Source organism: Cyanistes caeruleus, chromosome Z (genome assembly GCF_971803275.1).
Source record: "Cyanistes caeruleus chromosome Z, bCyaCae1.hap1.1, whole genome shotgun sequence".
In the NCBI taxonomy this organism is placed as follows: Eukaryota; Metazoa; Chordata; class Aves; order Passeriformes; family Paridae; genus Cyanistes; species Cyanistes caeruleus.
Genome location: NC_141732.1, coordinates 46,175,106 through 46,298,844, shown reverse-complemented (window position 1 = coordinate 46,298,844; position 123,739 = coordinate 46,175,106). Strand labels below are relative to the sequence as shown.

General features: G+C 39.0%; 2 protein-coding genes and 3 long non-coding RNA genes across 58 annotated transcripts; 3 read left to right on the top strand and 2 right to left on the bottom strand.

Annotated features, from left to right (window-relative positions):
• Positions 1-4,875: 4,875 nt before the first annotated feature.
• On the bottom strand, positions 4,876-8,773 carry LOC111940705 (uncharacterized). Of its 2 annotated transcripts, XR_015280968.1 has the most exons (5): positions 8,653-8,765; positions 7,090-8,347; positions 6,098-6,262; positions 5,186-5,322; positions 4,876-5,072 (listed from the first exon to the last, which is right to left on the bottom strand). It is a non-coding gene; the product is annotated as an uncharacterized LOC111940705 (long non-coding RNA). The 2 variants fall into 2 exon arrangements; XR_015280967.1 differs by lacking the exons at positions 4,876-5,072; positions 7,090-8,347 and having other exon boundaries at positions 5,120-5,322; positions 8,653-8,773.
• A 1,574-nt stretch (positions 8,774-10,347) lies between these two features.
• LOC111940790 (uncharacterized) lies at positions 10,348-23,625 on the top strand. Of its 2 annotated transcripts, XR_015280969.1 has the most exons (5): positions 10,348-11,476; positions 13,106-13,197; positions 15,021-15,282; positions 18,907-18,992; positions 19,704-23,625. It is a non-coding gene; the product is annotated as an uncharacterized LOC111940790 (long non-coding RNA). The 2 variants fall into 2 exon arrangements; XR_002869693.2 differs by lacking the exon at positions 10,348-11,476 and having other exon boundaries at positions 12,820-13,197; positions 15,086-15,282; positions 19,704-22,411.
• A 7,511-nt stretch (positions 23,626-31,136) lies between these two features.
• Positions 31,137-56,602, top strand: CEP78 (centrosomal protein 78). Of its 50 annotated transcripts, none has more exons than XM_086869102.1 (18): positions 32,132-32,228; positions 33,127-33,233; positions 34,287-34,563; positions 34,776-34,951; positions 35,543-35,615; positions 36,163-36,266; positions 37,016-37,190; positions 38,298-38,411; positions 38,657-38,721; positions 41,387-41,495; positions 43,100-43,235; positions 44,330-44,375; positions 45,403-45,546; positions 49,084-49,161; positions 50,874-51,040; positions 52,363-52,516; positions 53,782-53,908; positions 56,244-56,602. In XM_086869102.1, the coding sequence occupies exons 2-18, from the start codon at positions 33,228-33,230 to the stop codon at positions 56,360-56,362; spliced, it is 2,070 nt and encodes a 689-aa protein (XP_086725228.1). In that variant the 5' UTR covers positions 32,132-32,228; positions 33,127-33,227; the 3' UTR covers positions 56,363-56,602. The 50 variants fall into 50 exon arrangements, with proteins under 50 accessions (XP_086725222.1, XP_023799108.1, XP_086725219.1 ...); XM_086869101.1 differs by having other exon boundaries at positions 32,157-32,228; positions 34,773-34,951; XM_086869115.1 differs by lacking the exons at positions 32,132-32,228; positions 33,127-33,233 and adding an exon at positions 31,153-31,368.
• LOC147648419 (uncharacterized) lies at positions 43,181-53,782 on the bottom strand. Its single transcript, XR_015280970.1, has 3 exons — positions 53,668-53,782; positions 44,286-44,421; positions 43,181-43,269 (listed from the first exon to the last, which is right to left on the bottom strand). It is a non-coding gene; the product is annotated as an uncharacterized LOC147648419 (long non-coding RNA).
• A 2,394-nt stretch (positions 56,603-58,996) lies between the features above and the next one.
• On the top strand, positions 58,997-75,429 carry PSAT1 (phosphoserine aminotransferase 1). Of its 3 annotated transcripts, none has more exons than XM_023943343.2 (9): positions 58,997-59,506; positions 61,639-61,699; positions 62,545-62,614; positions 63,713-63,918; positions 65,352-65,524; positions 66,561-66,730; positions 70,393-70,521; positions 73,014-73,151; positions 73,775-75,429. In XM_023943343.2, exons 1-9 carry the CDS (start codon positions 59,447-59,449, stop codon positions 73,878-73,880), a joined length of 1,113 nt encoding a protein of 370 aa, XP_023799111.2. In that variant the 5' UTR covers positions 58,997-59,446; the 3' UTR covers positions 73,881-75,429. The 3 variants fall into 3 exon arrangements, with proteins under 3 accessions (XP_023799111.2, XP_086725191.1, XP_086725192.1); XM_086869065.1 differs by having other exon boundaries at positions 59,477-60,023; XM_086869066.1 differs by lacking the exon at positions 58,997-59,506 and adding an exon at positions 60,308-60,397.
• The last annotated feature ends 48,310 nt before the right edge of the window (positions 75,430-123,739 follow it).

Sequence of the window (123,739 nt, the reverse complement as noted above, 5' to 3'; positions counted from 1 at the left end):
GATATATGCTTCCCAATTCTGATTTCATTTAAGCTTTGTTGCATAGTAACTCCATAATTTTCAATGGAATCGCACTGTTTTTCACTATCATACGCAGGAGTGTCAGACCTTGAGCTCCCTTTAATATATGTAACATACACATTGTAATTGTGTGACTCCTCCACTTTGTTGAGTGACTATTTCAGAAACAGTCTAATTATTAGGAAGCAAAAACCGATAGGCCCTCATTCCCATCTTAGTTCTCACTGAGTTGCAGGACAGGGAGGCAAGAGTTACACTTTACCCAGAGAGAGGTAGTTCTTCAGGCGTTTCATGGGAAAGTATTACTTATAAATCTTTCCATCATCCAAAGAGTGCGTCAGCTGAGGTTATTTTCTTGCAATCCAAAGTACGTCACTAGAATGACCATGGATAACTATCTCATTGCCCGTAATTTTATAATGGAAGACTTGTCCAAAATCAAAGCATTCTTCAATATTCTTCACCATCTTGTGCCAAAGTTTAGTATGTAAAATGAAAAATTCTTTTTCGAGTGAAGATGAACAGAAAATAAATACCCACTTGCATGTAATACTTCATAAAATTATCTTTTCAATGTGCAATTTATACACAAAATAAATGCAAGAATTTAGAAGCCTTCAGAATGAATTCTGTACTTTGTATATACATATTGTCTTGTATTAATAGGAGCATCAATATATTTTGCACCTTACTACCAAATCTCCTAATGAAAATCATAAGGAAATGTGTGAGGGATAAGTGATATAAGGATAAAAATTATAACCTAGTCAATTGCATTTTCAGATGTGCAATTAAATTATTTTTATTGATATATATAATTTAAAAACATTATAACGGAAGTCCATCAGGAGACTGTTTCAAGTATTTATGGTTTTAAAGTGAATGCAGAGAAGGATCTTAGGACAACAGGTGATCAGTGTTTTCCTCTAAGTGCAAGTACTCTAATACAGGAGGTATTTCTTTCTTTCTCTATACGAAGATCTATTAGAAAAGCTTGTGGTACTTAGAAAAAATGGTCCTTATTAAGTCTTACGTAAAGCCATCACAAATACTTGACAAAAGTAGTATTTCCGTGGAAGTATTTAAAGTAATGGAGAAAACTGAGTTTGAAGATAGCAAAATAATTTGCTTCCATTTGATACTTTAGGAAGTATTGAACAGGAATCAAGGCACTCAGTTACGTACTTAAGTAAAAATGTGGGTTGGATTGCAAGCCTCATTTTATAACTATAGTTACAGTCACATAACTTTAGTCATACCTATAACCTCAGTTTATATAACTATAACCTCAGATAGCCAGATAGTATGTTTCCTGAACCAGCATGGGACCATTTGTGAGCTTGAATTTGGGCAGAAATAGAAAAAATTGTCATGCTTGAGATGCACAGCTAACAGTAGCAGTGCAGTGATTGCTGTTATTAGTCAAATTCCCCTGCAGTAAACATGGAATTTAGATAGTACACTATACTCTTAAGGAAGATTGGTGAATCTATAATAATATTTAAGGGGATTACAGAAATTCATTAGTAGGGAAAAGGATTACGTGTCCTAAGAGACAGAGAAAAGAGACTTTTCAACACTTAGAAAATGCTGCTTTGGACATACATAGACAATTGGATAGAGTGCTAAGATTTTTTAAATACCATTTTGGATAAAACCCATATATTACCCTGGTATGGGTATAATTGTCAGTGTACTGTATTTCTATGGGACTGCTTCCTAATCTGACAGTATTTTGAATTGTGGATTTCCATTGCCTTACATAGAATCTAAATGAAAGAATCATCTGAAATTTCGGTTTTGTTTTGATGGTTACATATTTAAGGAGAATGAAAGTAGATAATTTCCTTTTACCCCAAAATAAAGAGTGTTTAACAGAACTGCAACTTTGAAGAGACTGGGAAATTTTCAGAATAATCAGTGGTTAAATTTTAGTTTGGATACTGAGAGTAATTGTAGCTGTATTTTGAACTATGTAGGATATTCAAACTTCTTATATTTATGAGGGAAAACTTTTGTCACTTATATCTGCTTCTGCTAAGAACCTAGTCATAAGGCTGAGATTTACAAGTTAAAAAAAAAAAAAAAAAAAAAAAAAAAAAAAAAAAAAGCTTTGAGCTCCCCCTACTGTTCTTTCCATCCAAAAAGATGGAAAACCTGAATTTTGTTTTGATGAGTAAAATGTCAGTTAGATAGAAGAGAACTTTAACAATACAGAAATACCATTTTAAGTTTCTGGTAATGTGCTATTAGCAATGGAGAGTGTCTAAGTTGTTTTCCACGTTGTTAGTACTCTGAAGGTTTTTAGCATTCACAGCATAACGTGCATGAGAATGTATACCTTCACATGCAATAGTTTTCCAAGTTTTCGTATGAAGGTATGATTTATTGTTTGTATATGCATACACTTAATCTTGTTCCCTTTACATAAAATTTGTGGATCATAGAACTTACTAAATATTGGCACATTCATACAAGTGAGTAATTTACTATTCCAGATAGCTTTCAAAAAGCTGTTATTTATTTAGGTAAGTGACTTGGGAACTCTCACTGCAATTTGTAATAAATTTCTACTTGTAAATCTATTTTTTTGGTTCCTTTACATTATTACAATTGCAAATTACAAAGAATAGTTTAAGAATTAGAACTCTGACCCATATACTTATGGCCATAATTATGACCCATAATCAAAGTTACTCATTGACATTACAGATACTTTTCACTGAAAGTGTTTAATCTCATAATGACCAGATTTGTTTATAATATATAGCTTATGAGTTCAAGATCATCATCAGTGCTCATTATCAAAGCAATCTGTTTATTAGTATTTCTTTATTAAATAAGACTTAATATTTTCCAGAAAAAAAGCCTGTAGTTGCACATAGGCTGAGCTTTATTTGGAGTTCTGTGCTTTCATTATTTTAACAGCTGAAAAATATTCATGTGCTGATTATTTCCAGTGTTGCTATACCCATTCTCATAGAGTCTCTGCTAGTCTCTTTACAGGTGACCTTAAGGTGGTAGTATTTTAACAAAAAAAGAGTCCAAATTCTCTCTAGTGTATCATATATATATTGGTACTTCTCTTTAAGTTTCCCTATGGAGTTAAAAATTCCTCTAATGAAATAATCTTCCGTTTTTACCGTTCTTATTTCCAAAAAGTAGTTAAGCAAACCTCTATTTCTTTGGCCTGATAACACCAAATACCATCTGTTCTGCATGGAGGTGTGGGGTGAAGTGAGAGTGAGCTGGTGCAGGTGCCTCTCTATATTTCAATGAGAAAGACCCAACAAGTGGCTTAATAAGGTTACTTCAAAAAGACAGGCTAAGAAGAGGTGTGTAGATAGTAACATCTTACATCTCCTCAGGTGCTGGGCACTGCATGCACCATTGAACAGTGCCCCAGTGGATTTTCCCATGGCACACTGCAGAGAGCAGATACTGTCTGGGGGAAGAAACTCACCCTTTAAGTAATTTGAGGTCATCTTTAACTTCCTTACAAGAAAACAGGTCTGTTTAAGGGCAAGTCCATGCAGGAGGTATCATTGCAGTGCTGATCAGAAGCTGTCTGCAGGCAGCTGCCTGCACAGTCCCACGTTAGTTACAGTGTACACTGTGTACACTGATCTCCCATCAGGATCAATACATTCCATCCCTTGATCCCTATACAGTTTACCTTTCCCAAATAGATGTTTTAATTTACAAATCACATTAATAATATACGGCATCCTCAAGTGCAAGTTCCAATAGGAGAAATGCATCTTTTCAAGATCACCAGCTCTTCAGGTTTAACGTCTTCTGCAAGGATCCCAATACAGCAGCTACCTGCACTCTTTTCAGGGATCACATTGCTTCTTTGTGATAATTAATTAGAAAACAGACCAGTAAACCAAAATGATTGATTTTTAATGCCACTTTGTGGTCTCATTAGAGAGACAGCATTCCAAGACTGATGAAGACATTTGTTTTTACCCTCAGATCATTCACGATTTTTCTGTTCCCTACATTGTCTAGAGAAAGGCTGTGAAGCTGCTGAAGAGTCTAGAGGTAAGTCATTTGAGGAGAAGCTGAGGGATCTGGGGTTACTTAGCCTGGAGAAAAGGAGACTCAGGAGTCTTATCACTTCCTAAAACTACCTGAAAGAAGGATGTAACTGAGTGAGACTGACCTCTTCTCTCAGGTGACTAGGATGAAAGGACAATCTGAACCAGGGGAGTTCAGGCTGGATATCAGGAAGAATTTCTTCACAGAAAGAGTTGTTAAGCATTGGAACAAGCCACCTGGAGAGGCTGTGGAGTCATCCATCCCTGGATGGATGTGTGGTATTTAAGAGAAGACTGGATGGGGTACTTTGTGCCATGATCTACTTGACAGGCTGATGTCTGGTCAAAGGTTGGATTTGATGTTCTCAGATGATTGATTAATCTAACTGATTCTGTGATCAAGTGAAGTTCAATTTACAGTTTTAATTCTATTTGCCTGCTGTTTATGTGCTCAGTTAATCTTCTTTTACCTTAATGATTACTATTGCTCTGTCTTTTCCTTTATGAATTAAAAAAAACCAGCTATATAGTCTTCACAAAAGATTTATCAAGCCTTACGTGGAGGTTTATATTGGATATAATATTTCAAACAGCTGACCATGCTGAGAAGAGCCAGTTCTTGCAGTGAGCTGAGAATATTATTTTTTTGCTAGAATTCTATGTGATAAAATGTAGATCCTACTGTTTGTTTAATCTGTTACATTTCCATTTTGTCTCCATTGTCCTATTTGACTGCTTTGTTTATGTTGTAGATTTTTATGCTTTAGTACTAAATCTGTTTTGCCATGCACATGAATAGACCACAAGCATAAACAATTTAGAAGTATATTTCCTTTTTTCTCTAATTCTGTTTAATGTCCAGACCATTAGGATTCCAGTCCTAATGGATAGTAGTTGTATGAGAAATTCATATGCAAAGCTGTGTGCCAATACAGCTATTTCAACCACAGAAGTTCTCTCTCCTTCCCTCTGCCATATCAAATCCTTCCCATCATTCATGCAGACCACCTAAAAAAGAGTAGAACTCAGTTTGTAGAAAGCATCAGCCACACTTCCCATAAGCAAGTAACTCATTTTGTATTCACATGCATCACTATTAGTAAAAGGTCACCATCAGTTACCAGTTCCCTTATTGCTAAGCAAATATGACTTGATTCAGGACATTGTTTCCTCAGTGAGTATTTGGGATCTGTTTTTCTTCTGGCTATCCTTTTTTTTTGTATCCTTTTAGCATATACTGATGCCTTCTTCTGTAGTCCTAGAAATATGAGCCAGACACAGAGCGATAAAAGGGGGTTACCTTTATATAAGGATCCTTAGATACACAATTCATCAGCTGGAAAACACTGAAGATGCACACCCTGCATAATGTGTACAATTTTTATAGATTTTGCAAATTAGCGTATCAGGAAGCATCCCCAATTAGTTGTACACTCAGCCTAGTCATGTCCCCCAGTCTAGAACCTTCTAAGTCCTCCCCCCAACGGATGAGGCCTAAACTCTGTTTTTAAAAAATATGTCTTGAAAAGCTGTTTTCAGTCTTGCTTTCTAAGGAGAGCTGAAATAGCATAGGGGTCTTGGAATGTGTTTTGTCCCTTCTCCCTAGGAAAATACTGAAGTAAAGTTACAATAGTCGACTACTGCAAATATTTGTGTAAAGAAAACAGAGAATATATAAAAGAAAAAAATCACACAAATCAAGCATCATTCTCCCCGCTTTTTAGAGACAAGCAATACTCTGCCTTGTCTAGTCTCTACTCTGTGTTTACCACAGTACCACTTCACACAACTGGCTATCCCACTAGTTATTATACAGATACCAACTATAATTATAGCTACTATGAATACTTCTTTTATCCAGGCCCAGTTTGATAACCATGAGATAAGGGTGTTGAAGTTATAGTTAAAGGTCTTATTTCTGAAAGCTACTTTATGTAAAATTTGAGTCTGCTTCCGAATTTCAGCCAAATCCTTCTCAATTCTTCCACTCTGACCCACATAAGAACAAGTAGTATTAATAATAACACATATACCTCCTTGTGCAGCCAGTATGAAATTGAGAGCAATTCTGTTCTGCATAACCATGAGACAGACCATGGACTTCTTCCTTTAAGGCCAAAATTGCATTCTCAGTCTTCCATTCAACATGTTCAATAATGGCTGAGATGTTTATAACTGCCCACTCCAGCCTGACTATTCTGAAAGAGGGAATAAGAGTTCTGATTATACTATGGAAACATTCAACGACATTCAGTGAGGGGATTAATAGATCTTTTCCTCCTCCCATTTTGATTTTTAATATGATCAAATATCGCTATATTTGAAATTACAGCCCCAAGGGTACAAACCAGAGCTTTATATATGGGCAGGATTTTTCAGGCCTTACCATCACATATCCAATACAACTCTGTCCTGAGTGGTTGAACTAGTCTCTATCACAGTAGTTGAACTAGTCTCCATGTTAATTCCTTTTTTCCTCACAGTTCTTGGGCTTATTCTTTCCATGGCAGTATGAAGGAAGGATGACTACTTCTGTAGCTTTTGTAACTGTACAGGGAACTGTATCATTCCCGTGACCTATTAGGCCACTCAGGGGCCAAAGAGTATTATTTACTTGTTTCCACCTTTCAGTACGGTTTGCTTCCATTAAAACACCAATCAGTAGCCAGTTACGACTCCCATCTAAAGATGTCAATTGATTACAATCCAGTAACTGTTCTTATTAAGAGCTTTGGACACCTTCTGGATTGAAGACTGGCCCCATGCAAATTGTGGGGCCAACCCTGAGTCATGGTTTCATCAGCAAAGCAATTTCCCAGCTGGGGACTTGTTTTCCCTTTTTGATGACCTCTGCAATGCATAATAGCTACCTCTGAAATCTTTCAGATACTCTGCAGGAATGTGAGGATCTGTTCAACACACTTGATTTCATTACCTTGAGCAGTTCATAGCCCTCCCTCCTTCCAAATGGCTCCATGGCATGGACAACACTAAAGGCACATTTGGAATCAGTCCATATACTCACCTTCTTGCCCTCACTCAGTTCTACAGCTCTTGTCAGTGCAATGAGTTCAGCCTCCTGTGATGATACATCTGATGGCAAGGCCTTTGCCTCAATCACCTTATTCATGGCTGTCACTGCATTAATTTGCTTACTGTTTCTCATGAAGCTACTTCCATCTGTATACATTCTGGATTGTCCAGAGGCATGTCCTTCAGGTCTGGTCTGCTGCAATACGCCTCTTCTATTTTCTGTAAACAGTCATGCTCAGGCATGTTGTCAATTAATGTAGATGACAAAAACATTGCAGGATTTGCAACAGATGTTGTTTTTCGGGTAACATCATTTCTTTCCAACAACACAGTTATACTTAAGCATTCTGCTAGGAGATAGCCAGTGTCCTCCCTTTTGTTCCAGCACAGTTATCAGTGTGTGGGGCACATACTTGAATTTGTGCTGCCCAAGGGTGAATTTATGGGCCTCTTGTATCAGGACAACAGTAGCCACCACAGCTTTCAAACACCCAGGCCATCTTTGACTAACACAGATGTTTTGAAAAGGAGACCACAGCTTTTAATTGACCTCCAAGGTGCTGCACCAGTACCCCCAGAGCAACATTCAGCCACTCATAAATAAAGGCTTGGTCAAGTCCTGCAGCCCCAGAGCTGGGGCTGACATCAAGGGATGTTTCAGCTGCTTAAGTGCAGCCCTGGTGTTCTCTGTCCACATGATGGTTCCCTTTTCATCTGCCTTAAGGGCTCAGAGGTTTTACCAGTAGTCCATAATTTGGCATCCATCAGTGGCACCAATCTACCCATCCCAGGAAGGCTTGCATCTCTTTCACAGTGTGGGGCTGTGGAAGATGGCAGACGACTTCCTTCTGATCTCTGCTGAGTTGTCAATGTCCACAGAAGATTTCTAGCCCCAAGTAAACTACAGTTTCCTTGGCAACCTATGCCTTCTCTTTCAAGACTCTATACTCATTTAGTCCCAAAAAGTTCAACAGACATATACTGAGTTGGATACAGTCACCTTGCATTCTAGCTGCAATTCAGGTATCATCAACATAATAAAGAATAATCACTCCTGGTTCTTGTCTTTTCCAGTCCTCCAGTTCCTTTGCCAGCTGGTTTCTGAATATTGTTGGTCTATTTTTGAACTCCTGGGGTAGAACTATCCAGTTAAACTGTGTTTTCCTTCATGTCTCAGGATTATCTCACTCAAAAGCAGAGTTCTTGGCTATTCTTATTCACAGGAATACAGAAAAAGGCATCCTTGAGATCTAAAACAGTAAACCACCCTAATTCATCTGTCAGCATGATCAAAAGAATGTAGGGGTTTGCTACAACTGGGTATGTATCTTCTGTTGTTTTGTTAATTTCTCTTAAATCCTGCACTAATCTGTAACTCTTACCATCAGCCTTCTTTACTGGAAGGATGGGTGTGTTGTATCTAGATTCATATTCCTCTAAACCCAAATTTAAGGAACTTCTCAGTTATAGAGGCCAATTCCCTATAGCCTTCTAACTTCAAACGGTATTGTTTCTGCCTTACTGGTGTAGCCCCTAATTTGAGTGTAATACTCACAGGCTCAGCTCTTCTGGGTCTCCCAGGAAAGTCATAGGCCCACACTATTGGAACGACAGCATCTTCAACTTCTTTGGGAATTTCACCATAATTCCCCTATATGAAAATAGCTTCTTTGACAAATTTAGTTTCAGAAATTGCAACTTTCACTCCCACCTTCTTTGGAAAATGTGATTCCTGCTTCTAATTTCTCCAATAAATCCCTACCTAATAATGCCTTTGGGGAATTTGGCATATAAAGGAATTGGTGAGTCACCCACTGTTTTCCTAACTTAAATTTTAAAGGTCAGAAGAAAGACCTTGTTTCACTGACCCTGTGAAGACCCTGTACACTGATCATATTTACAGTCTCTTGACTCAGTTTCCCTTTTAAAGTATTTAATGCAGAATATGTTCCCCCATGTTTACCAGAAATTCACCATCATCCTTCCCTGGCTTAGCTACAACTGAAAGTTCTGCTGGAGGGATAGTCCCTTCGATCCTTGTCAGTTCCCATTCACAGCTAATTCAGGTATTGGGGGTGTCCTGTTTGCCTGCATCAGACATTCATTCTTCCAGTATCCCTTTTCCTTGCAAACACCACACTGATCTTTGTCTAGAGAAGAACTCCTTTTCAACACATTAGATGACTTTTCCTGATCACCCTTTTTATTCTGCTGGCGCCTATCCCTGTCTGTTGAATCTCTGTTTTTTTTATATATATATATATATATATATACACACACATAGCTATTTCTTCCAGGCTGAATTCAACAATTTACCTATGTCATGTGTCTCATACATCCTTGGCAGCTTTTTCTTTATGTCATCTGCAGATTAGCCTATAAACAAATAAGCTAGGTGAGTCTGCAGATGCCTTTTAGTCAAGACTTGTGAATTTTTGTGCAGCCTCTTTAAGCCTATTCAAGAAGTCTGAAGGGGTTTAATTTCTGGTTTTTTGTGCCTTCATATAATTTGGACCAATTAACTGCTTTAGGGATGGCATGTTTTAGGCCAAGTACTGTCCAATTCTGATAACATTTTAACTTCGCCATTTGTACTGCCACATTAGGATCCCACCCTGGGTCAGTTAAAGGGAAAAATATCATTAACCAGCCCTTGAAGATTTCCAGCTGTAATTAGAGTCTCTATAGCTGATTTAGCAGCCTTATTAACCATCTTTTTCATCTTGTAAAGTGTCCTAGCATTACATTTAGATCACTCCCTTCTGCGTTTTGTGTCTTAACAGCCCTATTAACAAAATTAGCTACCTTCTCGGGGATTGTCTCTACATTGTCCAACTGAGGCTTTCCACTTGCTGCAGTTCTAGGAGGGAAAACGGTGTTTTTATGCAAATCACACCTTGATTCCCAACAAAGCTTGGCTTAAGGGTGCTTGTACGGGCTCCCTGAGCCTGTGGCAGATTCCTCCTTTTTAGATCTGTTACGTTTTGCTATCGGGTCGGGCACTTCTCTGGCCTCTCGGGCTGCTTTTCCCCTTTTCCTCCTCACTACAGTGGCTGCAGCAGGTGTGCGCTCAGTTTCACCTTCTGAGGAGGTATCCGTGTGGGAACCACCCTGCTCACTTTGAACCGGGGCAGTTCCGCTGCTGCCGGGCGTCACCTCGGCCAAGCGGCGGCCGGGCCGCGCTCCCCAGCTCCGGCGCTAACCGGGCCGGGCCCTGCCCCGTCTCACTGCCGCCGGGCCGGGCCGGGCCGGGCCGGGCCCTGCTCCGTCTCACTGCCGCCGGGCCGGGCCCTGCCCCGTCTCACTGCCGCCGGGCCGGGCTGGGCCCTGCTCCATCTCACTGCCGCCGGGCCGGGCCGGGCCCTGCCCCGTCTCACTGCCGCCGGGCCGGGCCGGGCCGGGCCGGGCCGGGCCCTGCTCCGGCTCACTGCCGCCGGGCCTGGCCGCTGCTGGCCGTGCCACAGCTGTCCCCGCTCCTGTCACCACAGCCGCGGCGGCCAGAGATGGCGGTGTCAGGTCTCCCCCCAGCCCCACCAGTGGCAGGGACAATGGGGGCGGCAAGGGGGTGGGTGCTGCTCCCCCTCCTGCCGCAGAGCGGACGCCACCATGCCCACACATCAGTCATGTCGGACTTAGCAACACAGACCAGGCTAACAAGAGGCTCCTCCTTCTGAGTCTTTGTCTTTCTTCTTAAAACCATCGCAAAAGAAGACTTTTTCATATTCGAATGCCTCTGATCTGTTTAAGAATGTTGCAAATAGCTCTGCATATCTTAATTCTTGCCATTTTCTCTGAGACCGAAGTTCTGATAATAATTCTACTATTCACTTTCTAGGTTGCCAAAGTGAGACCACGTCCCTCCCCTTCCTAATTTTTTGCATCAGACAGATTTCTGTACAGAGTGGAGGTAGTTCTTCCATGATGAGAGGCGTTCTCCTGCCTGTCAGGGAATGCCAATGTTTTAATATCAAATCTAACGGAATCACGGGCTATGTGCATGCCTTCGCTGGAAGATACACACACCATGATCTTACTTAGAAAAACCGCTGAGAAAAAGCTACTAGCTGCAGACTCTGACCCGGGATTCGAACTCACAGCTTCCACTCCCGAAGCAAATTAGTAAACTTTGTGCAATCCTTTTGGGGATTCAGTGTAACCACCTTCATAAATACATGGAGCTCAAATTTATAGGAAACCATTTTAGCTTCCACTGCTGGAAGAAGAATCTAATATCTGGTTGCTTGAATGGTCGGGTGCTTTTTTGCTGTTCCAGCCTAACGTGTTTGCTCATGGGCTGTTTATTCACCATGTAGGGGACACAGGAATTCATCAGGACTCACTGCCCCAGGTCCCGGTCTTCTTTAGAATCCATTTCTACGGTACTTTATCAAACTTTTAACTAATATTTGTTTCTTTGGAAACTAAATAGTTACTTAGATCAATTGAATTATCTACCCAATATTAACCAAATATTGTCTAAAACCTCCAATTCAGCATCTTTCTGCTGTTCAAGAGCATGTGTGAACACAGTTGAGCACAGTGATTTAATGTTAAATGCTTGCATTCCTATTTTGGTAGTACAGAAAGGCATTTTCTCTGTACAATAAATTACAATAGCATCATCAACATGGATAATAACTTTGAGCAATTGAGTCAAGAAAGTAATATAATTAACAGACATGAGAAAAAATGAAAGTTGAACAGTTTTTATTACCTCCCTGAAAAAAATCCACATCATCCTAAAGCCATCGATTTTCCACAAAATTGAATGCTAGTCTGTCAATTAGTTTGATTAGTAAAACCTAAAGTTAGAAAACCTATCTGTAAATATGATGGAAGATCATTAAGCAAATACGGTTCCAAATAGGCATCCCTTCTCTTGGAGTTTTTGAAACATGTCAGAGGAGAACGTTTGATCTTGGGTCAACAGTATCAGTGTAGTCTTCACAATGATGTCATGTTGTGGCAGTGGAATGATGTCATGCTGTTACCTACTTTCTCATGACAAGAGCCATTTCATTCAAACCACTTTTCAGGTGCTTTGATTCATTCCTGCCTTACTGCTCTTTCCCTCTCTTAGGATTGCAAATTTGCATATCTATACATGCATCTTCCCAGCTCTAGCTTTGCTTTCTCTCACTGTATTTTTTTTTTTTTTCAAATGAAACCATCACTCAGGAAATTAATATAAATTCTATTTACTCCTCAGTGTAAGATATTCTCATGTGCTCTTTGGGGTAAGCACTGAGTCATTAGCAGTATGATCTCTTATAACTGTGATGGCAATTGCATATACCTCATTGTCCAAAAAGACTTTATATAAAAAATCAGGTGTTACTGTTGTTTGCTCTGTAAATGTTTCACTCACTATATTTCTAAGTTTGCTTTGCTCCTCTGACCTGGCTAGAAATACAGTGGGCAGTATTGACTTTCACTACCAATTACTCTATACTGTCTCTGGGAATGCTGTTGCATTCCCATTTGCTTCTGTTACAGAGATAAGAAGTTATCTTTAAAGACATAAGTAGTCCTGGATTAGAGGTGGTATCCCCCAATTTAGTATTCCCACTTAAAAAAAATATGCATCTCCCCTTCCCTTCCATCCAGCTGGAGGCACAAAAGGCGAAGATCATGTGTTAGGAGGAATTTACAGCAATGAGATAAGAAAATGAACAGTAATAGCAACATTATTATTAATAGTACTGTACAAAAGAGAGTGAGTCACATCACAAAAATGCTCACTGCAGACCATGCGACAATAAACAACATAGGGTGGCTTCTGCTACATTTTCTCAATTGGAAGAAACCCCGTCTTGCCAGAAGAGAGTCCCTTTGTCCTGCCCTGTCAATGATATGGGGTGATAGAGAATAACCTCTTTGTCCTAGCCTTGCTCCTCCTGCATGATTAGAAACAATATTTTTGAATTTGTTCTCAGTTTTCAGAAACTTCAAAATCTTTCAAGACTGAGAATCCTCTACGACTTAACATTTTCCCAATAATCATACAGGCACTGGTACTGCCTCACATAACTTTACACAGGAGGAGGAAGAGGAGTTTGGGATGAAGGAGTGAAGTTGAGACTGGGAAGAAAAGGAGTAGGTAAGTGTCTTTGATTCTTACCACCAAGAAAATTAACCTTTCTCAAGATGAGTCTGTTTCACCTATGACAATAATTAGTAAGCTGTTGCTCTGTCTTTATCTCAGCCTATGAGCTTTTCAATCATATTTTATTTTCCCTTGTTGTGTGGAAGAGTAGTGAAAGAGCACCTGGGTTGGGTGGATGTTCGGCATCCAGCCAAGATCAACACACCACATACAGCATGGGTGCATTTGTCCATGTGCCACAGTAAAACTTGAGGCTTTGTTAGACTTTTCACTTTTTACATGTAGTGTAAAATGAGCAGGCACTACATCCAACAATAATTTAAATAATGGCTAAAAATTCCAGCATTGCCATGTCATTATACCTTTAAACTGCATTAGATACAATGTCAGTATGGTTTGTACCTGTAGTGTTCCTTTCAAGCTGGAGATCAGAATTTGCAGGCTGTCAGTAATCAACAATGTAAAGAAAGTGATCTATAAATAACATTACATAAAATATACCAAAAGGTTTTGCATTCGGTGAGTTTATATTCAGCAGTTAATACATGTTGGAGAACACACAAAAATGTCATTCCTAGAATTACAGAATCATAAAATGGTTTGGGTTGGAAGGGATAGACACAGTTGCTTGCTCTGGGCTGCAAGTGCACATTGCTGGGTCATGTCCAGCTGCTCATTCACCAGCACCACCAAGTCCTTCTTGGCAGGGCTGGTCTTGATCCACTCTCTGCCCAGCCTGTATTTGTACTAGGGATTGCACTGGATTGGATTCCTCTTTGATGTTTTTCTCTACCAGTACAAAGATTTATTTATGACTTCTCTAGACCAAACTGAAACTGTGTGTTTAAGCTGAAAGCAGGGGGGAAAAGCCATGAAATGATACTGAACAGAACAGTGGAAAAATGAGTGAGAAAAGAATAATCTACTTCCAGATTGTGACATTATTGCCATTGAAATACAGAAGAAAAAAAATCCCTTACTTGTTGATCAAATAATCTGTTTATGCAATTCTTAGGTACCATCAAATAAAAACCAGCTTAGAACAAGGACAGTTTATTCTATTTACTCTAACTCCTATATTTCTATACTCCCAGTCTTCTTCTATTTCTATACTCCCACTCCTTCATTCCATGTCCCCTCCTACCTCCACATGCACTGAATGTGATGGCTGGATTTTGTCATTTAACATTTTTCAAACAATGAGCCTAAGATTGGCTGGGTGTCAGAGTGCTTCTTTTTCTGAGCATGTTTCGGTAATTTAATATGTCACTGCTGTGAAAATGGGTTTGTCCTTGCCTACAATTCTGAAAAATAATACTTCTTGGGAAAAGTTGAATGTTTTTCTTAGTGTTTTCTAAATGCTATCAACCATACATTGTGAGAAATGGAACTGCAGAGGATTGTCAAAGTATGACTGAAAGCTTGAGTAGTCTTGTGTGTCTGTATGCAAACTGTGAGATAAGGTGTGCTGATTTAGCTAGGCCATGGAATAGAGAAGATGTTGTTGAGAAGGAGATTGAACTGGAAACAAGTTTCAGACAATGGCCTTGCAAACAAGACCCAGGTATTTTGGAGAATCAGAACTGTGAAAGATGCGTTGTAGCTAGACCACTTGGGGTAAAATAGTAGGTGATTTGTGTTAGAAGTGTTTGCAGCATTGTGTGGCAAAAGCTAACACAAACATTTATAAGCTGAAAAACATTTATAAGGTATTGTAACCAGGAAATAGGCTGGCTGCTGATAGAATGGCGTTGAGTTTTACATCTCTTATGTTTCACCCTTCTATAAGACTGATAATGAAATAAAATCTTTTAAAGCACCTCTCAGTTGCCCCATCTCTGTAGAGCTGCGATCTTCCAACAAATGGTGCTTCTGTTTTGAGGAACGCGATTTCAGCTAATTTGTCGAGCGGCTGGAACGGCCCGAAACTTTTTCTGGAGAGTGCTGCTGCAAGGAAGGGGGAATTACCCTAGGGATTTACAGTTCTCCTGTAAGGAAGGAGCAGTCGGGACACCTCTGTCTCCGCTGCGGGTTCGACCCGGACGGAGGCCGATGCTATCACCTGCTGCATGACGACAGGTAGGCTTTGGGGAACATGATCGGGGACAAGATGTCCAAAGAGCCCAAAGATGTTTGTAAGGCCCTTAAGACTCTGATCAGATCTAATTCCTGTAACAGTCCAAAACAAGAGTTAAAAGGTTTGTTATCTTGGGTTCAAAAGCACTTTCCAACTGTAGGTGTACTCACCTTTTCTCTATGAGATTTGGTTGGACTCAAATTATGCAATCCTTTTACCATAAATCGGGACCATTCAGCTGCAAAGCTGTTGCCTGCATGTCGCGCTTTGACTGATATGTTTAAACAAACAATGGAGCCCACTGCTTCCTTGATCGCGTCCGATTCCTCCGGGCTTCGGGCCGTGCCCTCAAAACCTCTCCCACCTTCGGTCCTAACCGGAGACACTGAAACCCCGAACGGGGCCGCGGCACCTCCGCCGTCTCCCCGGCCCTGCTCACCCTGACCCCCGCCCGGCGTCTCTGCACCTCTGCCTTCAGTCACCCATTTAAAGAGAACAGAGGCCGAAATTGCTGCTTCTTGCGGAAAGAGCGCTCCCTCCGCTGCCTTTAGAAAGGAGGAAGAGGAAAGCTCTGTCGGCGGAAAGGAGGGGGGCTGCTCTATTAACGCTACAAAAGGCTCTGGCTGCTTTAAAAGGGAGGAATGTGAGAAAAAAAAAAAACCAACAAAACAACCGTGATTTGCAATCTTGTTGATGTGGTAATTGAGCGGGACACAGGTTCTAGTTCGGAGGTTCTAGTTCAGTGTCCTGATGGAGCCGCACATCCTCATACGCTAAAACAAATGATGAATGCCCTACGGTCATTCTAACTTTACCAGAACAGCCACCAACAGTGCCACAAATGCTTGCAGAAAGCTGGGCACTCCACAGCATATCGCGACCATACAAGCGAGTGCACTGCGGGAACAATTAGCAAAATCCCAAGATTTGCTGGGAGATAAACTCAAAAGAGCCATTGAAACTCAGATAAAAATGATGGAAAAAACTCTCACTGCTTTATAGATGGAGCCCATTAAAGGGCCATATTTTAACTGTGGAAAATTTGAAATTTGAAAAAGAGCTGTCATGAGTCAGTGAAAAATGCAAAATTACCTAACATTTGCCTTCGGTGCAGAAAACGGAGGCACCATGCGAATCACTGTCGCTCCAAAGCTGACATGGATGGTACCCCTCTGCCGTGAAACCCAAAAAAAAAAAAAAAAGAGCGCGCTGTGCCACCGCGTGGTGAAACAAATAATGGCAGCTCAATCACAAGAAAACTCAAACCGAGTGCAATTTGTGAAATTGCCAGTTATCTCCTAAGCAACCCCGACTTATTACCCCCAGAGGCACGATGTAAACTGGCAACTTCTAAATTAACATACTTTTAAAAAGACTCTTGCCATGAATTTATACGCCCTGCAGGAGTTACTGGTACTTCACAGCAGAGACAGACTTTTTAATTATAGTGTGAGACAGGAACATAATTATTGGACTTTCAGTTTTTCCAGCTGTTGTTTCAGTAAATTGTAACGAAGAGATGATGGTTTTAGCTCTTGCTTATAGGGCTCCAGTGATAATTCAACCAAAAATACTAACAGGTATTGCTATTACATTGTCCATGACTATAGCTAAACAAGACATATATCGAGAGACTCCGCTTTTAACTAAGCGAGCTGTACACTGGGAAATGCCTCTTGAGAGCCTTTGCCCAACACCTGATGTCCTTTGGGTAGAACATATCAGCAGTGAACAGCCACAGCTGACTTGCAGTCTGACACATCATGGTAAAACAGTTAACACGACAGGCATGCTGGACACTGGCACAGATGTCACAGTAATTTCTCATGTGTTTTGGCCGAGCAATTGGAGCCTAGTGACACCCATGGATGCTCTCTCAGGAACTGGAGGAATCACACCATGTACGCAAAGTGAATTCGTTATTACTGATACAAGTCCTGAAGGGAAGACAGTAAACATCTGTCCCGTTGTGGTGCAGACACCCATCACAGTATGGTGGAGAGATGTACTGTCCCAGTGGGGAACAAAAATAGAAGTAAGTTTTTTTATAGGAGCCATGGTGGAACCTGCCACTCTGTCATGGAAAACTGACAACCCTGTCTGGGTGAATCTCTCTAGCAGAGAAAAAACTAAGTGCCCTCAAAAAATTAGTAAATGAACAATTACAAAAAAGGTCACATCATGCCCAGGTCCTTGCAACCTGGACTCTCCTCTCTGTCTTGTTGATTCCAAGAGACTGGTCTCTCATTATCATCAGCTTAAAGGATTGTTTTTTCAACATTCCACTCCATCCAGAGGATGCACCGAGGTTTTCTTTTTTTGGTTCCATCTATCCATAGAGGAAAACCACTGCCAAGATATCACTGGAAATCTTTGCCTCAAGAGATGAAAAATTCTCCCCCATTTGCCAATATTTTGTTGCACAAGCTCTGTCTCCAGCTTGACAGAAACACCCACAATCTATGATTCTACACTACATTTAGTGGACGATTAGGAAGACTTGCTTATTGCAGCACCAACATGAACAGAAATTGAAAGAATTGTTACCAAAATTCAAACAGCTGGACTGAAAACTTCTACATCCAAAATTCAAGAAGTCCCACCCTTGTAATATGTGGGATGGGGGATGACTAAACAATTGCTCCACAGAAAATACAACTCTGGACCAGTGTCAACCCCTTGGATTTACAACAGCTTTTGGGAGAGATTAATTGCATCAGATCTATTTTGGAAATTACTAATGATGAACTTATCCAACTCTTTGACTTATTAAGAGGAGATGATGACATCAAATCTCCTAGAACTCTAACACCTGAAGCTCAAGCAGCACTTGAAAAGGACACAGAAGCTTTCCGAAGGAGACAAGCCCATCAATTTGCTCCAGAAAAGCCCTTTTTCCTTGCAGTTTTGGGAATAAATTGCAACTTTATGGTCTCATTTTTCAATGGGACCCTTCTGAAAGAGATCTTTTGTTAATAATGGAATGGGTGTTTCTTCCTTACAGGTCCCCAAAGACAATTCTTACATCTATGGAGATGACAGCACACATTAGAATTACAGCCAGAACAAGATTATTAACCTTAGCAGGCCAAGACTTTTCAGTTATTTATTTGGCTCTGAAAAAAGACTACCTGGATTAGGCATTGCAAAATTCAGATGATTTGCAAAATGCATTGCTGAATTTCTCAGGTGTTTGTTCTATTCATTACCCAGCCCATAAATTGTTGCAAGTAAAACTGAGTTTTAGAGAAAAACCATGCTGAGTGCAGAGCCTTTAAGTGCTATAAGACTCTGCACTGATGGATCAGGGAAAACACACAAATCAGTAAGAGTATGGCTAAATCAAACAACTAAAACATGAATCAGATATTCAAACAGTGAGGTGATCTCCTCTAATTACTGAATTAGCCGCTGTAGTCAGAGCCTTTCAGCTTTTTCCAGAACCTTTCAATTTAATTACAGATTCTGATTATGTTGCTAATGTAGTTAAAAAATAGAAGGATCAGTTTTTAAAGGTGTTGGAAATTATACCTTGTATTGTTGGCTTTCAAGCTTTTATGCAATTTTACAATAGAGAACTAATCCATATTTTGCTTCTCATATTAGTGCTCATTCTTCACTTCCAGGATTTTTAGCAGAAGGAAACACAAGAGCGGATAAGCTGACAATGGTTGTTTCTAATACTTTGCCGAACATTTTTGAACAAGCAAAAGTAAGTCATGCCTTCTTTCACCAAAATGCACAAGCACTTGTGCGGATGTTTCACATCTCCAAAAGTCTAGCTAAAGCCATTATTAGTACTTGCCCTGACTGTCAGGTTGTGCAGCCCCCTGTTTCTACAGGAGCTGCCAACCCATGGGCAAAGACTGCAGTTATGGCAAACAGACATCACTAAGTACCCTTCCTTTGGGAAATTTAAAAGTATTCATGTATCAATTGACAGCTTTTCAGGTGCAGTTTTTGCTTCTGTTCACGTGGGAGAAACAGCCAATCATGCCTGTCAACACTTTCTTCAAGCATTCGCTTGACTAGGAGTACCCCAAGAAGTAAAAACAGACAATGGCCCTGCACACGTAGCCCAAAAATTTGCCACATTTTTGATGGACTGGGGTGTTTGCCGGGCTTTTGGGATTCCCTGCTCCCCCACAAGCCAAGCAGTTATTGAAAGCACATCGTACCCTAAAATGCATTATAGATCAACAGAAGGGGGCAGTAGAGGTGACACCACAGATGAGTCTGCGCAAAGCTTTATATATTTTTAATTTCTTGAACAGCTCTTTTGCAGAACCTGATCCACCAATTTTTAGGCATTTTTCAAATAACATACAGGCAAAATTGGAAGAAAATCCTCATGTTTTAATTAGAAACCCTGAGACAGGACAAATTGAAAGCCCTTTTTGACTACTAACCTGTGTCTCCACAGGTGCCAGACCTAAGTGAGTTCCAGCAAAGAACATCAAACCATATTACACATGAGAATGCGCTGATGAGTCCTGACGCTGCTCTTGGCCACACCAGAACTCCAGGGTAGCTCTACGGTGCCACTCCGGCACGGGAAGTCGCCAGGAGTGGGGAACTGCAGGGGAAAGGCGATCCCACTGCAGAACCTTCAGAGCACTGAGTCCTGCCGGGCTCTGCCAGATCAGGCATTGTGGGTGGTGGCAAAAGGATGGAGGAGATTCACTCGGCTGTACTTCCCAGGAACAGGTTTATTTGGGACAGGGAATGAACACAAAGGTCTGGGCTGGGACAAAACAGCACCGAAGAGAGCCCAGAGCACCTCTGTGCACTGGGTTTTATCTCCAGGGCAGGCACAGTCCAGGGTCCAATGGGAGCTCACGAAGGGAGGGGTAAGGGGAGGAGGGTTACAATATCAGGGACCAATGGGGATACAAAGAAGGCGGGAACATATCGTATCATATCATATCATATCATATCATATCATATCATATCATATCATATCATATCATATCATATCATATCATATCATATCATATCATATCATATCATAACATAACATGTCAAGGAAGGGATGATATACATGGAAGGAGCTGGAAGGAGAGGTGGGGTTTACGATGATGGATGGGGAGATGGGGCAGGGCAAAGGTGATAGACCAGGAACATTCAGGAAAACTGGGTGGGGTTTACATAACAGACAAATGGAACCAACCAAAGCAGTAAATGGGGGAGAACCAGGAACATACCAAACAGACAAAACACTAACAATTTCAACAGAACTGAATAAACATACTACAACAGAGTCCAAGAGCAGAAAAACAAGCACACAGACGTGAGCCAAATGGAGAGCCCACAAGACCCACCTGACATCTCTTGTTCACCTGTGGAACCTGCCAACCCTGATTTTTATGTCATTGTGAAAAATGTGTAAATTGTTGATTTTGTAGAGCTCTTTTGGCAAAAGTGTGGTATTTTCGTAATATAGAGAGTATATCCCCTCAGTGAATTTGCAAAGGTGAAATTACCCCTTTTTTTTCTTACAGGTAGCTAGTCCCCAAGCAAATTTGGGAAAGTACAAAAGTAGAATTTGGGAATTAAGATACATGGAAAGGTCTTTTGCCAAAAAATAGCTCACAAAAAGTATGGAGCAAAATCAAGTATTATGCTGGTACTTGCTGGTCTTGCTTGTTCTATGCAGTGCAGATTTGCCTGTAGAACAACCAAAAACAAATGTTTGGGTTGGCTTAGCCGAGGTTGCAGGCTCAGACACTGTATGCCTGTCCTGAATCCAGAAAAGCCCTTTTCAACCTGTCTAGTTGGTGTGCTAGTAAAAGATTGGCCAATACCCATATATTATGGTCCCTTGACCAAAAAACAACTTAATAGCAAGCTAGGTGAGGTTGCTAACAGGAGCAATCCTGTGAGTGACTGGGACATTTGGACCAAAGAACTTCCAAAAGCAAAATCTGAACCCCAAGAATTGGAAATTCTTGGTTCTTTGACTATGGATTTTTGTCTCACTTTTCAGCTAGCAATTGGCAATTGGCAATTGGCTAGCTAATTTTGGCATTCTCAGAATTGGAGAATGATTCTCCGAAGTGCAATGTCACTCCCAATTACCCAGTTACTTTTAGGAACTCCAGTTTTTGGTGTAAGCACTCAGACAGTTGGGGTAAATTTTCCAGGACTGACCAATATCCATGATAATTACCAAAAGGATAGTGGTTCATTTGTGGAGATAGGGCTTGGCAGAGTATTCCATCATGCCTTGAACGTGGTCCATGCAGCATTGGACAACTCACTGCGCTAGCATCCAGTGCTCAAAGTGTTATTAAGAAAAAACATAGAGGAAAAAGATTTGTCCATTGGTATGATGAAAATTGTTGGAGTGATTTTAGACTCTGGTAAACTGCACAAAGAGTTTTGGCAGCTTTGCTACTACCCCAGCTTGCCTCAGGAATGGCATTGAAACATTTAGATAGGGTAGGATCTTGTCTGAGTAGGCAGATCAATGCCACATCCATTGCAATCAGTGATATGTTGACTGATATTAGCAGTGTTAGACATGCTACCCTTCAAAACAGAGCAGCAATTGATTTTCTTTTACTGGCACATGGACACAGTTGTGAGGAGTTTGAAGGACTGTTGTATGAGCTTGTCTGACCACTCTGAGTCTATCCACAAAAGCATACAAAAGCTGAATGATTTAGCATCTCAAATTAGAAGAGATGAATTGTAGTTAGACCATTTGTTTGAAGGATGGAACTTTGCACCTTAGTTAAAGGAGCTTTGCAAAACAGGTTTGTATGTATTAATTGTTGTTGTGGTGATATTAGTGATAATGCCTTGTATGCTTCAGTGTGTTCAATGAATGATGAACAAAGCTGTCAAAGAAGTTTTTATCATACAAGGAGTCACAGAAAGTTCTCAAAATCTTACAAAGGTAGTAGATACAAGTATAGATATAGATGAAGGCTTTGAAATGAGACCCTGGAATGGATGAGACTTATTTGAATAAGAAATGACAATTGCTACTAGATTCAATTTATGTCCTTGGAATAGACCAGATTTTTTACAGTATTAAAACTGCTGTGGTTTAAAATAATAGTGCTTAAAGCAAGCTAGAGAAGTGCCTTAAAGAAGCAAAAATAAATACATTAAGTATTAAAAGACTTTTAAGTTTTGCTGATGTGCCTTTACAGAGAAAATTTGTAACACTAGTCTGCTAGATAAAAGTACTGTAGTAGAGCTATGTAACACTACAAGGTAGTCAATAAGCGACATAGTTAAGAAAGCTTCTTTGTGGTTGTACCAAGAGGGGGAATTGTGGGAAACAGTAAAGGTAAGAAGAGTTTCAGAAGCCATGAAAATAAGCCATAGAAAAGAAAAAGCTGAGAACTTACAGCTGCAAGGCCTGAAAGTAAGGAAGATACAATAATACAATATGCAAGGAAAGAAACAATAGTTGAGTTTTTAGGTTTGGCCGACATAGACCTTAAGACTGCAGAAAAATATGCTTATCAAGATAGTAAAAGTTTTAAGCTTAGTAACAGAGTATTGTGTATTGTTAATAAAAAGCAAACAAGCAAGCATTGTTTGAAGGTGTACATGTGCTTCTAGTGATTGGATTGAACAGTTGTCTGTAAGCTTTAGCAATATGCTATTGGTTGAAAAACATATAAAATGTTCTGTAACAAAGAGATCTTGAGCTGCTTGTAGTAGATGTGAGCTTTTGCCATCTCCTGTATCTGTAGCTGAGACTGGTGTCCAAAATAAAAGCTTGTGATGGCAGTCCCATCCCATTTGTGAAAAAACACCTCCAGCATACAACCGTGGAGATGACAGCTCAAATGATAATTAGAGCCAGAACAAGATTGCTAACTACGGCAGGCCAAGATTTTGTAATTATTTATTTACCTGTGAAAAGAGATTACCTTGATTGGACTTTGCAAAATTCAAAAGACTTGCAAATTGCATTGTTAAATTATTCAGATGTTTGTTCTATTCAATACCCAAGCCACAAATGGTTGCAAGCAAAATTAAGTTTTGGAGAAAAGGCTAAGTAAGGAGCCTTTAAGTGCTCTAACTCTCTGCTCTGATGGATGGGAAACACACAGATCAGTAATAGTATGGCAGAATCAAACAACCAAAACATGGGAGTCAGATGTTCAAACAGTAGAAGGCTCTCCTCAGCTTGCTGAATTGGCTGCAGTAGTTAAGGTGTTTCAGCTCTTTTCAGAACCTTTTAACTTAATTACAAATTCATCTTATGTTGCTGGTATTGTTAAAAAAACGGAAAGATCAATTTTAAAGGATGTTAAAAATTATACCCTGTATCACTGGCTTTCATGTTGTTATACAATTTTGCAGTACAGAACTGACCACTATTTTGTCTCATATCAGGGCTCATTCCTTGCTCCCAGGATTCATGGCAGAAGGAAACACAAGAACCGACAAACTGACGAAGGTCGAAGGTCGTTTCAAACACTTTGCCAAACATTTTTGAACAAGCACAACTGAGTCATGCCTTTTCCCATCAAAATACACAAGCACTTGTGTGAATGTTTCGCATCTCTAAAGATCAAGTGAAAGCCATTATTGGCGCTTGCCCTGATTGTCAACTTGTACAACCTCCTGTTTCTACAGGAGTTGTCAGCTCACAAGGGCTGCAAAACCTACAGCTATGGCAGACAGATACCACCAAATACCCATCTTTTTGGAAATTTAAAAATATTCATGTATCAGTAGATACTTTTTCAGGTGCAGTTTTTGCTCTGTCCAGACAGAAGAAACAGCCAATCATGCTTGTCAATATTTTCTACAAGCTTTGGCTTCATTAGATATACCCCAAGAAATAAAACAGACAATGGCCCCACATATACATCTCAATAACTGGCCACATTTTTAATGGATTGGGGTGTTCATCACACTTTTGGAATTTCCTATGCTCCCACAAGTCACACCATTATTGAATGGACATGTCATGCTTTAAAAATGCATTTTAGACCAACAGAAGGGGGAAATGGCCCAAGCCATACCTCAGATGAGGCTGAGCAAAGCTCTATATGTTTTTAATTTTTTAAACAGCTGATTTGCAGAACCAATCCACCAATTTTTAGGCATTTTTCAAATAACACACAGGCAAAAATGCAAGAAAATCCTCTGGTTTTAGTTAGAAACCCTGAGACAGGACAAACTGAAGGCCCTTTTCGACTAATAACCTGGGGCAAAGAGTTTGTTTGTGTTTCCACAGGTGCAGGACCTAAGTGGCTTCCAGTTAAGAACATGAAGCCGTATCATACAAGAGCACACTGACAATTCCACAAGCAGGGAAATGAGCACACAGGCATGAGCCACACAGAAGGACTATGGTTCATGCCTGACATACTCTGCCCAACCTGCAAAAACTGCAAACCCTGGGTATTATGTCAATGTTAAAACCGTAAAAATCATTGATATCGTACAGCTCTTTTGGCAAATGTGTGGTGTCCATCATGTTAAAAAGAATCCCAAGATATCCAGATTTGCAAAATTGAGTGTAGACAGGACAATTTAGTGCCTTATAGCTGGCCAGTCCCTGAACAAATTTGGGAAAACACAAAAGCTGAAGGTCAACTTGGAAATTCAAATACATAGAAAAGCCTTTTGCCAAGAGTAGCTGAAAAAAACATGGAGTTAGATTAAACGATATATTGGTGCTTGATAGTTTTGCTTGCTTGCTTTTGCAGTGCAGACGTGCCTATAGATCAACCTAAACAAATATTTGGGTTTCTTTAGCCAAGTCAGCAGGTTCAGACACCATATGTTTGACCAATTCGAGCCCAGACAAATCCTCCACAACCTGTTTGGTCAGTGTGCCAGTGCCAGCCAGAGAGAGTGGCCAATACCTAACCCTGACAATTACTGGCATTCAGTTGCCAGCAAGACAAATCCCATAACTGATTGGTATCATTGGACCTGTCATCTTCTTAAAGCACTCTTTGAACCTCATGAATTGGAAATCCTTGGTTCTTTGACAATGGAATTTTGTGCTGAGTTTTAAGTATCAAGGAGATTCACAATGAAATGTTACTCCTCATCATCCTGTGTACAGAAACACAAATTTTTGGTGCAATTGTCCCACCCCTGTGCCCCCTAATGTGTTGATCTTGATGAATTCCCATGGCAATTGCTGAAAGGATATTGGCTCATTTGTGGAGATAGAGCCTTGCCGGGCATTCCGTCAAAAATTAAAGGTGGCCCGTGTACAATTGGGCAGCTCATTGTGATAGCATCTAGTGTTAAAAAGGCCACCAAGAAAAAGCAGAGAGGAAAGAGGTATGTCCATCATTATGAAGAAAACTGTAATAGCAATTTTAAACTCCGGAGCCCTGCAAAATGAGTTACATCAGGTTTGGTTTTACCTTAATTTACCTCTGTTGTAGCATTAAAACCATTAGACTGATTGGGGTATTGGTTGAGCAAAGAAACCAATACTACTTCCATTGTAATTAGTGATATGATGATAGATGTTAATGCTGTTAATGCATGTCAGACATGCAACCTTACAGAACAGAGCTGCCATCAATTTTCTCTACTGGTGCATGGACGTGGTTGTGAAGAATTTGAAGAATTGTGGTGTATGAATTTGTCTTACCATTCAGAATCCATCCACAAGCAGCTTAAAAAAATGAAAGATTTGACATGTGGGGTTGTTCAGTAATTTTGTAGTTTATAGTTAATTGTTCAATGTTAATAGTTTATTCAAATGTTCCCCTATGTTCTTTTCAAATTAGTAGATCACTAAGTTGTATCTTCCCCTATGCTGCCTATCACCGTGACCCAACCCCTTATCCCTGCCTATCACTACAATCCTGCCCTTTCTTCCAGATCCTTCCCTGTCAATCCCCAGTTGGGCCAATCCCTTATTGTACCACCCCTCTGGAAATCCCTTATCCCTCAATGCCACATTGGCCCATGTGACTTGTCCTTTCCTCCCCCTTATCCTTATCCTCCTTCTCTGACCTTTGTTTTTTGCCTAATGTATCTACAGAAGAAGTCTTGTATCCCTTGATAGGTTCAGTTCTAGCTTTGCCTTGGCTTCCTCAACCCATCCCTGTCTTATCTCTATACGCTTCTGAGGCCACCTATTCTTGTTTCCGCTGTGTGCATACCCTTTACTTTGACCAGCAGTTTCCCCCTCAACCACGTCAGTCTCCGGCCTTGCTTACATCATTTTTTTACTCCTGGGGACTGCTAGTTTTTGTACTCTATGAATTAATTCCTTAATGATCTGCCAGCTCTATTCCCCATCCTTGTCTCTGAGAGAAGCCTTTTAGGATTGGATGGCTGCATCCAAAGGATAGTCCAAAGGGTCAATGGCTCAGAGTCCTGATGGACATCAGTGACAAGTGATGTCCCTCATGAGTCCTTATTGGGGCAGCGCTATTTAAAATCTTCATTAATGACACAGATGAAGGGATTGATTGTTACTTCAGCAGATTTGCTGGTTACACCAAACCAAGTGGTGCTGTTACTACATCTGAAAGACACAGTGCCATCCAGAAGGACCTGGACAACCTGGAGGAGTGGGCCCATGGTAACCTCATGAGGTTTAACAAGACCAAGTGTAAGGTGCTGCCCCTGGGTTGGAGAAAACCCTGTTCCAATACAGACTGTGAGATAGACAGATGGAGAGCAACCCTGGAGAGAAGGACTTGGGGGTGCTGGTGGATGGGAGGCTGGACACGACCCAGCCATGGGCACTCCCAGCCCAGAGAGCCAAACATGCCCTGGACTGCATCCAGAGCAGCGTTGGCAGCAGGGCCAGGGAGGGGATTCTGACCCTCTGCTCTGCTCTGCTCTGCTCTGCTCTGCTCTGCTCTGCTCTGCTCTGCTCTGCTCTGCTCTGCTCTGCTCTGCTCTGCTGAGACCCCTCCTGGAACCCTGCATCCAACTCTGGAGTCCCAGCACAGGAAGGACATGGACCTGTTGGAGAGAGTCAGGAGAAGGCCACCAAGTTGATCAGAGGGATGGAACACATCTGCTGTGAAGAAAGGCTGAGAGAATTGGGATTGTTCATTCCAAAGAAGAGAAGGCTTTGGGGTGACCTAACTGTAGCCTTCCAGTACTTGAAGGGAGCCTACAAGAAAGATACAAGAACACGTAGAGAAAGGGACAAGGGGGGATGGCTCCAAACTGCAAAAGAGCAGGTTTAGGTTAGGTGTTAGGAAAAAATCTATGGTATGAGGGTGGTGTTACACTGGGACAGGTTGCCCAGAAAAGTTGCAGATGCCCCATCTGTGGAAGTTTTCAAGGCCAGGCTGGATGGAGCTCTGAGCAAGGCAGTCTAGTGTCCCTGCCCGTGGCAGGGGGATTGGAACTCGATGATCTTTAAGGCCCCTTCCGACCCAGGCCATTCCGTGATACTGTAATAACTGAAAGCTACCTTAGTGAAAAAACACGTTTTCTATCCTTTCTCAGCATTGTTTCTGAAAGTTAGTATATATTTCAAAATTAGTGTGTAGTAAATACTACTGTTCCTATAACTTTGGCAGTTGAGGCTGTGCAGATCTGTGTAGTGAATCAGAAGCAAATTACAAACCTTGTGCAAAGAAGCCACTGAAATGGTTCCTAATCTAGGAAAAAAGTTAGGAGCAGGAATATTTAGCTAAAAGTGTGTTCTTTTCCTGCACATAAAACCTCCCAGCTTAACTATAAAAGAAAAAAAATATGTTATTTTTTGTATGTTATTTTTCACATTCGATTTATATGCTTATGTACACGATTACATATAATTGTACGTTATATATCTTCCTCTCTATACATTGATATATATTTTATGTACGATATCTTATTAAGTATATGTTATAGCAATAGTACATAATGTTGGTATTTTTGTTCATGCTCCCTTTCTATAAACTCCACACTCAGTATTTACTAGTCTCCTAATTTTGGGGAATGAAATTTTCTGGATGAGTTTTTCAGTGTTGCTTCGTGTTATAGTTATGGCTTTCTGAATTAATCTAGGTAATTTTCAGTGCAACTTTGGGAGGAATAGTAATTTATTTTCAAAGACTTTTGTACCCTAGATGGTTGATATGGTTAAACAGCTATTTTGAAAAAGAGAAAATAAAGCAGGAAAAAGTGAGACAGTGAATAACAAGAAGAGACAAAAGGAGAGAAAAGCTTTTCTGTATATATCTGACAGTGAAAGAAACAACAGTCTTTTGAGAACAAAAAAACAAGCCATTGATAGATAAATGAAAAGAAGTTCTATTTCCACTGAACAAGTCCTGCTTTGCATTCAGTCTTTGTTACATGGATGTGGAGCTCCCAAATCTACAAAAAGGAGTGCTAAGCCATGGAATGGAGGGCATGGGTGGATATTGCAGGGAGAAAAGAACTGAATCTGTTGCCCTATGTCCAGCCCAAGATTTCTAAAACAAGGAATATTCAGCACTTTTTTTCCTCCTTAGTCCATAAAGTCTCTTCTTCTTCTTCTTCCATCTTGGCCGAGTTTCCTTTTCCTTTCAGTTTTTTTTAAGCATATTTCCTTACCATTGCTTCAGTCTCCAGTGCCCACTCCGTGTTGCAAATGGTTTTGTACAATTGACAATTAACAGAAAAACTTCTGTCTTCAGACCAAGTTTCATACCTTTTTGGATCTCCTGGTATGAGAACAATGACTCTTTTTAACTTGATGTAACTTTAGATTGCCCTGAAGTAGACATTGAAGTTCTGTAGTTTGTCACATTTAGTGTGTGTTGAAGTATCAAGTCCTGTTACACTATAATGCAAATAATAAGGAACACTTGGCACTCATCATTATGCAACTAGGAGCTTTCAATAAAAATATGATAAAACTACTGAATAAGGACAGAATGAACCAACTATTTCCTCCTTGCTTTAAGCAGATTTATGAGCTCTTTCAATACAGCTTTGCTTGATGAACCTTGCCACCTAGCAACAAAGGACTCTCTCAGGCTTCTGGACAAAAACTATACAGAGTTGCCCTGTCTGCAGCTCTTAAAACCTGTCAGATAGTTGTGGAAATTTTGGTTTTTTTTGCACTTAGCCTTCAACCCCACTGGCATTCTGCAGAACAGAGGAAAATAATTTTTAACTATTTAGTTTTGGAATCAGACAGTTATTTCGTCTTGGAGGCAGGCTTTAAAAAGCTAGATAAGGGAGTCAAAAAAAAAAAAAAAAAGGAAGGGGCAAAATATGAAGTTGTTCCTTTAACACATCCTTACTAGGCAGTAAGCAATAAAAGTGGAAGAACACCAGCCAAGTAGTGTATCTTCCAGACATCCTCATAAAGTCAACATCTGCTGCCACTCAGTAACAGGGTAGAGTGCACAGTCCCTTTTTTATCTCCTGATGCCTCTAAGAAAGCTAACATTGGTTATGATGTGAGACTGAGAAATGCTTGTACTGTTGAATCAGATTAAAAAATTAAATTATTATACATTAACAAAAAAAACCTCCAAAGAGTATATGGTCTAGGAAGATACAGGAAGAAAACAGCAAGAACAAAAAGCGCAAGCGCTTCAACGAATTCAGCAAAATGATGACTGGTGAAGAAGACATCATTTGCCAAAGTGACAGAATTGGGTCTGTTTGGGACTGTTCTCTCTACAGAGACATCTGGTATCTCACCAAATTAGTTTATGCTTTTGAAGCTCTAAAACAGTAAAGGGAACTGCCTTTGACTACAAAATAAAGTAGTGATTATAGTGGCAAATGCAGTATATAGGATATATTACAAAAGAAATCAGATCTCAAGTCAAAGAGAAAACATAAAACAACAGTAAAAATTATGTGGCATCTGAGGTCTTCTCGCTGTTCCCTGGGCCCTGCAGAGGCTCTGGATGATGGCTGGCATTCCCAGACTGTGCTCTTTGTTAGGCAGAAGGGCAGTGCCCCTTCACAGCTTGTTGTTTGGGGCTGCAGCTATTTCCCACCAGTCAGGGTACAATCTGTAGCTTGTACTCCAAGCTACCTGCACAGGTGTGTTCTGCAACACATCTGTGGGCTGTGAAAGGCGTACGCATGAGAGACTGGAATGTAGAACGAGACATCCTCACAAGTACTATACAAAGCCTGTCTTTAGGGCCTACCCAATGACTGATGCACAATCAATGCACAAGGAACACTTTTGACACTTCTCAGTAATCCTCCCTTTTGCATGGTGTACCAAAAGCTCTGTGTCATGTGTACCATTCAATGTAGAAAAAAAACCCCCAACCCAATCCAAACAACAACAAAAAAAAACCCCAAGAAAAACCATACTCACCCAAACTAACAAAACCGAAACCAACCAACCAATCAAAAAAAAAAAAAAAAAAAAAAACCAACCAAAAAACCCCAGTCAAACCAAGCCAAACCAAACCAAACCAAACCAAACCAAACCAAACCAAACCAAACCAAACCAAACCAACCAGAAATTTTAGAGTTACTAAAATAATGAAAACCTAAAACACTGAATCAAATGTTAAGGAAATGGGCACATAGCATTATTTTTTGAAGAAAACCAAGTTTGGTAGGGAGCAACTTGAAGCAGTTTCTCAGCAAGACTTTGAACATCAGTTTTGGAGATATCTGTGTAACTAACTAGCATGAACAAGAAACCTTAAAAGTAAAGATTCTAAAGATTCTTAAAAATATATTAATTTTATTTCGCTTGAGTTTGGTCTGTGACACTGAGAGGTATGGCAAGCACAGGAAATATTTTGTCATACAGTCACAGAAACATTGGTTTTGCCATTTCACTGATAATGGTCCCATGTTTCTTGTCTTTTACATTGAATTCCCCAAACGTCACAGCAAAACAATTCGTACAAAACAATTCAGATGTCAGACTTACTGAAATAAGTCTTGTTCTGGTACACTTGATAGCACTTAAGGTGCTTGAGCTGCTTCTGACGTCAGTCAAAGACAGCGAGTAACATTGCATCTGCGTAAACACGATGTCCTCTGAATGTTCTAGCAGCTTGTCTAGTTTCTCTGGAAAGCTCTCTGGAGTTCGCTCACCTTTAGAATTTAAATCCTGCCGCCTACCACCAGACTGAAACCAAAATTGCTCTTATTCATTAACCTACAGCAATAATTTTTCCTAATTAGCTGCTGTCCCTATCCATGAATGAACTGTAAGTTCTAGGGGCAGCACCTGGTCTCCATTTTGAGTTATTCTGCCTTAAGTGTCACACTGTGTTATGCACTGTACTGAATGTTGATGAAAATTCTGTGATCCCGTGTATGTAAACTCACCTAGCAACCTAATGGGAAACATAGCTGTGAAATACGAGCTCAGGCCGCCTGGCTGTGGATACTGCTGTGTATCAAAACGTTTCCCCACCTCTGGTGCTCCTCACACGCGTGCTTTTACTAATAGAAGGCTGAAACAGTGTCCGCTTTCTTCTAGCACTGCACTGTTGGCTTTTGGTTGGTTTTATGAGGGATTTTTGTGGTTTGGTTTTTTGGTTTTGTTTTGTGGTGTTTTTTTTTTTGTTGTTTGTTTTGGTTTGGGGTTTTTTTTTTTTTTCTGTATGTGTGTTTGGAGGATGGGTTTGGTTTTTTTTTTTCCTTTTTTCCTTGTTCGTTTTCCTTCAGGAAAGAGAAGCAGTAGTCCGCTCGAGCGGTACTGTTGCTATGGGCCACTCCCGCTGTGGCGACGGCCGGGCGCGGCCATTTTGATCGCGGGCGGGAGGGCGGCGGGGCGCCAGCCAATCGGGGGCCAGCCTCGCGCGCCACGCGGCGGCCGCGCCAACAGCGCCGGGCCCAGGCGCGGGGTGCGGCAGCGGCGGTAACTACGGTAATGCAGTGCTGAGCAGTGCCGAGTAACAGGGGATAACAACAGGTAACAGCGGGTAACGACGGGTAGCGCTGGGCAGTGGCGGTTAGCGGCGCCTAACAGCGGTAACGGCGGGCCCGCGGCGCGGAGGGGGAGCGGGGGGTCCGCGGAGGTGGCCGTAGTCGGTTCAGGGAAGGCGGGGCCGTCGGGGCTGTTGTGAGTGCGGGAGGGACTGGCTGGTGCCTGCTCCCGGGCGCGTCTTGGGAGCCCGCGGGGTGGTGGCGGACAGCGCAGCCCTGTGTTGATGCCCGCTCAGTGGTGTGCGGTCTGAAGTGGCTTCCTGAGTCGGTGTCGGTCTTGAGTGGGTGCAGCATAAAAGCCCCGCTATTTTTACCGCGGGGCTAACCGGAGCTGTCTGTAGCTGGGTGCTGTGTAACATCCTTAAACGGAGTTGTGCAGCAGGTCCAGTAAAGGGTGCCTGGCCCCTGCAGACCCCCAGGCCGCGCTTCGCAAGGCACCAACCTCGAGTGAGCACCAACCTCGAGTGAGCGCGGCTCGGCCTCCCCGGTACCCCGCAGGCCGGCATGTGGTCGTGGCTGCTGCTGGCAGCGCTCTTGGGTGCCATCTGTTTGCCCAGCGTACACATTTGGCCAGCAGGTTATTTTAATCGCTACAAACGCATATAGCTTCCTGAAAACTCCCAGCGTGGAGCTGGAATTTTCAGTTTTACTGTGTGCTGTATTTCTTGTAATTTGTCATCCGCTAGTGTGATGTCTTATTGGATCCGTACTGAGTAATTATCGTCTGCATACATTCTCGGAGCCAGTCAGGATAGTCTAAGGTGGTGTCAGATTGGTCGTATCACTGCCTTCAGTGCAGAAGAGTTCGAGTTTATATAGTTTTCCGTTTGGAAAGCGCTGTGGGTCTGATTAGTTTGTCTTTTTTTCTCCTTTCCTACAAGTGGGTTGAACTATAGTGGTAGGACCAGGAGCTCCTTCCTTTAGTTAGAAGTATGGTGTTAAGATGTTGCAGTGAAAGCCCCCATGAAAAGAGTATTGCTTATGTTTAAGCCGGAGAAAAAAGGCTAATATTTTGCTCATTGATACATCACCAGAAGGCATTTGGTGCCTTGAAACTTCCGGTCCTTTTCTGAATCTGAAGCATTGGATTATAATTCAGTCACTACTGTTATGGTCGCCACAGTGTCGTTATTAAATGCTGGTAAATCAGAGCTAAAAAAAAGTAGAAGGGTGTGGTGGAACAGTATTATTAGAGCTTATATCTTATTAATATTACATTTCCAATAATTTAGATGCTAACGATATTTTTTTTTTTACTAAATTATGCTTTTACAGATGGCTGTCCTCACGTGCTTTTATCTGTCCAGTAACTTGTCTTAATTTGACATACAGAATATTTGAGAAGATTGATTAACGCTTTCTACTCTGTGACAAATAGGAAAAAAAGTTTGCAATGTGAACAATGTTTGATAGCCTGTGTGGAATACTTAATTCCACCTTGACTATAAATAAATAAATAAATAAATACATAAATTTACCTTCTAAGTGTACTGACAAATGTTCCTATTTAGTCTGAGGAATTACTTAACCCTTAATAGCTATGTCAAAGTATAGTATTTAGAGATTCAGCTTGGAAGTTAGTAGTGGTTTTCTATGTGGGTACTAAAGTATAACAAAGCTTTATGCCTGAAAAGTGGTTACTGAATTTTACTGGGATGTATATATCTGGTATGCAATAGCAAAAATATTTAGGCAATCAAATTTTATTATGTATGATGAGAATTGAGACTTTTAAATTCTTTTAAACTCTGAAGTAGCAGAGAAGCTCACAAGTAGTTCTGTATGTTTCTCTTGATGGTGAGTCAGGGAGTGTCCAAGGCTTTTGGGCAGACCTTGACCATACAAAGCCAAATCTTAAGATGAAAACAAGATTTTTACAACAGTCAGTGCTTAATGATCATGGATTTTGTTTCTTGATATACCTGTTAGCGTGGGGAGGAAAAAAAATACAGATCACTTTTTTTTTGATGTCTGGGGTTTTTTTCCCCAGCCCTTTACTCATTCAGCTTTACTTGCACAGTTAGTGCGTGTCATAAGACATAGGGTTTTTAGCTACACATTAAAGATGTGCAAATGCTATACAATATCCAAGAACATTTCCATGTTTTGGGTATGTGTCTTGAATTGGCACTGTAATGCAAGATAGTTATATATTGAAAAAAGTTTATATATTTTTTCCTTTTTCTTACTTTAGAGAGAAATTTATCACATAAAAGAAATGATTGAGTCAGTCAAATTAAGAAGACAGTGCATGCTGGATTTCTACTCATATTATGAACATCTTTGTGAACTTCAAGGCTCTCTCCCACTGAAATCTGTGAAGGCTAACATGACTCGTGGTGCTGTTAATCTAATAGTAGATCACATTAAAGCTACTGATTGGGCACCACTTCTTAATGCGCTCAGGCATAATAAGACTCTGACTTCCATTGGAATAAGAAGTTTACATCACCACAGTCTTGAAGAATCAGGTCTGTATAAAAGATAAGTATGTTGGTGTATGCATGTTAGAATTCATTGCATAAAACTTCTGTGTGATTGAATACATGGGGGGAAGAATTGTTACGCCTGAGGAATTATTTTAATTTAAGAAAGTACACAAAAAAAGGAAGGTATGATTATAATTGCTTTTAAGCCAATAGGGACTAGATTTTACTGATGTGTACTTTTTGTTTTTCAGTAGGTGTTGAAAGATACAAAACTCATTTTAAAAGGAGAATTCCAGCAACTCTATCAAAAGACTTGACTGGCCAACTATGCAAAGCTGTGAAAGGCTGTCTCAGTATATCAGATGTACTAAAAAATTTAGACCTACAGGGTTTGCTTCTGAGGGAAAGAGATCTAGCACTTTTAACAAAGGTAAGGATGTAATAATATACAAATAAGTGGAATATATGCCCAGAACACAGAACAGTAGCGAGTAATCTTTGTAAGTATTTGTTGCAGACAAGCATATTTCTGTTCTAAGGTATCTTTGTGTAGTCTTTACATATATATATATATAGAAGGATTCTGCTGAGACATTTATTGTAACCTAGTCCTAACTGAGTGTCTCAGAATCCCAAGGCTTGTTAGAAAGATTTTAACAACATCCCTGCCACGTGCTTGAGGCATATGACATATGTTCATGACTGAAACCACCGTGTGTGTTTGTGATAGAAGGGAAGTTGTGGGACACCAAGGAGATAAAAACTGGTCTTCAGATGTGTTACTGAAAAGCTCCAATTTGCTTGTGAGTGGTTTCTGGGAAGGGAGGTTGCTGATGGTTGCCCACAGGCAAGCTTCCTCTGTGCTAAAGAAATGAACACACTTAACTGATCTTTTGCTTGTTTTGACCTTCATCTGAATCACCTGGAGTTTTTTGTAAGGAACAGACTTGGGTGACTTGGTGTTTTTTGTTTTTTTTTTCTTTTCAAGCTGGTTAACAACATTGTTTGTTTTATTCTTAAGGGCTTGGCCACAGCTTCATCCCTGGAGAGTGTCTCTTTAGCCCACTGTCCAATTGGAGATGGAGGGTTGGAAAGTAAGTTCACAATCAAAACCTATAAATATACTTTGATCTTGTTAAGTTCCCAAATAGATAAGCAAATTTCTCAGTATTTCCGTTCCTGTTTTAAATTTATCCATGAAAATGAAAAGGACAGTCTTCACTTTATTCTGCATAACGCAGTAGCATTTAAAGACTTGAGTTTCTTCACGTCAGGCTAGTAAATAGCTATACTACTTTATAGTGATGTTTATGCTTTTAAATAAAACAGCATTCTTACTTCTTTATTCTTACCTGATTTTCATAAGTTTCTGTAAGTAAACTGAAATCATTATGTTATAGCTCGTTCAGATATTCTTTGCTGAAAACTTTCTAGAACATTCCTGAGTATATACTAGAAATGTATAAACTTAGAATACATTTAAGTGTATTTAAAATATACTCTGTATTTCAGCACTAGTTCTTTGTCAAAGCTTTTGGCTGTTAAAGCTGCCTCTTAATAGGCCACTGAAAAAGTGTGTTCTAGTAATATGAATAATATGAAATTGTGTGTAGATAACATGCATGCTTTTGTTTTCTTCAGAAATCTGTCAGAGTATAAAGAATACAGCTACTATCAGATTTGTAAACTTCACGGCATGTAGCCTCACATGGCGAGGGGCAGAACATATAGCAAATTTATTAAAGGTAATGCAATCAGCTTTCTTAGAACGGAGTGTTTGTAAGAACTTAATAAATTTAGTTTTTTACTTTTGTGTTAAAGCCCAGAATCCATTAAGGCACTTAATGAGGAGCTGATCTGAATACCAAAATTAAGTGTACATTCTAACAAAAGCTGTGCCTTTGTATGACAAAAGTAGCTTAGTTTACTGGTGTGGGATTTAAATTCACTATTTCTTAGAAGAAAACATAAATAATGGAGTAAAGTGTTTTCTTTAAATGAGGACTAGGCTTGTAAATGTCTGACACCTGTTTTGGGGGTGCTTCTTTCATTAGTGCTAATTTTGAAAAAAATATCTCAAGTATTCTTAAGCACTGGGTAAGAATAGTCAAGTTTACAGTTTAGAAGCTACTGACTAATTGATCATTAGTCTTCTGCTTAGTGCTATGTTTTAAATAGCGTTAATTGTGATTCCACATAATTTTGTAGTATGTATTTATTTCAGTGTGCCTTGAAAGTGTCTGTCAAAAGAAAGTAATAAATGCTTTGTAGCCAAGTTTAATAATTGGCATTACAAACTGGGCAGTCACAACAAATGAGTTACTGGTAAGGTTTGAGAATTAGTTATGTTCCCTGAAATCAGGAATGGTGTACTTACACCAGCATATATTTCTTATACCAGCATTCAAGCCACTTGATTTAAGAGAGGTAACTTGTGATCATGTCATCAGTTATGGCGTTGCCATTGCAATTAACAGCTTCTTTGTTTGCAAAGCACCAGGCAATAAGAAGACACGGTGAAGCTTGGGCTGAAAGCCTACGTTACAGGAGACCTGACCTTGAATATATGTCAGGTTTGAGGAGGATTACTTTGAACTGCAACATGCTTGTTGGAGATAGAGGAGCAAGTATCTTGGCAGAGTGTCTAGGAGAGGACCTTTGGCTAAAAGGTATTACAAAGTCCTTTCACTAACGAATAGCAGAGTAATTCAGGAGCTTCCTTATATTATAAGCAATTATAAACATATTGATGTACACATATTGAGATATTCCATATAGCATAGAACTTTGCCTACACCAGCAAATTCTCTGTATACTTCATGTCTGGATATTACTAGTTGCTGTAACGATTTCTGCAAGATCTCCGTATTTCTATATCCCTACTACTGTCTCTTATGCTACTGCATCTCTTAAAATATGATAGTGTCAGGCAGAAGACTTAAAACTGACAGTTGTAACAGTTTTAGCCAGAGGAGTAACTCACTTTGTAGCTTGGAAAGAGTACAATTTTTTCCAAAGAAATCTCTTCCTCTTTATAAATACCTGAATACTGTTGTATATCTAATATTGTCCTTCATTATTTTTGAGAATGAATTTGTTCTACAGTATATCTGTTATTATATCTAGTAATTATACAAAGTTACTAGTGGTGCTGATGTAAATCATAGCATTCTGTATGTGGAATAAAATACCTGTTTTATAGTTTGAGGCAGGTCTACAGATAACATCCATAGTAATGGAAGAGGATCAGATTAGGGAATAGTTAAACTGTACAAACAGCAGTCCATAGACCTTAATGGGATGCATTTACAAGTGCTGAGGGAGCTGGCTGATGTTATTTTGAGGCCACTCTCCGTAGTCTTTGAAAGATCACAGTGATTGGGAAGGGGGTGCCTGAGAACTGGAGGAGGATAGCTAGTGTCATGCCTATTTTCAAGAAGTTTGTGAAGAAGGATCCAGGAAACTACAGACCAGTCAGTCTTGCTTGGATCCCTGGAAAGGCAAGGATGTGCTGCCATCCAGAGGGACCTCATCAGGCTGGAGAACTGAGCTGGTGGGAACCTCATGCAGTTTGAGAAAAGGAAATGCAAAGTCCTGCAGTTGGACACTAGAAAATGCTGGGGCTGTGTGGCTGGAAAGCTCTCATGGTTCATGTTCTATGAAATGGGTTTTCAGCAGGATTAATTTTTTTATGTATCAACTATTAAATTTAATTACTAGCTAAATGCAGTACTACCTCCACTGATTTTTTTTTTTTGCCTCCTTAAACATTTTAGCACTTGATTTGCAGCAGTGTGGAATATCCAATGAGGGAGCCAGGTCATTATTAGCTGCTCTTCAAGCTAATACAACATTAGTGGTACTTGACATAAGAAAAAATCCATTAATTGGTATGTATCTGTGTCTGCATTTATTCTCCTTGTTTGTTGGGTTTTTTTTTTCTTCAGTTACTATATGGGGAAATGTAAACTGCTTTTAAAAAAAATGAACATGCCACAGTAATTTGCTAAATGTTTTTTAAATTGGTAAACAAGCAGGATAGGTAATGTGTACTTACTGCTCAGTGATCTGTTGGTTCACATAAAGAGTTGTCTTTTACAGAAAATTCCTGATAAAGTGTTTTAATTTATTTTAGGTCATGTTCTGGTGAAAAAAATTATTGAAAGAGCTCTTAAGAATGGAAACAGTGCTGATTCAGAGGTATGCTTTACACATTTTGAAATGAGTTTGGGGTTTTCTTTGTAACTTCCATTGCAATTTTTTTTAAAGGGTGACTTCTTCCAAAATGAATCTAGAACAGCTATTCTAGTTCTGAACAGAACTTTGACTCAGTATAAATAAAAAAAACACTGTTTAGGTGAAAACCTAAAATAACTATGATGAACATGTTACTGTATTGGGCTTTCTGTATGATTTCTTATGGAAAAGCTGTCAGATGTAATAAAATCTGGATATACATTTAATAGAAAGAAAAATGGAAATGTGTGTGTATTTGAGCATTACCATAGAAGGTTAACTAAATATTGCTCCAGGACTGCTGTAGGGCTTTCTACTACATGTGTCCTTGTCAACATGGTAATAATAACTTCTAATTAGAAAGTAAACTGCAATTTAAAATTTAGCACTTTATTGATTTTAAGACGTATTTCTTGTCTTTAACTTCCGTAACTAATTTTTTTTCTACGTTGCTCAAGACTGTCCTTTCCAATGCAGGCTGTCTATAAGAACAGAGTTCAGTTAAAGTACAGTACCCCCTTTCACCTTTGTCTAACAGGCCACACAGAGTTCACAGTAATGTGCATAAACTGAATATCTAGACATTTATGATTATGTATATGGTTGAAATGTACAGAAATCTGATTCAGTTCTCAAAGCAGTCCCAGCAATCCCCGTTCTTGTGTTGGAATTTAATGCTCTTTTGGGTTTTGAAAAGATTAAATAAAGACAGAGCTGTGGATGTGTAGGGACACTCTAATAAACTGAAAATTTGTGTATAGAATTTCTGGAGGATTAAGATAGTTCCCCATTTCAATCTCTAGAAGACCTTATTTGAGAAGTTAATGCTGGTTATGAAGAAGTACTCTTTCTGCTTGGCAGATGCAGTCAAAACTTGGAAAATGTCATAGGGATTACATGAAAATAACATCTGCATGGAAGCGTTAAAGATAATTGGAAAGTGACACAATGGAAAGAAGCAACTCTGGGAAATACGCTAAAAGATCACTTGACTCAAGACATTAGTTTTATATTCAACCAGTTAGTGTGGTATCTTAAGTTTTATTGGCAGTGCTAGAATTCTTCATACTTCATTAACGACATGGATGAAGAAATATCGGCCACTGCATTTCTAAGTAGCTTTGCTTCTGCCAGTCACAGCTGTCTTTCCTTCCATCCTGCTTTGTGCAAAAAGCGGTTGGTTGTTTTTGAGTAGCATGTAGTTGATTCCCTTCTTAGCTGTTCTTTTAGGTTTTCAAGAAGAATTGTCTACTGCTAATTGATGCCGTTGCTAAAACAAAAGCTACATATTTTAGCAGCTCTATGTAGCAGTATAGTGAACTGTAATTATAGATATGACAAAGTGCAATAGGTGGTAAAAGTTTGTGTAGTTTCTGAGAGACTGAATAAGATAAGGGAAAATCCGTTGAAAGTGTCTACAAAACAGGATGCTTTAAAAATACTGTTTTTGTATTTTGGTGTCTTTATACTTGGATGGTTAGATGTTGTCCAGGAACAGTAGTAGGCATCCAGATGAGACAGGCTATGGCTAGATGAACTTTAGGTTTAACCTAGTAAAGCTGCCCTTTTAGGTGTCTCATAAAACAAAATTAAAACGACTTCTGATTGTAGAAGCTTGCAATTTAATTTTGCTCTTTCTGGGTGTGTTTTAGTTTAAAAGGATGCACAGAGACTAGATCCAGCTGGAGACACAGCAAAATTTGTACAAGGATTAGTTGAGTCCGAAGTGAAAAGAGAAAGTTTTTATTGACAATGATAAATTTGGGTTAAACTTGGTTGGTTAGAGCACAGTAGTGGCATTTTGATCATTCTGATGCTTTAGATGGAAATAGCTCTGTAATAGTTCCTAGTTAGTCTTATGTTGTGGGATGTAGGGCTTTGTGAGACAAGTTTTGTGTTAATGTCATCTGTATTTTCTTCAGTGATTACTTCAGCACTAGACCCTGTATTAGTGATACACACTGAAGGGTAAGTGCAGGGTAATTTTAGAATATCTGCCAGGAGTAATTAAACTTTTTATCAGGGCAAGGGGAGCCTTTAGGAATAGAGCTGTTGCTGTAAGGAAATGAAGTTTGAAGTACAGTTGTGGCCTTTGATCACCACTGTCTCTTAGTTTTAGTTCTGGGCTTTTACTTTTTAAGGTGAATTTTCATTACAGACAGTAAAAATAAATTTCAGTTTTTTAAAAAAATTGACTTTATCAGTAATACAAAATCACATTAGGGAAGCTTTTATTACTCTGGAGAACTTTGGCCTGAGCCGGTCATTCCTATCAAGCCAGTTTTCTGAGAATGAGGTACAGAAGCCAAAACTGCCTCCTTCATAGGGTTGGTGCTGGAGGTTTTTTGCTGTAGGAGAACTGTTTTGCACAGAAGAAAGGATAATATTGGATGGGATATTGTAGTGGTGTTATGGGAACACTTTCTGGTAATGTAGACTAACCATCTGTGTTCTAATGTGGGCTTTGCGAGACTTCTGTTTTTTCTTAATTTTACAGCGTATAAAGTTTTCTGTAAGTGGCAGTGTTCTCCATATCTGACAAGCTACTTCTTACTTTAAATAAGCACCTCTTCAACTGTCAGTTACTAAACTGATTTCTTTGTCTTTAAAAAAACCCAACAAATTCCAGTTTAAGTGGCTGATGTCTCCATCTTCCAAAGATGCTTTGAAAACTAAGCCAAAGAAAAGAACTATTGTCCTAGGAAGTGGTCGGAAAGGAAAAGCTACTATTCGTATTGGTAATTCTTTGTTTTTTCTGGCTATAGTAAATTTTGTCTTGAAAATTTTATCTTAATGCAGAAGAACTTAAATTAAAAAATGTATGATGTGTCTTAATGTTAGTATTTTATAGAACGCTTGTCTCCAAAAAAAAAATCAATTTCTTTTAATTATATACTGCATTTTCTGTCATCATTGGTATATGTAGGAAGCTCACTTTTGTTTTTAGAGCTGCTAGATATATGGCTGGAAAAACGGTAGGATATGCTGGCTTTAAAATGTGTGGAAGCATTGCATGTATTTGTTCTGTGTCTCCACAAGTTTTCACTTCTGAGAAGCCTGGCAGTAGTGAGTTGTCATGTTCTCCTACTATTGGAACCTTTCTCTGTAGCAGGCTGTCCTCTGCCAGAACAAACATACATTTTTAAACAAAATGTACAAAACGTTCTAAGATTTTAAAACTTCATGTAAACCTAATATAAATAGTATGTTTAAAGTAAAATAGGTATCTTGAATATTTATAATTAAGTAGTGATAGCTCCAATACTAAGCGCTTTTCAGTAAGCTGCTAAAAAATTTCACTTGGTACATTTCACTGTCTCTCGTCTTCGCTTTAGTTATCTGGAAGCAGAGAGGTAAGCATGAACCAAAAGAAATCTTTGTACAAACAAATGTTGGTGATCAGGGTGGTGGGGATAAAAAAAAATGCCTGGCAAATGTGGAGGGCTTTGTGGTTTTTTGTTTGGCTTTTTTTTCTGTTTTGAGGTTGTTCATTGTGTGTGGGTTTTGTATGTGTTTTAGGGTTTTTTTCAAGAGAAGGAGGGAGTCAAGGTGAAAACTATCCTGTGTTCATTGTGTTCAGAATTAATTGAGATTTTGAATCTCATTAATTAAGTTATGCATTTCTATACCATTACAAAATCAGTTATTTTATTGATGTCAGAGAAACAATAACCTGTGTTCTCACTAGTTTAACTGTGGGAAATATAAGGTAATTAGTTTTCTAGACTTAACAGTTTCTGGCTTTGAGAGAATGTGAGGTAGAGTGATCATCCAAATTAGGTTTCTTTGCTGAGTCTACTTTGATGCTATATGATTTAAGCAAAAACAAAAAGATCAGACTAGTGATTTTCTTATTAGAAAATAAACATTTTCTTATTAGTGAAGAGAGGAGATTGCTGGTGTCATGTCCTGTAAAAGCGATCTGAATGAGTACTGACTTTATTTTTAGTTATTTTTCCCATAAATAAAATAATGTTCTTTGCTGTAAAGCCACTAGAGGGCAATTTGAAGCACACTTCTGTTGTCAGTGTGGATGGTCTAAATTCTGACTTGAGACAATGGAATTAGGTGTCTGAAGTTAGTAATGTGAATAAACCTCTTCTGCTACAAAACTTTGTCTCTTTTGAAAACCAGCTTGTCTTGCATCAGCCTAACAGCAGTTAAGTATACCAGTTTATAATCAGAACTTTTTGGACACTTAAGCAAAATTAGACTGAATGGCAGATTTCCTACAGTCCTTTTTATTACATTGGAAATTTTATGAACAGGAGGCTGTGAATTTGTATGTGAATAATAAGGTATAATGAATTCTCTTTTCTTCTGATCTTGCTCTTCAATACAGGATCATCATCTAAAAAATCTGTAAATCCTGGGAAAAAAAATTCCACTGTGAGAGAGAGTTACTCACCAAAACCACTACCACCAGGCACAAAGGGCTTCCTTCCGTGGCGGACTGCAGAACGTGCAAAGAGATGCAGGTGAGGTTTTCATAGTAGAAGGGAAAACAGTAAACTTGAATGACAAATACATAGAGAGCAATGTTAGCTTTGTAAAATAGGATTTGAAATTTGCATACAAAATGTCATTATTGTTTTTTCTGTTTGTATAAATTTTGAGGATTTTACATAGATTCTTCTCTGGCAAGTATTTAAAATGAACAAAAAAACATGGTAGCCGTAGAGGTATTTATATGCAACGAAAAAAACCTCACCACAACCAAACCTACCTTGTTTTACTTATAACAAGATAATTAATAATATCTGCTATTATATATTATTAATTATTAATGTATTAAACAAATATGAATTATTGATATATAATTATAGCTCATATAATACAACTATATAATTGCATATTATAATAAAAATATATAGTTGCTATTGTAATAACAGAAATAAACACTACTATTGTTAATAATAATTTATCAGTTGTATCATAGCTGAAGAGGCAAGTAAGCATTCTAAATTTGTAGTATAGTTGCTTTGAGATATCCAGTTCAAGGTGTTTAGGTATTTTCCTGCCTCTTTTTTCTGTTTCACCTTCCCCAATACCAGCTCAATTATTGTGATCATCTAAGCCCTGTAAGTTAAAACTGAAACAAACTTACACATGGAAGCTGTCTCTTGAAACAGAAGTTTTGATTTTGGGGGGTTTTTTTGGTTGTTGGTTTTTTTTTAATAATCTATTCCTTAGATCTTGGCCTCTCAAAATGGAGACTATATAACTATTTGAACAAAAAAATTACTTAATGCTCTGTTGCAACTGTGGTTATTAAGCTTGTTTTTCAAAATGCTGAATACCAAATTCTCCTGTTGACTTTAGTTCAAAATAATTAACTGAGTAAAACGCCTATTGAAGATAATTAATTTTAGCATCCAGTAGTGTTGGTCTAAGTCATAATTAAGTAGGGAGTTCTAATCAAAATGACAATGTAATGAGGCCTAAAGGGATATAGTGCAGTATCTGATGCTGTTTATGTACTCCTTCATCTATCCTAAAATCTTGTGTTTGGAACATTATAAACTCACTTTCCTCAGAAGTATGGTTTTGTTCTTTTTTCCCATAACTTCAGAGGCGGGGCAGTGGAATGTGCTGGAGAATTGCCATTGCAGATTCAGGTACTGTTTCTCTCACATAGTGGTTTTGTTTTTAGTGGGTAGATGCCTGAAAAAACAGGAAAGTGTTATCAACAGAATCTCATTGTCTGAAAGTTAAGACTGGAACATACTGTTAAAGATTGTCACTCATAGAAGTGAGAAAAGGTAGTTTACGTCAGCATTTGGTTGAAGCTTCTTTCATACTTAGTTTACTTCCATTTCTATCTCTGTATCTTTTGGTTTCCTAGTCGTATGCACTAGCTGAGTTGGAGTGTAGGCACAATCCCTCCGTAGGCAATCAGAATAGCTAAAAGCTTTTTTCTCTGAAGGCTTTGTACCATCTTTTCTGTCTTGGATTTGGATTATATATACTTGTTTTTGTACCTGTGAGCTGCTCTGGTAAGCCTACCGGGAGAAGAAAAACCCCATCTTTCTTACTTCCTTCTCCTTTGGATTTTGTTTCCAACACAGAAGGATCTGATGGCTGCAGAAGCCACCAATTATCCTCTGCTCTGGTGTAGGCTTCCTATTGACTGCAGTCCTTTGGAAAAATATGGGCTGGCACAGGATGCTCGCGGGCAGCAGCTCCTTTGACCCATCCCTCAGCCCTGACACAGGTCTTCCCTGGCTGGAATGAGGGTATTGGCTCCACCATGGAGCACCTCTTCCTGCTCCATGGTTTTCCCTACACATTTTCTCACTCTTTTTGTTCCTGCTTCTGTTGTCTGTCTGACATTTTTTGCCTTGCAATGGGTCAGCTGGGACTGGCTGTCTCGCATGGCGAAAGCCTAGCTGTACCTTGCAGGGGCTGACTACTGATAAATCCTCACCACAGATACTCAACATAGGCACACACAAGATTGGATTTTTACTGTTTTATACAAATTTATTTCAAAGTTGTATGGCTGGGAAATGTGTATACATGGTAAGGGACTCTGGGAAACAACTGTGTTTAAATCAAGCTTTTGATATGATTTAATCTTTGATTTTTGCTTTTGATTTTTGTAATGCTATGAGTGGACATATTTTTCTTTTCTGTTGTAACTAGGGAGGTGTTCCTGTGAAAGTGACGTTAGAAAGTGCCTCCACATCTGAAACTGAAGACACAGAAGATTTAGAGTATGTTATCCAGCGGCCTGATTTGGCAGAATCATTAGATAAGACAGATATAGCACAATATCAACAGTTACAGGTAAGGTTCAGACTTTAGACTTGATTAAGGCAAATTATATCAATTAAGTCATGTTTTATTCAGAAACTTGTAATTTAACAAATAACCTGTTTTGAAGAAGTATTTCAGAATAACTTAATACAACTGCAGTATGTGTAATTACTCTGTTCCAATCTTGAATCATGGTGTGCAGATCTTTCAATCAGTGTTATTGCTTGTATTTTCTTTCAAGTACTTCCTTTAAAAAAGTAATTTAATGTTATTTCTAATAGCTAAAATAAAGTAATGACTGTTAGTAAAAGGATCTGAAAGTGTTTGAGTTCCATTTTATATTTGAGCCCAGTATATTTTTTCATTTGCTTTTTATTATTCTACTTCTTTGATACTTAAGGAACTTAACAGTAGTGAAACAGACTATTTCTACAAATGTCTTGACTGAGAATGTTTTTAGAAAAGAAGGGGGTGGAAAAAAAGATATGTATCAGTGGCTCAGTAATGTTGCTGAGGTAATCTAGCACTATTATAAGGTAACACCCTCAGGCAGAATAACTGAGTTGTTTCTGAAGTGTTAAGATTTGAATTCTGTTTGGAGAAACCATTGATTACTTCTGTAAGTAAGATCTACAGTCAGTCTGGGTTTGCTGGTTGTTGTCAGAGCACCCTAATGGGTGAATGTGCTGTTCACATGTGTAAATATTGGACTGTGTACCTGTCTTTGTCTAAGAGGAGTGAAGTTAAGCTTTAACTTGCCAGGTATAGCAGTAGTTGGAATGTTTAGGGTGGGATAGAGTTGTGGACAGCAAAAGGACTGTACAAATACTTCATAAATAACTACCAGCCTTTTCATCTGTGTTCAGGAAGATTTCAAGGTTTTCACATGTTGTTGGAACTTAGTTTTGTAGCAACTTCTGATGTCAGTGTGCAGTGTATTGACATTGCACTGTGTCACGGCTTACCAAGAGCATTGTGTCTGAAGTCATAGAATTCCATATCATGTGCAAATTGCTCCAAAAACCTCTATGAAGGAACTACTGTGCTTGCAGAAAGCTTTTGATGTATTTATTTTTGGTGTTTGGAGAAGGAAGAATATTGTATTTAGGACACACGGTAGAGGCAGGCAGTGTTTTGTGCTTTGGGGAAAGGTTGTCATACTAACTTAATATGTCAGTATTAGCTGTAGTACTACATGTAGGGCAGCTGTAAGGAAGGGACAATTTGTGATTGAACTGCCTTGGAGAAGATGTATAAATTCTGGCAGCCTACCCAAAAATTTTGATTTTTCTGTGCTTCTAAATGTTCAGATTTTTCTGACTTTCTGAATTTGAAGACCAAAATACTTTTTTAGGCAATGGTTGCTTATCAGATAGTACCATTTAAGCAATTTACACCTGATTTTGTGCCTCACTCATTGTTCCTGTTACCTCAACACAAAGCAGGTTCAGCATTATAGCAGAATCAAACTATCAAATTGGCACCACTGAATTGTCTATTTCCCCTCTGTCAGTTATTGCCATTTCATTTGTTGCTTCAGTTTTTTTCTCTTATGCCTTTTTTCAGGGTTCTCTGATCATAAGACTGTCATTAAACAGCTGTTACTGCACAGCAGCTTGTGAAGGGAGGTGCTTGGAGGAGCTGATCCAACTGAAAAGTAGTCCAGTATATTTGGTGGTAGCAAATACTTTCAGTAAAAGGTAGCGCTAGAATAATCATGGGAATGCAGAGTGGAAATAAACAGTGAGAGGTGGGAATTCCTTAAACTGTTTTGTCAAAAAAAGCTGCCCAAACGTCTCTTGATGTGACTGAATGAACAGACTTTCATCTAAGTATGCACATCTTTGAGAACTTCTCTACATCCTTCTGCTCAAAAGGGTCTTTAAGCATACTACTTATTGAAACAAGTACTTGAGTTTTCATAAAAAAAAAGACTTAGCTAGTGAATGCCTAATTTCTGCTTAAATGAAAAATAAGAACTGATAAATATTCTTTCCTTCCACTAGAGGGAATCTAATGTCACAGTTGGTTTTGATGAAGTGTGTAGTTGAGGTTACTCCCATACTTTTAAATTTTAACTAGGAGTTTAAATGGAGAACTTCACCTTTAATCTAGTTAACAGGGCAACTTTTTCTACATCTCACTGCTTTGTGAATTACAAAGAAGTAGAGATTGCACTGTAACTGTTCTTTTTAAGTATCATGCAGTCAAGTAGAAGAACATTGCTGATTAGTTATTAAATTTTTAAAATATAATTTAATTTCTTAAACTTCAATTTTATACCTCTGTCTAGTGTTGAACAGACATAGTGCTTACGAGGGCTAGCTATATTTTTAGTATTTAGTTTAATCTTAAAAGTTTTATCAGTGCTGTCTTTCTGGGTTGTAATACTTGAAGGCTTAGTCTTGTAGCTTGGATGTATACTTTTTTAACTCTGATATATTTTAATAACTTTCTCTGCTAGATAGCACTAGGGCATTGTGTCAACTAGAGAATTTCCTAAAAGCAAATCAAAGATTAAAGTGTACATATACTTTTAATATAATGGTTGGCTTTGACACTGCTTATGAGAAGACGCAATTGCAGTGTTCAATTTTGAACAATTATGTGTTCATAATTGCAGTGTTCAATTATGAACTCAGCCCATAACCATGAAATACTGTGTACATCTTTAGTGTGAAAAATCAAGTTTAAACAATACTGAAAAACATCTAAATTTCTGTTTAAAAAATCGTGATCATTTGATTACTGTCTAAGCCATTGACCTTTGACAATGAAGAAAACAATTTGAAGAAAAAGGTCAGTGCTTTCACCTTTAAAATTATGTAAAATCTGTCCACAACAAAAATACTATGGTTTCTAAAGTAGAGTTCCTACTAGAGTTCCTACATCCTAGAAACTTCAAAATGGAAATAATAATATGTATGCACCTGCAGTATAAATGGAAGGGTAAGAATTCTAAGAAGACTGTGGTGGCTGTTACTGTTCTTCAAAGCTAGGTTGGGAGATTTCAGGTTGCATGTCAGGTTGTCAGTGTGGAACATTATGGTTTCTACTTTCTGTGCTGTGCTTCTGTGTCTTTCAGAGGTTTTATAGATCCCAATGACTTCCACATGTTAAAAGGTAGATGGCAGTAAGATTGTGGTATTTGTGGATGATTCTCTGTAGATTTTTGGCTCTCCACCCTGTGCCTGCAGGTTAGATAGTGCTAAATCTGTTTTGATGCTCAAATGTGAGTACGATGAAGATATGACTAGCTTTCTTCTTGAAGTGTTTGCTTGGTTGATGCTAGTCTAGGGATTTTAGGAGTGGGCTTTACTGGAGTAGTGACAGATCCGTAATCATCAGTTTGAGTGATTGTCGCTAGGAAGGCAATGTACAGAGAGTGTTATAGAACCTGCGTCTTGGATTCAGTTGCAAAAGTACTTCACAATTTACGACACCTTTGCGTTTGTAGAAGGTTTCTTTTTACTATATATTTATATATATATTCTGTACTGCTATTTGTTTTTTATTGCATGTTAGACTGACATTTTGAGATAAATTTCATTTCACCTGTTTTGATAGTTGGAGCTGGAAGAATGCATGGAAAAACTAAAGGAAGAACAGAAAGCTAGAGTAAAGGTTGAGGAACGATTACTAGAGGTAAAGGTACTTAACTGTTAATGGTCTTTGCTTTTAAAGGAGGCACTTGCTCGGAGAATCCACTTGCTTAATTAGGAGTAATTTTCAATGACCACTAGTGTGGTAGCTTCCAGAATTTCAGTTCAAAGTCATGTGGATCGTTTACTGGTCTTAAGGGCAGTGATGAAATCTGTGTTTAGTAATGTTTGTTCTACTGATACTGTTCCAGAGCCTTGAACTCCAGCTCAAGCTGCTCTTTCAATGTGTTTTATTCCTTTTCTGAAACACTTATGATCTGGGGCACCCTGATACTCGTTTTTCTTAAAGTGATTAAATCTGTTTGCAGTGTGTACACATAGATAGTTCTTTGTCCTCCAACTCACTTACCATGACTTGTGCTGAAAAGCTGTGTGTTGCAACTGTTGTTCAGTTGGATTTATTCTGTACCTTTGATTTTTATGTTTTGTTTCTGCAGGCAATAACCATATTGGATGGTTTTCTGCATGTCAGTTGTTGTAAAGTGCAGTTCAGCTTTGACAAAACTGAACAACTTATAACAGTTAAATTGCAAGTTCTTATTCCCCTCTGCTGTTGCTGACTTAAAAATATTCTTCTGCATGAATAAGCTGAATTTCTTGTATCATAGTTGTGTTTAAGGTAGCATATAGATTTGGTCCTTAGATGTGATTTGGAGGGGAGTGAAAGTAGATGATAACCTTTGAAATACGAGCTGCAAGTGATGTCCCACAGTAGAGGGAGTACAGTAGATACTCACAGAGGACTCTGCACTTCTCAAAGACAGATTGTAGCTCTTCTGTTTAACTATCCCCATTTTTCTCTAATGTGATGTGCACCAGTGGGCTCTGCTGGGTTAGATCCTTAAATGCTTTTTTAGGCTAAACACCCCCTACAGGGTATCTTTCTCTATCAGGGCTAGGCTGGTTGGATTTAGACCTTGTCCCAGGAGGTGGAATAAACCAAATAGCATTAATCTCTAATTAGTTGCTTATTTATCAGCTATGGTACATTACATAATCTGTAATTTTTTTGTCCTCACATAAAAAATACAAGACAGAAAGCCTGTGGTAGTACTTGACTGCATAGTTGTAGCCTTAAATGAGTGAGTTAGTGCTTGCACAAAACCTTGTATATCCTGCAGTTACACAGTTTTCAGTTTCATTTTGTTGATTTGATTAATGGTCTATGTCAAGAAAAATTGAATCATCTTAAACTTTCTGTTTTGGGATGCACAGTGCAGGGGAGGGGTAAGAGTAGTATGCATTCCTGCAATAGAGAGGGTTGAATATAAGGAGGACATTGACATTCATTAAGGTTTTTCTACTAGTAAAATAAATTCTTTGGTGTTAACATGTCATACAATACATACAAAGTAAAAGGATAAGAAAGCTAAATTTTTCGGGTTGTAGTTGCTCTGTAACATCCTGTGCATCACTGACAGTACTGAGCCAGTGGTTTTGAATGCCTGCAGGAATATCTATGGTAGCATAGAACTGTATCTGTGGATAAGCAGACCTGCACACAGCTCGTGCAACAGTGCTCTGAAAATGTGTGGTACAGCGAACTCTGGATCTTGTTAAATCAGTTATATCAGATATTCTTCTTTTTGATACTGCTGTTTAGGCACACAGAGGTGAGGTTTGATATTCTGGCATCTTTTAAACTGAAAATGAAAGACATTTCTTTTTTTTTTTTTTTTTTTTTCCCTTGCATAGCTGGAAATTGAAAATGCAAGATTAAGGAGTCTAAATATCTCCCTATCCAAGGTTCTTCATTCACAGTCAGTAACCAGCATGATTTTGGAAGATGAAGGTATTCTAGGCAGCATTGAGAGCTCTTTCCAAAAGTTTCATGCTTTTTTAGACCTCCTTAAAGATGCTGGGTAGGTTGTCACTTTAAATCTTGCTCTTTTTCCTACGATCTTTCCAAAATTATCCTCACAATGAAGTGTGCTGCCTGCTACCCCACCACATTTCTAGGTCTGTACTGTCAGAGAGCAAAGGAAAATAAATTAGCTGTGTACCTATTGTTTAGTCTTTTCCTAGTGGCAAAAGCATGATCTATGTGCTGTTCAGCTGAGTTCATGCATCTGTCTTTGGGAAAGGCTTTCAAGAAGCCTTTTCCAAAAGAGTAGAAAGCTCCTATTAAAGCACGTTTCCAAGTCCTTAATGAATCACCTTTGGCTCTTAGCATGCCCACAATATGAAAGGCTCAAAATGCAGTTGAATTGCCTTCAGAAAGTGTCCTGTTACCTTGTGCTCTCCATTCACTAATTGAAGTATGAAAATATAGATAGATGAATCTCCAGCGTCCAGGAGGTGGTGAAATGGCCATCCCTGGAAGTGTCCAGAAAACATCTGGATGTTGGTGCTTAGGGGACATGATTCAGTGATGAACTTAGCAGTGTTAGATTAATGGCAGGACTTGATGCTCTTAAGAGGTCTTTTTCAACCTTAATGATTCAATGATTCTAACTTACTGTAAAGTTCACCCTGAGGCTGTTTTCTAATTTTGCAACAGTTTGTAGAATTGCCATTACTACAGGAGTTTCAAACTTCTCAGGAAGGGAAGAATGCATTTTCGCTATACGAAAAAAATTTCTTCATATGGGCCCTATATCTATTCGTAGCAATAAGAAGCTGCTCTGAAAGTTACAGAATCCTAATCAAGAAGAACGCTTTCTCAGTAAGCTTCTATATATCATATGCTGTGCTATTAGTTAATGACGGCAACTTCTCTCTTTTTACTGAGGCTTAAAACCCACATGTGATTGGTTTGGCCAAGATCCAAACTGGCAGGTGACCCAACATAATAGTATTTGTGAAGCTTGTCATCGACATGTTAGAGATTATGCAATTTGGAGATGTGCACCGATTTCTGCTTGAATGACAGAGTTTTAATCTTTGTTCTGCCTGACATGGACTCTCATAGTCAATATGCTGCCCTGACTTCAGTGCTAACTAAGAGAGCTTCATTCTCAGCCTTGTAACGCTTGTTTTGAATCTGCAGGCTAATTTGTGCAAAAACAAGAAAATACCTTCAGCTACTTGTTTTCATCTTGGTTAAGATACTTTGAGCTTCACATAAAATAACAGAAAACTATGTTCAAAGCTTTAAACAAATTCTACTTCTGATTTTGAACATTCAGTCTTTCGAAGAGTAAGAACAGTTTGTGTGATTTTCTATTAAATGCTTATTTTGCAGGCTTGGACAACTTGCTGTAGTAGCTGGGATAGACCAATCAGATTTTGGTATTTTGGGGCATCCACAAATGAATTCTACTCTCAGTAAGCCTGTGAACATGGTAATGGAGAAGTCTTTTGAAGAGGAAAGACAGGAACATACTGAGAATAGCAAAGTAAGTCTTTAGAAGGAATGCTAGAGGCAATTTTACTTGGTACTTTTGAATGTATTTTTCAGCTGTTAATCCCCCTCTGATTCATGAGGTTTTTACCACAACTCTTTGCTATGGCTGCATTTATACAGATCATAATAATTCAGTGATTAATGTAATCTTCTAAAGTGTTTACCGCTTGGAGCACAAACTGCAGTATTTTATAACGTGTTAAACTTTGATGGTAATTGTGTTGTTTCCTAGTCTGAAATAGGAAGTTCCAATAGTGGTATGCATCCATTCAAACTGGAAAATACCATGATCAGGTTTTTCAGAAACACTTAATAATGAAACATAGTGTTTCTAATAAACCTGATCTTACAAGAGAGGCTATGTAACAATGTACCTTCTGGAAACCATAAATTATCTTGTAAATAATTGCAGTGTATATGTCCAGTCCTGATAGATTTTTCTGTAGCCATGACATTAGTTTCGGGCAACTACAATTTTGTAATTGTAATTTCTAAATATTACATAAGGTTTTAGGTTCTACTTTGTGAAATAATAGTAATCCATCTGGATTTTTCAAAGGAGGTATTAAAGCTCCTGTAACAAAGAAAAAAACACAGGCTTTTTTAAAGGCTGTTAAAAATTTAGATACTGGCAGCTTATCGCTATGTCCAAGTTGAACAAAACTGTACTAAGAATCACTGCATTCCAGTGTGTGTTTCTTATATCAAATGTCTTCCCCTCTAACTGTTCCAATTTCCTCAAGAGCACATGAGCTCCTTAAATATAATGATAAAAATTTGGGGATTGTTTTAACAGTGTGGAGAGAATTTTCAGTTTCGCAGTTTGAAGACTCTCATTCTTACCTCCTAGTATTGGTGATTAGCTTGGATTCTTGTAGAGCTAGATGATGTGGTATAGAGTGTTGAGACTACACTTCAGTGGATTGCTAGTAAACATAAAGAATTGCAGGTGTTTCAGAATGATAGATGTGATTTAAGTTTTGTCTGCTTTTATGTAACTGATATATCCCAGTAGTATAAATTTCAAGCTAGATCTGAAACTGTAATGTGCATGCCCTGTGTCATTATCACCCTAGTTGCCTTCAGAAGCCTGTTCTGAAAGGTGATAAAGATCATGCAATTGCTTTTACCTCTGCATCTTACCTACATTAGGTAAAGACTGTTTTTCTCTGCAGACCCCAGTATATTTGGCAGTTGCAAAACTCCTTTTTTTTCCTCTAGTTGTCTCAGTTTCTTCATTGGAATCTTCTGTTTCAGACCAGAGCTGGAGATGTCCAACTTCCTCCTTCTGGCACGTTTCAATCCCAGATATTTGTGAATAATGCCTTTTCATCACTTAGAGAAATAAGAGAAGTTCAAGCTGCTGGACAGCCGTATCAACCAGGTTTGTGGAAGGAAAATGAAGCTCAAATAATTAACCAAAATAAAGAAGATAAGCCTGGAAGTACTACTCCAGTATTATCTGAGAGGAGGGTCAAACAAAATGAACAAGCAAAAGGACGTCACTCAGCAAGGCAGTTGACTACCAGTCTGCATTCATATTCTGATTCCAGTTTACAAATCAAAAGTGATGATAGCAGAATATCCAGTGATATTCCTGGTGAAAAAAGCCAAAATTACTCCTCCAAGAAATACATCTCTGTAGCAAATGAAACAGCAACTCCAAGTAACGGAATGAGAGGAGACAAAAGTAGACTGCAGGTAGTAAATGTTAACTCTGGAACAGATACTGTAGGATCTGGGTCTGAAATACAGGAAAGTATACAAAGTGTTGCCAGCATTTGAAATGGTTCTAAAATGTTTGAACTGTTTTTTACACTTGCAGGATTAGGTTTTGGGTGTTTCAGTATAATGAGTAAGTTTTTTGTAAAGTTTTATAGACTTAATGACTTTTTAAAGCATTGCATACTGCTCAGTATTCCTGGTTCATATTTTCATTCCTTTGCACTAGATTTTTAGTTTTGAAAACATGTGATACACCTAAAATGGTACCCATCAGTTTGTAAAACATATAAGGCATTCTTGACATACGGATTTCATTATCACAGATTTTTCTTGAGCTAATAAAAGTTAATTTGAGTACAGTCTTTTTCTAGTGTTTATTTTCAATGAATCCCAGTGGGAGTGCAGAAGTGGTTTTGGGGCAAACATCAATTCCTGCCTAACAGTGTGTGGGTATGACATTCTGAAAATCACTGTAAGTTTCAGGGTCAAAAATGAGCCCAGAAGCATCCATATAATAAACCTTTAATACAACCATTGTTAGTGCTATGACTGCAGATCGTAGAACAGCACATGTTGGAAGGAGCCTCTGGAGGATGTATAGACTAACTCATTGCCCTCAGGACCTAGGGAAATGTGAGAATGTAAAACTAAGAGAATTACAATTGTTTTCAGACTCATGGTATTTACCTCTGGCATCTTGTCCTTGTGCTCAGGCAGCTGGATTGAAGTTTCTGAGGTAGAATATACTTAGTACATACAGGAACTAGGCAGGATGGTGTAGGCTGATCTGGGGGAAAAAACAACCTCTAACTATTTTTTACTCAGTCATCTGCTATGTGATTTCTGGAACACACAGGATCTGTAGAAATTCCTGACTCTGGTTGCTTGACAAATACCAAAAAAACTCATGAATCCTCAAATTCAATCCTACAGAGCAAATAGCACAAGATTACCTTAGCTATTGCAATATTGCACAAGTAATTGCACAATGAAAGTATGTTCTTTGTACAGACTTCGTCACTTCAGAATATTAGAAGGTAATACATTAATCTGTTATTTTTTATATATTTTCCCAATTGCTTGTCTAATTCTTCAGTCAGTCTTTGTGATTTTGGTTTGACTGAACAATTACATGCAATCTGTATATTCAGCGGTAAAAGGCCACCTAGTCCTTTTTAAAAAAATTCTAAACGTAATCATTGAGAAATGCTTTATAAAAGTATAAATTCAGAATTGGTTTATTTGTGATGTTAGGAGTTGGAATCTGTTACTTGTCCCTAAAAATACCATGAAGAACTTAGAACAATTTAGGTATTACATGCCCAAAAGCAGGTGATACTAAGTACCTTGCATGTTAAATACTTTTCAATATTTGCATTAAGAGTATGAATTACGTCAGAAATCATCTTTAAAAGCAAAATTGACCAGGCAGTTTGCAATTTAGATGGGCATACTTTTTTTCAGTGAGTTAATACTTAAACGTTTTTTTTCTCCTGTTAAATCAGAAACATGAAGGATTCTTCATGTTACTGGTGCTATGGTGTTTCACTCTAACTGTGAGAATCTGTAGTGCATAACTATATATACTTTATATATAGTTGGATCCAGAATTGGCAGAGACAATGAGTTGAAGCTGCTAGGGGAGAGGTATTCTTTTTAAGGCTATCATGAATACATCAGAACTTCAAAGGTTTTTTCCTAATGATTTAAAAACTCATTTGCAAAAAGTATTTTACACTTAAAAATGTATATTTTCTATATATACTTAACAGTATTCTAATAAAAAATAAAAATATTTTTATTTTAAATTATTAAAAAAACCATTTCTACTCTGACTGTAAACTGTTTTATTCTGTTACTGTTAATTCATGTTTTATATAATTGTCTGTGTTCCTGTTTGACATAAAAGCCTGAAATCAATAGGCCAGCTATTTGCTAGAGAACATGTTGCTGTTTATTCATAAAGCTCAATGATTTTTTCTCTTTTCACTTAGTCTTCTCAAGACCTACTCTTCACAGTTCAGAACTTCGATCTCTGAAAAACAAAATAGCCCCAAACCCTTATTTGAGCTGCCCAAGTGTAATGTTTCACCAAAATTTGCTTATCTCATGAGTTTGTTGGACCAGACATCCCAAGCTGCCTCCTGAAATGCTTGCCAGATTGCTGTGTAGTCAGCATTATTTGTCTTCTAATAATGACGTCGGTTTGTCAGCCGTGGTACCAGACAGAGAACTCATGTACACGTGCTCTCCTTGAGTGAGCTGATCCTTTTCCAGCAGTAGTCGATCAACGTTTTCCAGCATAACCTGAAGTCACAGTGAACCAAATAAAACTTCACTGAAAACTCTGAAACTTTACTTACACTTTTTATTTTAATTTTTTTTTTCCATATATGCATCATAGTAAATACAGCTCTCTTTGCTTTTATGTTAATTACACAAATCCATGTTCACCTGCAGGGACTGATTTGTGGCACTTGAAGGGTCCAAATCTCTGTCAAATTGTAGAACTCAGAAGCATTCCTGGAAATCATGGTTTTGAAAGCTTATACTGGGTGACTAAGAGTTGATAAGATTCTATGATGGAGTTAATGGTTTTTGATGTAATTAAAACATTAAATCACGATTCCTGCTAGCAAAATACTAAAATAGGAGAAATCTCAATCCAGTACATACAAAACTGTAATGCGACCTACACTATTTTCTTCATTTTTTTCATCTGCAAAAGCATAGTGATCCCTTGTCCACAGCAAAAAAAATCACGTTTATACAGTCTTTCCAGTTCTATATACTTACCATCAATGCACAGTATGAAGAGGATTTTCTAAAGCTTCTGGGTGACAAGGCTTCCAGCAGAGTTGTCCTCTGGTCTTGTGGGAGCTGCTATTTTTGACTCTTCTGGTCAGGATGAGACTTCTGTGAACTAAAAACTCCAATACCTGGTATTTATACCAGTGCTCTGAGCTGATACCAGCACCAGCTTGCCTCATTTCTATTTTTGTTCTCTAGCTCTTCGTGCCAGCATTTGAAATACTTTTTTAACTCCAAAGTTTTAATTTCCCTTGTGGTTTGTGCCACACAATTAGCATTCAAGATTGACCCTGGTTGGATGTTGAAGCATGTTTTGTAGTAGTGGGCAGGCTTCCTGACCCAGTTCCCCAACCTACACTACTTCTGACTGCTTCCACCAGTTTCCTGGCCAGACTGGAGTTGGAAGTTGCCTCTCTGGGCCTACATAGGTGCTTTAGATTTAATACTGGAAAAAGCCCATATGAGTAGCCTGTATCTTTTGATCCTACTTCTGCTTGAGACCTGAGTGAAAATTAATTTTTAGTCACATCTATGTTGCTACTAAGCATTTCAGTAGAGGTTTCTATTTTATGATAACTAAGGTTAATAACCAGAAGTAACATAGTTAGCGGTGTGAGACATACTTTAAAAATACCTCTGTGTTTTGAAACTAATGTATCCAGCCTGTGATGTCTGTGAAGTTTGCTATCTTCTCTTAAAAACTGCGGAGGTTTCTGGTGTCTGAAAGCAAGTTTGGTAGGTTTTTCTTAAGCTGTAGCAATCATAGAAATGAAAGTTATCTTTACTCTAACATCAACGTCTCTGTTCACAATTTTTTGAACAAAATAACTTCCATAAGATGAAAATCTTTCAACTAAATACCAGATCAGGCTGTGTCTGTAAATTCTTTTTGTGGTTCCAGGTATTGGCTGGCTTGACAGGAAAAGGAACAAATTCAACTAGTCAGTATTTCTTCAGTGAAACAGTTGGTAATGAAAGATGTCATTTTATATCCATCTCAGTATTCACAAAATAATGGACATCAATAATTTCTTTTAAAAATTCAGATTTCTGTACAGATGATTAATGTTGATGATAAGCTTGGTGAACATCCATGAGACTAACATAGGGTCAGGTTATAGGAAACACTGGGCAATCTAGTGTGTTCAAGAGCTGTGCTTTACACAGCTACATACGAGAATTGTGAATCTTGTCCAAGATACTTGGAAATTATGGGACTGTAATGCCCATCTGTTTTCAGTTATACCTCATGGCAACTTCTGTGAACTGACTTGGGCAAAATGTTTTGCCCTGAAACAATCACAAAAAAATTGAATGAGCTGAAGTCTCTTTCTCTCAGTTACAACAGTTTTGGTGTAATACCTTTGTGTTTTCAATTAACCAAAGTACCCGTGGAAGGAATGCTTTAGTATTCAGGGATATTAAAAAAAAGTACTTAAATGTAGTATTTTAATATTTAATGAAAGAGTGGGTTGTTTTGGGTGGTTTTTTTTTTGTAACTAATACCTAAAAATAAGACACGTAAGTATAACTTTTGCACAAATTACTCAAGATTTTGAACTCTTGGATTTAATGAAAAGTAAAAAGATACCATGGAGCACATTAAAAGAGTGAAAGAGTGCATCAAGCAGTTGTGTCTGTGCATGTGTGTGCGCGTTTGTGTCTTCCTACGTGTGCCTGTGTGCCTCTGACGCCCACCCCCGCCGGCTCTTGTGCGCTGCGCCCGCCGGGGCTCGCTGTGGGGACCCCGCGGAGCGCCGCGGCCCGGCCACCCCCCTCACACCGCCCGGCCCTCCACTCACACCGCCCGGCCGCCCCCCTCACACCGCCCGGCCCTCCCCTCACACCGCCCGGCCGCCCCCCTCACACCGCCCGGCCGCCCCCCTCACACCGCCCGGCCCTCCCCTCACACCGCCCGGCCACCCTCCTCACACCGCCCGGCCCTCCCCTCACACCGCCCGGCCGCCCCCCTCACACCGCCCGGCCGCCCCCCTCACACCGCCCGGCCCTCCCCTCACACCGCCCGGCCACCCTCCTCACACCGCCCGGCCCTCCCCTCACACCGTCCGGCCGCCCCCCTCACACCGCCCGGCCCTCCCCCTCACATCGCCCGGCCCTCCCCCTCACACCGCCCGGCCCTCCCCTCACATCGCCCGGCCCTCCCCCTCACACCGCCCGGCCGCCCTCCTCACACCGCCCGGCCCTCCCCCTCACATCGCCCGGCCCTCCCCCTCACACCGCCCGGCCCTCCCCTCACCGCCTCCCCGCGGTCGCGGTGCCAATGGGCGGCCGGGACAGGGGTGGAAGGTGCCGGGCCCCGGCGGCCGCGGGTTTATAGCGGAGGGGTTGACGGTGTGGCCGCAGCAGAAGTGGCAGCATCGGAGTGATGGAGAGCGGACGGCAGGTTGCGAACTTCGGCGCCGGGCCGGCGAAGCTGCCGCGCTCCGTGAGTAGGGGCCGGGCTGGGGCACGGCGAGCCTGGGTGTCCTCGTCCCCCCGGCTCTCCGCGGGATTCCGGCTGCAAAGCGAAGTCTGGGGAAACTAGTAAATAGTAATTACAGAAGTTTACCCGCACAGCGCCGAAACCTCGTGTCTTCTCCTCCAACGAACTGCAACAATAAGCTCGGATTTTTGGTAGCGAGCTCGAGTGTAGTTCTCGGAATATTCTATAGGGTTTTTTTGGTTTATTTACTTTTTCTTTTTTCTTTTTTCTTTTTTTCCCTGCTGGATGATAAGGCACCAGCACCTATATGATTAGTTTTGGGATGGGAAGTAGGACCTAAGCGCACACTCTGTGGAGTGTGAGATTTGTCAGTTGATAAATAGCATGGTAATTCCCTGAGACGCCTTTTTATAAGAAGTTATAGTGAGTGAATGTGGTGTACACTCAACCTTCTGGGAAGTTGCATCAGCAGCTATGGATTATCCAGTTACATATGGAGAGGGGTGGTTTCTGTCGAACTGTACGTATCTGACTTTCATTTTAAGGGTTATCTGCTGTGGATTTTTTTTTGTTGTTGTTGTTGTTTTCTTCGTTCCTTTCATAGTATTCTTCGTTATTTGATGTGTTACTTCTTTAAAAAAATTCTTTACATGAACAGATTTGTTGCGGAACAACTTTCTTTTTTTTTTTATTTGTTTGGGTTTCTTTCCCCTTCTGTCTCTTTTCTCGAGGAAATGTCCTTTGTGGATAAGGTTGCAAAGAAATTTGTTGCAAAGAAATTTCTTGTTCTCTGTCGGGCTCTAGATTCCAAAAGGGGCTCTCGCAGGCACTGCCGCACTACCAGCTCTCTGACAGAGACGGCTTAAAACAGGATTTAAGATTTGAGGAGTGCAGGTGGGCACAGCTGAGCTCGCTATTATTAATCTGTTTTTCCTCTTGAAAATGCAGTGCTCTTGTGTGGACTGCTGTATCACCTCGATGTTTTGTTTCTCTTGATTGTGGGCTGATGCTGCCCATAAAGCATTCAGACTCGGTGAGGCAAGAAGATGGAGCAATTCATAGATTATAATGGGTGTCATAGATGTCTGTTGTGAGGCATGTGCAGATTTTCTGATGAAGAATGTTACTAACAGGATTGGATTTTATCAGGCAGTTTAGCAAGCATTACTCTAAACAGTCTGTGTGTTCTGCCATACTTTTTTTGCCTCTTTCTCTGGCATGGAAAAGTTCGCTTATAAAATGTGGTGGTTAAAACTTCACAGATCTTAGTTGACCTTTTGGTAGCCAGTTGTTACAGTTGACAGGCCATGCAGACACCCTGTCAGCAAGGCAGATTTCTTGTTCCTGAAATTGCCCAGAGAGTGCAGTTTCTTGTCAGATCCTAGGGTTCATGCACACAGCATTTGTTTGGTGGCTGTTGTACTGGGGCTCCCTCTTCTCCTGCTTCTTCAGGAACAGCCAAGAGTGTTCTGGCTCTCAGACAAGAATTTACCAAAATCAGAAGCTGCAGATCCATTGGTTAGAATCTAATGCTACTTTGTTGATATTCAAGAGCTAGGGGAGAAGGCAGGAAAAAAATGGATGTCTGAAGCAGTGCTTGGCTAGGATTTTAGTGATCTGGTTTTTTTGGTTGTCTCAAAATTTTGCTTATTTCTTAACTCTCAATAAGATAAAGACTCATCTTCCAAAAGTGTGGAAATTAATTAATTTTCTTCAATACTTCAGCTGTCCTCTTTGTACAAGTCAAGTGAAAGGACGCAGAATGAAATGGTGGGAGTGGGTATTTAAAATGCTTGATTAGAAAGAGTATGTATACAAATATTAGAGGTTCTGTAAGGGTTTAGAGTTCCATTCAATGCCTAGAAGTTGTTCAGAAATCTGGAAATGTTGCATTTGAAATAATAATTTAAAACATGGTTTCCACAACAAGCATATGATATAAGTTTGCTATTTTATGGAAAGCCTTAAGCTTCTAGGTATAACAAAATTGAATTAGTGACTATACTTCTGTTAATCTCACTTGACAAATGTCAAGTTATTGCAATTGGGGCAGCTGGCATAGGCATGATGCATCAGAGACTCCAGATAGTGGAAAGTTCCCTTAATTTATTTCTGGATTTTTTTTCTATTGATAGGTATTATTAGAAGCACAGAAAGAATTGGTGGACTACAAAGGACTTGGTATAAGTGTTCTTGGTAAGACTTAAAAAAAAATCTACATTTTTCATGATTTTGATGTTTAACTGAATTGTTTAATAAGACTTTCTGATCTTGGTATTTTAGCTCCATTTCTCATACCTGTGTGTCTGTGTAGATGTGTATAGATACCATACAGATGTACAGCATCCTTCCTAGTAGGAAGGCAGTGCTCTCCTGTGATAAGGAGGAAGTGTCTTCTGTGCCATATGGGTAGCTCCCTGGCTTTTCAGCCCAGTTGCACAAAAGATTTATGCACCAGGACAAGCGAGCATTTTATTAGCCTATGAAACAGATTAGTTGCTAAAAGTGGAACGTGCAGCTGTCTCCTCACAATTCAGATTAATGTTTAAATTGTACACTTACACATGGAAGACAGCCTAGGATTTAAAAGGAATTATTGTGTAATTGTCCTTAATGTTTAATTAGCTTTGCTGTGTGAAGAAGCCTTGCTAAAGGTAAGAGAACAAAACAAACTCCTTTGCTTTATTATATACTTCTCACAGCATAAGCAGCAGAGAAGGTTCTTAGCATGAGGAAAAATGAAACCTTTCTAAAGGCTATTTTTTTGCCCTCAAATGTGGTTGTTCCTAGTTGTAATGTTATATGGGTGCCAAATGTCAATGAGCAGTATTTGCCTGTATCTGGACAAGACTGCAGGTGTAAGTCTTCCGTGGGTATTTTAGGGTATTTCTGTACTTAAAGAGGAGTAGGAACTGGGAACGACAGCCTTCAGGCATTTTGGGTCTGTAGTGTAAAAGGTTTAGAGCTTAACACAATTTTAAAATCAAATTAATGTATTACCACCTTATTTCATGTTTTTTCTTGTCTCTATTCCACTGAAGAAATGAGCCATCGGTCCTCAGATTTCACAAAAATTTTAAATACAACTGAGAACCTCATGCGTGAATTGCTGTAAGTGAATTACTTTCTGCTTATTTTTATGTTATGTGTGTGCTAGTTGCATCAGTAATGTCTAATGTGGAGATCTTTCCCTGAAAGGACCTCTTTGATGGTGTTTTTCATGCATGAATACTGTGTATCCTAGAGTAATAACCTTGGGGAGGACACTGATCTTCTGTTTGATTCTTACATTTTTGAACGTGACAAAGGGTTCTTACTGGGTTAAAACTGATGTTTTTTATATATCTAGCTGAGTTTGTTTTGAAATTTTGATTTTTGTCATACCTTCATAGAATTTATGAAGGACCTACAAGAAATAAGTGCAAACAATAAAAATAAGTTCTCTAGTGGTATAAATGTGATCTGCATGTTGCCCATAAGTCTTATTTTATTAACAAAAGCTCTGTGGATCAATGTTAGAATCACTGATCAAGAGACCTTTTCCTATTTGTAGAATGACACATTTTAAAAATTTTGAAATAAATATATAACGGATTAGAATTACTCTTCTTATAGTAGTTAATAATACTGGTCATTTAACAAAAACACTTGACCCTCAGTTACAGCCAGAATCATTGATGAAGGGATTTTAATGAATAATTTGGATATGTAATTTTTGTGATTGCATGAGCAGCTCTTTATTGCACGTTCTCTGCATTTATGCTTTACTGTACTGTTGCACTTTCAGACTGAAGGTTCTCAAAGCTGAGTGCTACTGTAAGCACTTCTGTGTTCTTAGCCTGACAGAAAAGTCATGAGGCTAGCAATAGATGAAATTAAAAGCCAAGATTAATTGTGAGGAATATCTCTCAAGTTCGTGTGTAGAGCTACTTAGGAGTGAGTTTGTTTAATGCTGTCCCAGGCTTGGGGACAGAAAGCTTTTTTCCAGCAAATTTTTATCACTAAAATTCATAGCATTTACTCTTAAATATTTAAGTTGTTTGTCAAGACTAGTGCTGAGGTAAGTTACTGGGACTTGATCTAAACTCTAGGCAAAGAGTCTTCAAAAATGACAGCTTTCTTTCTCAGTCACAGTTAAATGCATAGTATCAAGTTGTATGCATCCTATGTCATCTGGGAATAACATAAATGGTTATTTCTTTTATGCAGAAATATACCAGACAACTACAAAGTTATTTTCCTTCAAGGAGGTGGATCTGCTCAGTTCAGCGCAGTCCCTCTTAACCTTATTGGTTTAAAGGAGGGAAGACAGGCAGATTATGTGGTTACTGGAGGCTGGTCGGCAAAAGCAGCTAAAGAAGCAGAGAAGTATGCCAAAGTAAATATCGTTCATCCCAAATTAGGAGCCTATACAAGTAAGTTGATGATTGCATCTATCTATGTGAATGCTTAGCTTTTTGACTTGCTCTAAAAGTGGACCCAATGTAGTTATAGGGCTGTTGAATGTTAACTAGAGTTGATTGCCAGCATCAAAAGAATGTTTGCTGCATCTCACCTTGTCCACCACTGGGAGTTTTATTAAATGGCTTAACAGTTTCCACCAGAAAAAAGAAATGGGGCTGAGCAGATGCCAGAAAATGAGTGGCAAGAAACAAATGTCTAAGTAGGAAAAGTGGTCTGGGCTCTCTCTGTTCTTTTAATATTTAACTGAGTTCTTAAGCTATTCACAGGGATATTGTGAGGTATTTCGATTTCATGTACACTTGGTAATGAGATTGCTGTAAAAGTCAGAAGCAGGTCTGAGATTTTAAGCTTATTTACCCAGGAGAGACCTGAAATCTGTCACCTCCTTTTAAATTTCCTAAATTATATTCTTTCCCACCACAGTGTCAGTGAATATGCATAAATAATCTTGGAGCAGGAATACATGAGATGTAGTTTCTATTCCTGCTAGTCTTGCTCACTTTTCTTTCCTCTGGTCCAAATTGCAACACTTGAACTAAAAAGAGTGGCAGCAAGAAAGACAAATAATATCCCCACATAAGTTAGTGTATTAAGTGGTGATTAAGGCACTAACTTGGAAAGTAAGTTTATATATTGTGAGGCACAGGAAGGAATTGAACCTAGGACTTTCCAGTCTTGGGGAGTGTAATTCAGCATTCTGTAGCTGTAGATAAGAGGAGAGGCAGTAAATAAAGCTGGAAGCAATAGCACCATCTCCCACCCCTCCCTTCACCTCCCATTAGGTCCCAGAGGAGAAAAGAAAAGAAGAGCAACTATTTGTTCTATGCCAAATCTGTTCTGTGCTGTCAGGACATGCCTGTATATTGCCTGTTGACAGAGGAAATCTTAGTTTTGTAAATCAGTTGCAAAGCTTAAAATGGGAGAAAGGTAGGTAACCTTGTGTTTGTTCAGCTTGGGCAAGACTTAAAAGCTTCTGAGATTGCACAGAAAGAGAGCTTTAGAGAACTTTGCCAGTGAGAATTTGCATGTTCTAGTGGTTCCAAAGGCAGCAAGAAGATTCTTGGGCTCAGTGTTTGAATTCTTCTGAAATGCTGTTTTGAACCCCTTAGGGCAGTAGTTTGTAGTCTGGAATTACAAACTGGATGGAAATAATTTAAAGAATAAGGGGTGAAAAACAAAGGTTTTGCAAACTTAATGATGGCTCACCAGAGAACTTTGGGAATGCATGGGTGTATTGGCTTTGCAGGTACATTATCTTCCTGGTAACAGCATGGTTAATAGTCTATATAGCAAAATTGATTTTGGTTTACACTTAAGTTTCTTCAGGTAAAACTGCATGCCAGGAAGTCTCCAGTGACCTCTGGGTTTATTTTTTGTTTCTTAGGCATTCCTGACCCAAGCACTTGGAATCTTAATCCAGATGCATCGTATGTGTATTATTGTGCTAATGAAACTGTCCATGGTGTGGAGTTTGACTTTGTACCTGATGTCAAAGGAGCAGTCTTGGTTTGTGATATGTCATCGAACTTCCTGTCCAAACCTGTGGATGTTTCCAAGGTAAATAACTGGACACAGTGACTACACATAAAGTATTTTCAAAATTTAATATACTGCAGCACTTTGAAATGTCTGGATGGCTAGAGATACTGAGCAGTGAATTATTTGAATATTAGTGAATTGTTTTGTTAATTGAGTATCTGATGATGGATAGAAGTGTTGAAATTTCAGGTCTGAGATTTCAATTTGTATTTGTTTTCCTTTTTCTCATAAAAACATACTTAACTAATTATGTTGAAATAGTTCATGGAAATAGCTGCCCAAGATTATTTAGCTACTGTGTGATCTTCACTGATGAAGAAAATACCTGCTAAAATAAAATAACAGCTAAAATAAATATCTTCTAAATCATATTTATTCTGTAGATAGTGTATAGCTAGAGCAGGGTACTGTGAATCAGTTTTTTAATCGTGCCTCTAACATGAAAAATCTGTAACCTCTTTTACACTCCTAAAGTTTCCTCTGCCTCATGATTATGATGTCTGTTTCATAGATAGTACAGAGGCAGAACATAGACAATTGCTATGTTTGTAAAGTATACTGTGAGTAGAAGTGTTTCTGACTAGTGAAAAAGCATGTTTGACTTTTCTTACCTGTGTGTAGCAAAAAGGAGTAGTTATTTATGCATTCAACTTGGCTTTTCCTGATCTGCCTCTTTAAACACGTGTATTTTATGATGATTGTTCTGAAATACCAGATGGGTTGAATATACTGTGAACTGTGTAGGAATTTGTTTTTAGTAAATTTGCTTGGAGTAGTGTGAAATTGCAACATGCTGCCTTGAGAATTGTTTGTAGCTATTAAATAAACATTTAGGAAACTGTTGTGAAATTCGTTATGATTATCTTCCGCATCTGAGTAGCCGTAAGTACACTTTGAAGTCAGAACTTCTGCTAACTCTTCTTTTAACCTACAGCTTGCTAATTTTCAACACATTCTCTGTTCTGTTCAGCTGACTAGTATGCCTGGGGTATTACTCAGTAATAAGATCCTCAAGCGAATGCATGTACCAAGATTTTTCTTCTTCCTTTTAAAGTTTGGTGTGATTTTCGCTGGTGCTCAGAAGAACGTTGGCTGTGCTGGAGTTACTGTTGTAATAGTACGTGAGGACTTGCTGGGATTTGCACTGAAGGAATGCCCTGTTGTACTGGATTACAAAACACAGGCAGCAAATAGCTCATTGTATAACACTCCACCATGCTACAGGTAACTCACCCTGCTACGTGATAGCCCTTCCTCAGCAAGCTGTCGCACTGCCATCTGCTGGTCTTATCTAGAAAAGCTTCCAAAGTTGCGTATTTGCCCTCAAGCCACTGGTACGTTGGAGTGTTTCAAGTGATTCCTGTGAAAACATGCGAAGTGTCCAGCCCTGTGACTAGCAGGCTTTGCGTTGCCTAGTGCGACTTAGCCATAGAGGACGTAACCTTTTTCAAAATAAATATTATATGTCGTACCTCCATTATAGAAGTTGCAGGATGCAGTTCTGGTTTACATGAGCACAGCTCTAGTCAATTCATGGTGATGTTTCTGTCATTGCAAGGAAGTAATTTGGCACTAAGACTTGCTCCTTGATCACTAAATACAGTTTGATTTAATTTCTTCCTGACATTGTTCTCAGCATTTGAACCTCCAGATCCCCACTGACTTTCTTTACTGGAAAATGGTAAATATTATTGTGATTAAAGTTTTAAATAACATAAGATATTGCAAGAATATGTATTCTTCTAATCTTTAAAAATATTTCTTGTTCTTTGTACGTCTTTCACTACTGTTGGTTTTGAAATGAAACTGTTGAATTTTTTTAAAAGGCATTTTAGTAGTTGCTTTGCTTTGCTTTGCTTTGCTTTTTTAGTGGTTGCTCTACTCTTGTAAAATTTTGCACAATTCTTAGACTGCCATCTCATTGTTTGGTTTGGCATCCAAAGATAAAATTGATATATCTAGCAATCAAAATTATAAAATTGCCATGTACCTGAAGGTTTCATTATGTAAGAAGCAGATCAGACTTCAGCTTGCTTTTTAAATATTGCTATCTTGTAGCTTCTGATAACTAGTGAAATGATTCTTTGCTAAAAGAATGTTTAGGTGTTGAGCCAGTGGTATCTACCCGTTCTTAACCTGAAGAATTTTTTTATCAGTGTCCTCTGAAATGATTATTTAAAAAAAGATCTTCAATCTGGGTATATTTTTTCTCCAGAAGCTTTTAAAATTACTTCGGAAATAAAGATTTCTTTTTCATTCAGATAATTTGATAATGCAGTTTTATACTGATGTTTAGTCTCAGCTCTTATAGCTTCTGTGTTCTAGAATTGCAAAGTTAGGTTGCCTAATGATCTCGGAGACATATTAAATGTACTGTATGGGCCTAAAGTTCAGTGATTCCTCTATATAAACTCTATAACCTAATTCCATCATTACAATTAGTGTAATTTCAAATTTTACTGAATTTAAGTGTCTCTGAATCTGCTGATTGTCACAAGCTGCCTATTGCAATGCCATAGGAGCAGCTATCTTTATCAACAGAACAGTGAATCTTGTGAACATTTGTTTATGCCAGATTTTACAGTACAGAACTTCCCCCAAATTGTGTGCATACTGTACAGTATGTAATGCTGTAATTATGTATTCTTACTGGCAGCCCATCTGCCCTGTTGGCTGGGCACACCCAGTGAAAATTAGCTACATACAATGTTTCCAGATTTTGGTCTGATCAATGTAGCTTTGTAACATAGGCAGTATGTTTGTCTTTCTTTTCCAGTGCTCGATGAAACCTCTATTTCATGATCAATTATTTGCCTGACTGCCAAGTCACACATACTGTCTTTGGACACTCTATACTTGAATATGCCAGGTTTTAAGTCCAGCCATTCGTGTTTTCCAAGTACACAGCTATTTCCATTTGAAAAACTGAAGTTCTACTTAATCTCAGTACTTGGACAGTGTTGTTCCTCTGATTTGAAATGCAAAACAAATCAAATTCTGCAGCCTTATTTTAGCCATTGCAAAGAACTTCTGAAAAGAAAGTGCTGCTTTAGCTGTTACTCAGAAACTGACAGTAGCCTTAACAGAGTAGTGGGTGGTTAAGAGAACTGAAAATAAAGTTGAACTAACAGTCTTTCTCCTTTTTCATCACTGTCTTGCCAGATTAAACTTCATGCTGCAGACTCACATTGGAGTACACTCCAGAATCCAGAATGTAAAAGACTGAAATGTTGGCAGGATGCACATCTGTTTGGCTTGGCCTTAACTGCCTGTTCCAGTTTAAGGAACTGGCAAAGCTTCTCAGTTCTCTTTTTCTCTGCTCTTTTCCTTGCACTTGTTAATGGCTTGCTGGCAAACGGGCAGGAAATATTAACTGAATTTGCAAAAGCTACTTCAGCAAGATGTTAAATTAAATTAAGGTGATGCTAATGGCTTTAACCTCATGGCACTACATAGTTGACTCTTTGACCCTAATCTGTTTAGCTAAATTTAACAATGAATGTGCTATAAAATTCTCATTTGCAAGCTCTGAAATGCATTTCGCACTTAAAATTGTTCCAGAAACATTATTTTAATTGACGTAAAAGAAGGATAAAAGATTTCAGCTGTCTGGGTTTTTGTGAATGACTCTAAGGCTGACTTCTAAGATTTCACTTGTCCAAAAAGTTTTGCTCAAGGAAGTGAGGGCAAGAGGTGAATGTAGCCCTGTATATTTGCTAAGGGCATAACCTAATACTTCACTTAAATTCTTTACACTGGAGTAGTTGATAGTGTGTTGTCATAAATGTGACAAGATTATGCTCTCAGAGCTGTAAGGTACTTGCTATAAATGGCAGTCTGTAACCTTGGTTATTCTGCAGCCTTTCTGAAGTGTTCAAGGATTTGGTACTGGCATCCCTTTAGAAATAAAAAGCAGCAAAATTTAAAACAGCCTCCTGCTAGATATGTGTTAGGGAAACTTGCAGGGTAATGTTCTTTGAGCACTCCCTTGGAATCAATAATGAAGGGATTCATAAGAATGAACTTGTTGGATATAGGCCATAAAAACTTGTGAGCAGGTTTTTATGTAAATTGTAGTCGTGGGAAATGTCTGAACTTGAACAAGCTGAGTTTTGTAGCAAAAGCACAAAGGCAAAAAGCCTCAAGGATTTTTTTATGTTGCACTTAGTAACTAGCATTGAAATTCTTGGTCTCAAGCCATGTGATGCCAGTAGGCTTCCAGATCTCTGCTAAGGACTTGACTGGTAACAAATAATTAAGTGTGATACATCATAATTTGTTTTGCCAAACTTCACTGTTCATGTGGGCAAAAGGTGTTTGTAGGCAGAAATAGGATTAGAGTTCTTATTTTTAACATTTGTGAAAATATGGTTAAATTTCTGGCATGATAATGTATATGTACGTGTATTTGAAATTTACTCTTGTATTTTTGCTAGAACAGCTGCACAGGGCAAATGCTATTAACTTTTTTGCTAAATCTGTCTCCTTCTAGGCAGTTGTGTAGTCCCTCTAGGTAGGACCTGACAGGCAGCTATGTAGGCAACGAGTTGGCAGTGCATGCAGCATGTCTGGGGATATCTTTGGGAGCCCTGCAGGGCTGCAGGAAGCCTGCAGGACATGTCCTTCTGTCGTACAAAGGATTAAGCTGGGTCCAACAGATAATGTGTGGCATTTGAATTTCAGGATATTTCATCTGTGTCCAGAAAACATTGTCTGTTTAGAGTTGTTGTGACTTGTAAAATAGTCTAGGTTTTGATTTGTTAATCTTAAGTGCCCTTAAATCAAACATGGCATTTTGTTGCTGAAGAATTCTATGAACTATTAGACAAGACTTAGGTTTTTCCTGTTTGAATAATTTCACTGAAAAATGTTATTTCCTTCTGCAGTATTTATATCATGGGATTGGTACTGGAATGGATAAAGAATAATGGTGGAGCTGCAGCTATGGATAAACTTAGTTTAATCAAGTCACGGATGATTTATGATATTATAGACAAATCTAATGGATTTTATGCGTAAGTTGCAATGCTTTTCTCCTTTGTTCAATATTTGCTACATAGCCAAACTTTCATAACTTTTGAGAGTTTAATTGTGTTTTTGAAGTCACCTTTTTTGAGGACTTCTAGAGATACTATTTGTGCAAACCATTTACTTGGTAAGTGTCCAAGGTTAAGTATCATTCCAGTAGGAAGTTATTTCAGCTTACCTTGTGTGGATCAGTAGTGAACACTACAAAAAACGTATTCTAAAATTAATGAAATGGGGACATGGGAGAAGAATATACAAGAAATAGATACTCAGATTCTGGTTTGTATGCGTACTGAATCTCTTGGGGAAATATAGGCCAAAACAAAGAAAAATTGCATGTAAGAAATTGTAGAGACACCTTTGCATTCTATTTCCCCAACCACCTTTCAGAATTCAAAGACTCTGCTTTTTCTCTGTCAAGCAGAGCATTTTATTAGCTAATTATGCTAAGTTCTGAAACACTTCCTGAAATAAAATAGAAAGATCAGACCTCAAAGTGGAATACATTTCCTGTATGTACTTCATGCACAGTTTATTTTCTTCAGTTATTTTTGCTGCCTTTCCAAAGCAGTTTTAACACTCTTGACTTCTACATAGAATTGCAAGGTATTTTTGAGCTCACAGGACCTATGCATAGCTAAAACCTGATTCTGTAATAATTATAATATTTGCCAAGCTCAGACTACTAATTGACCATGAAACAAAATACTTTCCTTCACCTTCAGTGTAAAAGCAACAGTGCAGGGACCTAATTTATCTTCAAGTCAAAGTTAAGATAGAGCAAATTAAATTTGGATTTTAAATTAAAGCTGTCTGCAATCATAATTGGTAGGGATAAAGTTTCATCATAATATTTAATACATTCTTCTTATCCATTTAGTTAATGAGAACAGCTTTGCCTTTAGTATCATCATGATCAGGATTGTGATCCTACTCCAGGGAAATCCTGGGGGTTTTTCATAAACGTCAGAAAGCAAATGAAGCCTTGAAAAAAACATTTTGTGACAAACAAAAATCTATATCTGGCAAGCTGGTCTGTAAGGCAGTGAGTGGGAAATGCAATGCAAATTGGATGGTAAATAGTCAATTGGGAAAGCAGAACAAGCTTCACTAACTGAGCTGTATGCAGCTTCCTAAGCAATACAGTTAAGACTGTGAATTTTTTAATTGTATCTATAACTAAAAGGAAGACTTAATTTGAAGCTGCCTTCCCAGCTGTAACGTGGCACTTAATCTGTGGCATGCTTCCCTGAGTAAGCCATGTGACAAGCCATTTAGCAAATGGAGCCTTTCTTCCATGAAGTGCTCTGTGCCATTTGTAGTTTGTTTTTCAACGTCTGTGCACTGAGTGCACCACTAGCATTAGTAGCAGCTGGATATTCTAAAAACTAAAGCATGGCTGCAGTAATTCAGATATGGGAGTGCTTAGAAGCATAGGCCTTTTTGAACATTATTTTCCTGGTTGGACCTGAGGTAGAAGATTTGTACAGGCAGGTTTTATGGATCTTTTTTTCTTTTCATCATGGAGACCTCTGGACAAAAGAACAAGAGAGGAATTAAAAGGAATGGTACTCATTCTTTTCCAAATAGTGTAATAATAGGTATGAAATTAACATGCAGTTTATGAAAACTCATTTCTATTGAATGCCTGCAAGAATCTACATCACAGCCTTAGAAAAAAATAAATCTGAAGGCTTCATATCTTCATTATAACTAGAAACACTAAAAAAAAAGATATTTAAATCTTCTCTTCCTCCCCTATAATTTCTTACCTTCATAAAATTGTTGAAGAGAAATTATACATGTCTTCAGTTTTCCACTTTGGATTAAATGGGATTTTAGGATATTAAGGAACTGTGATGCATCTCATGTAATGTTGTGGCCATGTATGCAGTGAAATATTTGTTCTAGACTACCTCTTCTCTACTTCATGATTCCAAGTAATGCTCATTTAGAAGATGGTCTGAAATCACTGGCAGAAGTTTCTAATGTCTATGAAAATTTATTTATGCTGCATTCTTATACTTCCTTTAGTTCTGTTTAGCTGAGTGTAATTCTGGTAGCACTTTTGACTAGTTGAGAAGCGTCAGTCTTTGAAGAGGAAGAGAAGAAACTGCTTTAGACTTAGTTAAAATTCCTCACCTATCCTAAGTAACTACTTTATTTATTTTTTTTTCTTTTCTTTTTTCTTTTTTTTTCCTTTAATTTGGTCTGTATACAAGCCTCATGTTCATTTCTCTGGCACAATTTTGAGTATGTCCAGAAGGGTTAATAAGCCTTCCACTTTACCACTTCCATTATTATACTTGGTTAAAAAAGGAAGGTTGCTATCTTTCACAGAAAGTAATGACAATTTCAGTTATAAAGGATTGACTTTGGTTCTAAACAGGTGTGATTATTTACTTGCTCAAACTGCAAATAGCTGAAATATAAATTAAGCACAAAGTGGATTAAGCATTATATTCTGCAACCTTTTTAGATGTCCAGTGGAGAGAAAGAACCGAAGCAGAATGAATGTACCTTTCCGCATTGGCAGTGTCAAGGGCGATGAAGCCCTGGAAAAGAAATTTCTTGAGAAGGCTGTGGAACTTAACATGATATCTCTGAAAGGACATCGGTAAGTATTAGTCAAGTGAAATCTCTGTCCTGTGCAGGATAAACTATTACTGCAGTGGTACAGCATCAGGCATTGTGCATTGACTTGCCAGCCTTTCTTACGCATAAGCTGTTCCACATACTGGTTTGGCAACACTTGAGAATAGCAGTCTAGAGATTGTAATCAGAGATTGCTGGTGGCTCAGCAATCTGCTTAGGTGAAGTGGTGGGCTTCACAGAGCTTTATCCTTAATTCTGCTTTCTCCTGCAAATCTGTCTCTTTGCAGATGCCAAAGAAGATATCTTTTGAGGTCAGATTGTATCAGTGTGTAAAGCCTCTCAGGTTGCTTGTCTACCTGGTTGCAAGAGTTCTTTCCCATGTTCAGTAGTGTTTGTGGGATAAGTTTTTTTGATATCATTGGGCTACAGCTTTGGAGCTGCAAATAACTAATAAATACTAAGCTTCTCTAGATTGCAAGCCTGCCTTGAAGAATTAAATATTGCTTCTCATGCACATAGATGTAAATTTTTATCATTTTGGAGTAGGTATAGATTTAACTATCTCTGACTTCTACTAATGTCTTTTTTAGAACATACAAAACTTTCCTGGTTTTTTTTTTTCCCCCTCTCCTATTTTCAATTCAGGTCTGTGGGAGGAATCCGTGCCTCTTTATATAATGCGGTGACTGTAGAAGATGTTCAGAAGCTTGCAACATTCATGAGAAGCTTCATGCAGATGCATCAGTCATAAATGCCCATGGGTTGGAGCCATGCTGCACATCCATGAAATTAAAGCTAAAGGGTTTTAACATTACTGTGGTACTGTACAGCTGTAGCGCACAAGTTTTATTTTCTTTTAGTACCTGTAGTAATTTCAATTAACTGAATGGGACAGAGGCTCAGTCTTGCAATGATGTGGCAACTTTGGCTTTGCTGAAGGTGAGGATCCCCAGACTGATCATGATTGATAGGAAAATTTGAAAATGTGTGGTTAAAACATGAATAACATTGTAAGGTGCTATGGATCTGAGTCTGTTTCTCACCTCTATTTACAAATGACTTCAACAATGCCTCCTTTTTAGTAAAATTCAGAAAGCATTATTTGTCATAAGCTCTCTGTAATGCTTTACAAATACTCTGTGGGTGCACAATGAAGGTAAACTAGCACAGTCTCTAGGGACATCTAGTTGGTTTATGGGGTATCTTCCAGCAGTGTGCCACCAGTAGTATTGAAAAGTTAACATCAGCATTCCTAACTTGAGGATCTGGCCTTCAGACTACTGCTCCAATACTAGAAGTACTATCATAACCATTGCAAGTAATTGTGAATAAAGTCTGCAGGACTGGGCTTTTCTTCCTATCAACATTTATTACTTTAAAGCTAAGATTAATGAGTCTGACTAAATCAATTTCTAAGATGTTTTTTATTTCCCTATGCATTTTGTATATTAAACTCCTAGTTTATTAATGTTATATTCTTATTTTGGAGCATGCATATTTGCTGCTGCAAGAAATCTGCTTTTCATTTCTTAACGTTGTGCCAGACTGGATTGCTGTATTACACTCAATGGGCCTGTGACTTTCTCTGCACTGACTTTGAGCCCGAAGTGCAGCAGACTTCTTTGTCTGGTGTTCTTAAGTGGTTTCCATGTCTACTTGCCCCAGTATTTGTTCTAACTTTTCATTCTTTCAGTTCTGTAGCCTTTTATATGTGGAACTTTGTCCAGCTGGAGTAAATAATAATCTTCTCTGTCTTTTGCTGATGCTATAGTGTACTTTTGGTCCCACTTTCTCACTTGGTCCTTCTAGCTTATTGCAGACTTTGGAGTACTCTGGGCTAGAGAGGTCACTCATTATGCAAAGATTTTCAGAAGATCCCCTGTTAAAGAACCCTTGAGTTACTTTTTTTTCTCAGCTTGTGACTTTACTGCAAATGCCCATATGTTGACCTTAATCTCCTATTTTAACTTGTGTAGAAGCTATCTGCTACTGTCAGGGTGCTTAGCATTACTACAGCTGGTTTCAGACTAAACTCTTTGGCACACAATGGGGATTTCTTTTTATTTTTAATTTTTGTGTAATGTCAGTATAGTGGTAACAATTTATTAATGATAATGATGTACTGTCCCTTTGTTGATAGAACCTCAGAGCAAGTCAGTGGAATGTTCTAGAGTTAAGTTACATTCCTATCTGAAAAGTCATCATTTTAAGACTGCTGTTTGGAGATTTTTGTCAACTTAGTGTAACTCAAAGTAAGTAAATTACGCAAAAAAATAAAATTTAATCATGTCATGATGTAACATGCCATTGTGTCTGAAACTTATTGATTTTGTCACTTTCAGGATGAAAATCAAGACTAATGTGTGTTAGAATTTTAGATTCTGGTATACTCCTTTTCCCTAAAAAGCAAGCTTCCCTCATGGATGTTTTATTTCTTTCCAAGAAGAGTCTTTCCAATAGAAGCCATGGAAACAAAACTACTATTATGAATGCTTAAAGAACCCTTTTTGCCATGCCAAATATGAATATCTGATTTGGATTCCATATTAAGCTTTTTAACTTTTTAAATTTATTTTTCTGAGTTTTGTGTACTTGCTTTCAGCTGTAGCTCTGGCTTATCGCTTTCCAAAAAATAGCCAACCTTTCTATTTTATAATAGACTTGCATTCTCTTAGCAAGCATGCTTTTTTGTGTGTTTACAAAAACCCTTGCACTGATTTGTGCAGCTGATTCATGAGTCCAACAAGGAACCTCTTGCTGGTTCTGAATTGTGCCTAGCATCTTGTCAATTTTTTTTTAACACAGTAAGGCGTTAAAATTATGTCAAATTACAATACAAAGTGACAACTGCATTAAGCAGACAGCGGTTGACTGAATATCAAGTGAGGGGCATACAGGAATACTGGGAACACAGAAGCATGTCCTGAATGAATTATTTACTTGAGGTTTCTTTCAGACTAATTCATGAAGCAATTCTAGCCTTCCAAGCTGTTTGTCTGTACTTGGGTTTTGAGCCCTCATGGATAGCGAAATCCTGATTCCCCCATATCAGACTGGTAGAAGGAATTTTAGGACCTGTTGCTGAGACTCCTGGTCTTTTTTTCTCATCAGCACTTACAAGCTGGGTCAGTAATTTCAGTGTTTGGCAGCAGGGCTCTTTTGGTATGATATGAATACTCCAGAGACATTGAAAGGTGTTAAAATACTGGTTTCACCTGAAAGAGAGGGAATTATGAGTTCTTTTCACTTCTTTCAGTCTTTCAATTTTTTTTCTAGTGAATCATCTCCCAGCTCTTGTGTTTGATTTCACAAAAGCACATTCTAGCATTCTCCTTTGTAGTATAGAAATCTCTGGCCAGTGTCTTTCCCAGACCTAGCCTAAAAAGAGAAAGCTGGTGAGAATGCTACATGCTCCCACTGTTTCTGCTATGTGCAGTGAGGGATGCTTTAGTCCAGGTGCCACCTATCCTTCAGGGAGGTACCAGATCCCAGAGATTCCTCTGAGTTGTCTATGATAAGAACTTCCTTATGACAACTCCATTTTCTGTAAGCCAAGCAAGAATTAAATAAGAATTGGAAGTCTGGGTTGCCACATCCTTATTTAACTAGTAATTCTAGTGGAGAGAAATTATTCATACAGGCAGCAGTGTGGGGAGTCCTGCTCTTGTGTCAGCTAATGCTCTATATTTTCATATGTTTCCCTGTTTCTGTTCAAATTAATCCCAGTTTTTTCTTTCCAACTCTTAACTGGCTCAATATTTTTTGGTACAGCCAGGGATGCTTGGATAAAAAGATTGAGCCTATTCCTGACATTCAAGTAAGTGTTTGGAATGAAGCAGGAATAAAAGACATCATGTACTGATGTATTAGTAGTTGCAAAGTTATGCTGAAGGTTTTACAAGGTCTGGCACTATATTGATGTATGCTTAATTTTCACCATATTTCATTCTCTGGGTAGAAAATAAAATGAGGATGAACCTTTTTGTACTTAATAATTATATACCTAATTAAAAAGTGAAATGTTGCAAGGTTTTACAATAAATCAGTCCATTTAATTGGAAAGACGATTCCCCATTCCAGTCAGCAACTGGACTTTTGATAATTCAGAACCAGAATTCATGAAAATCTGTGATAAATGCCACCCTTTTAGGCTAAAGAAACAAAGAAGTTTCAATTACCAATGGATTACTGAATGTTTCGAGGAGCGTTATCAAAGAGAGGCAAGGATAGATTTATTTTTTTGTAAGTAGATAAAGAATAAATATATATTTAATGTAAGAAACCCAAAAGCTGTACAGTTTCTGAAATCCGAGAAATTTGGAATTCTATCTCCTACCTTTACACTACGCAAGAAAGGCAAAAATTGTATATTTTGGTAAATGGATTAATTAAAAAAGTGATGTAAAGAAAGCATGTGAGAAAGTGGAATTTGCTGAACTATTATATTGTTTTAATATACATATATATATATATATTATTATAAGAGAAATTGCCATTAAACTGCTTAGAATTTTTACTATAATGAACCAATCTGGGTATGATTCTATGTTGTAGTTCCATGATGTAATCTGAAGAGATTTGAGAGATGTATTTCTAAAACTAGGGATGGTAGTAACAAACTCTTTACTGTAAAACTTAGTAAATATTCTTCCATAGTGTAAGTAGTAGTCTTTGGAATTGAAACAACTGTATGGAAGTTTCAAACTCTGGTGCTAGGTTTTGAAGCTTGGAAAACCAGACTTAAAGAATTATAAAAGCTGGAAAACTTCTGGGCTGGTAGTGACCTGTCAGTTCGGAGTCACACTGGCTTATGGCTTTTCTTTCCAGGGCAGCCTCAGTCATGCTGCTCTTGGGCACATTTTTATTGTGAAGAACACCTCTGGCCTTAGCATTAGACATGTTAATGCTTGATCATTCTGTTAATGTTAATCACTGTGTTGTGATTGTGATTTGCCTTATGTCACAGTACTGAGCTGTATTGTCAGGTCTAGTCTCTCAGTACTGAAATAGAAGGTTTTGTCTGTGGAGGTATTTTAGTAAGCCACCCAAATGGTATCTCTTCCAGTTTGGTACTTCATGGAAGCTTGTCCTAAATCTATCTTGTGATGTGAAGTAGTCTGATGCAAGACAGGTCATTGCTGTGGTGCTGTGAGGTGTCCTCAGGTGTGGCAGGAGAAAGCTCTGGTGTCAGTGTCTACCACCCTATGTGCTCTGTGACTTCTGAAGGAAGCATTGGACCAAGTTAGTATTGAGGTATGAGCAAGGTAAATCTGAGTGACAGCTGGTGAATAGGAGAATATATTGCAAGGTTTAGAGTTAGCTTGTGTAAATTTAAAGGAGAGGAATAGAAGCAGAAGAAAAACATTAAGAATATGGTAAAACATTAAGTTGTTATTTTAATAGGTTTATTTAATAGGTACACCTATTGGTGTACCAGTTAGAACCACTTTGAAGAGGTGGCCCTCTGCCTTGCTTCCTTACCCTCTTTACTTCCTCTTTATTTCCAGGAGGAATACTGCTTATTTTGTGGCTCTATCACTGCTATCACCATAAGGGCTGTAGCAAAAACCTGGCTAGGTTGGGAAGCAATGCAGAACTGGCGTATGTCAGTTAAATGTCAGGACTGAGCTACACTCTCACTTCCCCTGCACACCCACACAATGTACCCGCAATGTATAATTTACTTGATCCGTATTGTAGCGATAGCTGCAGATGAAAAAATTCTCTATTAAATTACTTCTTTACATCTCTGTTACAATCTGTTACAATAGAAGCAGTCCCATTGTGTTCCAGATGCCCACCAGCAGTAGTTTTAATTACATCGTTCCTCTGAAATCAGATTGCTTGTTTGACAGCACTAGTCAGAATCTTTAACTGGCAGTAGAGTGTACATTTCAGTAAGTGAAAAATAATGCACTGTATTACCACCAAACCTTTAGTTTTTTAATGCAAAATTCACACATTTTTATGTGTAAAGTAAGCCAGAATATTACTTCTATCCCTACTACATTTGACACAAAGACAACCACATCCGGAATGCTGATGGTAGCTCTCTGCCAAGCTTTGATTGGTTTGACATCTCACTGCTGGTTGGTAGATGCTCTGAACTGCACCTGAATGAAAAAAACCCAAAATTTTGCGCTTGTGGCCCAGAAGGCCAGTGGTATCCTGGGTGCACAAGGAAGAGCACTGCCAGCAGGTCAAGGGAGATCATCCTGCTCTTCTGTTCAACCCTGGTGAGACACATTTGGAGTGCTTGTCTACTTTTAAGCCTGTCAGCACAAAAAGGACATGGAGCTGCTGGAGCAAGTTCAGTGGATGGCAACAAGGTGATGAGGGGACTGGATCATTCCTCTTATGAGGAAAGGTTGAGTGAGCGGGGCCTGTTCAGCCCAGAGGAGAGATGACTGAAAGGGGTCCTGATCAATGTCAGTAAATACCTGGTGGGAGGGCATCAAGAGGAAGGATCCAGGCTCTGCTCAGTGGTGCTGAGCAGTAGGACAAGAGGCAATGGGCACAGATGGATGCACAGGACCTCCCATTTGAATACAAAGAAGAACTTGACTAAGCACTGGGACAGACTGTGCAGAGAGGCTGTGGGGTCTCCTTCACTGGGAAAATTCAAGAATTGTCTGAATGCAATTCTGTGCTTTGTGCTCTAGGATGACCCTGTTTGAGCAGGAAGGTTGAAACCTACCATAGTGCCTTCCAACCATATCCATTCAGTGAGACACATTCCAAAAACCAAACACAGATCTTTTATATTTTAAAAGATACTATGTATAGGTGAATATTAGATGCCCTTGTTTTATGAAATTTTGTGTTCTGATTGTGTTGATTCCCATGATTTTATATATACCTTTAAATGTGACTTATTAATCCAATATGGAAATAGGTCCACGGTTATTCCATTGACACTGTTTTGGGGAGACCTTACCGTGGTCTTTCAGTTACAAGGGAGATTATAAGAAATATAGAACAAGACTTTTATAAGGATTTGTACTTAGAGGACAAGGGGATAACTGTTTTAAACTTTAAACTGAAAATGTTTGGTTTAGATAGGACATAAGGAAGAATTTTTTTTATGATGAGGGTGATGAGGCACAAGAACAGGCTGTTGAGAGAAGCTGTGGATGTCCCATCCCTGGAAGTGTTCAAGGCCAGTTTTGATGGAGCTCTGAGCAAGCTATTCTAGTGGGAGGAGTCCCTACCCACAGCAGGGGAGTTGGAAAAGATTATCTTTGAAGGCCCCTTACAACACAAACTACTCTGTGATGAAGCAAGCATCTTATTTTGGAGAAATGCTAGTGTAAGTCTTAGTTCAAGATTTGTACCACCATCAGTGTGACACCTTGCAAAATGATGGAACTTTGTGTGACAATCAATGCTCAGAACAGGAGAAATGAATAGGGGCAGTTCACAGCATAGAACTGCCATGGCTCTGCAATACTGAAATAACACCTTCAAATATTGAGCCAAAATCCTGTTGAGCATTGCTAAACCCTTACTGAAGGAAAATGAACGGCAGTGGAAGACTATCTACTGTCTGACAATCTACTGTTGTGCCCAGTATATTTGCTTCCAGTTCTTACTTTCCTAAAAACTTTGTTTATACAATTCACTTAAGATTCTTAAGATTTTTAAAATTTTCAAGTTTTTCTACAATCTCATTCCTGGTTGTAGAAAATACAGTTTATTATATTAAGAATGGTCATTACTTAGGTCATAAGGAATTTACTTAAAGGATCAGATGTCTGTGGATGTAATATGAAGCAGCACACACTGTGTGGCTCTCCCCATGTCTGTGAAAGGAAGGATACTTTGCAAAAAGGCATCTTTTAAAGCAGTTTATTTCTGGAATAAGGCTGAACCAGCAGTAGACTGAAAGGGTATATCTGTAGAATAACAAAACTGTATTCACAGAGGAAGATGCTGGAAAGACAGCCTAAACAATCTGGAGTGTTTATGATGTCTTTCTAGCATCTGTCTACTCATTATCTTCTGTGTTAACCTCCAGAGAATGTGAACGGCTCCTTGTAATGTCTTTTACACACAAAGAATAACCTTGTATATCAGTCTGATCTCAGTCAGATTAAACCAAAGAAACAGGCTAACCATTTAGAAAATGTGAAAGGTTGTGAAAGTTCTCTGTCCTAGGAGAAACTGATGGGAAAGATCCATAAGAGCAGAAGGGAGTCAGTGATTTACAGTATCATGCTTCTTGCTCTCTGCTGAAGTGTTTGCAAATACTCTGTGTGTCTGACTATTCAAAGTGGATGGAGCCCTACTCATAAGTATAAAGCAAATGGTCAGTGTTTAGGAGTGAGTGAATTTTGAAAATTCAGTTCCAGACAAGGTCATAAAAAGTCAGAAAATGCACATTTCAAGGCCTAACAAATGTACATGTCGCAGAACAAATTGTAGTTCAGGTTGGGAAGAAATCTGTTTTGTGGACAATTAATAGCTTAGCCCAGTTAAGTTCTGTGTAGAGCAGAGGTCCAAGAATACCAAAGAGAGTTCTTAAGTTGCATGAGAGTGAAGTGTCACATGAGCAGTATTCCACTTGGATCAGGGCATCACCAGAGATGGCCGCAGCTCTGATGTGACTTGCAAGCCTTAAATCTCTTGTCTCAGTTAACCAGTCTGGCTCACAAATGGGGAAGATTCCAATCACCACAGGCAACTGGGAGACAAGTTGCTGTACATCCCTGAGAAATCATGACCTCCTGGTACTGCAGCATGGGATTGGGAAAGAGAAATTTATTTCATTTAAGTATTTATTTAAAGGGCAGTGAATTGGTTCTTACATGTCTGACTGATTACATTTGGATTATCTTTAGGCTGTTTTACAGAATAAATTAATCTAGCAACCCACCTCAAAAACCTGTGATATAAGGGAGCTTAGGAGCTGAAATGTCCCAGACTGCTGAGTGTGGGGGTTACTTTGAGTTTATTCTTAGAGTGATGCTGACCTTATGATTTTTTTTTTTTTATCTGTAAGGGGTATTATGTTGTATAAAATGAAGTCTCAAAAATTCCAGTCCCATATTAATTTACTGCAGTACTCTTAAAAGCTCAGTTCTAGAAAGTGGTGATTATTCTCTGAAAAGAATATAATTACTGTTAAAATGTAGGATAAAATAATTTTATGACCTTCATTCCATTACTTATTCTCATTTAAATGATTTGGATTACTTCTATTCTACATTTCTGTTAAACAGAACCGATACCAGATTGTTAGTTTTGGCAAGAAAATGTGAAGCTCTAGGGGAGAAGCCAGAGACCTCACTGGCAGTGGGCCTTCGTATGTCCTACTCCAGACATATTCTGAGTTATGGCACTTCTTGAATCTCTTTCCCCATTCACAGCTTCAGTCAGGCAGGTTAGCTGGCTGATGGTGATGTGCTACTGATTACAGTATAACGCAGGATACTTTGCAATTCATCACAGAGATAACAAAGCTCCCAAAAACCTTGCAGCTGCTCTCAATACTGCTGCTGCCACGTTTGGTTCAACTGAGTGGAATAATGAGGATTAATAGAGGGAGAGCAACACAATCATAATTTGGTTGGCCACACACTATGTCCCATGCTAGGGTAAAGAAGCAGTAATTTCCATTGGTTGAGGGACAAGAAGCATAAAACAGACTATAAATTACAGCTGTGCTGCCTATGACAAAATATGGTGCAGTCTTTTATTATCTTATTACGAAAAACATTATTCAATAACAGGTATTTAAGACACAAGTATTTAGGATTCACACTTGAGACAACATTCTGAAGATAAGGGATTCAGAAACTGAACTGGAAATAGCAGCAAAGATGAGGGGAATTGTTCAGCTGTTTCTGAATTCCAGGAAGAAAGCAGATCTGTTGGCAGTAAGAAAGCAGAGATGACCAGTGTTACTTAGCTGGCAAATTCCCATATTCTGGTGCAGGAGATTTAAAAGTCCTTACACTGAAGTAAGCTCAAGCTCCTCCCCAAACTTGGGCATGCTTTGAATTTTTCAGAAACCACATTGGTGGCTTATGCCCCCAAAGAGTTTGCCCTTTGCAGGGAGATAGATCTAAATGGTGTAGGAGATATAAGGCTCCATGGCTGCAGTGTGGGGACATGGAGACGGATGAAGTGAAAAAACGAAGGAATGAGTGCGGTGGGTGAGAAGTCATGGCTAGGGTACCAGTGCTGGCAAATTCCTTCTGGCTGCTGGTTGTTCAGCCAGGTGTTCACAAATTCAGTGCTCTTGGAAAGGTGCTGCTTTAAAGGCCAAAAATTTAGGTGTGTTTCTTCACAGAGCTTTATTAAGACAGGGGAATCTGCCATCATTCAAGGGGTGAGAAACAGACAGGCTCCAGCCACATGCTTCCAACCAGCCCCTCCATGGTTCAGGTAGCAGCGAGCTGAGGGTCCTGTAAAAAAACTGCTCTCCAGAAGTCTGTGGCCCTGCATCCTGGTGGCACTTTAGGCAGGAGCTGTGGAGCAAATGACCTGATTATTCTCTTGATGATGCATGCATTTTTTTTCTTTTGTTTTCTTAATTATTTCCTAATCTGTTACAACTGGGCATAAACTGACCAAATGACAGATAGCTCAGCTTGGCAGCTGAAGGCCTCTTATGGCTGTAGCTGCTGTTTTGTGGAGAAGTAGATGCATCTCTGTGTTCTGTGATTGCCCATCTTTTGCGTTCTTCCCTTGGACAATAATTGAGAATATGCCACTAAATCACCCAAAGTCTTGAGACTAAGCATATGGTCATTGATGTAAGATATCTGCAAACATTTCTGCGAAACAAAGCTCTAGACAAGGCTGTGTATTTTATTGGATCCACTGAAAGTTATTTCAGTTCCTTCTTCATAACAGATAGTAACAGCCTGCACTGTGGTTACATGCAGCTGCACCACTGTTCTCACTCTAAGGGGAGTGTGTAATGCTCCAGATCTGATTTTTCTGAGGTAATGTTGAGTACTGCTGGAAGTGTAACTGTATGAATGATAATAGACTTTATTGACATGTTATTAATAGTGATGTAGATCTTTCTGATGCAGCATATTTTCCAATATGCTGCATAATAACAGTTCAGTTTTCTAAAATACTGTTTAAAAACTTAGCTCTAGCACCAAATGAGTTAGTTCAGGGGGATTCTTTAATTGGTCTTTAATGAAGTGTTTAGTGATAGAAAGTAAAGGCTGTCTGCTACACAGTTATACTATGTTTCTGTTAATAGTCCATTAGACCATACTTTGTAATATCTTACCACACATATCCGGAATAAGTGGATATGAACGGAATTTTTATGACTATGGGAACTCCAAACCAGTTATCTTCTCATCCAACATATGGTAGCTATGAGGCTGAGAGATCAGAATAACCTGTTTTGATTTTGTTTCACTGTAAAAATAATGGTTTCATTGACAGATATGCGTAATCATGCAGTATAAGACTTGTGACACGTTTGTCTTTCTAAAACTTATCAGCAGAGCTACAGGCCTCCAAGTTTTCCATAATTCCAGTCTATTGTGTTCCAGACTAGAGGAGGGAGCTCAAGTACCAGAGCATGTAGAAATGATCTGTTCTAGGGGTTATCTCCTCATAAAGAGACCAACCTCAGGTTATCCTTCTCCTGTTTTCCCTCAGCCTCAGGTTACCCATCTCCTGTTTTGCAGGTTTGTGCTGTGAGACAAATATCAGATTGCCTGCATTGCAGGTGCATGGAGTGCTGGGACATTTTTTGTGAGTAGGGCAGACATAAGATGGGGCTGAACAAGTGTTATGCTCAGACTGTGGGATCTGAAAAAATCAGGGTGCAGTTTTGTACTAAGGGATGCTCTGCAAAGTGCTGTCTTTGTATCATGCTTCTTCCCATGTTAGGCTCTAATTTCCAAGTCCTCTGATTGTCTACTTGTCATTCAGAGAAGGCATTCAGGATTTAGGTTGAAATATAGATTGAGAATCTTTAGATGGACATGTTGGAGTGGAAATGCTGAACTGGCCATTCCATCACTGTCATAAGGCTCTGATTTGGCTTCAGATATCCTTTTTCTCTCCCATTGCTGGAATTATTGAAATAAGCACCTGCTGTGGACAGCAACTTAGCCCTCAACTTCACTTTCACATACTACTCAAGGTATGTCTGATATTTTTGATAGAGACTAATTCCTTTCTCTAATGTTGAAGTGAAATGATGGCACTTGATCTCTGGAAGACACAGAGTGACAAGTTTCATGTCTGATGGCTTCTATTAGAAGGAGAGCTCTCTTGGAAGTCGTGTTGCTCAGCAGGACTAATTTAGAGTGGCTTTTTCTCACGGATTTATGTAACTCTCGTAGTATGTTTGTGGTGCAGCTGTTGCTGATGTTGTGGAAGAGCTTCCAATTCCCAGGCAGAAACTGAGGAGTGAGACAGCTCTTTTGGAGAATCTGTATGTGTACTATGGTCCCTGACTCCCTAGTGTGGTACCAAACGCGGGGAATCACCTATTGCATATCATAGCAGTAACACAAAATTAAAAAAAAAAAAAAAAGAAAATTTTAAAAAGTTAAGGGATTTGTTATCAGTTGCAGTCTTTTGCATTATTATTCTGTAACTCATCCTTGTACAAAATGAGCTTCTAGGCCAAAGAGAAATAAGGAAAGAATACGGTGAGGCTGAAACTGGACTAAAACAAAATTCTATGCTTCAGAGCACTCTCTGCTTTTTAGAAATAATAAATTAATTTTTATCTTGTTTACTATAGCTAAAAATAAGTGCTATTTGGAAGACTGACCATTTATGCCCTGGTTACACGGTCCTCTGTCATTTGCTACTGTTGATTTTGAATTCAATCTTGTAGTATGCCATAGTCATATGGGCTGTGGGATATTGAAATGCTCTATAAATACTGATTAGGTGTTCTAATAAATCAGTCTGATTGTTCAAAATATTTACTATGTTTATTGTACCTGTTGCAACACCTCTTACAGACATAGATATACCTTTGAATGAATCCTTAGCCATAAACAAACAAGATGTTATCTCTATTACACATACTTGGAGTTTCTTTTTCTGTGTTCTGAAATCCTTTATAGAAGGATTTTGTTCAATGAAAAATTAAAAGACATACTATATACATAACTATTTATATTTCAAGTATAAAACTGCCAATCTGAGATGTAAAAATCCTGAGGCAGTGATAGTGAATGTTTTCAGAATTGCAATGCTGGTGATTATACAATACTTAAATGTAAAAGATCACGAGTCTGAATTATAGAAGATAGCATCATTGAAGTGCCCTGATAGAGCTGGAAGTTTTCAAATGCTTCAGTTTCAGGGAATGGGTGCCATAAATTAAAATAATCACTGTTTCTCCCATTTTCAATGATCCTAAGATTTTTTTCCCCTATCCTTTTTTTTTCTAATTTTTTTTTTTTTAAATTTTTTAATTATGTAAAATTCTGGAGACTTGCTCAATATAAATTGGCTTTTGGAGTTCATGGTGAGACTTAGTTACATTTCAAACCTGTGTTCTTTGTAGAGTTTTTTTACCTCTGACAGTCTGTGACATTACAACTTACTGATTAGGTTTATGCAGTATTTGTAATTATGTCCTTGTTCTGGCAGGAATGTGGCTTTTATATTTCTTGCTACTGTATTTCACTCCGAGTTGGTGTCTGTCTTGGATGTATCTATCTATTCAGAAAATCTGACACCTAGTTATGAGGAGTAATAGCAAAGAAATTCTCTAGTGTGCCATCCCAAAATCTTCCCTTCTGAAATCCCCCTTCAAAGAAACACAATTTTTAGTTTTTGCTTTGTGTAACACTTCTCATTGCTAAATTGCTAAATAATTAGAGAAAATACGCTTTGATTTTTCTTTAAGTATCCTCATTTCATTATGTGTTCCAACCATAATACCAGCTACACATCGTCAATATGCTTGACTTCTTTGATAGCACTATAAAGCATGGATTTTAGCTTAATTTCAGATCTCTCTGTGCATTTATGATGTCATAGTAAGAATAATTATCACATATGTAGTATTCTAGTAATATTTTTAAAGATTTCAAAGGTATTTTCCTGTACAATTATGTTTTTTATACAAATGCCCAATTAATAGCATAGATATTACACCAAAAGGAACAGCTTCAGGGCAGAGAAGGAATTATTTATTTTTTGTATTTTGAACAGAGGTTTTGCTGTATGCTGAAGAATCATTTCTGTTGAGAATCACTTTGGTATCGTGAAGTCAATAAATATACCTTTCACATTGAACTTAACAATTTTCAGCAATGTGAGTACTATTAAAAAAAAAAAAAAAAAAGAAGCAGCACATAAAGTTTTTAAATATCAGAGAACAGTTTTTGTGAACCAGATAATAAGACAGAAAATCACCAAAATGCCAGGAGGGCAATTTGAAATGAGAAGGCTGGTTAGGAACTGAATTGTAATTTGGGCAATAAACCCTGTTTATGATAGTCTTCCAGTCATTAACTGTGTCTGTTGCCAGAGGAAACTGGGACTATTAACTTCCTCTGACTGAACCAGAGGGAGAAAGCAATAATTTCTTTTACAAGCAGAAGGAAAGGTTCTGCTCAATAAAAAGCAATTAAACATTTCCTATAAAAAAGAATGCTCAGGAGACCTCATGCCACTGTCAATGTGGCTATCAAAAGCTTCCCTTTGGCTCTTTGAAAGATACTCCATGTTATTTGTGTATTTATTACATCTCTGCAATTACAAACTTGACTGAAGACAAATTTTGTTGAGGTGAATGATTCCACTGAATGACTAAGGGTCTAATGAATTTCTTTCTCATCCCAAGGACGTAATCTCTGATCTGTTTTCAGAGATGAGAACTAAAGAGATATTCCTGTACGCTTATCTTGCTTTGAACAAATAGAGATGACTTTCTAATTATTCAGATAATTTCTTTCTGCCTCTTTAATTAATTTTGAACTTTTTTCCTCAGTAGGATATTTGTTGCTTTACTATCTTGAATCAGTTACTTGTTCAGGAAATTAGACTGTATCATTATATGCTGTATAAAGAAATGTTTCTTTTGAATCTCCTGAGGCTACAAAAATATTTTGGTGCTATTATTTCTGTTAAAAGATTTTAATCTTGTGATCCTTGTCTGGATCATAGCATTCTGTGTACCACAAAAAGAAGAGAAAGAAAAGTCCTTTTTTGCATGGAGCTCAGAATTGAGCAGTAGTGAGAATTACAAAAACAGCAGACATGGCTTCTAGCTGTTAGAGGAGTAGCCTGGGAAGAGAATTACTTCATTTTCATAATATACTGGTATCGTTTAGCTGTATGAGTAATTTTCGCTCAAGGAAAAGGGTAATAAATTATTGCCAATTACTCCTTCAATTTATCATTATCAACATGTAACAGTCATATCACTTTAGCAGTTCGTAAAAATCTGGTATTTCATGGGGTTTTATTAGTATCTGGATTGCTGTACAAAACGGCTTTCAGAGGAGAGAGTCTGCATCATTACACTGCTTCCCATCCATCACCAGCTGGCTATCAAAGGATACAGGAGTAAAGCAAACAATGAAAATTACTGCCCACATGCTGGTCCTCTTTCCACCATGGTGTCTGCAGTAATTGAAAGCTTGGCTTGTCTAACTGCAGCTGAATTCATGCAACATCTATTGCCAAACAAAGCACTCATATTACTGCTTATTTCAAAGCTAATTTTTAGTAATGTTACTACTCAAGACTATTATTGAGTGGTGGGTTAAGTACTTTAACACTTAAGCAAAATCATCTCTGAAGGCCAAAGAAAAGCTTACTTGACTCTACATTTTGTCTAAGGTCATTCTATCACATTGCATTAGAAAGGTGTTTGACAGAAGTGTGGAGCTCTTCCTCACCTCACAGGTGAATCACCCCATCAGTATCTGTGTTCTTGTGACCTACTCAGCATTCACCCCCTTGGGATGGGTTACAAATTCAGCTTACATGTTATTGTTAGTTGCATTTGCCTTCTGAATAGTAGAAAATGGAAAAGGAGAAAAGCAAAGATTCAAGGAGATGAAATATATTCAAATGCAGGTATGCTATAGAAGATAAGTGCTGAAAAATCTCTGTGAACAGGCTTTATTCTAGCTCTACTACACTGCCTTTCTCTTTAGCTAGGTAAGAAAAGGTTATAGTGAGAAATACTTCAATGTGCTCTCTGTCTCCCTATTGGAGGGATTTTCAAAGCCATAAAACTAACAACACTATTTCATTTCTCCTTGAAACAGGAATGGTGATAACATACCAGGGTGATGGGTTACAGCTTCAGAGAGACATGTGCCATTCTGCAGAAGTCAGTGAAGTTACAGGTTTATAGAAAATCAGATCATAGACTGTTGAATAAGAGAGAATCCCAGTAACTGAAAGAATAGAAGGATTTGAAAACTGTTAATATTTTATATTAGAGCAACTGAGAAAAAATTTAACTCCTCCTTTGGGTCAAAAATGTAAGCATCAGGTAGACTTTTAGAGTACAGTCCCCAAAAGGTTTGTAATGATTTAATGTATGCTAAGTAAATCACAATAATAATGAGTGTGCAAATTTTAGATAATTATTTGCTCTGTTATACCAAATTATTTGCAGTATTTTTGATTAAAATAAAAGATCCTTTGCCTAAAGATCTTTTTGTTCAGTTCCTTTTTATTTTACCAAACTAAAGCAAGAATTATCTGCAAGATTTTTGTGGTCTCTTGGGCAGGCAGGAAGTGGGAAAAGAAATTATAGCAAATATATCCAAGCTCTACAAAAGGGCTACAAAAGTAATTCTCATTTAAAAAGATATTTTTTATTGCTTTAAATACTTTTAGAACTGGATCATCTGCCTCAGCTTATTGGAAAGGAATCTACCAGGCTAAACTTTGAGGTGTGTGTGTGACTGAAGCACATTTGAGTAAAGGGTATGTTAAGGTCTTCATTCTGCTTTTGGAAAGGGGTAGACACATAGCAGCAAAGAAAAGTGGAAGACTACAAGCCGATGAAATAGGCTTACAGCAGAGACAGGTGTCATGTTGTCACGTTGTGGGTTTATCCTAGACTTCCATCAGATTGAAATGATGGCTTTTCTTAAAAATCTTTTTATGCCAAACACATGGATGGTAGCTGTCCATGTGTATCGTATTTTTTTTTTTTTTTTTTAATATTTGGAACATTCTTCTACAAATTTCTAAGGGTTCATACAAAAAGGTGTCTATTATTTGCAAACACTTTTTCTACTGCCCTGGTGGTTCAGATATTCAAATATCAGATGCAGTGCATTCCAAATAATGTGACTTGGTTTGGAAATTTATTCCTTTGCAACAAAGAGAAAGACTATTCTACAGATTCTCTTAAAAAGGGAACACATTCAGCACTAGAAAATGTAAAAATACAGCAACAAACCACATACTAGTAATTTCACAAAAACAGTTGTCTCGGCTGTTGCAAATGAGGAAAAGGAAAATAAAAGAGAAATAAAGGAAAAATAAATGAATAGATTTTTATACGACATATTTGAGGGTCTTTCCCATGTACCAGCATATTTCTTTTAAAGCAGTCTTGCACTACTTAATGAGTGAAGCATAGATCTGTGTGTGCATCAAAAATGTATGAAATATCCACCTTAGCTCCATATAATCCCTTTGGAAATAAAAACAGGCAACTTTACTAAAATACTGCAAAATTTAATAATTGATTAGTTTAAGATTTAATGATATGCTTCATCTATGCATTAATCATTCTCCCCCTTCTGATGTTAATGCTTTAGAAAGTCATTGCTTGATGACATCATGTAAATTTGTCAGTCTGACAGTCAAAAGAAAGGTTTGGAGATCTTGGATAAGTTTTTGAAAATTAGTATATTGCAAGTACGAAGAAATTTTAGATGCAGTATCTTAGGAGGGGAAAAAATCAATCATAAATCTCAAAGGGATCACACTGACTTTGTTAAGTTGTTTGCAATTTTTTCTGACCTGCTTTTATCAGATGGGAATTAGCCTTTATCTGGGAAGTATTTACTTTATCTGAGAAATATTAATGTTGCTTTACATATCACTTGAGTTAATAAACAATTTTAAAGCAGTGATTGTAAATATTTTAAAGAGATCTTCATTTTCTTGTCAAATTTATGTTAACAACAGTCTGAACACAGGAGGGAGACAAAGACTTGGTTAAGATGCAGAGATGTGTTTAAAATCTAAGCTTCAGGGAAGAAATGGGTAGAGTGAATACAGCTGGTGATTTACAGGTATTACATTTGATTTAAAACAATCTTTTTATCATATGCCATATTGCTTTCTAAATTGCCCCCTAACATTATTTAGTGAGAAGTAGCTTACCCTACTACTTTTTCCTTTATTAATTGTTTTAAGTGTGATAATTTCTTAGCCTATTTCTGGAACTGATATCATGGATAGCCATCCCTTGTCTATGCCTATAGCTAATATTGAGGTATTTTTGCCAATAGAAAAATTACAATGAATCACATAAAAGTTATGTTGTCTCTGCAGACTGTACCACTAATATTTAAGTAAGATGCACCTATTCTTCTGTTTCTTTTTTTTTTTCAGTTGAGCACTATTTGCCATGTGCATGTAGTGTTTTGCAGTGCCTTCTTTTGTTTGAGAGCTCTCAGCATAGACTTGATATGATAAAGATTTTAAAGACTCTTTTCTTCCAAATCGTCATGGCATAAAAAAAATCAGCAAACCATGACTGCACAACTTTTACAGTCTTCTGTAGTTTGCAGTGAGAGCAAAGCTAAGAAAACTTGCTGGATGTTTGATAGCTGGGAAACTTAAGCCCTGTTTCCCTGCAGCAGAAGTACAACCATATGCCTGGCTTTGCCAATGTGAGCTAGCCATATCTCTGAAGAAGCCTAGCCAGAACTCATTTCCTTGTACACATGAGGTCTGTCTGCTGAGACTGAAGGTCAGCTCATTTTTCTGGTTGCTGATATGGTTTCCTACTTGCTGAGAGGTGAACTGAGACTGCTTACCCTGTCCAGCAAGCAGTCAGAGGATGGACTTTTCATTGCAGTCATATAGTAAAGAAAATAAAACTGTCTGGAAGTGAATCCTATCAATTGACTTAAGATGATGGAAAAGAGTTGGATATGATAAAACAACAGAGTAATAATAATGTGGACAAACTTCTGAATGGTAGGAGTGGTTTTCTATGTGGGCTTTACCAAGTTGGTTACCCTGTCCTTGGAGTACTGGTTTTGTGCTTGATATTTGCTCACTACATTTTAAAATGAAACCACCAATTAATCCTTACATTTTGGTATACTAAAAATGTGCAAAAATAATTCCAAGAACTTAAGGGTACAATTAAATTCAGGGGGGATGACAATTTGGGTAAATTGGTCAGTACTACTCTATACTCTAGATATCAATTCAGTTCTGGATGATTTTATATTTTTCTCTCAGATCCATGATCATCCAGCCTTCTTCATGTTGTTATGAATTGTAACTAGGAAATCAACGTTTCCAAACTGCATCAAGGAGCTGTCTTTCTTCCACACTTGAAAGTAATTCATAGTGACAAGAAATATAAAGAGATAAGATAAAGGATTATTTTACTGGACAATTAAAACCTCTTGAAACATGGCTAACTTCCATGCTATTAAAAATAAAATGCAAGCCAGATGTTTAGTGTAAGTATGTGTTTGGACTACACAGATGCAGCATCTCTGTGACTTTTAGATCAATAAAACAAACTAAAAGTAATTTTTTTTTAGTGTAGAGAAATTCATTGCACTCTAGTAGAATCACAGACTTATAAAATCATGGAATCGTTGAATGGTTTGGCCTGGAAGATTCATAAAGATGATCTAGTTTCAACCCTCCTGCCATGAGCAGGGCTGCTCAAAGCCCCATCCAAGACCCTAAACACTTCCAGGGATAGGGAATCCACAGCTATTCTGGCTAAGAGAAGCAGCATCAGGAATTGTTCCTTAAATAGGAACAATATTGATTGGAAATTGATGGTGGATCTGTTGAGCTATTTTAATAACTATTGCTACCGATACAATGGATAACCAGAGCCCATATCTTTAATATATATAGCAAAATGAGCTCTCAGGCAGTCTGGGAATAGCTACTTGGGCTATGTGGCAAAGGCAGTACTATTCTCTCTACAGGCTGTTTTCTAAGATGAAGCAACTGCAATGTCAGCTCTGCATTAGATCTTTGCTGGCAATAGTGATTAGCATAGCACAGTCTGCTAGAGTTTTAGACAGCTGGGTTCTGAGCAGCTAAAAGACCTTAGCCATAAACAAGCAGGCAGAACTATAAGAAAACCATTGCACCAGTGGGAAATTTTAAGCAAAGGTAACTGTAGATACTTCCTTCCTGCCCACCGTCCTGCCCGTCTGCCTAGATGAGATGGTGATTCTGAGCTCTAGCTGAGACACTTGAGAAATGTTAAAAAACTCACTTTGGATAACATTAACACTTCAGTTTCTCCCTTTATTGATGCTTAGGTCTCCTTTTTCCATCTGTAACTGTATCTTTGGTGCCTTGTGCGGGCGTGCTCACTGCACTTCTGTCTGCCTGCAGTTCACAGGTGACTGGTGATTCTAGTGGGCAGTGGGGGTATCTGCTTAGTCTGGGCTTTCACCTCATAGAAAGGAATGAAAGAAACAATTGGTGACATGATATCACACTGAGGATGAGTCTTACTGACTGTCAAGATCACTGTCACTATTCAGAATGAATTAAGATTTTGTTTTAGGGCAGCACAACTAATCATGTAGAGTGAAGAGGAGATTAAGAATACTACGTTCTGCATTATAGCAAAGATACTTCATAATAATAAGCAGAGAGACATTAAGGCTGTCACATCAATATCAATGATTCCGTCATGTAAACCCTGTCAGCAATATTGCATTATTTAGAAATATATAATACTCCACACAGAGACTGCACACTAAATATGCTTGAGAAAATAAATAAAACAAATGCACAGCAAGATAAACAAGATGAGCATACCACATGTTAGCATTGATTCAGTAGTTTTTAGGTTTCAGCTCCCCAGGAAATGAACAAAAATGTACTAATTTTAAAACATCAGACATGTTAGATACTTGAAGTGAAAAGACTTGTAAGGACCATATCTTTCAAGAAGGCATGAAAATGGGGACTGTTCTGTAAAAAGGACAAAAAAGGATAAGGCTCATTTACGGTCTCTAGCTGGAAAAACTATGTGACTACACATCTGCTTGTTTATTTGAGCCTGATCATGCTCACATTTAATGATAAATGTTGAAGTTCTGTGGATGCAAGGTTGCTGCTCACAGGTCTTGATTCTAGAATTTTTGGTGGGCAAAATAACTCAAACGATGACACTATGGTCATGTCTCTCTGAAAGCCAAAGATACCCATGTCCTGTGGTTCAAGTGGGGATGGAGATAATGTCATTAATTTACATTAATTTGTTAATGCTTTGCTCATGTTTTCCTTGTATCTGCATACGTTTTCCTGTTCAGTGTCGGTAGAAGAGGGAAGGCAAACATTAAATGAAGACAAGAAAGCTGTGCACCTAATTTTTAAAAGTAACTTTGTGTGCTTGTGCACAGAGAAAGAAGCAACTTTGCAAGTACTGAATGTTACCTGATATTCCTTGGAAGTACTTGTTTTCCTGTATAAGTGGCAGAGGTGCACTGTGAGCCCATTTTAACAGCCTGATGCATCTTTAAGACATCAGAGTTAAAACTTAGTAAAAACTTGAAATTATTGACTACCAATGTATTAAAATCATCTGTACAAGTTTTATTATGTCTCTACAGATACAGCTTTATAATTAAAATGTTTTGAAATATTAAGTTTATATATGAATGACAAGTATTATTTCATAAACTTGCTGGTCTTTTTTTTTTTTTTTTTGTTTCGACTCATTAGACCATGTATTTTCTTTGACTAAAAATGACTGAACTAAAGCAATATCATGCAAGAAATGATAGACTCAGTAGGACTGGCCTGAATGAGATAAAGAAGGAAAAAGGAGCTCTGCAATTACAATTGACAAGTTGGTTTAATATCCAGTGAAAGAAGAATGCAATTCAAGAGCAGCTGGATTAATTAAGTAATATGGCAATACAAACCATGGGTTATAATAATTTTCAGTATGCCCCAGGACTTAGGGAGGCCTGAGGGCTCAGAGTTCAACTTCTCTTGACACAGGAAGTGCTGATATCTATAATGAACGTGAGTGTCAAGAAATAAAAATGTATTATATATGAGGTACATAATAGAAGTATATATCTGACAAATTTCATACAAAATACAAAGAAGGTATATTTTATCTCATAAATCTTATTGTGTGAATATCTTATATTTACCTGTATATACAGACTAATAGATTGCAGTGATTATGGAATACTGGCTAAAAAAATGGGGAAAAAATCTCAATGTCTAGCATAATCAGAAATAAAACAATCTGAGGAAAGAAACCTGTAAGTGGTCTGGTGGAAGTGTGTGAAATAAATTATATGACCCAGTTTGCTTTTACTGGAAATCTGCTGATGCCTGGGGCATTATAAAAATCAATCAGACAGGTGAAAATAGAAAGTGAATGACCAATGGATGGTTTAACAAATCTGTAAAAGTTTCATAAAAAACCTGGAAACCCTGAAAATGATTCTGTGTAAATTCACATGCCAACTACCAAAAGACATACAGATCATATCCCAGAAAAATAACAGTTTTAGTTGACTGACAGACTGTTTTGAAAGTCCCCTGCAGCCCAGGATGTGCAGGGTAAGAGTTCTCACTGTAGCACAGTGTGAGGAACGGTACGAAAGAGACAGTGCTGTAATACTCTGCAGAAGATGGAAAGAAGATGGAAGAAAGGTTCGCTTGTCATGGTGAACTTAGATGTGGCAAAGTTTTGTTAATTACAAGGCCAAATTTCTTTCCTGATTAGAAGCTGGTCTTGCTTGATCTATTGAGGTGGACCTGAATGACTGATGAAGGATCATCAATTTGTGGCAGACCAGTGGATCTGCATTAATTTCTATTGACTGATGACAGTGAAAAGCAGAACTATCAGAAGCAGCCTGACACAGGTTTGAGAAGGATGCACCTGTTGATGTGATGGGAATTCTGCTGGTGAGTGTCCAGGAAGCACTCACACTGAGGAATTCTTGAGGCAATCCTGTAGGCAATGTTTGCCTGTGTGTACAGACCATGAGCATAAGTGATAATTTTGTTATTCCTGTCCAGACTAGCAACTGTCCAATATTGTTTTTCACCAGACAATGGACTGTGGATCTGCTTGATGCAGATCATGCTTTGGATGCATTTGTAAGCAGGTGGGTCATGAGTACTCAGGTGGAGGCTGACTCCCAAAGGAGACTGAAGGGAGAAAGCTGGCCAGTCCCTACAGCTTTAGAAATTCTGAATGTGTAAAGGTGGACAAAGGCGAGCTGTGGCAAGGGAAACTGGTAAGTGACAATGAGAAAATCTTTTATCAAACTGTAGGCAAAAGTCACCAGAGACCAGGATTTCAATAACTGGCTTTTTGTAAAACCAAGTGGAAGGCAGATCTGAAAAGAAAATACAATATCTGAGTGACAGTTAAGTAAGGGCTAATGGTGTCCACAGACAGGCGATGTGAGCAGAACTGTGCAAAACCATGTATTTCCTTTCAGAACAATAAAACCCAAACATATCAGGGATTATTAATAACGACAGGAATCTGTATGAAATGTTGACATGCATAAAATATCCTTCCATAGAAAATGAGCACAGCTTGAAAACTCTCATGTTCCAGACCTGAAAACATTTGAAATGAGTAAAGACACAGAGTCAGTTCTTAGATCTTGAGGAGAAAAGTTGTACTGAATGGAGAAGAAGGTAATCAGTCAAAGCAGTCAGGGAAAGCATCAGAGCAGGAAATTATCAGGTTATGCTTTGGAGCCAGTGAGTAAAGAACAGCTAATATCAGAAATAAGCTTAGCATGGAAGACCAAAATAGTAATTCTGCTGATATGGAGGACTTAAATTAGAACATAAGCCCTAATTGCTAGATATTTGTGGCTGTTACTTACCATAGAGTAGTGAAAGTTGTTGTTTACTGCCTTAATAGGCTAAACCAATGTAATTTTGTGTTAAATTAGTACACTAGGTACAGTCCTATTTTCATGAAATCAGTGGCAAAGCTGTGAGAGAAGGTTTGAATTTCTGAAGAAAAGCACTAAATCTCAGAGAAACATCTCAGCCTGGGCACTGTCCTGGGTAATAAAGTAGCAAAAAATTGTGTCTGAAGAAGGTGCAAATATAAACAAGAGTCCAGTCATTACAGTGTAATAGGGGAACACAAAGAGCATATCTGTACATATGTATGCCTAATGGGAATTGTATTCTTTATAGTCAAGTTGCATTCAAAAAGTAATCTACTTATTCAGTCCTAGCTTGATATACATTACTGCTCATCATAAATGAAAAGCACTTGAAGATTCAAGATGAGTAATATGCTGCAAATTCTGTTTTCAAATTTAGAAATTCAGCATAGGACTATCTACTCTTGCACATTTTAAGCTCCTCAAGCTTTCAGTTAATCTCAAAGTATGTACATATGTACATTCACACATATGCAATGTGCAACACATGTGAAGACTACAGTCCAGCTTTTTTTGGACTCCAAACAATGTAAAAATGCCAAATGTTTACATATGTTGGCAGAGTACCTTATTATAATGGTGCTTATCAATTATGATGTTTAGAAATCAATTTAAAATAATATTTGAGGGCAATCTTTCTTGAATAAGAGTGAGATAGATGTTCCACAAATCAACAGTTTCAGTGCTGCCCTCTTCACTGTCAAGTCTCACTTAAGAAAGTCTTGCTGAACACACACTTTCCCATAAAAGACTGTGAGGATAGTGCTGCCACGCTCCTTCCTAAGCAGCCTGAGAGCACTGCATGGTTGCAACTTTGCCAGAGACAAATGAACACCAAGATGATTGCATGAATGGCTACTGCAACCTATATTAATATTTTACATTAAATTTTATTAAATTGAGAATGACCAATAAAAACAGTAACAATAAGAATGTGCACTCTCTTTTTTAAAACACAGATGTATGCTGTGATCTCTAGTTTCTGCATGATGCCATCATGCAGAAAAATTATCTGCATCATGAAATATTTTACTCTTGATATGCTCAATCTCTGCTAATAGAATTTTTTTACATATATATGTACATATATATATATGTCTTTGTGCAGATCTTCTACACAAGATCACCCAGGAAATGTTTGCCAAAATATAACCAGTGGCCAGAAAAGGAGAATATCTTATTATAAATTTGTAGTCAGAGTGTAAGCAGTTCCATAGGCCAAGACTACATTAGATAAATTTTGGAACAGTTGTAAATGTTCTAGACATATATCTTATTCAGGCATTTTTGTAGAGATATTTAATTACAATGTCGTGTCTATCTTGTTGCAATGTAGAGCAAGCACTTAGATTGATCAGATACCTCTATTTAGTTTCTTCTGAAAAATACAACTGAAAACTAGTGAAGAGTTATAAAACAGTATGCATTGGCATGGAGGAATTTCAAAAATAACTGTATTTACAGTTTATTTATTTGTGTTAATAGATTCCTGCTTCATAGTCAGCACAATTTTGGAACTGGCACCAGAAAGTAGTTAAATGTCACAAAGCATACAATATGGGACAAACAGTGGGTTTGATTATCTGCATCTGTCCCATCCTCTCCAGTGAAGGTTTTAGAAATTTATGCAATTTATACACATAGAATTTGTGTACATTAATTTGTAAACATATTGTTGACTTGACACAATATTTCTAGACTTACAGAGAAGTTAAGATGTCAATTGTATATCACTTGATTACAAAGTAAAATACCGCAATGAAGATTTGTAAACCCAAATCAGAAGCCATCCAACATCTTGATAATGAAGAAACCAGTATTTAGCTTGCATGTGACTTTTGGTGCTGTGAAGTTTATGAAGGGCTTCATAATCCAGATCTCTGGGTGCACTTTGTAAACGAGAGAAATCATAGCAGTGTCTATATGGTCACTGGGAGCAAACACATCACCCAATCTGTGCCTCTAAAGTCATGTCTGAAATACCATGATTGTCAAAAATTAAAATGAAAGTAATAAGATTTGGTAGTATTATGTTACACCTGGCTTTTCTTTTTCCTGCCTTGAAGGTTGTTGGACCAGTAGGAAAAGTTGTCCTCTGCATAATAAGTGGAGATAGAGATGAAGTATATTGGCCCAAATTCTCGGTACTCCTGAGATAAAAACAACAGAGGAAAGAAAAATGAATGGAAATAATTAGAAAACTACATCATTAATTTAGTACTGGTTCATGATCTACTGTTTTAAGGTCTTAGATCTCCAGCTGCTTGTCAGAGATGTAGTCTGAAAATAGAGAAGCAGCTTGCATTTTCTATCATTCTCTCTTCTTTTAAATGTGGAAATCTGGCAGCTGTGACCATCTAGAATGTTTATCCTACTGCTTCCTTTTTTCCCCCCTAAGTGGATTGCTAAGGAAGGCCTGGTATTTTGGGGTCCTGAGATTTGTTGTCCTCCTACTTAGATAAAGAGTTCTACCTTTGCTCACTTGTAGGTGACAGTTAAGCTTGTAAGTCTCAGGCTTTCAATAGTGAAAGAGGTAGTGACTATTTCGTGTGTAGGGATAAAGATCAGTTTTAAATGTTCAACCAGTATGTTTATGTAGCAGTTTGGATTGTAAAAACCTTGTCAGAAGTTCTGATCTTGGGAGCTGGGCAGAAAAATATCTGTATTACTGATTGCATGCAGCACATATTGGGTTTATTTGAGTAGCAGTATACAAACTGATGTATGCTCATTAACCTGTTCCATTACTTCAAGAACATTTTCTTTTTAACATCAGTCCCAGAAAAATGTCACTGCTTTCCAAAAATCAAAGCCGGTACCAGTAAAAATTGATATTCTTTTCTTTTATTAAACAAGCTAATACATAATCTGAATTAAAAGCCCAGCCTCTCCATGGGAAAATACCCATATTCAAGATTTTGTCTAAGGGGTTTAATGAAGTTGTTTTAGTAGGTATTCTTTCAGAGAGAAGGGAAGATTTTACCGTGAAAGAAGTGAAAGATCTTTGTGTTAAGAAAATTCCATCAGATACTTTATTAATAACAAAGGGTTTCAGAAATTCCAGCAGACATAAGGTCAGTCTGCATAGGAAAAAGGTCCCTTTCTAACACAGTGACTCATGTGTCCATTTACCCACTTACTCAGTATTTTTTGATCCATGTTCCATCACATCCCAATTTTTGAAGAAGGATTTTCAAAGCCACTCTTAAGGTAAGCTGCATTAATTTATTTAGACTCTTTTCCAAACCTTTTTAGGAAATTCATAGGGCATCCCCAAATTTCTTGGTGCCACCCCCACCCACCTCATTAGAGCGGAGAAGAAATTTTGTAGGGGAAAATGTGCTAGAAGTGCCAGAAAAATCTGCATGTGAACACTGGTCTCCAATAATTAGCAAGTAATAAGAAAGAAATCATCACATATGTACAAATGGCAAACTGAGTCATGCCTCAGCAATATGCTTCTTTGCTATGATTGAGCAGGCCAGTTCATTTTCAAGGCAGTAATTTGAACGGTGTAAAGGGAGACCCATTTATTTGCTTCCCTCCCCCCTTCCCCCTCCTCCAGCAAAAGACAGAGCATTAGTTAAAAAAAACAAATGAAGGAAAATTCCCCAAAGAACCTTAGCAAGGAACAAGAAAAACATCCATTGTAAACAGTGGGTGGGTCTTCTGACAGGCTTTGTTTGCAAATGATAACAATTACAGGTAATTTTTCATTTCAATTGGAAGAACAGGTATTAAAAAAAGGAGAGCAAGAGAAACAGAGAGCGAGCGAGATTTCCCAAGTGCCTTATTCCCTCCCAGGTCTACAACCTAACAGGAGTGTAGAGAGCTCGGTAGTTTCTTCTTATTCCATTAAGTGAGATCTAATTGTGTCTCTTCTGTCTGTTGGCAGATGCGGTTTCTACATAACAACAGCCCAGAGACAGAGCTGCCTGATTAATGCCTCCAGCTGTCATATGCCCCATTATCTGTGCATTTGCATAACTTAATGGTTTAGGACAGGGGAGAGAGGATGCTTAATTTAATGTTTAGCAGGCCCTTGATAGCTGAATAATTTAAGAACTGTCAAGGGAGGTCAGTCTTACAGCGATTCAGCAAGACAGCCGTGATTTCTGAATATCATTAAAATCCTTACTTAGGATAATTTGAGGGAAAAAAAAAAAGAAGGGTAGCATGCAGAAACAACAATGCCTGAAAGGAGGCCCTGCTTTTCTGTTAACTATTCCTGCCCTGAAGATTAGGAGAAAGACTCGTGGAAAAAAACACATCAATAAATAGCGTGGACAAGAGAGAAAGGGGTTAACCCCATGCAAGCTCTCTCTCTCTTCCTCCCTCCCTTCTGCTCCCCCTCACTCCCCCCACCTCTCCTCCCTCCCCTTCTTCCCCCATCCCCCAGTCTTCTCATAACTGAAGGGTGGAAATACAGAATTCTCTTAAACTCATCTAAAAGCCCAACATGCTTTGAACCCGAAACACTCTCGGTTTCGCTAGATGCTAATGAATATTATTAAGCTAATCTTCCATTTGTTTTCTAATTATGTGTCAGAAAGCACTTGCAGTGGCAGCTGAGGCAACTGCCAGGGTGCATTTATTTATCTTCCAATCCTGTGTCTACTGACCGCCTATAGCACAGAGTGATTAGGATCAAATAAAAAGAGATTAAAAAAAATCGGATATTTTTGCAGCTTGATTACTGTTCTTTTCCAAGTTCATTAAGTTCTGCATGACATTTGACTCTATTTTAAGAACTGATAAAATGGAGTTACTTAGGCTTCCCTGTGAGGCATTCTGTCGTACTACAAAAATGAATGAAAGAAGTAATCTATGGCTGGACTGATCTACTGTATTGGCTCTGGCTGAGATGAAGCTAATTTTCCCCACAGCAGCCCTTGTAAGTGCCATGCTTTGCACTGCTGATTAGAAAGGTGTTGATAACACACCAGTGTTTTAGCTACTGCTAAGCAGTGCTGGCACAGCATCAGTGTAGGCTCTCCAACATTTCCCCTCACCAGTGAGGATGGACAAAATGTTGGGAGAATGCAGCCAGGGCAGCTGACCCAAACTGACCAAAAGGTTATTCCATACCATATGGCATCTACCCAGCAATATCACCTAGGAGAAAGAGGGAAGAGGGGAGCAAGCATTTGTCATTACTACATTTTTCTTTTAGTGCCACCACTATGCATCTGGAAGCCCTACTTCCTGGAAAGCAGCTGGACATCATCTGCTGGTGGGAAATAAAGAAAAAAACTTTGCCTTTCCTTTGATTCTGTGCACAACCTTTGTTTTTGCTTTATTAAACTGCCTTTATCTTGACCCACAATTTTTTTCCCCCAAGTTATTTTCTCCTTCATGTTCTACGGAGGACAGAAGTGATGGAGAAGCTTGGTGGGCAGCTTCCATCCATCCATCCATCCATCCATCCATCCATCCATCCATCCCACCTTATCTATAATAGCCAAATCAAGGACTTGCTCAATGAGTCATGGAATCATAGAACCTTAGAATAATAGAATGGCTTGGGTTAAAAGGGACCTTAAAGATCACCTAGTTCCAATGCCACTGCCATGAGCAGGGACTCCCCTCAATAGACCATGTGTCTCAGCGTTCAGCCTGGTCTTGAACACTCACAGGGATTGGGCATCCATAACTTCTCTGGGGAACCTGTTCACCACCCTCACAGTGAACAAGTTTTTCCTAAATCTAATCTGAATCTACCCACTTTTCAGTTTGAATCTATTCTAACTTGTCCTGTCAGCATGCGCTCATGTTTCCTGTAGATCTCTTCAGGTACTGGAAGGCTGCGATTATGTCACTCCAAAAAAGCCTTCTCTTCTCCAGGATGAACAATCCCAGTTCTCTCAGGCTTTCCTCACAGCAGATGTGTTCAATTCCTCAAATCATTTTTGTAACTCTCCTCTGGACTCTCTCCAACAATTCCACGTCCTTCCTGTGCTGGGACCCCAGAGCTGATGCAGCCCTGCAGGTGGGGTCTCAGCAGAGAAGAGCAGAGGGGCAGAATCCCCTCCCTGGCCCTGCTGCCAACGCTGCTCTGGATGCAGCCCAGGGCATGTTTGGCTTTCTGGGCTGTGAGTGGTCATGGCTGGGTCGTGTCCAGCCTCCCATCCACCAGCACCCCCAAGTCCTTCTCTCCAGGGTTGCTCTCCATCTGTCTATCTCACAGTCTGTATTGGAACAGGGTTTTCTCCAACCCAGGGGCAGCACCTTACACTTGGTCTTGTTAAACCTCATGAGGTTACCATGGGCACACTTGATCTTGTCCAGGTCCCTCTGGATGGCATCGTGTCTCTCAGATGTAGTAACAGCACCACTTGGCTTGGTGTCACCAGCAACTTTGCTGAACACTCAATCCCTTCATGTAAATCATTAATGAAAATGTTAAATAACACTAGTACTGATGCTGTTTTGGTTTGCCATTTCTCCTTTTATACGTTCTCTCTGTTCTTCACACATATATTTGTAGCTCTGTAGCCTATCATATTAATGGCTAATTTTCCCATTAGGCTTTTCCCTAGGCAGAAAGACAAAATTAATTCCAGAGCTACAAGTCCCAGGGGGTACAAGGCCCCTATCCTACCTTGGTTCTTCCTGGGAACCAAGGCAGAGAACAGGTCTTCAAGATACATCTTCATAAACAAAATAGAGCTAGCACCAAGGGCTCCAGAGAAGGAGCTTGTCCTGGGGCAAAATTCCATCATCATTTGTCCTCCTAATTGGTGCTCTTTTGTCAATTATGCTAATTTTCTAAACATACAAAAGCTGTAGTCACCCTCTCTGGGTGGCCTTTTGTGGACATATTTCCATAACTGCCCCTGAAGGCCTTCAATGAAGATCCACTTTTATATCACCTCCCATATTGAAATTATCTTGAGTTTCATTTCTAGGTTGGAAAAGGCAAGAACGCCAGCACTGACCCATGAGGGACACCTTGTCTCTTATGTCCATCAGGACTCTGACCCATTGACCACTACCATCCAAATTTCTTATCTATCTAAGAGTTGAATCCATCTCTTTCTAATTTAGAGAGAAGGAGGTTTTGGGGGACTGTGTCAAAAACCTTACAGAAATTCAGATCAATGACATCTGTAGCCCTTCCTTTTTCCACTGATGTAGTTATAGAAGGCCACTGGATTGGTCAGGCAGAATTTGCTCTTGAAGCCTTGACAGCTGTCCTGAATCATCTCCCTGTCCTTGTTCCTTAGCACAGCTTCTAGTTCCATGTTCCATCTGTTCCATGATCTTCCCAGGCATGGAGCAGTTGGTAGTTCCCAGGGTCCTCCTTTCTAGCCTTTTTAAAGATGGGCACAATGTTGTCCTTTTATCCAGTCCCCTGGGACTTCACCTGATTGACAAGACTTTTTAAGCATCATGGAGAATGGCTTGGAAACTATACCAGTGAATTCCCTCAGGACTCTGGGATGCAGCTCATGAGGTCACATGGATTTATGTACGTTCATGTTCCTCAGGTCTGGATACGTGATCATTATTTACAGTGGGAGGGACTTCACTCCAGGAGAAAGATGCTCTGCTATTTCTGCTGAGTACACGGCATCTGTCTGGCCCTGTCATCCCCTCTCCCAAAACTCTGTCCTTCCTGAGATCTGGCACTTTGAAGCTGATAGATTTAGGATTTAAACAACTTCAAAATACAATGATTAACGACTCTGTTAAAAGCACTGTTTGATAGACTCTGTGTAACTTAGAGGAAAGACTTGTTTTACATTTACTGGATGAGTCTGCTTTTCTGCTTGTGGTAAGCAACATGACTACCCAGCCAGCACTTCGTCCCTAAGCACTTCTTTTTGCATATATTTCTGGGCAACCACATATTTTTTGGCTTTACCCTCTTTCTTCAATTGCTGTCTGTTCTGCTTTGCTCAGTTCAGTTCACCTGGCCCTAACAGAAACCCCCATGGGTCTACCTTGGGTTCTTTGTGTGGATCCTTTTTGTAACTAGCTTTTTGGCAGAATGTGCCTTGCTTTAGCTAGCCAATTCTATAAAATATATGAACAGCTTATTTGATTTCTGATTTAATTCCCATGGTGTATAGGCAATTGCAAATGTACTGATGATAAAGAAAGAATCTGTAAAACTACCAGAACCTTATGTCAGCATGTTTGTACACACAGTCCATATGCATCTCTACACACAAAGCTATGTACATACAACTGGGTGAGTTACCTCAATTTTTTCCTGCCATGTTCTTAAATCAACAGCTCAGAGCACCATCTGACATTGGAGCACCTGGTGTTTCCCTGAGATTTAGAAAAAGGTGTAGGGAAAATTGAGTTGGACGATTACATTGAGTTGAAGGAGAAAAATTGCTATGGCTAGTTGGCAGCTGCCCAAGATTTTATAAGGGATTGAATACCTCCTATCTTTGTGCTGTTGAAATTTCCCTCTAAGCCATTTTTGTCTTGACATTTTATAAATATGGAAAAGCAACAATTGTCAGTTGAATTAATTATTCAACTGGTTTAGCCTGTAGATAACAACCTGTGTCTTCACTGGCCAGTTACACTTGACAATGACATTTGGTAGGGTGGGGTAGTTAGAACTGTAACAGCATGGAAAGGAGAAAGAAATCTGCTCCTCTGTTTAGTGGTCTGTTTTGTCTTTTTTATGATCTCACACCAAAAGGATGCAATACTCAGCAGAGCAGGATAAGTGGTGTGTTCATTGGGTGTTGAGAGGTGACTTTTATACACAGAACTGATCCATGGTAGGAAAGTCATGGATAGCTCTGGTTTGTACTGTGGAGGAAAAGAGAGATGATGCTGGCTTTTTTATTGTTTGTTTGTTTAGCTACATTACTGTTTCTCTCTCCCAGAAAGCAAGATTTTTATTTTTTTTTTTCTCACTGATATTTTTAATGTTTGATTTTCTTTCCAGTTGCTTTGTTTTAAAAGGGGAAATTGAGAACCAAGCCTGCATTGTGGAGCTCAGTTTCTGAGAGGTAAATTTCCATAAGGTTCATTTTTGGCCACTGCCTTTTTGTAACTTCCTAGCAGGGAATTGATTAGAAGCAGTGTGAAGCTGAAGTAGAAAGTGGGATCTTTCATTTGGTGGAAAATTGTAGTTCCAGGTTAGAGAATTCACTTTTAAACATCAAGTCCTGCTCTGTTGGCCTTATTGCTATTCTGTTCATTTTTTTTCAGAGACAAATTTAATATTAATGCTGGAAGCCCCCAATGACAAGGAAGTCCATTTCTAGACTTCTGCTAACAGAACAAGAATAAGAAAAAATGGGAAGGCAAAAAAATCCTTATGCTCACTAACATAAATCATCACAGTAGTTCAAATCAGCACATATGGTATGGTAACATTGCCCATTGCTTTGAGACCCTCAAATGGAAGACCATATGGGCTTCTGCTGCATCAAAACACAATAGGCCTGTGTTTAGGACTCCACAGTGACCTGGATTCAGAACTTCCTTGCTTTTATTGGTTTGTGCGTCTGCATGAACATTTTTTCTTCCAACACAGTGGGCTTCTTCTTTTTCTTTTTTTCCTCTGATTTCTTTGTTCGGTGACAGATTCCAATGGGTTGAGCAAGACAATGCTGTGCCTGTGGTTTTTGCATTTCACGTGACTGCCTTTGCACATTTTGTGATATTTACAGATTTCAGAAATACTAAGAGAATATTACAATGGATGACTTAATCAGAATATGTTAATGAAGAGAAAAGTATTTATTTTTTTTCTGGTGCATATTTTTTGAATGATAGATTTTTTTTTGGAATCGCGGAAATTACGATGTCATCCTGAGAATTTCCACTGATTCACTGTTGCTGTCCTGCAAATGTCACTCTGTCCAGTGGCTATGCTGAAAGAGCTGAAACACGAAATTAAAACTGTCATATCAGGGTCTTAAAAATTAATTTTTCTAAAGACTTATACACCATTACTGAAGTGGGCATAAAAAATACCCCTGAGTCTAAACACTTCCAGCACACTGATACTCGGTACTAAGTATGCTGGCTGTAGGTTGAACATAGGTCCTTGCTTTTGCCACATTCACCGATCCCTAAAAATAATCAATTACAACCTCTTTCCACCACTCCCCCCCCCACCCTGCCTCGGGAAAACATGCAAATCCTCTATGGATCCCACTCTGTTTTCATTCAAAAGATTCTCTTTCTTTTCAGTCATATGTTTTGGCTAGTCATTTTACTGCCCTCCTTGGGTGACTTCAGGGTCCCTAAAATCCATTTGACTTACATCCCATCAGCTGGCTATGGGTCTTCGGTTCGGTTCTCAGATGGAGTAGGGTAGGTGAGATCCTCCATTTCCTGCTCCCTTCTCAGAACAGGAGCAGACAGTTTGTGGGCTTTCCAAGACGGTACTGTGGTCTGCAGGTGACAAATGCCTTTGTACAACAATACGCCTCCTTAGATTATCTGTTATGCATGGCTCAAAGCTATATCTAATCAGTTTTTTGGAAGTGTTACAGAAGTATAGTCACCAAAGGCGGTGCATTCACCAAGGACCTTCCAAGCCCAGTGTAAGACAGAGGACAGCAGATGGATGTGGAGGACAGATGGGGATATGGTTATTAACACAATGATAAAGAGTGGTTGGCTGGAGAACGGTTTCCCTTTCTGTTCCCAAAGTGGACAGGTTTTCTCTGGCAGCTGGGGCTAGCTGGTGGGAATGAGAACAGTCAGAGGAGGGCAGATGTCTTCACATTGGTGAGCAGGGAAATAGGGCATAAAACTCCCTTCAAGTGATAGCTCTTCTGCATCCAGGATGGGTTTAAATTGATTTTGCAGACAGAGGATTTGAGAAGCACAAGGTTCAAATGGCACTGGATGTATACGGAAGCAAAAGGGGTTGAAATTAATTTTAAAAGAGCTCAAACCAGGGCAAAGGGGTGCATAGGTGGAATGAGGCAGAAAAGTCTGGTATAACTTACTAATAATATACGCATATTTCTGTCAGTTTTCTACAAGAAACATTGCTGAGCATGAACACAAGTTTAGCAATCTCACAAAGTTAGATTAGATAAAATTATCATAATTCCAGCATCATGTAACTGTTTATTTTTTAACTGCTTCTTCTGTAAGTGCTATTGTTTTGATGGTCATGCTGTGTGAGTTCAAATTGAATTCTATTACTTGACATTACTTTACAGTATAATAAGTAGCAAGTTGTTGCGTTCCACGGTGGGGAACCGCTAGAAGTTCTTTTAAAAATAGATGATCAGGACCGAAATTAAGCCAAACGAGGCGAACATTGTATCTTAGAACCATTTATTGGTAACAAAAACAAACAAAGAGAAAACAACAACAACAACAACAAAACCCACCCCAAAACAACAACAACAAAACAACCCACCAAAATAGGAGGGAGTTACGGTAGTGAGGAGGGCCAGAGAGCGCAGAGCAAGCGGCAGCAGGACGGCAGGCAGAGGGAGAGCAGGCCAGAGGGCGCTCGGAGCGGAGCTGGGCAGCGCGGCCCTGTCCCGAGGCGGGGCTGCGCTCGCTGCCGGCCCGGGCGCGGCTCCTGAGGCGGCGGCGGCGGCCATGAGGCGCGGGGGGAGCGGCGGGAGCCCGGGCAGGGCCGCGCTGAGGATGGCGCTGGGCTGCCTCGGAGCCGGCTGCGCTGGGCAAAGGGGACAGGCGTGCTGGGAGGGAGCGGGCAGGGCGCTGCTCGGGGACACGGGGACACACGCCAGGGCGAGCAAGAGCCAGCGGGGGCAGGAGAGCCGAAGGGCGGGGCTGCAAAGGCAGGTTCAGAGGGCCCCAAGGAGTCAAAAGGCGAGGGCCAGAACAGCTCCCGGAGCTTGGGGTGCCCCCGGCTCCCCACAAGCCTGCCTGCTGACAGGAGATGTCCCGGCGCATGCAGAGCCGGAGACCTTTCGCCATCCGGCTGGAGAGCGTCTCTGGGGTACAGTGTCTTCCGTGCTCCCCGGCAGACTGCCTGTCCCACGAGAGACATCACCTGCTGGCCAGGAAAATCTCCCCCGACACAAGGCTTTCCTGCACCTTCTCCTGGCTGCCTTCTGGACATGGACCTGTCCCTCCCCCATAGACTGCCAGGTTCAGTTCAAATAAATTGGCTCCTCACACAAGTTAAGTGGTCAGAATAGACCTGAGCTCTTGGTTATATTTAGGCAGAGAAAAGGTAGAGATAACTATTTTTGGTAAATACTTGCTCCAGGTATTTTCCCCAATTTATTTTTATTATTTTTATTTTTATTTTTTATTTTTATTTTTTTATTTTTGTTTTTATTTAACTTTCCTTTTAGGACTTCTTTCTTCAGTGCTCTGCCTCACCTATCAAGGTCTTCTGCTCCTATATGTTTTTAAGTTTTGGACTAATTCTAGTGAGTCTCATATGTGTCATTCTTGATTTTGAAACATGGGCCTGAGAGTTCTGTGAAAGCTGGCAGAATGGAAAGTAATTGCTGATATAGACCTATTCAGGAGCAGACAGGAGCAGGGAACATGTTTGTTTCTGTTCTATCCTTCTGAACCAGAAGGGTTTCCTTCAAATCTCAAAATTAGGTTTGGTTTTAGGGAAAAGTTCCAGTCAGCATTTGCTCTTCTAAATCAATTTCAAAACATAAATCCTGTGATAAATGCTTGATCTCCTGCATATAGATTCAAAAACACTTTTTTGATTCTGTCACACAGAGAACATGAGAAATACCACATCCATTTTCCTCCACTCACACATTTAGTGGAAGACAATGCAAACATTCTTCAGCTGCACTAGATATTACCTAGACAAAAATTTAAAAATAGTTAAATTTTCCCTTTTCCCTGTTTCCAGAGGCAGTTAGGATGACAAGTTAATCATCTGAGCCCCACATTCTTCAACTCATCATAGCATATTTCTTCTGATGTAGCTGTCCATTCCATTCAAAGCAGGCTTTTTAAAAGGATTCTGGTTATGTTGCAGATTTACTTCTCTGAAAAATCCTTTAGCCCTTTTCCTAACTGGCCACATATGAATTAAAACCCAGAAAGACTGCAGGTGTCCCAGAGAGGTGGCTATTAAGAGCGTAGCTGGAACGACCTCAGTGCCCTGAACTGAAATCTAAGGAGACTCAGAGAGAGCTCTTGGCAGAGTGTCATGATTTCCTGTGACCTGGGGAAATCACTTACACTCCCTCTGCTCAAGGCTCCTCATTTGCAAAAGAAGAATTTCTCTTTGCTTTAAGGGTCCTGCACTACTAATGACAGTGAGTGCTCAGCTTCTGAGCTGATGAAAGTCAGTCAGATATATGCTGGAAGACTTCAGCCTGTCTTGTGCCTTTTGTGGTACAATAGGCAAATAATACAACTTTCCTGTACCACCCACTGTACTACGTATGATTTACAGGATCTAAATAATTATCCAGAGAATCATATTTTGTGATGGGACTGACAGTTATGAAGAACAGAGGTGGTTAAAGATAGTCTTTCAAGAGATAGAACAATCTGGTTCAAAGCCCTGGATATTTGAAAATTACCCATGAGCTACCTGTTCTCTTAGAAGAGAAGCTAGTTGCAATTTCCTGCTGCCTCAACTGTATCCTGGGCTGCCCTGCAGTCTGAATGGGGGAAGAGAATGGTATTTCATATGTATTCAACTGTTGTTTTTATTTTGTTAGCATCTCCTGTAGCTGGCATAGAATGAAAGGACATCTATTTAAAAGGGTTGTTTCCCTTCTGAGGTTTTAATGATAAATACACAGATTACAGCTAATTTTCTTCTCTCACAATATGAAATTTTACTTTTAAATGGACTCTTACATTAATAAAATCTTCATATACCCTGGCAGTCTAACAATAGTGAGTTATTGCTCAGCCATCAAAATAAAGAAAATATGTCCAAAATAATTTTTCTATGTAGCTGTAACAGAAATCTCTTACAAATGTTACACAAAATAGATGCTGTGAAGACTGGGCTAAAATAAGGGCCGACCAGCTCAGCCTGAGGTGGAAATATCTCTGGTCAAATCTCTGTTTCTCTGTCTTTAGTTTTAAAGCCTATCAGGAATACAATTTTGTCTTTAGTCTTCTGGTTTGTGTCATGAGTAATAGATTTTCAGCTCCCAAGGGATCATAATAATTAAATGTATTCAAATTTAACTCAACATTTAATACCTAATTTTATCACTGAATTCTGAGTTTCTTTCGAGTAGCATATGTTGAAATCTAAAAGAATGAAAGCCAAAAAAATCCATCTAAAGGTCCAGCCTATGAAGTGACGCCATTTCTGGTCAACAGTCTATGAGATGATGCCTTAAAATAAAAAATTTCTGAGCTTTCAGCTTTACACAAATACATATTGTAATGAAATTCTATGAGCTGTGAGGGGTTCAAGTATTTGTTTTTACTGACCACGTACAAAGTTAGTTACATATGTGTATTCCTGTGCTGGCAGCTTCTGTTAACTTTTAATAAAGGTGCAAATGATTTCTTCAGCTGTAGCTACTTGAACAATATTTCATTTGATATCTATGTGAAATGAGCCAGGAAACATGAGGCAGTTCTGTTCCCCACAATAATAAGGGTGACAGAAAAGAGAACAGTTTGCCACCTGATTATGGGATCAAAAGAACACACAATGTGTAAATAAGCATGGAGACTGAATATTGAAGTGTCCCTAAAGCTGCTCTTACTTTGCCAAGCTGATACAGAGAAGCTGGTAGTCAGCTTGAAGAAGGCCGTGTTTTTGGTTTCTTTTGTTTTTTTAAAAAATAATTTAAAAAATTAAAAAGTTATTTTAAAAGAAAAAAAAAAAAAAAGAAAAAAAAGTGATAGATTTCTGACCTATTAGACACTCAAGAAAAACTGCTGCTGAATGTCACCTGTAGTATTTCAGTTGTATCCTGAGAAGAATGTGGTAGGTGCTAATTGTGCTGGAAACCTGGTGATCATTTTTCACTGTGAATGTTAACTTATAATTTGTGCCCATACTGAATTTTTGAGACATGGTTCAATAAAAAATTAAATTGTTACCCTGTTACCTCCGTCAGCACAATGCTCTGTCAACTACTGAAGTTTGGCCTCACTTTGCAGACATTAAAAGGCATTAGTACAGGCAGAGCTGTTTTGTTCAGTTGAAGAAATTATCCCTCCATTTACCTTGCCCTCAAATTCAGGTCTGTGAATGCACTTCTGATAGGGGTGGAAAAATTCTTGGCTTAAGCAACCAAGCCTGAGTGAAAAGTTCTGGGTTTAAGGAATCAAGTGCAGAAATTAAGGTCTTGCAAGCAATTGTATAGAATCAAATCAAGGCTGAGAATGAAGCCAAATTCTTCCATTGAAGAGAAGCCTTACAGTTTCTCCTGATATATAGCTTTCCAAAGCATATTCAATAAAAAGCATTGCAATTTTGCTTCATTTGCAGAGTAAGAGGGTCTACATGTAGGTCTAATTACAAGAAGAGGGTCACACTGAGAATGCTCCTCGCACAATGTAATATACTGCTTTTTGCTCTCTGAAACTGTGCTGCTTATTTTCATTTGTACTAAAAATTCTTTCACGTGGAGGTAATGTAGTGACCAACAAATACATGGTAGAATGGGACATAGGGATATACTTGTCCTTACTCCTCCCTGGCTGCATGCTTGTAGTCACCACAAGGAGCAGGACACCGGTTTAAACCAGTCTTCACTTCCCCACTGCATGTGTGTGTATCTACTACAAGCGTGAAAAACCAGTGAGAATAGTAAATATGGTCAGAATTTAATTTATATTTTTCTATTGTATTAATGCCAACTACTAATTACCACTGATTAGTGTGAACTTTCCTCAGACTCCTTCTAGCAGGGCACTGTGCACTCACTAGATTGTTTTTTGTTTGTAAATAACTTGTCTAAACTAAAGCAATTTAAAAACTCCTCCTCACTTTTGTCAACAGAGAAGATATGTGCTGTCATTCACTTTATGAGCCAGTCAAACAATGCTGTTTCAGAGCCTGATCCAAAGTCCATGGGAAGACTCCTACTGGGTTAAACGTGTTTAGGATCAAGCTCTTAGCAATGGCAGCACTTTAATAAATCACAGTCTTGCAATCTCTTTGATGGGCTGCATACCTTCGTGCTTCTCTATGGCCTGCTAACTTTAGGGTTTTCTCGGGTTTTTGAGGATTTTATTCCACCCAAGCAACCCTGACTTATGTTCTGTACAGCCTCACTGAACCTAAATAGAGTTTTACAGATTGTGAGTCAGAACCGACTCTTATTCTCTGATGTTGTCTTTTTTTGATCCAAAGTTCACTGTCATGCTAGCTTGTCTCTTCCCCTCATCTGCTTTCAAAATTTCATTTCTCTTTTACTTCTGTGTTTCCAGAGCTCTGGCCCCATCACTCGGCTGCTAAATCTCTGTCTGTCTACTGGGCTGCCTTCTTCCTCTCAACTGCCAGATCTTTGCTGGTTCCCAGAAATCTTCTTTCCATCCTCAAGTGCCATAATGTATTTGCTGCTATTTAGTGAGTTAACAAAGATGGGTAGTCTCACACTCTTATTCTGTCTCCCAGCATTCCTTGATGGAGAGCACAATAAATACAAGCCAAACCAGTATTTTCTTCTAAGGAATCTTAAACTCTTAATAGGAATGCCTTTCTAATTCTCCAAAATATATAGGTCTATATCCTCTGACAGTAACTTGAAAATGCTCCATTGACTTCAGCAACTTTGACTATGACTGAATTTACACCTTAGTACAAATGGAGCTTGTGTTTCACATAAATCACTAGAAAGTAGTTAGATGTGTGGCAAATTAAATATCTGATGTCAAATTGCTGCAAGATCCCAAATTAGTGCTGATTAATATCAAATCTTAAATTTGTGTGTGAAGTGAAATTAAAATTACCATTATCTAATGGAAATAGCTCTACTAAATCTTCAGTGACAGTCATGAATTTAATAATCTAACAAACTGCTGGACGTCTCTACTGTGCCATATCAGTCCAGTTAAAAATATTTATATGTCAGGCACAAAAGGCTACTTACAAAAGAAGGCAGTTTGAACATGGAAATATTCGAAATGATGGGACAGAGATTTGAGATTAATCTCTCACTGGATATGCAATGAAATGCAGATATTACCTATATGGTACAGTAAAATTCAACTGATTGTTACAAATAAGGAAGTTTCTTTTCCTTTCATAATTTAGGTGGTAGCTGTTCCTCAGAGGTACAGAGGTGAATCAGAGGTGATTTTTGATTGCTTTTGTTTCTTTAAATCAGCTGAATGGTATCCAGATTTAAACTTTAGTCTTTCTTCTTCAAACACCCTTCTAATGCCTTATTCTTTGCTGTCCCTCTCCATGGACCAGAGGCGATGGAGATAGTGCTCTGGAAACTTTAAATGTTAATTAAGTAACAAAAGGCTGCATGAGAACCAAGGCAATTTAAAACAGGAAAGATAAAATCATAAAGACAGGAATACCTAATGGTATCAAACATATTACAGGAGCTATGTGCTTATAGATGTAAGGGAAAGGGGATGAACCCTCTGATAGATACCAGCTGGATTTAGTCACCATGGCTACACAAGATTTGTTCTGGCTGTCCCTTCATGCTGTTTTTCCAGTGAGAAGGATTACAGGGCTGTGAGGTTTCTGTGGGGCAGGCACCACATTGCTTCTGAGACAGGCTGGCAGCAGTACATCAGACACCTGATGAGAAGACTACAGGCATTTCCTCATTCAGACACATCACCAGGTACAGGAAAGGCTGTGCTTGAAGTGCAGCTCGTTCTGTTTGCTTGGCATTCTGTGCCAATCTCTTTGGGCCTGCTTGTATTCGGCATCAGCAAATGCTAATTTGCTAAAGGACTCCAAAAGCACTTAGTGAGTAGCATCGTGTGGGTGTTCTGTACACGAGATTAAATAGTGACTATATGACCCAGGTTGTTCCTTCCAGTCTTGCTTTGATTTGAAGTTAAAAATTTGAAGCATCAAAATTAATAACAAACACCCCCATCACGTGGTTTTCAATTTATCACAAAACTACCCACCTGTCAGAGTAGTTAAAAATCAGTACCAGTATGAATGCTTTTGCTTATTTGCAGACCCTCACACAGTAACTTCCACTTCTGAGGATGAATCAGGATGTGAAAAATGTGTGCCTGGTTTGAGAACTGGGAGTTATGACAGTCAAATGCTCTCTGCCATGCCAGTAATGACGACTCAGTGGCATCCCTAGTATAGCTGCTGGGCATTTGTGCACAAGAGATGCCATGTGTGATGCTAGAAGGCAGTGGTGGTAAATTATTGTGTTGAGCTAGCAAAGCGGGAATTTACAGTGTTGTCAGATACTCATGAATTATTCTTACCAGGAAAAAGGTAATAAATGTGGGCTAGATACTCTTACCTCAGTCTTAATAATAATAATAATGACTGTAGTTGGTACTTCCATTTGGGTGTGGTTTTTTTTGTTTAATTATTTTTTATTTATTTTTTTTAAAAAATCCATACAAATGTTGAAACAGAAAAAGCAGCTATCTATGATGTAGATTCAATTTTACTTCATCCTAAAACTTTGGTCTGGGCAGAGCAGTTGAGTTTTAAAAAGACTGCTCTGCCCTCCTGTATCTGTAATAGATTCCTGCATAGTAGAGTTTAAATATGCAGCTTCAGGGAACAAAGAAAGCCACTAAAATGTAGATAAATCAACAGCTTTTGTTCAAAGGAACCTTTTCACCTCTTCAATGGCATGGAACTTGCAAGAAAAAAACAGCATTTTGATTTTTGTCCTGCCTTTCATCAAAAGCACTTAGCAAAAAAAAAAAAAAAAGGAATAAATGAGTTCCTGTTATGTTGCAATGTTTGCAAATGTTGATATTTTGCTTTGAAGGGTGACTAGGTCAAGACAAAATGAGGAACAATGTTTTTTTGAAAGTCTGACATAGGCAACCTGTACTAAGAGCCAGGAATAGGACCTGGATTATCATAAAATAAAAGTCCTGTTTACTGGTTTTTGGAAATGAAATCATGCAGAGGACAAATCTCTAAAGAATCTAGTCTACTGGTCATGACAGAGGATGAAAACTCACCAGTTGACTGTAGGTGCTTCTGCATTGATAGTAGAATAAGAATAAGCAAAAGTTAACTCTATTGGCAAACACACTGCTCATAGCTTGAGTTAGGTCAGGTCTGTAACTACAAGCGTGGCAATGCCAGATCTCATTGGGGATTTAGTTCTTAAAAGTTCTCAGCCTCTGTGTGAATTTGAGACCCATAGAATGCTAATAAATGTATCCTCTTACCTTGCAGAACCATTGCAAGGATGACTGTATGGATATTAATGGATTTTGGGTGCTTAGCTGAATCTGCCAAAATAAACATTGCATATGCTTTGCCAAATATCTTGCTTTGTCCAGATCCCAATGTGCCTTGACTCATATTGTGCATGTCATACACAAAAATTACTCTTTTTTCCCACCTGTGGCATTTCTCTAATATACATTTCTTAGTCTTAAATTTATGCATATTTTACTTTTCCAGAATAATCAGGTTTGCAATTTCCCTTGGGGAGAATATTTGCTACTTCAGTAAATTTTCTGACACTCATTCTGAATATCTTCTTGACTCTGTATCCATTCATACCATTATATTTCATGTATTCTCTAAATAACTCCATTTATTACTTATGATTTTCTAGCTTTAGAATATTTGACATCTCCTATTATGTCTCCCCACAATGCACTGAGTTGTCACTTAGCCAGGCTATCATGCAGAATTAGCTCCTATAATTCTGCCTTATTATTCACCTGTGGAACCTTAGTTTTTGGGAAGCTCTGGTGTAAACTCCCCACCTGTTCATCAACATGTTTTGGTCTGTGTACTGAATGCAACGTGCCAAATGTGAATATATGAAAATTATACAAGGCAAGGACAAGCCCATTCCAGTTTCCTCATATGACACCCAAATCCAGGCACTTTCCTCCTTTTCACTGCTTTGTATCATAATGAACTCTATACTGTCACCTCCTACCTCTTCTCCATCCTGCACAACCAAGGTGGAGTATTTCTATCTGAACAGTAGATCTACCAGCACCCTGGTGAATGCTTACACCTCTTCACTAGCTTTCATTAAACTCACTGAACCATTCCCACTGAATTACTAGACAACTTCTTTCTCACCACTCTCTGGTTCCTGAGCTGTTGTCCATCCTGAACAGCTTTAAACAGCTGCTTCCATCCATCCATCCATCCATCCATCCATCCATCCATCCATCCATCCATCCATCCACACATGCATCCATTTTTTTGTGTGCTTGTGTTTTCCTCAGATTGCGATGACTCATTCTGCTATTCTGCCTGTGGAAGTGAAGTCTCTAGATGCCTTAATCCATTAGGATTGACCTGTCTGACTAGGAGAGCCTGGGGCTCTCTCTCCAGCTGCAGTGGGATTTGCTTCTGCTGTCATCAGATCTCGGCTGTGAACCCACAGCATGACTGAGGTGAAAGTAAAAGGTGAACTGCAGCCTGCACCTCTTCCCTCAATGCCAAGGATGCTCTCTACTGAAGTGTGGTAGCTCCCTGTGCTGCATTATCAGGGTTTTGGCATGGCCCCCAAGGGCTGTGCCACTCCCCTGAACAGGCTGGAAGGCAGGATGCCTCTGCTTAGATTTCTGAGAGGCAATGGTGATCATGAAAGTCTGATTGCAGTCAAAGTGAACTAATATTGCCAGAGGATACTGAGGAAGGAGGGGAGGAGGGAGCAGAGCTGCCTTTGAGACAGGAGGCTGTAGGAAAACTGAGAATTTTACAACTCTTCTAAGTCTTTGAATGGTTTGCTTCATGGCCTCATTAAGGGAACGGTATTTGAGCTTCAAAAAGCACCCCCTGCAATTCTTGTGCTGGGTGGGTAAAGCATGTCACAACATATATCTATAGCAAAGCAAAGGAGTGCAGGACTGTGTTGTATGGTTGGACCCCAAAGAGAAGAGCTAGAACATTTCTTCTTTCACCCTCTACTCTGAATCCTTGCAATAATTAGCCGAAGTAAAATGAATATTAGCTTATGCTTAACTGCCTTTCCAGCATGTTACTCTGCATTGACCCAGTAGTGCTAAACCAATTATTTTTTGAACTTTATGGCTTTAAATAATCCACTGCTTTAAAACTCCCTCTACCCCTCAGCTACTTAACCACAGGCCCGACTGCCCTAAATCCTTTTCTTATACTTTGTAGCTTTTTAAGCAAGCCTCCTCTTTAAGTAGACATAATCCCTTCTCTGTAGAAAACATGAAAGACCTTGAACAAATCAAGATTTCTCCATGGAGAATTCAGCTAATCCTCTGCTTAGCTCCTAACAAGGAAATCCATCTCGCCACCAAGCACCCCATTACTAGAACTAATGCCTGACTTGAATAACAAGCACATTATTGTGCTTTAATTGTAGCACTGCTCTGTCACATGGAGAAGTTGGAGAGAAACGTGACTCGGCTCCTCCAGGAAAGACAGGTCACGCCTTTTTGTTGATGTTCACCTTCCTGTGATTTAAAAGCAGATTAAATTAACTATTAATATGAACTGCACATGCTTCAGATTAGATGAAACAGCTGTACTGTAGCTCTCTAGTACACTCTATTATAAAACAAGTGCTGTTACACTGGATTACTATTCTCCTTTACATTGTCTTTTGACTGTTGTGAAATTCGTAGGCCTGGGCTTGAAGGGGTATAATCATGCCTTTGGGGAGAGGGAGGTATCAGACATTTGGTCACAGAAAATTATGTTAGTGTTAAATCAGAGTGAAAGCAAACTAATCCATAGCATGGATGCATGGTCAGCACCTTTTCCCAGAAAAGCTCTCAGCAGTATCAGATGGCTACCACTGCAACAGTAGAAAGGAGATGAAACATTTTGTGAGAATATAACTGTAGGAATCAAAAAGGAATAGAAGGTGCCGCTCCAGCTCTGGGGTAGCGGTGCTAGCACTGGTGTAGCTGCTCACTGGGTACCATCACAAAATGGAAAGAGCAAGAGAATGCTTGGTGCAGATGCCGGCAGGACCTCACTGGCGTGGGGATAGTCATCGCAATTACTCCTGGGATCCTTGTGGTCCAACAGCCACAGCTAAATCAGAAATGAGCAATACTGCGGGGAGCAGGCTGTGTGCACCTCACCACGTGCTTTTTGTGAGCTTGGGGGGAACATGGCTTCCTCCTCAGCTTGCCCAGATTTGGGGAGAGGTGTCCACTGCATTCCGTCAACCACTATAGAGGCACATAGACAGCCAGGAGCCAGTGTGTGAGGCATGAGCCCTGAACAGGAAATGCACCTCCTACATGACTGATGCACTCATGTAAAGCCACATTACCTCTGATTTAGTCTCTTAATCAGCTCCATGTCATGGAATTAGTGTGCTGCTTCTGCCAATGTGAAGCTCCTCTAGATGCCCTGAAGCAGTATGGGACTATAAGCGAGTCCCCATTTTTTTTCTGGATAAGGAAAGACAAATTCATTCGGAAAATGTCTGGGGGAACTCCTGAATTAAACAAGGAAATGTCTTTGATGCTGTTTTTCAGAGCTGAGGGAATTAACTGTGAGAATGGCAACTCATTTCTACACCTGATAAAAGCATATGTGTATTGCCACACGAGACTGATTGCAACAGGAGAAGAGGAAATGCTGTCTATTCTAATGTGATGAGAAATTAGGATGAAATACCTTTTTCATTCAAGCATGGTTTATCATCTGATTAGGAGAGCATAGGCTGCATGTTTATTCTTTTGGTTTATAATGTGCTGTTGAAACTAGGATTTTTTCCTCTCTGAACAACAAACTTAGCTGTGGTTACTGCTGTACTTATGTCTTCAGATTCGAAAGTATAACACTGAGAAATGGGCAGGATGTGGGAGCAGCAGAATTATATGGATTTAATGTGACATTAGGCAAATACTGAGCAAGATTTTAATTACAGTGGTTATGGCAAATTTTCCTGCTGTGGGAGATGTCAAAAATCCTCCTATATTTAGTAACCTGAATACAAGAAACTCATTGCCTGCTCTCCCCATCTCAGGCTGTATGTAAGGTACAGAGTAGAAGAGTTACAGGGTTGTAGTTTAAGGGGAGTTCCACTAGATGATGGTATAAATCTTCATAATGAGAGAGATCAAAGTGGTCAGCTTAAACAGGAGATCAGGAGAAGCAAAATGCCACACAACTAGAGGCAGCAACACCCCCTAATCTTCCCCCTACTGCATTATAGTGAGGCTGCAATGATTGCATCTGTCATGAACACCAGCAACGTCCAGCAGCATCACAGTGGGCTGTGGCACCATGCAGGCAAACTGAATGGAGGGGTAGATTTACTTGATTTAAAATCAAGTAATAATTTGCTTAATTTATTTTGCAAATTAGACTAGGCTAACATCAATTCATTTTTAAATGATTACTATAAATGAGAGTAATTTTGTAATTATCAGCAAAGTAATTACAGAGCAGAAGAACCATTTACATGAATCTGAAATAAAAAAATCAAAGCTGGGTCTTATATTCCCCCAGCTGACAGATGTCAGGATGTTATTGGGGCACAAGTCTCAGTCTGTTTGCCTCAGGAGGAGAAAAGATACAGCTCTTTGTACATCTAGATAGCATCTTCTTTACCTCACTTGGATTGGCAATGGAGGCCTCAATGGGGAGTTTCGTGAAGATCTTGTCAGGCAGGAGGAATCAATTAGAAGGAAGGGCATATGGGAAAGAACATATCATCAAGAAAATCTGCTGGGCAGAACAACCTTTGAAATATATTAGCAATGGAGAAATTCTTGCCTTAGTCTTTTGGGAGAATACTAAAGAATATGCCACTTCTGGAGCCAGAATACTACCCAGGTTCTCTACTTATATCTGGGGGCTAGTGCAGCTCTCCTAGAATATAACTGCTCCTTGCAGCTTGAGGAATGAAAAATCCCAATTCCATTTTCATTTCCATTTCTCATTGCTTCTCATTGCTTCTGCAGTGAGAGATGGAGTTCATTTTCTTCAGAGCAGCCCAGAAAGGGCTGCTTTTCTCATTTGTGATGAAAACAATCCTGATAACAGAATCCGGAGAGCTTCAGCTACTGGCGAGCGGTGCCTGCGCGGTGCCGAGGCTTTCCTTGTTTCTCATGCTCCCTGTGCCTCCCAATGAGCAGGATCTGGGTGGGCAAGTGCCTGGCGGGGGACACAGATGGCACAGCTGACCCAAATGGACAAGGAGATGCCCCATGGTGCTCAGCAAGTTCCAGGAAGGAGGCAGGAGGAACAACTGGGCTCACGGCATGAGTTCCCAAGCCAGTGTTGAGTGTGCTGAGGCTCTGCTTCCTGGGGAGTGACCGGACATCCACTTGCCCAGGGGAATCCCTTGTTCTGCTTTGCCTGCATGTGCAGCTTTTGCTTCACAGGTTAAACTGTCTGTGCCTTCATTCATGAGTCTTCTCCCTTTCCCTGTATTTCATTCCCACCTGGCAGAGGCGGGGAGTGAGGGAGTGGCTGGAGTGCTGTTTGGCTGACAGCTGCAGCCAGCCCACATTGTTCATGCAGTGGATTTATTAGCCTGTAGTTAATTAACTGCTAATTACGCAATTCCTTTAATTTATGGTATGAATGAAACCCACAACCAAAACCACAGAGTGGACAAACAGTAAGTTAGTGATGAAGCAGGAAACAGAACTGAAGAATGCTGTTCCTGGTATAACCAGTGTAAAAATGATATTTTGTGTACCTGTAATAGTTCTTCTGTTTAAATCAGTATATTTCAAATAAGAAATCCAGAGTCTTGAACTCTAGAACTCTCTGTCATACAAATATATACTTACTTATAAGCTCTTACCAATTCAAAGGTACAACAAAGAATTACATGCTCATCAGATTGTTTCTGAAAACATGACAGTATAATAGATACTGGTTTAATGATCTTAAGGCAAAATATTGAAAATCAGAGCTGATTTTATGTAGACAACTTTTGTACACACTTTTTTTCAGAGGAGCTGGGGAAAAAAAGGCCATAGCTAGGAGAGGTTTGACTCTGTGCCACACACCATCTGCTTAGCCTTTCATTTCAGCTCTGGGTGCTTTTGAAAATGGTGACCTTGATGATTCTTTTTACTTGCACAGCTTTATAAAACTGTCTTGTTACATCCTGCGGGTCTGTAACTTCTAAGAATCGAGAGCCAGACAGAATCAGCTGTTATTGTACGTGGAGGTGCTTGTTGTACAGGGCTGATTGGTTATAAATTGGACATTGAGTGCACAGGCCTCCATAAGGCATCTGAGTAATTATGGAGCAATTTGCATCCTTTCACAGATCTGCTCAGGAAAGCTGTGAATCTCTAAGCCCAGCTCAATATGCAGAGGTGTGTGTGCAGAAGCTGAACAAGTGCATAAGCAAAATGAAGTGCTATATTTGAGCTCCTCCTCTCTGGCAGCAGTGATTCAAAGCCTCTAAGATGTCATGGCACGCCTATTCTTTGTGCATATGAAAATGATCAGCTGAAGTAGAGGACTGTGGTTTCCACATGGAACTGGGGTGAATCATAGTAGTTGTACTGATGTTGGCTACTCAGCAGGAACAACTTGGCTGCTAATGGAAACCATGGGAAGAAGTCACAACTTGGACCTTTCCCCTCTTCCTCCTTTTCCTGACCCTTCAATGTAGCTAAAATTCATCTTTGAGAGGGTTGCCTGAGCCTGGAGGCCCAGACAATCACTCTGGCTGCTTGGCTTGGAAATCAGCTGTCTCACAGCTGCTTTGTCCTCATTAGTGCAAAACCGGATTTCTTTCACACACTGACCTGCTGAACACTCCTTACTGTCATTTATTGAACTTACTAGTAGTGCACTCTATTTTTATGCTTTATATAATTAAACCCCAAACCAGCAAGGGAAATGGCAGCTGCCCCATGTTTGGTGTCAGAACTGTGTGCTGCCAGACCCTGCCAGACTGAGCAGCAGCACAAGTGACACGAGGGCATGTGCCAGGGCTTCTGTCATTGTCAGAGCATGTGGGATGAAATGTCTGCTGGCTGTGGGAGGATAGACAATGGTGTATCTGTTGTAAAGCCTGCATGCCCAGTAAACAACCATCAGAAAACTGTGGACAAATGTGAGGCAGTGGCATGAGTTCTTACTGCTTGGCTACCCTATAACATGTGTCTGCAGTATTTCTGATGTGGTGCTAGCCTGACCTCCTCTATTGTCAAACCATGATCTGTGCACAGGGAGTATTGTTAGCTTGACCTCAATTACATAAAAGCAAAACTAAAAGCTTTTTACACATCTTTTGCCAGCTAATGGGTCTTCATTTTCCCATCCCCCAACAACAATTATCCTTCTAATATTTCCACAGAGTAATTTCTGTGGTTTTCTTTCCCCCATTTACTGTAGGATTACAAAATTAGTGCCAGGAGTTCACTGTGTATGGAGCTTTAATGGTTAGCAGTTCATAGATTTTTTACAAACACAGGCAGCAGTCTAAAGTAAAGAGAGAGGAAATTTTATCACTTGACATCTGAACTATTCCCTGACTTCAAAGAAGTTTCAGCTGGC

Excerpts from the sequence above, each read along its gene's own strand:
- CEP78 (XM_086869067.1), top strand. Across the intron at positions 36,267-37,015 it reads ATATAGCAAATTTATTAAAG|CACCAGGCAATAAGAAGACA; the intron begins GTAATGCAATCA and ends TTGTTTGCAAAG. Across the intron at positions 44,376-45,402 it reads AATTGCCATTGCAGATTCAG|GGAGGTGTTCCTGTGAAAGT; the intron begins GTACTGTTTCTC and ends TGTTGTAACTAG.
- PSAT1 (XM_023943343.2), top strand. The coding sequence starts at position 59,447 with ATGGAGAGCGGACGGCAGGTTGCGAACTTCGGCGCCGGGCCGGCGAAG. Across the intron at positions 70,522-73,013 it reads AAATCTAATGGATTTTATGC|ATGTCCAGTGGAGAGAAAGA; the intron begins GTAAGTTGCAAT and ends CAACCTTTTTAG. Across the intron at positions 73,152-73,774 it reads ATATCTCTGAAAGGACATCG|GTCTGTGGGAGGAATCCGTG; the intron begins GTAAGTATTAGT and ends TTTTCAATTCAG.